At 33.2% G+C, this 138,523-nt stretch overlaps 13 protein-coding genes and 2 non-coding genes across 22 annotated transcripts; 6 read left to right on the top strand and 9 right to left on the bottom strand.

Moving 5' to 3' along the window:
• Positions 1 to 11,606: 11,606 nt before the first annotated feature.
• On the bottom strand, positions 11,607 to 11,713 carry LOC133035322 (small nucleolar RNA R71). Its single transcript, XR_009686592.1, has one exon. It is a non-coding gene; the product is annotated as a small nucleolar RNA R71 (small nucleolar RNA).
• A 28,427-nt stretch (positions 11,714 to 40,140) lies between these two features.
• Positions 40,141 to 60,671, top strand: LOC115720817 (MADS-box transcription factor ANR1-like). Its single transcript, XM_030649993.2, has 4 exons — positions 40,141 to 40,438; positions 59,183 to 59,261; positions 59,474 to 59,535; positions 60,504 to 60,671. Exons 1-4 carry the CDS (start codon positions 40,257 to 40,259, stop codon positions 60,616 to 60,618), a joined length of 438 nt encoding a protein of 145 aa, XP_030505853.1. The 5' UTR covers positions 40,141 to 40,256; the 3' UTR covers positions 60,619 to 60,671.
• LOC133034657 (uncharacterized) lies at positions 45,448 to 46,992 on the bottom strand. Its single transcript, XM_061109913.1, has one exon. The coding sequence runs from the start codon at positions 46,917 to 46,919 to the stop codon at positions 45,735 to 45,737; it is 1,185 nt and encodes a 394-aa protein (XP_060965896.1). The 5' UTR covers positions 46,920 to 46,992; the 3' UTR covers positions 45,448 to 45,734.
• Positions 47,438 to 47,544, top strand: LOC133035293 (small nucleolar RNA R71). Its single transcript, XR_009686568.1, has one exon. It is a non-coding gene; the product is annotated as a small nucleolar RNA R71 (small nucleolar RNA).
• Positions 60,672 to 68,345: 7,674 nt separating the features above from the next.
• LOC115718632 (uncharacterized) lies at positions 68,346 to 74,052 on the top strand. 2 transcript variants are annotated; one of them, XM_030647447.2, is made up of 9 exons: positions 68,346 to 68,658; positions 68,733 to 68,834; positions 68,948 to 69,107; positions 69,199 to 69,378; positions 69,805 to 69,939; positions 70,192 to 70,274; positions 70,399 to 70,492; positions 70,573 to 70,658; positions 72,476 to 74,052. In XM_030647447.2, exons 1-8 carry the CDS (start codon positions 68,399 to 68,401, stop codon positions 70,654 to 70,656), a joined length of 1,098 nt encoding a protein of 365 aa, XP_030503307.1. In that variant the 5' UTR covers positions 68,346 to 68,398; the 3' UTR covers positions 70,657 to 70,658; positions 72,476 to 74,052. The 2 variants fall into 2 exon arrangements, with proteins under 2 accessions (XP_030503307.1, XP_060965910.1); XM_061109927.1 differs by lacking the exon at positions 72,476 to 74,052 and having other exon boundaries at positions 68,357 to 68,658; positions 70,573 to 70,869.
• Positions 71,010 to 77,041, bottom strand: LOC115718631 (oligopeptide transporter 4). Of its 2 annotated transcripts, none has more exons than XM_030647446.2 (6): positions 76,503 to 77,041; positions 75,208 to 75,309; positions 73,110 to 73,673; positions 72,459 to 72,711; positions 72,023 to 72,205; positions 71,010 to 71,829 (listed from the first exon to the last, which is right to left on the bottom strand). In XM_030647446.2, the coding sequence occupies exons 1-6, from the start codon at positions 76,622 to 76,624 to the stop codon at positions 71,215 to 71,217; spliced, it is 1,839 nt and encodes a 612-aa protein (XP_030503306.1). In that variant the 5' UTR covers positions 76,625 to 77,041; the 3' UTR covers positions 71,010 to 71,214. The 2 variants fall into 2 exon arrangements, with proteins under 2 accessions (XP_030503306.1, XP_030503305.1); XM_030647445.2 differs by having other exon boundaries at positions 75,208 to 75,305.
• Positions 77,042 to 83,372: 6,331 nt separating this feature from the next.
• On the bottom strand, positions 83,373 to 84,522 carry LOC115718643 (glutamyl-tRNA(Gln) amidotransferase subunit C, chloroplastic/mitochondrial). Its single transcript, XM_030647463.2, has 5 exons — positions 84,319 to 84,522; positions 84,197 to 84,237; positions 84,048 to 84,103; positions 83,748 to 83,799; positions 83,373 to 83,612 (listed from the first exon to the last, which is right to left on the bottom strand). The coding sequence occupies exons 1-5, from the start codon at positions 84,520 to 84,522 to the stop codon at positions 83,537 to 83,539; spliced, it is 429 nt and encodes a 142-aa protein (XP_030503323.2). The 3' UTR covers positions 83,373 to 83,536.
• LOC115718640 (pentatricopeptide repeat-containing protein At2g36980, mitochondrial) lies at positions 84,416 to 88,442 on the bottom strand. Of its 3 annotated transcripts, none has more exons than XM_061109924.1 (3): positions 86,446 to 88,435; positions 85,379 to 85,451; positions 84,416 to 84,555 (listed from the first exon to the last, which is right to left on the bottom strand). In XM_061109924.1, exons 1-3 carry the CDS (start codon positions 88,198 to 88,200, stop codon positions 84,551 to 84,553), a joined length of 1,833 nt encoding a protein of 610 aa, XP_060965907.1. In that variant the 5' UTR covers positions 88,201 to 88,435; the 3' UTR covers positions 84,416 to 84,550. The 3 variants fall into 3 exon arrangements, with proteins under 3 accessions (XP_060965907.1, XP_060965906.1, XP_060965908.1); XM_061109923.1 differs by having other exon boundaries at positions 84,418 to 84,555; positions 85,383 to 85,451; positions 86,446 to 88,438; XM_061109925.1 differs by having other exon boundaries at positions 84,486 to 84,619; positions 86,446 to 88,442.
• Positions 88,443 to 89,558: 1,116 nt separating this feature from the next.
• Positions 89,559 to 91,506, bottom strand: LOC115718642 (KIN17-like protein). 2 transcript variants are annotated; one of them, XM_061109926.1, is made up of 2 exons: positions 91,326 to 91,506; positions 89,559 to 90,843 (listed from the first exon to the last, which is right to left on the bottom strand). In XM_061109926.1, exon 2 carries the CDS (start codon positions 90,825 to 90,827, stop codon positions 89,640 to 89,642), a length of 1,188 nt encoding a protein of 395 aa, XP_060965909.1. In that variant the 5' UTR covers positions 90,828 to 90,843; positions 91,326 to 91,506; the 3' UTR covers positions 89,559 to 89,639. The 2 variants fall into 2 exon arrangements, with proteins under 2 accessions (XP_060965909.1, XP_030503321.2); XM_030647461.2 differs by having other exon boundaries at positions 89,559 to 90,857; positions 91,326 to 91,499.
• Positions 91,507 to 94,553: 3,047 nt separating this feature from the next.
• LOC115721116 (uncharacterized) lies at positions 94,554 to 97,965 on the top strand. Of its 2 annotated transcripts, none has more exons than XR_009686062.1 (6): positions 94,554 to 94,914; positions 95,126 to 95,965; positions 96,568 to 96,647; positions 96,771 to 97,035; positions 97,127 to 97,657; positions 97,913 to 97,965. XR_009686062.1 is itself a non-coding variant. In XM_030650361.2 (6 exons), the coding sequence occupies exons 2-5, from the start codon at positions 95,203 to 95,205 to the stop codon at positions 97,396 to 97,398; spliced, it is 1,380 nt and encodes a 459-aa protein (XP_030506221.1). In that variant the 5' UTR covers positions 94,554 to 94,914; positions 95,126 to 95,202; the 3' UTR covers positions 97,399 to 97,429; positions 97,511 to 97,889. The 2 variants fall into 2 exon arrangements, 1 of the variants encoding a protein (XP_030506221.1); XM_030650361.2 differs by lacking the exon at positions 97,913 to 97,965 and having other exon boundaries at positions 97,127 to 97,429; positions 97,511 to 97,889.
• Positions 97,966 to 99,564: 1,599 nt separating this feature from the next.
• Positions 99,565 to 101,279, top strand: LOC115719793 (probable aspartic proteinase GIP2). Its single transcript, XM_061109080.1, has 2 exons — positions 99,565 to 100,341; positions 100,547 to 101,279. Exons 1-2 carry the CDS (start codon positions 99,836 to 99,838, stop codon positions 101,145 to 101,147), a joined length of 1,107 nt encoding a protein of 368 aa, XP_060965063.1. The 5' UTR covers positions 99,565 to 99,835; the 3' UTR covers positions 101,148 to 101,279.
• A 6,222-nt stretch (positions 101,280 to 107,501) lies between these two features.
• On the bottom strand, positions 107,502 to 110,961 carry LOC115720954 (UDP-N-acetylglucosamine transporter UGNT1). Its single transcript, XM_030650168.2, has 10 exons — positions 110,620 to 110,961; positions 110,385 to 110,461; positions 109,884 to 110,045; positions 109,622 to 109,755; positions 109,175 to 109,305; positions 109,028 to 109,072; positions 108,794 to 108,891; positions 108,531 to 108,638; positions 108,365 to 108,421; positions 107,502 to 108,261 (listed from the first exon to the last, which is right to left on the bottom strand). Exons 1-10 carry the CDS (start codon positions 110,786 to 110,788, stop codon positions 108,187 to 108,189), a joined length of 1,056 nt encoding a protein of 351 aa, XP_030506028.1. The 5' UTR covers positions 110,789 to 110,961; the 3' UTR covers positions 107,502 to 108,186.
• Positions 110,962 to 112,925: 1,964 nt separating this feature from the next.
• On the top strand, positions 112,926 to 118,475 carry LOC115718696 (uncharacterized). Its single transcript, XM_030647518.2, has 9 exons — positions 112,926 to 113,086; positions 113,187 to 113,840; positions 114,253 to 114,378; positions 114,477 to 114,674; positions 114,856 to 115,083; positions 115,187 to 116,311; positions 116,443 to 116,730; positions 116,840 to 117,293; positions 117,467 to 118,475. The coding sequence occupies exons 2-9, from the start codon at positions 113,220 to 113,222 to the stop codon at positions 118,270 to 118,272; spliced, it is 3,846 nt and encodes a 1,281-aa protein (XP_030503378.2). The 5' UTR covers positions 112,926 to 113,086; positions 113,187 to 113,219; the 3' UTR covers positions 118,273 to 118,475.
• Positions 118,476 to 119,166: 691 nt separating this feature from the next.
• On the bottom strand, positions 119,167 to 121,874 carry LOC115718697 (transcription factor GTE7). 2 transcript variants are annotated; one of them, XR_009686061.1, is made up of 4 exons: positions 120,252 to 121,874; positions 119,898 to 120,150; positions 119,489 to 119,782; positions 119,167 to 119,398 (listed from the first exon to the last, which is right to left on the bottom strand). XR_009686061.1 is itself a non-coding variant. In XM_061109922.1 (3 exons), the coding sequence occupies exons 1-3, from the start codon at positions 121,644 to 121,646 to the stop codon at positions 119,724 to 119,726; spliced, it is 1,707 nt and encodes a 568-aa protein (XP_060965905.1). In that variant the 5' UTR covers positions 121,647 to 121,874; the 3' UTR covers positions 119,167 to 119,723. The 2 variants fall into 2 exon arrangements, 1 of the variants encoding a protein (XP_060965905.1); XM_061109922.1 differs by having other exon boundaries at positions 119,167 to 119,782.
• A 5,869-nt stretch (positions 121,875 to 127,743) lies between these two features.
• LOC115721335 (cell division control protein 2 homolog D) lies at positions 127,744 to 129,955 on the bottom strand. The gene is made up of 8 exons (XM_030650608.2): positions 129,516 to 129,955; positions 129,292 to 129,433; positions 129,139 to 129,200; positions 128,961 to 129,072; positions 128,502 to 128,595; positions 128,352 to 128,421; positions 128,135 to 128,273; positions 127,744 to 128,020 (listed from the first exon to the last, which is right to left on the bottom strand). The coding sequence occupies exons 1-8, from the start codon at positions 129,746 to 129,748 to the stop codon at positions 127,928 to 127,930; spliced, it is 945 nt and encodes a 314-aa protein (XP_030506468.1). The 5' UTR covers positions 129,749 to 129,955; the 3' UTR covers positions 127,744 to 127,927.
• Between the last annotated feature and the right edge of the window lie 8,568 nt (positions 129,956 to 138,523).

Raw genomic sequence — 138,523 nt, 5'->3', positions numbered from 1 at the left:
AAACAAGGACATGCCCACCACCAAATGACAAAAGAGAAGGTTACTTGATGAGGTTAGATCTGTAGCCTTGAAAGAAGAAGTGAGCAAGCTTTTGGCTAGTAATTTCATTCGTGAAGCCTTCTATCCTATATGGGTAGCAAACCCTATTTTGGTTCCAAAACCAAACAGGAAGTGGCGAACATGTATCGACTTCACTGACTTAAATAAGACATGTCCCAATGATTGCTTTTCCGCTTCCTTGCATTAATTAACTAGTAGATGCTACCCCTGGCCATGAACTTATGTCTTTCATGGATGCGAATTCTAGATATAACCAGATACCCATGAATGTGGCAAACTAAGAGCACACAAGCTTCACTGTGATGCCTTTTGGGTTTAAAAAATAATGGTGCTACCTATCAGCGACTTATAAAATTATATTAAATATGGAAGTATATGTAGACGATATGCTCGTCAAGTCTAAACGTTCAAAGAACCACGTTGACGACTTGGAAGAGTGTTTTCGTATACTAAAAAGATATAACATGAAATTGAATCTACTTAAATGCTCGTTTGGGGTATCATCAGGCAAGTTCTTTGGGTTTATCGTTAACTCAAGGGGTATTGAAGCAAACCTAGAGAAGCTAAAGGCGTTGATTGACATGCCTTCCTCAAAAAGAAAGAAGGATGTCCAAAGTCTGACGGGACGCATAGTCACACTCAATCGGTTTTGTCCAAGTCCACCAATAGATGTCTACCATTCTTCAACTTATTGCAAGGAAGTAATAAGATTGAATGGACAGAAGAGTGTGAACAAGCATTTCAGTCATTGAAGAGACACCTAGTTGTACCCCCTATCTTGTGAAAACCAATTGTGGGGGAGGTGTTTTATCTGTACTTGACTGTAATTAAGCATGCGTTGAGCGTTGCATTGGTGCATGAAGAGAAGAAGATTCAAAAGCCAGTGAACTACATCAGCAAACAGTTCGTGGAAGCAGAGTAATGTTATCCCACCGTGGAGAAGCTAGCCTTTTGCCTAGTCCATTCGTCAAGGAAGTTGCGACCCTACTTCTAAGCACATCACATCCATGTCATGACAAATCAGCCCCTACAACAAGTATTGATGAAACTAGAGGCATCAGGTCGACTTCTTAAATAGGTCGTCCAGTTGGGTCAATTTGAGATCACATACCATCCCAGATGAACCATAAAGGCACAAGCACTTGCTGACTTCATTGTCGAATGTACTGGGTTACTAGAGGAAGACAATGTAAGAGAACTACCAGAGTGTGTATGGCAATTGTTTGTCGATGGGTCGTCTAACAAGCATGGCTTGGGGGCAGGAATCATTCTTGTCACCCCGGATGGGTATAAGATTCATTCTACTCAGAGGTTTGGGTTTTAAGCATCCAATAACGAGGCCGAGTAAGAAGCCTTACTAGCTGGACTAAGGTTGGAAAAGGGGCTTGGTGCGAAAGCCATTTGTTGTTTTAGTGACTCCCAGCTAGTAGTCAACCAGATGTTGGGTGACTAATAGGGAAGAGGATTAAAAATGGTGGCTAACCTCTCCCAAGTGCAAAAACAACTCTAACAATTTGAGCTAGTACTAGTCCATAGAACAAGTACCTCATGAACAAAACTTGAATGTTTATATCTTAGCATGTGTTTGGCCACCACCAAGGAAGTTGATAGACTCAATGTCGTCTCAGTAGAGTTCCTTCCTGAAGCATCAATGTTAAAGAGAATAAAGAAGCTAGCATGGAGTTGGTTGATGCTCAAATAACATGGATGACTTCACTTATTGAGTACTTGACCACTAGGAGTCTCTCTTCTGATAAAAATGAAGCAAGGAAGTAACTGTATAAAGTATCAAGGTTTACCTTGTTGGATGAGAAATTGTATAGAAGGGGACATTCATTGCCATTATTAAGGTGTGTGACAATTGAAGAAGCCCAAAGCATATATTGAAATAAGTCTATGAAGGATTTTATGGAGATTATGCTGGCATGGAGGGGATCGCTTAGTTAAGAAAATAATAAGGCAAGGGTACTACTAGCCTACTATAAGTCAAGACTCTCTCCAATACGTAAAAAAGTGTGATAGGTGTCAGCGCTTCTCAACTATACCAAGAGCCCCTTCAGTGGAACTCACTTCCATGACCTCCCCCTGGCCCTTTGCTTTGTGGGGGTAGATTTGATTTGATCTTACCACAAGGTAAAGGTGGAGTCAAATATGCAGTAGTCACAGTGAACTACTTCATGAAATGGGCTGAGACAGAACCTTTGGCTACTATAACTTCAAAGAAGGTACTCGACTTAGTCGTGAAGAATAATGTATATTGTTATGGAGTTCCTCACAAAATATTGTTGTCACCTCCCCAATGGTCACAAGCATAAATCTACAACAAGACAAGTAGGGGGGATGAGAAAACCAACATGACAAGATAAATTAAAAATAAATAATACATACAAAACTAAATTAAATTCTCTAATAAATTATTTATGCTAGTTAACTAAAAATGAATTGGATAAAGACTAACTTATTAAGTTAGATATAAACCAAATTTGATTAAGTTTAGAAAATCTAATTTTGTTATAGTTAAATTGGAATAAATCTAATTTATTTGACTAAGCTAAAATAATTTTATTTCCAGGAAAAATTTATTTTGAGTTAGTAATTTTCGGGCCCATCTCAGCACAAAGCCAAGATGATCATTTCTGCCTAATACCAATTAGAGGGTTAAGATCATTGTTTCGACCTGATGTTGGGATTCACATCTCAGTCCCAAGTGTAATTCTCAACAACAAGGAGGTGAGCTAAGACCATGCTCAAGGGAGCAAAGGATCACCTCGACCCTGGCCATGACCATCTCAGACCAAATGGCCACCACAACCTTTGGTCCCAATTTTGAATTTTTTTTTTTTTTTTGGATTGGGACATCTTGGACCAAACCCAATCAAGAAAAAAAGGGCTATATATGTACATCCTATTGTTTGTGGTCATCATCTTGTTCGTTTACGATTTTCTTAGATCCACTACAAGAAATGTCACTTCTGTCAGTATATTTTTGTGTTGATAAAAGTTTAGTATTGCGATAATAAAATGAAATTTACTTCTGATGTGTTGGTAAATTAACGTTGGAAATAGAATTTTTGCCAGAAGAAAATGAAAAGTGTTGGCAAAAATGACTTTTCTCAGCGTGTAAATACGTTGGTAAAAATTAGATTTTAGCCACTGTAAATGTGCGCTGATCAAATTTTGACATTTTTGCCAGGACAGTTTGTGAAATGCGCTAGTAAAAGTTACTGGTAAAAGTGATATTTCCTGTAGTGGTCCATTGACAAAATATCGCATCAACAATCTTCAATTAATGTTGTTTGATGGTTTGATGCTCATTAATTTTAACATTTTTAAGATGTAAATTTGCATTTTGTTAATATTAGAGCATCTCTAGTGGAGATCCAAATTGGTAATCTATTACTAAAATATAGCATATTTTTGCTCTAATTGTGTGCCAAAAGTTTATTCAAATTTGTTACACAACAAAAATTGATTAAAATTTGGATTACAATATGACTTGATATAAACTTTGCGTCATCATAAATGTACTATATTTATATTTATATTGTTTTTAATATTTTATTACTAAATTTAGTTATTGTATTATATTATAGGGATTTTTTTATTTTTATACTTTAAAATAATTTTTTTTTTGTATTTTTACGGAATTCTACATAGAAACTCTCATAGAAATAACGGAGCGACTTAAATCGCAACAAAAATCCATATAGCAACCCTCATAGAAATTAACCATTAGATAAACTAATTGAACAACCTAAACCGTAAATTTAAAAAATAATACAAGATAATTTCCCTAAATTATAAACATTTTAGTTTTACATTTATTAATGTTTATAAAATTATTATTTTTTATAAAGTTAATAAAAATATTAATAAAAACTCAAATTGTAGTGCATTTGAGCACAAATGAACAATATTAAAGTTGGCTCTAGAGTGTGGAATGAAGAATTGATAAGGGAAAGTTTTGATGAAGAAGTGGCAATGTCCATTCTGCGAATTAGGCCTTTGGAGACAAGTGAAGACATCATTTTTTGGAAAGGATCAAAGTCAGGGATATATACTGTCAAAAGCGGGTATTGGTTAAGTCAACTCAGTAGATTCAAGAATCCTAATCGCGTTTGGGAAAAGCTTTGGCGGTCTAAGATTCATCAAAGATTAAAGCTTTTTCTTTGGAAAACTTGGTCCAATGTTCTGCCTTCGAAACAACGTTTAGGATTGGCTGATAACACATGTTCCCTCTATCATGTGGCTTCAGAATCTGCTCTTCATCTCTTTGGTTCTTGCAGTGTGGTTCGTGCGGCTTGGTTTTAGAGCCGATGGGGCATTCGTTTGGAAGATTTTCAACGGGAAACAATTATGGACTTTGGAGATTGGTGGTCTCAAGTGAACGATGAGGACCTTCAATTGTTTGCAGCTTGCCTCTGTGAAACGGTATGGCATTGGAGGAATAAGGTAATTTTTAAAGGTTGCACCTTCTCTTTAATGGGATTGATTAAGGACATTCGAAAAAGAGTTAAGGAGATGGAGTTGAGAGATGCTCCTCTGGAAGTGGCTGATCGAGTTGATTTCCATGTCCCGGTTGTGGAGAACCTGGATGAAATGCAATGCTTTTACTGTGATGCTTCTATTCTTGATGAGGCTGCTGGTGTGGTGGCTGTGGAAGTGGCTGAACCGATTGTGGGTGATTCCTGGGTGGCTACTGAGTTTCATACGGTCTCGGGGATTCTTGAAGGGGAATTATTGGCAATTCTTCTGACGTTGGAAGTAGCTCGACAGCGGGGTGTAAGGAAGATCAAAATCCTATCGGATTCCAAGGTGGCAATTATGGCTTTGAACAATGGCTGTTTGCCTTATGCTTGGGGCACTTATCCTGTTTTTGAATCTTGTCGATGTGTTTGTAAGTGTTTTGATCTTGTTGTTTTTGCTCATTGCCCTCGGTCTTTGAACAGTGTGGCTGATGCAGTTGCGGGCTGGGCGAGATGTGCCAAGTCCTGCACTTCGGGTCTGCTCAAAGTTGTTGCCCCTTCGGTAGCTTTGAGTTTGTTGTAGTTCCTTTTTGTTTTCAATAAAGTTGGTTCCTTATCAAAAAAAAAAAAAAAAAAAATATTAAAGTTTAATATAAATATATCACAAAATTATTTTTATATAACTTAGGCTAATTAGACTAATTTATTAGATTAAATTCTAGTTAAGAAATGACATCGAGAATATATAGCGTATAGTGAAATACTACCACGTGGGCATTGTGAAGAGACATTAATTTGCTGGTCAGGTTTATAAGATTTATTAATTAATTATCATGAAGTCATGTTCTGTTGTTTTATTTATATAATTATTTAAGATTAATTTTATGATTTATATTTAATAGTCATTTATGTGAACGAAACCCTAAATATATATGATTCGTTGATGATCTGATCTTAATAATGAGCCAAACTGGCCACTATGTTTTTCTAATTAATCCTTATTTAATTATTAGTTGGAGCCAGAACTAGTACGTACTATTAAAATAGAGAAATGTTAGTGGTGTTCAGCACTTCTCCTATGTGTCAATATTATTATTGGTCCAACTAAGTATCGGATCGCATATAATTTAATATAATAGTTTTTAGGGAATATCGTTAGTCAATCGCAACGCAACATGTCGAGAAGGTGCTAGACGTACCACTGATATCTAATAGCAATGCTCATTAAAATAAGCTCCCTCTCACCAGCCAAAACTACATATATATTTTTAATTTTTAATCTTATCCCATTTCTTATTTGGGACTATATTTTATTTTATTTTTTGGTTGAGTTAAGGTAATATCGTATCTTTATATAGGATTATAGGGAATCATAATCACGTGGGTTCTAGCTAATCTCAGTCCATATTAATATAAGAAACTCTTAACCCTTTATATATCCTTGGAAAATTGCATACTCCTACAAATGGTGCACCCATTATGATATATTTGGTATTTTAAATTATATTTTATTTTAATTTTTTTAATAATTGTGTACGTTGTAATTATATTTAAAATATCTGGTAAAGTTTGGAGAAATTCAAAAAAATTTAACACGCAAAAAATAAAGTTGGTCAAACAGTATTTTACACAATCGACTCTTTTATTTTTTACGCGTATAAAGGTTACTCTTTTATTTAACATTAAACACTGCTTTCCATATTATGAATTATTTCAAATTTTTCAAAACTTTGTAGAATGTTTTCATGAATAACTATAATATACACAATTATTTAAAAAAGTAGAGTAAAACTTCTTTCGAATGATAACATACACCTGTTTTATGAAGTTGCATTGTAAAAGCACCCTGTGTCTTCTTGTTTTCTTTCCTTTTCTAAAAATATATATTTTAATTAGAGCATTCTTATGAGACACTAAGGTATCTACACTTTTATGACACGACGTCTTATAATTGATTAACAATTGATTCTTTATAATTTTTATTAAATTAAAATAAGTGGAGTCCAATATTAAATTATAACAATAGTTATATTATATCTCATAAGAGTGTTAAATACTATGGTTCTCTTTAATTTATAGATAGATCATGTACATTTTAAAATAAAATAAATAAATTAATTAAAATAGAGAGCCTAGAGGCACATAGATTGGTCCCCTTTTTAAAATTATTGCCTAACCTAGCTACATGATAATTAAGAAACCCTAGTTAGTTATTTAGTATAATTACAAACTTAATTATATAGTTTCATTAATATATATATATACCATGAGCATGCGTAGTAAGAAGCTTAGTGGTTGTATTGTACGGTTGTTTCTTATGCTCATTAGTCTTTTTTTTTTTCTTAGTTTAAAATTAAATTAAATAGCAAATGGATTTTTTACTTAATTAATAATAGTAAATTAATATATAATTACATATATCTGACATGACTGACTTATATTGTACTGGCCTTTGGAAGAGACCACCTTAGTGAAATCGAAATCAGTCAAAAGCTTCCTATAATAGAAGTTTTGCACACTACTATAATATATATATATATATATATAGAAAAATGGGATAGAAATGTCGACATATATATATATATATATATATATAAATATATATAACTTGACCTAATAACAATATTTATGAGAGAATATATAGTAAATTATTTTGGGTGGTTTACTTATAGAATAAGGAAATAAAAACGTGTGATCATGGATCTGTACTCTCACTTTTTTTTTTTTTTTTTTTTTATATAATTGAATTAAGCACCACAAATGGAAATTAATTACTAACTTTCTTCATTGATCATACTATATAATATGTAAAGTAGACCCTGCGAAAACCCTCCAATTTAGTGTGGTGTGCTTAATTTCATTTATGGTATGATTATATGAATAACTAATAAAATGAATCTTTTAACCATCTATATATCATCATTATTATTATTATTATTATTATTATTATTATATACATCATCATATATGTTTCTCTTCTTTTTTTCAAAGGATTAATTCATTCATATATATGTTTTCTCTCTCTCTCTCTCTCTCTCTCTCTCTCTCTCTCTCTCTCTCTCTCTCTCTCTCTCTCTCTCTCTCTCTCTCTCTCTCTCAAATTCTTTGGTCAAATTACATTACATTTATGTAGTTCTTTTTTTTTTGTTTGAAAGTGCATTTATGTAGCTTTTATTAATTAATATGCATATCATTTAAAATATATGTTACTTATTCTTATTATATGAAGGAAGTATATGCATAGGTACATATATATACTATTTTTTTTTAATAAGGAATCAACTTCATTAACTCAAGAGCAATCGCTCAAAAGTACAAATTCAAGTTCCGAAGGGATATTATTCCTCGTGAACATACGATCAGCAAACAACCGAGACTGACGTGCCATAACATGTGCAGCTCGATTAGCAGAACGTTTAACAAACCGTAACGAAACATTATTCATAGAGTCTAACAAAGACTTACAATCTTTCACAATTAAACCAAACCCCGAAAACATCTCAATCGGGCTATGGATAGCTTGTACAGTAACTAAGCTATCACTCTCCACACAAACATGTTGGTATGACTTATCCTTCAACCAACTCAAAGCCTCCCTAATGCCCAAAGCTTCGACATCAGCTGGATTAGTTCTTCCTGGCCGAGAAGACCCCATAGCCACCACAAGCTGACCGTTGCAGTCCCTCACCACGAAGCCAAAGCCAAACCGGTTGTTGCTGTCAAAAATTGCAGCGTCCACATTAAGTTTGATCCCATTAGAAACAGGTTTAGTCCATAGCTCATCTCCTTTGTTGAGAAACATCGGGTTCAACGAAGGATAGTTTTCACTCAACTGAGCTTTCTTCCATTGATCAATAGACCTTAAAGCGAACTGAACAACATCATTAACACCCCGGCTTTTCTGATCCCAAACTAATTCATTCCGAGCCTTCCATATCGCCCAACATAACGTACCGACCTGTGCAACTTTCTCTGCATCAGCAGTGTTCAATAAGTGTTGCAACCAGTCACGAAATGACTCCCAAACCCGACCCCCATCACACACGGCAAGCTTCTCCCAACAAGCAGTAGCAAAATCACAATTAAGGAGACAATGTGTGATAGTTTAACTAGAAACTAAACAAAATGGACAGCTATAGTCCAAAGGCACCTTCCTCTCAAAAAGTCTCTTCCTAGTAGGGAGACAATTAGCCGCTGCCCTCCAAAGAACATCTTTGACAGTAGGCGGAACTTTGACTTCCCATAACTCTTTCCAAAACTTTGAATCCCCAGCCCTTCCATCAACATTTGTATCACGGTTCATGAGAAGTTGGTAAGCTGATTTTACAGAATAACAACCCGAATTTTCCTTCAACCAATACCAAGAATCTATAGCATCATTTATAGCTAAAGGAATACCCAGGATTATTTCAGCTTCCCTTTCATTAAAGATGTCCCGAACCACTTCCTCATCCCACTCTCTAACCCCCACCTTGAACAAATTTTGGACTTTTAGATCATTATAAGCACTTAGATCAGAAGTTGGAATTGGAGACTCATCACTTGGGAGCCACGGGTCCATAGCAAACCGAATAGATAAACCATCCCCAACCCTCATTCTTAAACCAGCCTTGAGAACACCTTGAGCTTCCACTAAACTTCTCCAAATAAAGCTCGGGTTGGAGCCTAATTCAGCGGTAAAAAAATCACCTTGAGCATAATATCTCGCTTTATACACACGACTCACCAAGGAAGAAGGGTTAGTGACAAGACGCCACCCTTGCTTACCCAACATAGCGATATTAAACTCACGAAGACTTCTAAATCCCATTCCACCATCAAATTTATGCTTCACCAAACGAGACCAACTCATCCAACTAATGCCCTTATTTTGATTCTGATAACTCTAAGATTTAGAGTTAATTTCATATCTTTAAGCTTGAATTTAATGTGATTTGTGGAACAACTAATGTTTATATTGTGTAATTGTGTCTAATTTGTTTTGTCTTTGTAACAAATGGAAGTGTGTGTGTTAGTAAGTGTTAGATGGACTTATGTTGTTGTTTTTATGTGTTTTGAGCAGAAAAAAAATACAAGAATAGGCATTTGGAAATATTTGGGACGAGGAGAAAAAGGAGCAGAAAAATGATTATTGCTGACTGGCATTGCTATAGCAATCATCGCGTAGCAATTTGTCAGCCCAGTAATTTTATTTTGGCAGAAAAAACCAGCTGGCATTAATGAAGAGAAAAAACGAGCTGAGGTGGCGGAATGTGGCTTTTGACTCAACAAACATGTGGAAAATGAAGGACAAGTGGGTGATGATTGGGATTTCCAATTAGGGTAAACTTTGTTACCCTAATTGGGGAACAAAAAAAAGAAAAGAGAGGATGAATTAAAAAAAAAGGTGGCTGCACTTGAATACCAGTACGAAAAAAATACAGCAGAAAAGGTTTCTAAGTACAAAGAAGGAGGAGAGTACAAAGAAGAAGAAGATTGAGAAGAAGGAGAAGAAGGCAACATTCAAAGAAGGATTTGAGCTCAACACTCATCTCTCTTGCTCTCCACTTCGTTTTGTATCATTTTCTTCTCTTTAAGCTTTTCTTTAACTTCATGAACAATACATTTTCTGGTTTTGAGTTTCTAATTTCAGCTATGAACTAAACTTTTTGAGATTTGGGTGGTTATAAACCCTTGTATGGACTAGTGTTTTGGCTTTGCAATGATGAAGTAATCTTGTCTTTGTTCAATTAGATGTGATGAAATGTTGAATGAATGTTAATTTTTGGCCATTTTTAACATTTAGCAAGCTAGATCTTACTTGGAAAAGCAAGACCTAGTTGAACTCCTCTAATTGATGCATGATTTTTACCTTTTCTTTTAGGTATTAATTAGTAGTGAAATAGGAATATTTTGCTACCATGTATAACTAAGGATTTGATGCTTTATTGGGCTATTTGTGATCTAAACTGATGTAGGAATGCATTGTGAGATTATGAATGGTTATTCGCAAGTTTTGGAAAAAGCTTGCTGGTTTTGTTGAAATTTGTTAACTCTGTCAGGATTGCTGATTCATTGCTGGGTCATTGCTGTATCAACTGGAACATACAAGTGGAAATTAATCACCCAAGTCTAAATTCCAAATCTGAAATTACCACCATTTTAATCACTTTTAGTTTCTTATTCTTAGTTTATTTAGTTAAAAAAAATTAGTTCTCAAGTTTAGATTCAAGGCTATAAATTTTTCGTGTGAATTGATGTGTGACTTTGTTTTATTTTTATTTGAAATTCTTGGAATTACTTTTAGTTGATTTAACATTATTTAGTAAAAAGTCCCTGTGGAGACGAACTTTGATTACTTATCATTGTATTACTTGTTTGTGATTGTGTACACTTGCGCAATTATAAAGCAATAAAATTTTCACAACAAGTTTTTGGCGCCGTTGCCGGGGACTTTAAGTTCTAAATTTTGTTTTATCAACTAATTGACATTCTAAGAATTTTTGTGCTTTTAATCTTGCTGGTTTTTTTTTTTGAAATCTCAGGTATCTATAGTGTATGAACCAACAAGAGGACTTTGAACTTGCTCCTATTGATCCCGAGATTGAACGTACATTCCGAAGAAGAAGAAGGGTTCAAAAGGCTAAGGGTCGAGACATCATGGCTGAAAATTTTGATGATGATGGGGTTGCTCCACAAATTGCTAATCCCGTCATGTTGGCAGATGATCGAGCAAGGGCTATAAGGGAGTATGCAGCCCCCATGTTTAATGAGCTCAATCCAGGCATTGTGAGGCCTGAAATACAAGCACCGCACTTTGAGCTCAAGCCAGTGATGTTTCAAATGCTCCAAACCGTGGGGCAATTCAGCGGGATGCCAACTGAGGATCCTCACCTCCATCTCCGTTCATTTTTGGAGGTGAGTGATTCTTTCAAGATCCAAGGAGTAAGTGAAGAGGTGTTAAGGTTGAAGCTATTCCCATTCTCACTACGAGACCGAGCTAGATCATGGCTCAACACTTTGCCACCTGATTCTGTGACCAATTGGAATGACCTTGCTGAGAAGTTTCTGAGGAAATACTTTCCTCCTACTAGAAATGCAAAATTCAGAAGTGAGATCATGTCTTTTCAGCAACTTGAAGATGAGTCCACAAGTGATGCGTGGGAGAGGTTTAAGGAACTTTTGCGAAAGTGTCCACATCATGGCATTCCACATTGTATTCAGATGGAGACTTTTTATAATGGTTTGAATGCAGCTTCTCGAATGGTGTTAGATGCATCGGCCAATGGTGCTATTTTGTCGAAGTCTTACAATGAAGCATTTGAGATTTTGGAGACCATTGCAAGTAACAACTACCAATGGTCCAACACAAGAGCTCCAACAAGTAGAAAAGTGGCGGGAGTCCTTGAGGTAGATGCAATAACAGCTTTGACAGCTCAAATGGCTTCCATGACGAATGTTTTGAAGAATTTGAGTATTGGGAATGCTAAAAATATTCAACCAGCTGCTGCCATTCAAAGTGAAGATGTCTCATGTGTGTTTTGTGGAGAAGGGCATGTGTTTGAGAAGTGTCCATCTAATCCGGAGTCCGTTTGTTACATGGGAAATCAGAATTTTAACAGAAACAATGGGGCATTCTCAAACTCTTACAATCAATCTTGGAAGAATCATCCTAATTTTTCTTGGGGGGGTCAAGGAGCAAGCTCAAGTACCGCACCAGCCCAAGGAAGACAAGCATATCCACCGGGTTTTTCACAACAACCCCGACATTCACAACATGCTCAAAATGCCCAACCAAGCTCTTTGGAGAGTCTTATGCGGGATTATATGGCAAAAAATGATGCGGTGATACAAAGTCAAGCTGCCTCTCTTCGAAACTTAGAGTTGCAACTTGGACATTTGGCCAATGAATTGAAAGCTAGGCCGCAAGGTTCTTTGCCTAGTGACACGGAGAATCCAAGGAGGGATGGGAAGGAGCAATGCAAATCCATTCACTTGAGGAGTGGCAAGCATCTGAAAAATTCCGAGGAGGAAATAAAGGGTAGTGGGGAGCCCACTTCAATCCAAAATGACGAAAAGTTGAGTAAAAAGCGCCCAGAAAATTGCTGATACCAGACCAGTTGATACAGCATCGGGTCAACAATCTGACAGTCAGCAATCCGCACCAGTATGTACTAAACCACCCCTTCCATTTCCTCAAAGATTTCGGAAACAGCAGCAAGATGGGCAATTCAAGAAGTTTTTAGATGTGTTGAAGCAGCTCCATATCAATATTCCATTGGTGGAAGCATTGGAGCAAATGCCAAATTATGTCAAGTTCTTAAAAGACATTTTGACAAAGAAAAGGAGGTTGGGGGAGTTTGAAACTGTAGCTCTTACCGAAGGATGCAGCGCCATGTTGAAAAGTAAGATTCCACCGAAGTTGAAGGATCCGGGTAGTTTTACAATCCCTTGTTCTATTGGGGGGCGGGATGTTGGAAGAGCCTTATGTGATTTGGGTGCAAGCATCAACCTCATGCCTATGTCGATCTTTAAGAAGTTGGGTATTGGTGAAGCACGTCCTACAACTGTTACATTGCAACTTGCTGACAGGTCCATGGCCCATCCGGAAGGAAAAATAGAAGATGTTCTAGTACAGGTTGACAAGTTCATTTTTCCAGCTGATTTCATCATCCTAGACTATGAAGCTGATCGAGATGTACCTATTATCTTGGGTCGACCATTCCTTGCTACCGGGAGAACTCTGATTGATGTGCAAAATGGGGAGCTCACAATGAGGGTGAATGATCAAAAAGTCACCTTTAATGTGTTCAATGCTATGAGATTTCCGGATGAGATAGAAGAGTGTTCCCGCATAAGTGTAATTGACTCGCTAGTGGCTGAAAAATTTCACAAGGAAGCTTGGAGGGATGAGAAATTTATAAGTTCTTTTGATGAGCTTGAAGACTTGAGTGAAGATGAAGACAACCAAGTTGCTTGGGTGGAGCCATTGCAACCTATTCCTAACTTCAAGAAGCCCTTTGAATCTTTGGAGTTGAAGGAAAGTAATTTTAAGCCTCCAAAACCCTCCATCCAAGAACCACCGAAGTTGGAGTTGAAACCCTTGCCAAGCCATCTGAAGTATGTTTATTTGGGGGAGAATGACACGCTGCCAGTTATTATAGCATCCAACTTGGTAGTTGAAAATGAAGGTGCTTTGCTAGAGGTGTTGAAAAAGCATAAGAAAGCAATCGGGTGGACTATGGCGGACATAAGGGGTATTAGTCCAACGATTTGCACGCACAAGATACTTTTAGAAGCTGGTTGTAGCAATTCTGTTGAGCATCAGCGAAGATTGAATCCCGTCATGAAAGAAGTGGTGCGAAAAGAAGTGATCAAGTGGCTAGATTATGGTATTGTGTACCCAATTTCGGATAGCTCATGGGTTAGTCCTGTTCAATGTGTGCCCAAGAAAGGAGGAGTCACGGTGGTGGCCAATGCAAACAATGAGTTGATTCCTACTCGAACCGTGACCGGTTGGAGGGTGTGTATGGACTACCGGAAGTTAAACAATGCTACTCGGAAGGATCATTTCCCGCTGCCATTTATTGACCAAATGTTGGATCGTTTGGCGGGAAAAGAGTTTTATTGCTTTCTTGACGGATATTCGGGTTACAATCAGATTTCTATAGCACCGGAAGATCAAGAGAAAACCACCTTCACTTGTCCATATGGTACTTTTGCTTTTAGGAGGATGCCATTTGGATTGTGCAATGCTCCCGCGACTTTCCAAAGGTGTATGATGGCTATTTTCTCGGATATGGCTGAAAGTATTTTGGAGATATTCATGGATGACTTCTCTATCTACGGGGATTCATTTGGGGTGTGTTTGGAGAATTTGGAAAGAGTGTTAGCAAGATGTGAAGAAACCAACTTGGTGCTTAATTGGGAAAAATGCCACTTCATGGTTCAAGAGGGTATTGTGTTGGGTCACAAAGTGTCTAGCAAGGGGATAGAAGTTGACAAGGCAAAGCTAGAAGTGATTGAGAAGTTACCAGCCCCTACCACGGTGAAAGGCATAAGAAGCTTCCTTGGACACGCGGGTTTCTATAGGCGCTTCATTAAAGACTTTTCTAAGGTGTCCAAACCCTTGTGTAACTTGCTAGAACAAAATAGACCATTTGAGTTTACCGCTGAATGTAATGAAGCATTTTTGAAGTTGAAGACAGCTCTTGTTACGGCCCCCGTGATTGTAGCACCCGATTGGTCATTGCCCTTTGAACTCATGTGTGATGCAAGTGATTTTGCCGTTGGGGCTGTTCTAGGGCAGCGGAAGAATAAGATCTTTCATTCCATTTATTATGAAAGCAAAACTCTTGTTGATGCCCAAATTAACTACACCACTACTGAGAAAGAGTTGCTAGCGGTGGTTTTTGCCTTTGAGAAATTCAGATCGTATCTTGTGGGAACCAAGGTGGTTGTGTATACTGACCATTCGGCAATCAAGTATTTGATAACCAAGAAAGATTCTAAACCGAGGCTTATTCGTTGGGTTTTGTTGCTACAAGAGTTTGACTTGGAAATTCGAGACAGAAAAGGGACAGAAAACAAAGTGGCGGATCATCTCTCTAGGTTGGAAACTAACAATCACAGCAGCCACTTAGAGGGAGAATTCCAAATTCAAGACTCATTCCCAGATGAGCAACTGCTATTGGTAGAGCAAACACGGGTACCATGGTATGCAGACATTGTCAATTACTTAGTTGGAGGTGCCCATCCACCTGATTTCACCAAGCAGCAGCTCAAAAAGTTCCTTCATGATAGCAAGTTTTATTTTTGGGATGAGCCATACTTGTACAAGCAGTGCCCCGATCGTATTATGCGGAGATGTGTGCCAATGGGTGAAGTTAGGAGCATCTTGGAGCATTGTCATTCAGCTCCTTATGGTGGTCATTTTGGTGGACAACGCACGGCGGCCAAGGTTTTTCAATCCGGGTATTATTGGCCTTCTATTTTTAAAGATGCTCATGCTTTTGTTCAACAATGTGATCGCTGCCAGAGAGTTGGAAATATCTCCGCCAGGAATGAAATGCCTCTTAATTGTATCTTGGAGGTGGAGTTGTTTGACGTGTGGGGTATCGACTTCATGGGACCTTTCCCACAATCCTTTGGGAATCTCTACATTCTAGTGGCGGTGGATTATGTGTCAAAGTGGGTGGAGGCAATTGCTAGTCCCAAGAATGATGCTCGAGTGGTTATGAAGTTCCTTCATAAGCATGTTTTTACTAGGTTTGGGACTCATAGAGCTTTGATAAGTGATGAGGGAACACACTTTGTGAACAAAGTGTTGGCTGCCCTCTTGGCAAAATATAGTGTAAAACACAAAATTGCTACTGCATACCACCCACAGACCAACGGGCAAGCTGAAATATCTAATCGGGAAATTAAAGGCATATTGGAGAAGGTTGTAAATCCCAACAGAAAAGATTGGTCCCAACGCCTCGATGATGCACTTTGGGCGTATAGGACAGCATATAAAACTCCTCTAGGCATGTCTCCATATCGCCTAGTTTATGGGAAAGCATGCCATCTTCCCGTGGAGTTAGAACACAAGGCGTTTTGGGCACTAAAACATCTCAATATGGATATTTCAGCAGCTGGAGAAGCAAGAAAGTTACAGCTGAACGAGTTGGATGAATTGCGTTTGTTTTCCTATGAGAATGCTAAATTGTACAAGGAGAAGACAAAGAGATGGCATGATGAGAGAATCAAGGAAAGAGTTTTTGCAAAAGGACAAGAAGTGTTACTTTTTAATTCAAGACTCAAACTCTTTCCGGGAAAATTAAAGTCCCGTTGGTCTGGCCCGTTTACTGTGCAAGAAGTGACTCCTTTTGGTGCGATTACAGTGAAAGATCAACAATCCGGGAGGGAATTTAAAGTGAACGGGCAGCGGTTGAAACACTATTGGAGAGGCGAGGTCAACCGAGAGAAGACCTCAATTTCTTTGAAAGATGCTTGATCATTGTAAATTGGGGTGCCTAAAGAAAGAAAAGAAAAAAAAATTGAAAAAGAATGAAAAGAAAAAAAAAAATTCAATGAAAGGCCCCCCTTGAAAAAAAAAAAAAAGAAAAAAAAAGAAAAGCAAAAAAAAAAAAAAAATATTTTTTATATCTTTATATATTATAATTAGCTATAAATAATTGTCATGGTGAAATTGAAATTTTTCTTTTCTGTGTGCAGAGAATCAAGTGAAAAAGGCTATGGAATGAAGAAATTTTGCATTGGGCAAAAACACTAAGTTTGGGGTGTCAGGTTGTTGTTCAGTTGCTATAGCAACAGCTTAGCAAGAAGTGTTTTGGGTTTTAGGCAGATCAAACGAACTGGGGTTTGCAAAAATAAAGTGAATGGGCTGTCAGAAAAAAACATGGGATTGTCCTATTGTTCATGATTCAATCATTGGATAGGTCTATTATTGTTCAGACCAATTATTTGAAACTGTACTTTAGTGTTGAATTAAGTGAGCCCAAGTCATTTTTAGTTGATTCAACATTATTTAGTAAAAAGTCCCTGTGGAGACGAACTTTGATTTACTTATCATTGTATTACTTGTTTGTGATTGTGTACACTTGCGCAATTATAAAGCAATATAATTTTCACAACAAGTTTTTGGCGCCGTTGCCGGGGACTTTAAGTTCTAAATTTTGTTGATTCAAGGACCCCATTTCACATTATTTAATTCAGTTTGGGCCAAATTCTTTGGTCAACTGGGCCCCAGCTATGTTGACCAGCCCAACTCTTTGGTCAGCCCACCCTCAACCCTACCACATTCAACATCCCCTTCTTCAATTCTCTTTGCCAGCCGAACCTACCAAACACCAGCCGAATCCTCCATTCGTCCAGCGTCTCACCATTTCGAACCTTCACTCCACCTTCGAACCACGCAGTCACCCACCCAGCTCGAACCCGCCAGCACCCATAGCAGCCCAAGCCATCTCCTTCGAACCGCATTCAAAGCAAACAACCAAAACTCCATTTTTACCTGCAACCGAAGCCACTACGCACCAAGCCTGCCTCCAGTCGACACCCATCCACTCCCGTGAACCCAACCTTCGAACCACCACCTCGCACCAGCAGCTCACCATTCGACCTAACCCGCACCACCAAAATCAACAACCCTCCAAGCTTTTCGAACCGCACCAGCCACTGCGAACCAAACCTCCATTCGGCTATCATCCATTCGACCCATCACCAGTGAGCCTCATTCAAAGCACACGACTCGAGTCTCCTACACCCATCACCGGGGACTTTAAGAAGACTTCCACCAAAATCTAGCCATTAGACTCTCAATTTCCTTACACACTCCAACCGGGAGAAGGAAAACATTCATTGCATAAGTAGGTAACGATTGTACAACCGTTTTTATCAACACTTCCTTACCCGCGCGTGAAAGAAATTTAGTGTCCCAACTCTTAATCCTCTTTAACACCTTTTCCTTGAGAAACCCCAACACATCATTCTTATTCCTCCCCATAGTATTTGGAAGTCCCAAGTAAGAGCTATTTTCATCTGCTTCGATCATGCCCAATACCGAACATATGAGCTGACGGACATCCCCCCTTGTGTTTGAGCTAAAGAAAACAGATGACTTCGCTTTGTTAACCACTTGACCAGAAGCCAATTCAAACAATCGGAGTAGCTCCATAACACGGCTAGCTTCTTCAATCAAAGCTTGACAATACAAGTAACTATCATCCGCGAACAACATGTGAGAAACCCTCGGGGCCCCATTAGCAACACGGCAGCCATGTAACAACTGATTCCGTTCAAATCTCCTCACAAGAGCAGAAAAACCTTCGGCACAAACAATGAACAAATAAGGCGACATAGGATCGCCTTGACGAATGCCTCTAGACGGGACAATCGGCCCCAGCTTCCTACCTCCATGGATGATATGATACCGAACCGAAACCACACATTGAAGCACAAGATCCACCCACTTCTCGGCAAAGCCCATCCTTCTCAACATATCCTTCAAAAACCGCCACTCCACTCTGTCGTAAGCTTTGCTCATATCAAGTTTGAGCGCCATATATCCTTGCTTACCACTTGTTTTCCTTTTTAGATAATGCATGACTTCAAAGGAAACCATGATGTTGTCTGATATTAGTCTTCCCGGAATAAACGCACTCTAAAAATCAGAGACAACTTGATCAAGAACCTTCTTTAAACGGTTAGCCAAAACTTTCGAAAGAACCTTATAAACCACATTACATAACGAAATAGGCCTTAATTCTCCCATATTACAAGGGCTACTCTTTTTCGGAATTAATACCAAATTAGTATCATTTAGACCGATAGGAAGCACCCCCGTATCCATAAACTCCCGAACGAACCGAATCACATCGCTCCCTACAATATCCCAAAATTTCTGATAAAACCCCGGACTCATCCCATCCGGACCAGGCGATTTGTCAGGATGCATTTGAAACAGAGCCAAACGAACCTCATCCTCCTCAACAAAACCGAGAAGCATTTCATTTTGGTCTTCCGAAATAGAGGGTTGAACTTCTTGTAAAACATGACTAATATCAACATTTGAAGCTTCAAACAATCTATTAAAATAGTCTACCATCACCCCACCAAGACCGGCCTCCCAATCCACCCACACTCCATCTTCTCTTTGCAAACGTTGTATGTGATTTTGCCTTTTTCTCGAGCTAGCAAAGTTGTGGAAATATTTGCTATTAGTATCACCAGAGCGTAGCCAAAACTGCTTCGACCTTTGCTTCCAATAAATTTCTCTCTTCGTCAAAATCTCAAAAAGTTCCTCTTGCTTCTCTTTATGAAGTCTGACCGAAACCTCATCCCTTTTCTTCTTCAAATTTTGAATCACCATTTTACATTGGTTGATACGATCTTTAAAATTCCCCGTGAACTCCTTCCCCCAAGCTTCCAACGCCACCCCACATCCTTCAATTTTGTCAACTAAACCACGCCCACTCAATCCCTCCCAACTACTCCTCACAACCTCCTTACACATAGGCTCACGCAACCAAGCATTCTCAAAACAAAACGTTCGATTATGCGTCCCAAAAGAGTAAGCTTCAGGCATTAAAAGAATTGGACAATGATCCGAGGTTGAAATCTCCACATTATATAGCTTTGCCAAAGGAAATAATTGAAGCCAAGAATGAGACACTAGAGCTTTATCTAACCTGTAACACCCTAACTACCTTAGGCGTATTACGTGATTTTTAAACGTACTGTGCAGCTCGTTGCTAATCAACGAGGTTTATGGAAAAACGTGATTAATTAAAATTTTTTCTTTTTAATTAAACTTATAAACCATATTACAAAAGACTCGGGATCCCGATTATAAAATCATTTACAAAAAGATTTAACTGTTTAACTGTTGCATAAAATAAAAGTCGTCTAACGACCAGTTACAAAAATTCAGCCTTACTGCCCCGAGGATCGTACGCTCCAGGCCTAACCGCCCCGACATGTACAATCTCATAAGCTCGCTCACGGTCCATCAGCTATAGCCTTGCCTTTACCTACACATAAACGTAAACTGTGAGTCGACAGACTCAGTAAGAAAAGCATAATAATATCATACATAATTCTAACTGCCGTGTCCAACACGATACTGAGTCCCGCTACTGCCATGTCCAACATGGTACTGAGCCACTACTGCCATGTCCAACATGGTACTGAGTTTTGAACGTTCATAGGGACGGTACTATTGACAGGTATCCTCCTGATCGGTCGAACCGGTCATACTCATTCTTGGTCATACTCCGGCTGTACCGACGGGATAGGTCAATAGCCGAACCACCAACCAAATGTCAGCCTGATCGGTCGAACCGGTCATACTCCGGCTGCTGGTCATACTCCAGCCTGTACCGACGTGACAGGGTTGGATGGTTCGAAGCCTATATACATAACTAATGTAATCTAGCAGGCTTCCTACATGCACGCTAAACATGTAATCTACATATGCATATTGTTATACTAATCTTACCTGGATTCCGAATTCAGGTGTGCCGGTCAACCTGAGTGGAACTTAGCTGAGCGGCGGATTACAGGCTCCTAAACCGTAAAAATCACAACACCGATAACTGACACGCTAAATCACAACGGGGACAAAGGTTTTAAAACCAAACTTAACCTACTGTAACTTAATACTAAAATACCCCCAAACTAGCAGAGAACAAACTGTCTGAAAACCCGAAACTAGCACGAAACGGCAAGTTGAGAAAAACCGGTTTCTCACCCTACTGCAAAATCCGGGTAACCGGTTTTACATGCAGTGTAAAACTGGTTAGCCGGTTTTACCCAGAAAAACCCCAAAAAACATTTCACCAACCAAAACGTTTCCAAACTCAACCAAACTTTCCAGACCTGCTAATTAGACCCTAATAAACATTTTCCAAGTGATAAAACAAAGCTTCAAGCACAGAATCAAAATTTGCCATTAAAGCTCAAGCTTTGAGTTCTAAACTCAAGCTTGAGCAAAACCACCTAGCATGCATTCAAACCCACTCAAATCTACTAAAACATACATAAAATCACCTCTGAAAACTATTAAAAACAATAGCAACATCACAGTAACAGATTCACAACATTTCTTCAAAAACCACATATTTTACATAGAAAGTTCAAAGCTTTAAACAAGGTACTAAACATGCATTTCTAACAGCTTAAATAACCTCAAAATAACATACATACATTCCAGAAATAAACCATAAAACCCAGCAGTAATTACAACTAAGAATCCATGCATGCATCACCAACTTTTCATCAAAATTCAACAAAACACAAAGAGAAGTTACAAGAGCTAACCTAGCTTGAAGTGGACCTTAAAATGAGATGAATTAGCAAGCAACTTCAATGGAGAAATCAGCTCCTTGCTGCTCCAAGGCTTGGCCGAAAAGAGAGAGGCTTGAGAGAGAGAGAGAGAGAGCTTTTTTTGAAAATTCTATTTTCTATTTTCTAAACTTATGACTTTGAGTGAAATGAAAATAAAGGAAAAGAAGGCTTTGACTAATAATCTATTTCAGCCAAATAAACATTAAAAATAAACATTTAATTTTCAAATAAAAGTCACTAAAAGACAAAAAGTCATTGGGGCAAAAAGACCATTTTGCCCCTCCACACTAAAATCACATAAATCATACTAAAGGGGTATTTTTGGGAAATTCTAAATTCCCGGCCATTCCCGACATTCCCAATGTCTAAAACCCGTCCCCAAACTACTAACATACTAAGTTGTGATTTTTACTGAGCCAAACGCCGAGTTCCAAAATACCGGGCACCGGAAATGCAAAATATGCAAGATACTGAATAACATAAATTACAGTAATAAATTATTTAAATAGCTATAAATAATTTCATAATTAATCACAATCAACTGATAATTTCCAAATTAACTAAGCGGGCTTTACAACTATCCCCCCCTTAAAAGGATTTCGTCCCCGAAATCTAACCTGAATAACTCTGGATAATGAGCTCTCATATCTGACTCTAGCTCCCAGGTGGCTTCCTCCACCTTCCTGTTTCTCCAGAGTACCTTGACCAATGTTATGGTCTTATTCCGAAGGACTTTATCCTTTCTATCCAGGATCTGCACTGGTTGTTCCTCATATGTCATGTACGGCCGAGCCGAAGACTCTCATAACTGAGTATATGAGAGGGGTCTGAAACGTATTTTCTCAACATTGAGACATGAAATACGTTGTGAACTGCTGATAAGGCTGGAGGCAATGCTAACCGATATGCCACTTGACCTATCTTTTCGAGAATCTCGAAAGGTCCAGTAAATCTAGGGCATAACTTGCCTCTTTTCCCGAAACGTTTAATCCCCTTCATCGGAGATACCCGTAAAAACACATGTTCCCCTACTTGGAACTCAACATCTCTGCGCTTCGGATCTGCGTAACTCTTCTGTCTGCTCTGTGAGGCAAGCATTCTAGCTTTTATTTTCTCTATCGCCTCATTGGTCCGCTGTATAGACTCTGGACCTAGGTATTTCCTCTCCCCTGTCTCATCCCAGTGGATAGGGGATCTACATTTCCTACCGTACAACAGTTCATAGGGAGCCATCCCTATCGTACTCTGATAACTGTTGTTGTACGCAAATTCTATCAACGGTAGATATTTATTCCATGAGCCTTCAAAGTCCATAACACAGGCTCTCAACATGTCCTCCAATATCTGAATTGTCCTTTCGGACTGACCATCTGTCTGAGGATGGAATGCTGTACTGAATTTCAGCTTTGTACCCATTGCCCGTTGCAAACTCTGCCAAAATTTGGAGGTGAACTTCGGATCCCTGTCCGAAACTATAGACTTCGGTACCCCGTGAAGTCTCACTATCTCTCTGACATATAACTCTGCCAACTGATCCACTGTAAATGTTAAACTAACCGGCAGAAAATGAGCAGATTTCGTAAATCGATCCACCACTACCCAGATGGAATCAAATAAACCCGTGGTCCTAGGTAACCCGACCACAAAATCCATCGTAATATCCTCCCATTTCCATTCAGGTAGGGTTAGAGGCTGCAACAACCCTGCTGGTCTCTGATGTTCAGCCTTAATCTGCTGACAAGTGAGGCATCTCGATACGAATTCTACCAAATTCTTCTTCATACCGCTCCACCAGAAGTATGGTTTCAAATCTTGGTACATCTTGGTGGTGCCGGGATGTAGAGAATATGGTGTAGAATGAGCCTCCTCAAAGATCTCATTTCTAAGTTCCATACTACTCGGAACACAAACTCTGGCTTTATACAAAAGCATCCCACTGTCTGACACTGAAAAGTCCTTGGCTTGACCAGCCAACACCTCATCTCGGATCTTCACTAACTCCGGATCTGTCATCTGAGCGACTTTTATTCTGTCCAACAGATCAGATTGCAGCGTTAAGTTGTGAAGCTGACCTACCACAAACTCAATGCTGGATCTAACCATATCCTCTGCTAGCTGAGGTGAGATCTGAATCATACTAGCTACTTGCCCGGGACCCTTTCTGCTCAGGGCATCGACCACTACATTGGCTTTCCCGGGATGATAGAGGATCTCACAATCGTAATCCTTCACTAATTCCAACCAACGCCTTTGTCTCATGTTCAAATCTTTCTGAGTAAAGAAATACTTGAGACTTTTATGGTCGGTATAGATCTCACACTTCTCCCCGTAAAGGTAATGCCGCCAAATCTTCAGTGCAAAAACCACTGCGGCCAATTCTAAATCATGAGTCGGGTATCGCTGTTCATAATCCTTTAACTGACGGGAGGCATAAGCGATGACCCGATCGACTTGCATCAATACACACCCCAAACCCTGTTTGGATGCGTCCTGATAGAACTACGAACTTCTCCTTGTCCGAAGGCAAAGCTAGCACCGGAGCAGTAACCAACCTCTGCTTCAGCTCCTGAAAGCTAGCTTCGCACTTATCTGACCAAATAAACCGCTGATTCTTCTTTGTAAGCTCGGTTAGGGGCATTGAGATTTTGGAGAACCCCTCCACGAACCTACGGTAATACCCAGCTAATCCCAAGAAGCTTCTGATCTCTGTCACTGTCTTCGGTCTCGGCCAATCCCTGACGGATTCAATCTTCCCGGGATCCACCTTGATCCCATCTTTACTCACAATGTGCCCTAGGAAGGACACATGAGACAACCAGAACTCACATTTCTTGAACTTGGCGTAAAGCTTATGTTCTCGAAGTCGTTGCAGTACCATCTGAAGATGTAACTCATGCTCCTCTTCTGATTGAGAGTACACGAGGATGTCGTCGATAAACACAATCACACAGATATCGAGGAAATCCTTGAATACCCTATTCATCAGGTCCATGAATGCTGCAGGAGCATTGGTTAGTCCGAATGACATAACCAGAAACTCGTAATGTCCATACCTAGTGCGGAAAGCCGTCTTTGGAATGTCCTCCTCTCGGATTCTCAGGCGATGATAACCCGAACGGAGATCAATCTTAGAAAAGACCGTCTTCCCCTGAAGCTGATCGAACAAGTCATCGATCCTAGGTAATGGATATTTATTCTTCACCGTCAGCTTGTTCAACTCCCTGTAGTCGATGCACATCCTCATAGATCCATCCTTCTTCTTGACGAACAAAACCGGGGCTCCCCAGGGTGATACACTGGGCCGAATGAACCCTATGTCAAGCAACCCTTGGAGCTGAATCTTTAATTCCTTAAGTTCAGCTGGAGCCATCCTATACGGGGCTTTGGAAACCGGATCCACCCCTGGTGCCAAGTCAATCACAAAATCAATCTCCCGCTGAGGTGGTAACCCTGGAAGTTCTTCGGGAAAAACGTCCAAAAATTCCCGAACCACTCGATGTCCTACGGCCGAATGGTGTACGGCCGAGTGGTGTCCACCACCACGGCCAGAAACCCTAAGCACCCGCCGTGCAACAATTCTCTCGCTGACATAGCCGAGATCACCGGAATCCGAGATCCCTGAACTGAACCCACAAATACAAACGGTTCTTCACTTTCCGGTTGGAAGACCACCATCTTCCTTTTACAGTCAATGCTCGCCGAATATTTAGATAGGAAATCCATTCCTAAAATAATATCAAATTCGACTAAGCTCATCTCTATCAGATCAGCGCTTAACTCTCTACCATCTATCCTGATCGGCATAGACCTAATCCACCTATTGGAGATAACCAATTCTCCGCGGAGTAACGGGGTTCCAAACCCCGATTCATATCTATCATAGGGTCTACCCAATTTACTAAAGACTCGGCCGCCACATAAGAATGTGTAGCCCCATAATCAAACGACGACGAATATAACGAGTTGTTAATAAAAGGCGACTGTGACAGGCGATGGGTGGCATCCGCATCGGCTGCGTGATAGCGAACACCACAGGTTTGGAGTGGGTATCGCTGGAGCTCTCGGTGCCTCTGGTCGGAGCTGGGGACATTCCCTCTTGAAGTGTCCGGGCATGCCACAATGAAAGCATCCCTGACCTTTGCACTCGCCCCGATGGTGCCTCTTGCAGCTAGGGCACTCAGGATAGGAGAATCGGGTCTCAGTGCCACCAGGACGACTCCTCTCGTTGCGGTTCCCCGGAACCTCTTGTTCGACTCGAGCCGCCGGAAGCGTGGGTGCTCTCTTCCTCGATCAATGGCCGAACCACTACTCCCCCTGCTATAGCACGATGCGGGAGGGGTAGGAGCCCCGCCACCAACCGAGTATCTTGGGCCGATTCGACATACACCCCACCGCGCCCTCGGCTCGCGGTGCCTTCTCCACCATCCGAGCATAGGTGGTCTTGTCGTCGGTGGTGATCATCAGGTCATGCCTGATCTTGGGATTCAACCCGTCTAGATACTTCTCCTTCTTACTGAAATCGGTCGGCACGATTCCCGAGGCTAACCTCGCCAACCGATCAAACTGAGTAGTATACTCAGTGACGCTCATGTTCTCCCGCTGGGTCAGGTGAACGAACTCTTTCCTCTTGGCGCTTCTGACCGCCTCATTGTAATACTTTGCGTTGAAGAGTTCTGGAACCTTTCCCAGTCATGGTGGTGACGTCATGGATGCCGAGACACCATGTCCCACCATACCAACGCGTCCTCCCAGGAACCGAAACGTGGCGCACACCACTCGTCGTTACTGGGGTGACACCCATGAAATTCAAAATCTTGGTGATCACCGTCAGCCACTGCTCGGCTTTCATCACGTCCGGACCTCCCAGGAAAACCGGAGGTGCTTGCTTCCGGAACCGCTCATACAATGGTTCCAATCTATGGGCCGCCACCATAATCTCGGCACAGGCGGCGAGGGCGGGTGCCCGCGGAACTATGGGCACGAGGCTGCGGGAGCACCTCGCTGTCTCAACCTACGAATCTCGAGGTCTTGTTCTTCGATCCGGGCTTGCATTTCCGCAAACCGCAACTCCCGATTCGGGGCTCCACGATCGGGTGGGGAGCACAGGCGGCTGTGGCGGGTTCTCATCACCCGGCCACGAGCCCCGCCTCGGGGACCTCTACCTCGGCCCCCAGCGGGTGGGGAAGCCGAGCTCCACGACCTTGATTCGACCTGCGGAGTTGCCACGACTCTGGTAGTCCGCCCGGCGTCCATGCGATTAGAACCGCCTGCGAAACCAAGAGTTGGCATATCAGGTCGTATTCAAGGAGAGCTTACTAATGCCGCTTAATTTGGAAATTAAAAACGAAACATGCGCCTATTCTACTATCAGGCTACTAACATGCTTCCTAACAGGCTTTTCTTTTTCATAACTGAATAAAATAAACTACTAAAGCAATAAAGGCTTACTGAACCGTGAACCGAGCTAGCTGCCGATGATGATTGTACATGTCGTGACGATCTTCGGAAGACAACACAGCGGCTACGATACCAAATTGTAACACCCTAACTACCTTAGGCGTATTACGTGATTTTTAAACGTACTGTGCAGCTCGTTGCTAATCAACGAGGTTTATGGAAAAACGTGATTAATTAAAATTTTTTCTTTTTAATTAAACTTATAAACCATATTACAAAAGACTCGGGATCCCGATTATAAAATCATTTACAAAAAGATTTAACTGTTTAACTGTTGCATAAAATAAAAGTCGTCTAACGACCGATTACAAAAATTCAGCCTTGCGCCCGAGGATCGTACGCTCCAGCCTAACCGCCCCGACATGTACAATCTCATAAGCTCGCTCACGGTCCATCAGCTATAGCCTTGCCTTTACCTACACATAAACATAAACTGTGAGTCGACAGACTCAGTAAGAAAAGCATAATAATATCATACATAATTCTAACTGCCGTGTCCAACACGATGCCGAGTCCCGCTCTTGCCATGTCCAACATGGTGCGAGCCCTTCTTGCCATGTCCAACATGGTGCCGAGTTTTGAACGTTCATAGGGACGGTACTATTGACGGGTATCCTCCGATCGGTCGAGCCGGTCATACTCATTCTTGGTCATACTCAGGCTGTCACAGACGGGATAGGTCAATAGACCGAACCACCAACCAAATGTCGGCTGATCGGTCGAGCCGGTCATACTCATTGCTTGGTCATACTCCAGCCTGTACCGACGTGACAGGGTTGGATGGTTCGAAGCCTATATACATAACTAATGTAATCTAGCAGGCTTCCTACATGCACGCTAAACATGTAATCTACATATGCATATTGTTATACTAATCTTACCTGGATTCCGAATTCAGGTGTGCCGGTCAACTTGAGTGGAACTTAGCTGAGCGGCGGATTACAGGCTCCTAAACCGTAAAAATCACAACACCGATAACTGACACGCTAAATCACAACGGGGACAAAGGTTTTAAAACCAAACTTAACCTATCGTAACTTAATACTAAAATACCCCCAAACTAGCGAGAGAACAAAGCATGCGAAAACCCGAAACTAGCACGAAACGGCAAGTTGAGAAAAGCCGGTTTCTCACCCTGCGCAAAATCCGGGTAACCGGTTTTACATGCGATGTAAAGCGGATTAGCCGGTTTTACCCAGAAAAACCCCAAAAAACATTTCACCAACCAAAACGTTTCCAAACTCAACCAAACTTTCCAGACCTGCTAATTAGACCCTAATAAACATTTTCCAAGTGATAAAACAAAGCTTCAAGCACAGAATCAAAATTTGCCATTAAAGCTCAAGCTTTGAGTTCTAAACTCAAGCTTGAGCAAAACCACCTAGCATGCATTCAAACCCACTCAAATCTACTAAAACATACATAAAATCACCTCTGAAAACTATTAAAAACAATAGCAACATCACAGTAACAGATTCACAACATTTCTTCAAAAACCACATATTTTACATAGAAAGTTCAAAGCTTTAAACAAGGTACTAAACATGCATTTCTAACAGCTTAAATAACCTCAAAATAACATACATACATTCCAGAAATAAACCATAAAACCCAGCAGTAATTACAACTAAGAATCCATGCATGCATCACCAACTTTTCATCAAAATTCAACAAAACACAAAGAGAAGTTACAAGAGCTAACCTAGCTTGAAGTGGACCTTAAAATGAGATGAATTAGCAAGCAACTTCAATGGAGAAATCAGCTCCTTGCTGCTCCAAGGCTTGGCCGAAAAGAGAGAGGCTTGAGAGAGAGAGAGAGAGAGCTTTTTTTGAAAATTCTATTTTCTATTTTCTAAACTTATGACTTTGAGTGAAATGAAAATAAAGGAAAAGAAGGCTTTGACTAATAATCTATTTCAGCCAAATAAACATTAAAAATAAACATTTAATTTTCAAATAAAAGTCACTAAAAGACAAAAAGTCATTGGGGCAAAAAGACCATTTTGCCCCTCCACACTAAAATCACATAAATCATACTAAAGGGGTATTTTTGGGAAATTCTAAATTCCCGGCCATTCCCGACATTCCCAATGTCTAAAACCCGTCCCCAAACTACTAACATACTAAGTTGTGATTTTTACTGAGCCAAACGCCGAGTTCCAAAATACCGGGCACCGGAAATGCAAAATATGCAAGATACTGAATAACATAAATTACAGTAATAAATTATTTAAATAGCTATAAATAATTTCATAATTAATCACAATCAACTGATAATTTCCAAATTAACTAAGCGGGCTTTACATAACCTTTTCTCAACCCAATTACTAGAACCTTTGCCTTTCTCCCAAGTAAATGGATAACCTTCCAAGTGTAAATCAACCAACCCGCATTGATCAAGAGCATTACGAAACCCATCCACTAGCCAATTGGGATAGCTTTGGCCTCCCCTCTTCTCATCTTGACCCCCTAAGTTGTTCATATCTCCAATCAAGCACCAAGGAAGTTGTGATTCCAAATTCAGAGAACGAAAAAGATCCCAAGTATTCCTTCTTAAAGCACGGTTCGGTTCACCATATATGCCTGTCAACCTCCAAAGTCGCGACTCATCTTCATGTATAATGACATCAATATGGTTTCTAGAAAACCCTCTTAGTTCGGCCAATTTTTGTTCCCTCCAAAGTAAAGCTAGCCCACCACTATGACCTTGGGCTTCTACCACAAAGCAACCCTCAAAACCCAATGTAACTCTCACTCTTTCCACTACATCTTTTCTACATAATGTCTCACAAAGAAAAATTATGTCGGGCCTCTTTTGAACAACCAAGTCCTTAAGGAATTGAACGGCCCGTGGGTTCCCAAGCCCACGACAATTCCAACTTAAAGAAATCATGATGAATGGCGGGCCTGGAACCCAGAACCCGCCAACATATCGTTTTTTGGACCCACTTCCAACACATGTCCATCTTGTTCCATATCAACAATAGTCAACCCTCCTTTGGCCAAACCAATTCCATTCGGCCCAATAAAATCACTAGGCCCGCCCACCCCACTACCTATCTTACCCCCAACCCGTTTCCTCTTTGGATCATTATAAATAATAAAATCCTCTCTATTATTCCCATGTATATCCTTATCACCATCATTTAAATTTCCTTCCACCATTTTCTCCCTCATATCACGAATAATAACTCCCCCCTCCACTAATCCTGTTGCCAACCCACGATCCCCATATCCCCCAATCAACTCCCCATTCAACTCCCCAATCACCTCCGTCGGTCCTCCCCCTGCCATCACTGGAGTTACAGGTCTCGAGCTCCCCTCCCCTCTCTCGGAAATCCCTCCTACAGCCCCTGACCGGAGCCATCTTGCTCCAATCTTCTCAGATGTACGCCTACTGTTGGCCTTCAAGAACATCCCGTAAGGCTTTTGAATCAAGTGAGCAGGTGTATGAAATAATTTCGGACAAAAACGTTCCGAATGGCCCAATATACCACAAATAAAACAAAAAGTAGAGAGGTTCTCATACTTAAAATTCGCCCAAAACCAACTCCGATCCTCACGAAAGATTTTCATTCTTCTCCGCAACAGTTTATCGACATCAATTGTCACTCGAACTCTCATATATTCCCTCCATACGCCTGAAAAATTGTTGATATCCGATTCCACAAACTTGCCCATTAAATTTCCTATATCCGTGACCACCTTCAAAGACTGAAACCCATGTTCAAGATCATATATATGAACCCACAAGTCTAGAAAATGAAGATTCACACTCCTGGGGTTCTCCCCTTCCTTCAATCTATGGAGAATAAGTTGTTTCTTATTGAAAGTCCAAGGACTTCCTGTGATCACCCTATCAATGTCTATCTCATGATAAAATTGAAATAAAAATAGATTAGAGTTTAGTTCCTTTACGTACATTCCTTTGCCTGGTTGCCATAGAAATGCCATCATATTTTGAAAAGCATCAAAATCGCTAACTCTGCCAGAGAGGAGTTTCCCAATTAGACACCATCGAGTATCAATGACCAGTTCTTCTTGTTCGACAAGTGAGGCAACTAAGCCAACCTCATCCTCTTCCTCCGATTCCAATGATGCCCATTGATCTTCCAATCCTTGTAAATCCATGATTCAATCGACCAGAACACCAGTACAGCAACATTATTTCAAATCCACACAGAGCACTCAAAAGAGGGACTTATCAAACATACCAAAAGGTAGAAATATCAAAGATCATAATGGGAGAAATATCAAAGATCATAAGAGATTGAAGTCCTTTATGGAAGACTATTCTCTTGGTGACATTGAATATACAGGTTGCTTTTTCACTTAGAATAATAAGTAAGATGGAGAGTAAAAGTGTTCGTAAAACTAGATCGAATTTCAGGAAATAGTTTGTGGGCTGATAGCTAATCTTATTTTTTTAAACAAATAAGATTAGTAGAATTACTTGAATGATCCACACCTTAGGTACATATATATACTATTAGGTATTAGTAATATGTAATATGTTTACTTAAGATTGTATTAAAATTACTATCACCTAATTATTAATTTAAAATAGAAAAAACTAAACCTAATCTCAATTATATTATTTAAATGTATAAAATTTAATTTAGTTTAAATTTATTTATAACAAAATATATCTAATCGATTTTATTAAACAATAAAATAAGTAAATAAATTTATATATTTTAAACAAAATAACTAATAATTTGGTTATAATTTATAATTAGCTAATTATATTAAAGTCCAAATTTAAATTAAAATTATATAAAAATAATTATTTAATTTTGTTGGTACTTTTAAATTAAATTTAGATATTTAAAACTAGTTTTTTTTTCAGGAATAAAAAGATAATTAATTAGTTGATTTAACGGTGTTATAAGTTTTAGCCGTTAATTTTAACGAAAAAAAAGCTATTAAATTAACAATTTGTGTTAAATAACCGTATTTAATATAAGAGTGATATATTTATTTAATGAAAAGGAGAACACTGCAAAAGTTAAGACAAAGCAATATCTACTATCACATCTTTGACAAAAACCTATGTGATTAAAAAAAATTAGGTTCCTTTATATAACAACTAGGGAATACATCCGCGTTTCACGTGATTTTAATAATCTTTTAAAATTTTACATTAAAAAAAATTAGTTACGAATAAAATTTCAAGTCTAATACTATTTTATATTTTTTTTATGAGTAGTATAAAATTATATAAATATTTATGTAAAATTTCTTTTATTTGTGATTAGCACAAATATTAATTATAGTACAATAAAAATAAAAGCACATTTCAGATAAAGTTATTTATAATAAAATAGAACTATTAAAAATATAAATTTTTTTAAATGAATCAAATATTATAAAAATTTATAAATTTTTCTGTAATTAAAAAAATTATCATTTTTTAATTATTCATTTATAACAAAATTTAATTTTTTATTCATATATATTTAAATTAAATATTTTTATAGTTTTTTTTATTTATATAAAAATATTAATTTAAGTATTAATAATTTAAACATTGTAAATTTTTAACGTTTTTATTGAATGAGGGGTAAATATTTTAAAATATTATTTATTATTTTTTTGTTGCAAAAATTTATTAAATTAATGAATCATGATGTGTTATTTTTTTTTTATTACTATTATTATTTATAATATTAATTGTTTGTATTAATTTTTAAGTTAAACTAATATTATTATTTTAATTGATGAATATTTTTGTTTCTTCTCTTTTCTAGTGCCACATTACTTTTTAAACTCAATTAACATGTATATACATAAACTAATTAAGATGTATATTCAAAGCAATTAGGAAATGAAAAATTACAAATATTATAAGTAAATGGAAAAATATTAATTTTTGAATATTTACATAAAGTTGATCAATTGAATATATATTTATATATAATTATATAAAATTAATTGGGTAAGGTATTCAATTGCCCGAGAGAAACAATATTAATTATTTTTGGACAAATCAATGTGAATGAAGAAATATTTTACTTGTAGTATTTTTTTAATGAAATATAATATTGTGTTTACTTGTAGTTAATAAGTATAATACTCACATAGTTTATAAACAATTTGAGACTCTTACAAAATATATATATTACTTAGAAGACATATAATAAAATAGATAAATGGTAAGAAAATGTTCATATATATTGAGAAAAAAATTATGTTTAGTTTCATTTAAAATAATTTAGTTTGAATATTTTGTTAGGCTAATAAAAATATAGAATTCTATATATAAAATCTTAAAATAAAATTAACTCATAATAAATTATATATAATTATATATTACATCAAATATAAAAAACTTATAAAATAAATATTCATTAAATAATTATTTTTAAAATATAATAATGAAATGTATATTAGATGAAAGATAAAAAAAAAATTATAAGACATTAAAAGTAAATTAATAAAAACTCACAGGGTAAGAAATTAATCAATCACCCATATACAAAAATATTTTTGGATGAATATGGCATGAAAAGAATAATATTTATAACCTACATGGATGATGTCTACATAATTTATAAACAATGTGGGACATTTAGTTCCATGTATTTTGTAGTTCTTTTTTAAACAAAATAGAAAAAATTCACAAAATTTTAAAAATAGATCAAAAAAAATCTAAGATGTCACCTAAATTTATTTTGTGCTTTCCTTTATATTATATATAAATTTTTTCCTAAAAATTTTAGAAAAACAAAGTAAGAGAGGAAAACTAACAAAACAAAAAAAGAAATATATAAAAAATAAAAAATGATATAAAAATAAAGATGCTCAATAATTTAGTGTTTCTCGCTGAAATAAAATACAACTTCATTAAATGACGTGATGTGTTCTAATTCTGATGAAGTCTTTTTAGAGCCCCTATAAAAAAACTTCCTATATATATAGTACTACATCTCCATTAACATGACTACATAATCACAATAATAAAAATATAGGCAAGTTGCAATTAAGAAAATTATTTTTGATAATTAGCTCAAATATCAGTTCACTTAGCCGGCTCCATGATCATTGGCTCGATTAGTTAGTTGAGCTTACTTGAACCATCTTATGATCTGATTAATTTAACTTAATTAATTAATATCCTTATCCCTAATTACCTAAAGATAATGAAATATATAAATAAAATAATAATAAAACACCAACAAAAAAACTAATAAAATTATTCAAGAATAGAAAGTCAAACCAAACAAAATTTCATCTTAAAGATCATTTCCCATTTGGCACAAAAAAAATAGTTTGTGGGAGTAAATTTACATCAAATTTTAGTATTGTGCACCAATATATAATTACAAAATTTTAATGTAAAATCTAATATTTATTTAATATTTTTATTACAAAAAGTAAAAATTAATAACTTTCTTATTTTTTTTATTTTTATTTTTATATATAAGACAATAAAAAAATATAAATATTTAATAATTTAATGCTATAGTTAAACATACTAATAAATTAATACAAATGATATAAATACAAATAAAAAAAATAATACATTTATTGTTATGTAAATTTTATACTGTGTCAAATTTGGTACAAGTTTTACAATGTGTTAAATTTACATCACTTCTTGATACATTATTAGAGTATATTTTTTGTAAATGAGCTATATTAATAATTGAGTATGAATGATTTATAGGGTTTATTAGCTACTAATCTTAACTTCATAATTACATTTGAGTAATTTGGTAAGTAATATATTTAGTGTTATTAAATCTAAAGAAAAACATTTAGCTCAACAAATAAATATAAAAAAAATGATATGTGTACTTAAAAAAATACCCTAAAATAATATTACATACAGTCAAAATGTTTCAGTCTAAATAAACATTGGATACAAAACATATCATCATATTGTATGTGATTTTTGTTTAGATTTTGGGTTAAAATAATTATAAAAGGAAGAAGCTGCCCTTGTTCAAATGCCTCCACGTGTCGGCAATCTATACGAATCTAGTACTTTCTTTCTGAGTATCCTAGGTTATGATTCTTCTATTCCCCACGCGCATTACTTTCAGTTTTCCACGCTCCAGCTTTAGCATGACACGTGTACTTTACCGTACAGAAATACAAATCTGCGATTTTCCTTTCTCTCTACTCTCAACCAATAATCCTTTGTTAAAAAATAAAAAAAAGTGTCAACCAATGCTATGGTGGAGACTCTTCATTTGATTTTCTTGTAGTAAATTGAGTAATGATTGTCTTACTTTTAAATTACACACAAAAATGATATTGGAGATTTTTACAAAGGGTAAATATTATTTTGGACCCTCTGTTTAATAAAAGTTACCAATTGGACTCTGTGTTTTGTTAAATGACAAAATAGACCATGTATTTTCTAAAATAGTACAAATAGGACTCTGAATTGATTTTTTGTCAAAATAAAATTTAATTATAATCCAATCTAAAAGTGTTATGACAAAACTGTTTACATTTTTTTGTATCTGTTCGTATTAAGCATTGTCTTCAAGTTGGTTGTATTAAAAAAAAATTGTTAAAAATTAAGCTCAGGGTCCTATTTTTACTATTTTATAAAATACAGGGTCCATTTTGTCATTCAACAAAACACAGGGTCCATTCTGTAATTTTTGCAAAACACAGGGTCCAAAATAGTATTTACCCTTTTTATAAAGCACTCGAAAAGTAGGTGTTCTCAATATATCTTCGCAAAAATTGGTGGTTTAAGAATTCTTTAAGTGTTTCGATACCAAGAGAGCATTTTTTTTCTTTTTTGTTATGTTTGTGTTTATATAAGTTGTAATTATTTAGGTTTATATGTATATTTTTACAAAATTATAAATAGTTTATAGTATTAAAAAATTAAATTTAAATAATTATTACTTACTACATGTATATAAGAAAAAATAGTCACACGTCCAACATAATATTTAAATCTTATTTTTTAACTATTTGAATTATTTTTAAAAATTTATAAGTAACCCTAAATAATTATAACGTTTGTGCATGCTCGGGAAAAAAAGTCAGGCTAAAAACTAAAAAGTTTTCCTGAATGCCAAACATATAAAAAATTTACCGAAACACCCAAATTAACCCCGAAATTCTCCAAGTAAGAACTTCGACGTCGCCTTTTAAAAAGGAGACTTGAAAAGATTTGTAAACTCTAACTAGGACTCAATCATGGGTCCTCACAAAGCCCAACAACAACCAAATGTGCGAGGGCTAAGGCTCACACGACCCTCGGCCCAAGTGGCACCAATACGAGCAAGACTCGTGTCTTGCGGGTCACCTGCTATCAATGAGCCCCGAGCTAGGAAACTCTCCATACGATCCCAATGGGACCCCGGGCTATCTCAATTATAAATAAGATAAAATAATAATTAAACTTAAATATAATACTAAATATTATAATTCTATAATTAAAACTATTAAAACTTGAAAAGTTAAGATTTGTATATTAATTTATTTATAGGGTATGATATAAAAATTGAGTATTTATGAGTATATATTTAAATTCTCATGATGTTAATAATTATTTTATATAATTATCTATAAAATATTGTTCAAAAATTATATAAATATAACTACGCCTATAAAATATACATATAATTTAGTAATTGTAAAAAAAATATGAAAAAGTAAAACACGAATTTAAGCCCGAATATGAAAATGGGTTGGGCTATTTAAGAAATACGAGCCGGCACCAGCAAAGTACGACACGAATTCGAGTACGACACAAAAATACTAGGTTTACAATTTAAAAATGTTAGCACAACACGATACAACCCATATTTTTTTGTGGCACGACACAACACGACTCGTTTTTTAAAAAATACAAATAAATATAAGTTGAGCCAATACAGCACGCATGAACTTATAATACTAGTGACAAGTCCCCAATATAGGACCCCATGCAACATCTCCTTCATTCATGCCACAAGCACCTTTGTGTGAGATCCCCGTCTCATAAAGGCTAGAGTACTTGAAGCTTTAAAAGGCACTCCATAAGGCTTAAAATACCGAAAACTTGCTCATATGAAGGGACCCATTAGGAAGATAGATACTTAGTAGTATCCAAAGCATGCTATAATAGCACAAAATGAACCAACGCGTCAATGCAAAGACGATCATGACCCCTGCAAAGGCTGAGAGAGAGGTACGAGGGGTTACCCCTAAGAATTCAGGTAAAGTTTAGTTTTCATGTAATATTTTTTAAAAAAATTTAGGAATATTAAAAAGGAAAATTTACATCAAAAATATAAAAACTCAACAATATTACATCAATACCTTCACACGGCCCCTACTATTTTTTTTACTTTTTATAGTGTTTTATTTACACAAATACCACTTACACACTCCACTAGCATGCATGATGTTATTTGACAAGTTTTACACTCAATTTATTTTTTCTCCCTTTTTATCATCATTTTATTTTTATTTTTAGTTTCTTTTTTATTTTTTATTTTTTATTTTCATTTTTTGTTTGAAAATTTCTCCCACGATCAAAAATCTCTTTTCATCCAAAAAAGCTGATATCATTCATTGTCTTTAATTTTCTTCCTCTATCAACTGCCAACATTTTTTCTTCTTTTTTTCTTCTTCAATTTGTTTTATAAATGACCATTACTCGATCTTCATCTTTTCCCATCACCATTGCTGAAAAAACCTTCAAAAATAATTGTTAAATTTCTCACCAACAAATCTAAAGGCAAACGACCCATTGTTGAAGATGATGATTCACATTTTACTCTGCCTACAAATAAACATGATCATCGTCCTATTAAGAAGAAATCAAAGAGTAATGTTGCTGAAAATATTTCCCTCCCTGAAATTAAGAAAAGGAAGAATCAAGCTGATGAGAGTTTGAAGGGTTTTTTCTAGTTTCTTTATCATTTTGTCCTAACTTGCAATTTTACTTTTATTTTGGGTTGTGCATATTCTTTTAATTTTATTCTAGTATTTAGATTGTTTAGTTGTTTTAATGTTTGTGTAGTGTTATTTTTGTTTAGTGTTATTTTATCATTTGTGCAACTGTTGAATACTCAGCTTTCTCGCCAACTTGACACCAAAAGTATTATGAACTTGTAATGAAAGTTATAAATATATTAGATTTGACATACAACTTAAACAAAACCGTTATGCAACTCTTAAAAAACTAATATAGTAGGAATTTTAATAGCAATATATTTTGAACATGACATACAACTGTCTAGCAATTGTTATGTAACTTTAAAAAAACCATTGCAGTATAGAAAATTAATACCAATCTATCAAATTAGCTTTTTCATGTTGTGAGAGTTCTCATAGAAATTTAAAGAATTCAAATAAATGTCCTCTCTCTATTTGATCAGTTGCAGTTATATGTTTTCTTAGTTGCATTCCACTGCTTGTTTTAAGTTGTGTACCAGTTCATCATATTTGCAGTTCATTGAGATGAATTGGCCACTGACTTCGTAATTTACATAATTCATTGAGAAATAGAATTGCGTCCTGTACATGAGAATTTGAAAATTCATTTATTGGATGTCAACTATGAAAAAACTTAAATACAGCTATAATGCAACAATTATATACGTTATGCAAACTTACCACAATTGAGTTTTCCTTGTTTGAGTCGTGTATTTCAAATTTTGAGCACTGTTTATTTATATAATAGTATTTTATTAGCACACTATTAGACAACTGCTATACAAATAATTTTTTTACTGTTTTTTTTTCTATCTTTTTGCACTGATTAACAATCAGTTGTTCGTCAATATTATTTTTTTGTGGATAAATAACTGTTAGAATACTGTAAACCAACGTTAAATAAACCAATCAAAAATATTTAAAAAACTGACCATGTTATATATTGTATTTTAGGAGAGTGTTGGCTTTAATTATCGTGTGTGAATAAAATAGAAAGCCAACAATAATGCAACTTTAAAAAAAAAAAAAACAAAAATTTAAATCAATATTTCCAGATTTGTTGCGCTAGATGAATGTGAATTTTTTGTTATTGTCATTATTAGAATTGAATAATTACAGGATTAAAAATCTGGAAAACAACTTTAATGCAACAATTATAATATGATCAAATGTATTAATATGTGTATTTCAGATTATACTTTTTTTTTGGCTTGGTCGGGAACCCTAGTATATTGTTCGTTCATATCTGTATTTTTTTTGAATCTGTAATTCGAATATAGGAGAATTAGTTTGTGGAATCCGAATCGTAATTGATGGTGAATAGAATTTGTGTTTTCAAACTAGTTTATATGCAGTTTTTTTACCAATTGATAATGATTGATTTTCTGATTAATTCCTTCTTCTTCTCAGGTCACGTTACCGGAATTAATAGTGGATCATTGGCTGGTTGGGTTGATTTGCTATTGCCGCCGTTTGATCGCACGATGGCTTTGAGGATGAGAAGCGTGGTTCGTGTGTTTGTGCTGTCTAAAATTGTGTGTAAGAGGTATTCTTGTAATTTGTTTTATGTGGGCTGTATAATTGTTATAATGACCGACCCAATGTATTTTTATAATTTTTTTTTTATCTTTTTTGGTTATAATAGAGAAAAACCCTATTAAAAATTAAGTATTAAATTAAAAACTCAAATCCATTCAATCACTACAAAAAAAATCTTACTAAAAGTAAAAATTGTGACTAATTATATATTATCACGCTATGGCTAAAAAGTTCGTGACTAAATTATCAATACTTGTTGTAACTAAAAAGTTATCACTAAAGATAATTTTTTTTTTTGTAGTGAATTGGATTTTGAATCTTAATTAGATTAAATTAGATAATGAGTTTCAAATTGAATTAATTAGAATTAGATTAAAATAAAAGGTTAAATTGGATACTAAAAACAAATAATTTTGTTTTCTTTTTAAATATAGGTCAAGGGAGATAGTCTAACGTTATACTACTTATAACCAAAATGGTTCCAACCCTTCCCCACGCGCACCATTCCAATTTTTCCACGCCCCAAACTTTCACATCGACACGTGTCCCTTACAGTACAAATCTCTAATCTCCTCTCTCCCAAAGCGAGTGCCAACATATTATTGCATGCTGAGGCGCGTGGTTCCAAAAACCATGAAGTGGTTTTGTGAAGCCTAAAAAGGATCGCTCTTAGTTTTCGAAAATAAAGAGGTTTTAGTTAAACTGGCAGAGAAAGACACAACTACTAATCCTTCCTTAATATTTCCACAAAAACTATAATCTTTTTTTTTTCTTCCTCTCTCTTAACCCCCAAAAAAAAAAAAAAAATTCCCCTTCTCTTGGAGCTAGCCTACATTCCAACAAAAGTAAGATTTCTTTGCTCTAAGTGGTTTTGATTTCATATTACAAAAAAAGAAAGTTTTTTTATGAGTTAATTAAGCTTTTTCTCTTGTTTTGATTGTAGATCTTGCAGATAATAAGAGTGAGAGATTAATTATTAGATCAAGGGTTAATTAATAATAATTAATAATGGGGAGAGGTAAGATTGTGATAAGAAGGATTGACAATTCAACAAGTAGACAAGTAACTTTCTCAAAGAGAAGAAATGGTTTACTTAAGAAGGCTAAAGAGCTTTCTATTCTATGTGATGCTCAAGTTGGTCTTATTATTTTCTCAAGTACTGGCAAGCTTTATGACTATTCAAGTTCCAGGTTAGTTAATTCATTTCACTAATCTCTCTATAATCTTTTTTAATTAAAAATTAATTATGATATATAGTACTTGTGTTTTGATTCTATATATATATATATGTGTGTGTGTGTGAATTAAGTACTTTGTGTCAGAGTGTTGTATAGTTTGAATTGATCTGTGTGTGAATATTAATTTTAATTATTGGTTTAACATTATATTTTGTTTAGTTAATTTGTTCCTATATTATTGTTGGAACTTACATTATGTAATAGGGGTTGCTTTTATGTTTTTCCCTGTGTACGTATATAATTTAAATAAAATAGAGAGCCCACTACTTTCTTATATATATATATAAAAATATATTAGGTTAATTATATAAATAAAAGAAAAGTAAACTCTTTGAAGAAATTTATTTATAATAATATAATGATATGATTTTAAGTAGGGAAAATGATTAATTTAGAACTAAACTACACTGTCAATATTATATGTGTGTATATGTATATACTGATGAAAGTGTATTAATATTAGTATTAAGGGATTCCATATATAATGGAAAATAATTATATACGTTTTTTTATAGTTCATTCTCCTTTGGATGAATTTTGACAACCATGAATAGTACTCATCAATATATATTAGTATATATATTATGTATATTTGTGCAATATTGCAGTGCTAATATATATGTGTGTGTTCAACAAAATAAAAAATATCTGTTAATAAAGTTTACTTTATTAATTAATTAGTTATTATTATCAAATATTATAGAAAGAAATAAGAAAACAAATGTTTGATAGATAACATATATATATATGTTCTCCTCTATATTGGGATTATTCTTACATGAAATACAATTTATAAATAAGATAATGTGATGATCTGTGAATAAGTAGAAACAGCCCCTTCATGAGATTATTCATCTTATTGTTTAGGGTTTTGTAACAATTACACAATAATATAATTAAATATATTCTATATAATTATATATATTGACATATATAAATCCATTTATTAGCTAGCTAGGGATTGTTAGTTATAATCTCTTTTTCTCTGTCTAGATGTATAACTATGAGAGATCGGTATAACTAACTTTAAACACTCATGAATCATCATTACACATTATATAATATTAAACATTTAAACTTTTAGTTGTCATTTAATTATTTAGGTTGGTATCATGGAATTATGTATATGTATATGTATGTATTTATAGTAAATATTAAGGAACTTCGAACACAATCAAAAGATAGGACATTAATTTCTTGCTTAAACAAGATGTATACTCGAAACATATTGATATTAATAGAGTGATCTTCACCTTCAACAATTGTTTATGTATATGGATATACATGTAATACTAATTAAAACTGAAATTAAAGAAGAAAATTAGAGGATGTTTTTCTTTTAAGAATACTCCATTCAAAAAAATTTAGACTAGTTATAAATAAAAGTAACTTTTAAATTCTAATTAGTTATATATTTTTTAAGTTCTATTGAAAAAGTATATATATATTTATATAAGAATAATTAAGTCTTAATCAAAAATATATTTATATATCTATATAATATATGTTTTTTTTTATGTAGAATCAAGAATTTTATTCTACATTTAAATTACATGTAATATTTGTATAATATCAAGTTTATATTTTATTTTCTCAGTTGGAAAGAGTAAATAATGTGTCAAACAATCATATAGAAATATTTTTTTAAATAATGTGTATTAATTAAGAATTTTTCATTATTATTGTTGTTATATTTTATTCTTTTTAGTGTTTTAAACTTTTTTTTTTTTTTTGAATAATTTTAGAATGTGGAATTTCTTTCATCGAAAAGATATCTTCATCTAACTTTATAGCCTACTTTACTAAGCCGTGGGTAGCTCTATTGGCTTGCCTACGAGCAAGAGTAATAGTAACTCTAGGGAAAAAAGATAGAAGATAACGAACATTATCAATTAGATCTAAAAAATAAGATAAGTCTGTATGAGAAGAGATCAAAGTGGAAGCATCTGTTTTCACTTTTGCGATTGGGATTTGTTGTTGATTAGCCCAATTAAGACTATGAAAGAGTGTCTTTGCTTCTATTTCATCGCTTCTAAAACAACCTTGGACTGTTTTGGATAATGCAACAATAACTTCCCCTTTGTAGTTTCGAACCACTACTCCAGTACCCATTACCTAATCTTTAATGTGGACTACCGCATCTACATTCATTTTAATAATATTGACATCTAGTGGCTTCCATAGTATCCCATTTGCTTGCCTCACATTGTGATTTGAAGCATCGTGCTGAGCCAAGCCTTGCTGGTGTGACACAGTAATTTTAAAGTTTGCTTGCTGGTGTAGCACATACTGTGAAGAATGCTGTTGATGGTTGGCCGCACGGGCTGAGGACCTTTGCTGATGTAGCACATACTGTGAAGAATTCTGTTGATGGTTGGCCGCACGGGCTGAGGACCTCTGCTGGTGTAGCACATACTATGAAGAAAGTTGTTGTTGGTTGGCTGCATGGGCAGAGGAGCTTTGCTTGTGTAACACAAACTGTGAAGAATGCTTCTGTTGGTTGGCCGCACTAACAGATGAGCTTTGTTCGTGTAACATAGACTGTGAAAAAAGTTGATATTGTTTCTTTCTGCAACTTTGCCTGACTGATCGATAATTTTCCATGTAGCTTATAGCGTGTGTTCCTAGAAAAGAGGCATCACATTTTGTTCCACCATGAAACACTTTATTCATGTCATTCTAGATACTCCACATAATGTTGATTAAGAGTTTAACATCTTCCTTATCCATTGTTGTTGCCAAGTGGATTAGATAATCACTGTTGCTAAATTTATAATTACTACGCAAGTGCACGCAATCAAGTAGTATACTCACGCAAGTGAGGTCGAACCACAGGGAATTGGATTAATTACTATTAAACTATACTTATAATTCTATTTGGCAAATCAAAAGTATTTATGATTGAAAAAAGGAAGAAAGAAATTCAAGAAACTTAAAGAAACAAGTGAATATTAATCAAGATGAGAGAATAGGGAGACGAATCTTGTTGTTAAGTTACCAATGTTAATGTCTAATTGCTATCCTTCTCTTGAAGTGAATGATAGATTATAAATTAACCTAGCTCTTTTCAGATCTTCTAGGTTCTAAATCTCATGCTCTCTAATTAATCTCTTAATTAAATTAACATGAAATCAGCATTAAGCAATAATCTAAATGTCACAAAGGCTATGTAAATACTTTCGTTTCACATCAAAACCTAGACTATCCAATTTTAGCATTCTCAATTCTCACTTTTCAGATTTCGAATTGAGATCATAAAACATGTAAAAGGTGATCAATCTTGCACATGGAAATTAAACACAAATATGAATAGTGTTCACAATCAAGATGGAGGAATGGCAATTATTCATTAACTAGGAAAAACTTAAACAACATTCATCATTCTCCCTAAATAGGAGTTTAGTTCAAAACATCCATAATCAAATCCATAATTAACATTGAAATAGAAAAGAACATAGAAAAATTAAAGAGAAGAGAAAGAACTAGTTGAAGCAATTGATCCGGGTCGCCACAAGCCGCTCTTCTAGCCTCCTCCTTTGTTTCTAGGGTTCCAATTCTGAATGAACCCTAATTTTCACGAACTCCCTCTATTTAAACCAATTCTCATCTTTAAAATTCGTGAAATTACGAAACTGCCCAAAAATCCCGTCACTGGGGTCCCCGTCGCGACTGGCAATGCTCCCGTCGCGACGGGGTTAAGCATCGATTTCTTGAAAATCTTTACGCCGGTTCCGTCGCGGCGGGATATTGCCGTCGCGACGGGATTTGGCAGCAACATATTTTTTTGATTTTTCTTCTCAATTCTTTCACCACTTGTCCTCAATTCTTGTAAATACTTTCTTTAAACACCCGAGGACCTGAAACAAAAGAATCAAGCGTAAAATAGTCCTAAAACTAGAAACAAAGAGTGAAAACTAACCAAAAATACGACCCGAAACTTAGACTAATTTTAGCCTAACAAATTCCCCCAAACTAGATTCTTACTCGCCCTCGAGTAAGATAAATACTACTAACTACTAATCTACTAACTACGCTATCAGATAATCATAATACTACTGCCTCATGTGTTGTTCTCTTCTATTGCGCAAACTAGAATTTCAATTCTACCAACTCTAACAATTAATTTAGATGCTCAGTTTATAACACTATGTACAACTGCAAAAATTTATTCAAATGTGAAACATTGTTATAAAAGTTTTACTCTTTCTAACAGTTCCACAACCCGATAACTCATAAGCTTGCATGCTTACCTTTCTCCACTAATGTTGACAGTATTCTTTGGAATCATTAGGTCTTTTCAAGGCTTTAGGTAGTATGGCTCAGATATTCAGGGATAGGCAAAAGACAATTTTGGCTCAAGATATCATAAGCACACAAACAGAACCCACAAGCTTCTTACTTTTCTTTCTTTTAAGATCCCATAATATTCCCAGATTTACCAAGATTGATAGAAGACGTCTCTATTATTTTTCAACATCACTGAATTTTTTTTTTTTCACACATATTTTCACTTTTTATTGTGTTTTTTTTTTTTTTCATCATATTTCATTTTTTTTTCAGTGACATTGAATTACACAATTTTCCTCTTCTCAATCTTACAAGTTTTTTTTTCTCCCTCTCACTATTTCCTCACACCAAATGTTTCTCCTCCCCCAAACTAATTATGTAGCTTATGATTTCATGGATAACATGGTGAAGAAAAATTAATAGTGTGGTTGCAATTTTTCAAATCGATGGGTGAAAAACATAACAGGTTCAGGCTCAAAAGGTTAACTAGGGATACATCTTATTACGGTAGGCTTGAAAGGCTCAAACTATCCAACAAATGCCTAAATCATATTCCAATTGAACACTATCAAGGATTTCGTCTCAAAAGAATAAACATGCAAGTTCTAAACTATCCTGTCAATCTTACCACAAACCATAGTAAAACAATTATAACAATTTTCACAGATTGAATATTTTTGCAGATAAACACAGGTTTCTAAGCATCCAAACTAATCCAAAGAGTTAAGAGAATCAAGCACACAGTTATTTTACAATTTCAGATCACATCACACTAAACAGCAGTATACAACTATCGTCAAGCTTATTGTCATTCCTTAACTAAAATAATAAAAAAAAAAAACTAAAGCAGAAATTAAAGTGCAGAATTTAAAAAATTTAAGTCTCTCCCCCCAAACTAAATATGACATTGTCCCCAATGTGCTATTATACTCAAGGTGAGAAGGACTTACCTGAACCCCCATCAGAAGGGGTTGGGCGGACCCTTTTCATCCAAAAGAGCCCTCGTACTAAATGAAGAAAATTTACCACCAATCGTGTTGATTTCAGAGTTTCGCACAAGAGTAAACTCACCTTCAGAACTACCACACATCAATCTTTTCCAATGACGCCGAATCGTTCGAAATCGCTCTTTAGGCTTTGTTTTCTTCTTATCAGCTTTAACAAAAGAACCCTTCACCATCTCAATCTTGCAACAGGTAGGAATGTCGGTTGGGGCAAAAACATTAAAATTGACCTCTTCATCTTGCACTCTCAACTTTAACTCTCCCTTTTGAACATCTATTAATGCTCGGCCTGTGGCTAAGAATGGTCTTCCCAAAATAATGGGAATAGTTGAATCTTCCTCCATATCAAGAATTAGGAAATCAGCAGGGAAGATAAACTTACCAACCTTCACCAGTACATCTTCAATTATCCCACGAGGATGAGTCAAAGAACGATCCGCTAGTTGTAAAGTCACTGTTGTGGGCTTTGCTTTTCCCAATCCTAGCCTTTTGAAGACAGACAAGGGCATTAGATTAATGCTTGCTCCCAGATCACATAGAGCTTTAGTTTCCACCGAACCCCCTATAGAGCATGGAATATTGAAACTACCCGGATCTTTAAGCTTGGGCGGTAGTTTCTTTTGCAAAATGGCGCTACACTCCTCAGTTAATGCCACTGTTTCATAGTCCTCCAATTTTCTCTTCTTAGACAATATCTCCTTCATGAACTTCACATAACGGGGCATTTGTTCCAAGGCTTCAGCAAAAGGAATGTTGATGTGTAGTCTTTTAAAGACCTCTAGAAATTTTGTGAACTGCTTGTCTAGATTGGTCTTTCGGAGTCTCTGAGGATAGGGTATTTTCACATGATGATCAATACTGATTGGTGGAGACTGCTGTGGTGGTGTTGGACTATCAGTAATCTTCTTATCTGATGATGCTTGAGTTGGTGTTGTTTGAACTTTAATCTCTTCATCCACTGGTTGTATCATCTCAGGCCCATCATATTTCTTTCCACTCCTTAAGGAAATTGCTTTACATTGCTCTTTTCCTTTTGCATCATTAGTGCTAGGCGAATTTCCTTGAGCTTGTTTTTCCACTTGAGTAGCCAATTGTTCCATTTGAGTTTCTAGAGTTTTAATAGAGGCTCTAGTTTCCATCATGAATTGGAGCAATAAATCAGCTTGGATAGTGGAGCCTCCACTAGAACTTTGTTGTCGCAGCTGTTGTTGGTTTTGTTGGGAAATTTGGTTTCTCTCTTTGGTAGAACCCCTGTTGGTTGTGCCCATAATTATTGTTTTGGGAATAGTTTCCAATGGCTTTTGCTTGATCCATTGGCAAATCATCCACATCTGCCTGACACTCAGAAAAGTGATGGGGACCTCCACATATCTCACAAACCACTTGAGCTTGTTTGTCTTGCACTGCGATCAGCTTTGTTAGGGCCTCAACCTGAGTTGTCAGCTTTGTAATGGCATCCACCTCTAGCACACCAGCTACCTTCTTAGTTTGACTCCTTTCAGTTGGCCACTGCTGATTGTTTAGAGCCATCTCCTCCAATAGATCATAAGCCTCATTAGCACTCTTTCTCATAAAGGCTCCACCAGCTGCTGCATCTATCAGGGTTCTAGTGTTACCAACCAACCCATTATAGAAATTATGAACCAGCATCCATTTCTCAATACCATGATGAGGACACTTTCTGATTAAGTCATTGAACTTCTCCCAAGACTCATAGAGAGACTCATTCTCTTGTTGACAGAAATTGTTGATCTCTCCTCGCAGCTTAGCAGACTTTGCTGGGGGAAAGAACTTAGACAAAAATTTAGTTGCTAAGTCTGTCCATGTTGCTATGGAATTTGGTGGCAAGGAGATTAACCAACTCTTGGCTCTTTCTCTAAGTGAGAATGGAAACAGTCTCAAACGAATGGCATCATCACTAACTCCATTGACTTTAAAAGTCTCACAAAGTTCCATGAAGTTAGAGAGATGCAGATTAGGATCTTCAGAAGGGAGGCCACCAAGGCGGGCGAAGGCGCACCATTTGAAGTATGGCGAGTTTGATCTCAAAGTTATTCGCATCCATCGCCGTGGCTCGATACATGACTGCACTCCCGTCAGAGTAGGGAGAATGTAATCTCTCAAGCTACGGCCATTAGCTTGGTCTTCCACGGCACCACCATTATTGCCGTTATTTACAACATTCGCATTCACATTAGCAGCCATGATTTCTGTTGTTTCAGCAATTGCTGAAACTCTTTCTTGCCTCTTGTTCTTTCGGTTTCTCCTACAAGTTTTCTCGATTTCAGGATCAACTGGTAATATGACTGCTTGTCCTTGACGGCGCATACACTAGGATTCCTGAAATTATTAAAGAAAATATTGCAAGAAAAAGATTAGTAATTAGCAAGAAAAATAAACCAAAGTAGAAGTTAGTATAATTTTGGGTAATATTAATCTTTATACAATTCCCCGGCAACGACGCCAAAAACTTGTTGCTAAATTTATAATTACTACGCAAGTGCACGCAATCAAGTAGTATACTCACGCAAGTGAGGTCGAACCACAGGGAATTGGATTAATTACTATTAAACTATACTTATAATTCTATTTGGCAAATCAAAAGTATTTATGATTGAAAAAAGGAAGAAAGAAATTCAAGAAACTTAAAGAAACAAGTGAATATTAATCAAGATGAGAGAATAGGGAGACGAATCCTGTTGTTAAGTTACCAATGTTAATGTCTAATTGCTATCCTTCTCTTGAAGTGAATGATAGATTATAAATTAACCTAGCTCTTTTCAGATCTTCTAGGTTCTAAATCTCATGCTCTCTAATTAATCTCTTAATTAAATTAACATGAAATCAGCATTAAGCAATAATCTAAATGTCACAAAGGCTATGTAAATACTTTCGTTTCACATCAAAACCTAGACTATCCAATTTTAGCATTCTCAATTCTCACTTTTCAGATTTCGAATTGAGATCATAAAACATGTAAAAGGTGATCAATCTTGCACATGGAAATTAAACACAAATATGAATAGTGTTCACAATCAAGATGGAGGAATGGCAATTATTCATTAACTAGGAAAAACTTAAACAACATTCATCATTCTCCCTAAATAGGAGTTTAGTTCAAAACATCCATAATCAAATCCATAATTAACATTGAAATAGAAAAGAACATAGAAAAATTAAAGAGAAGAGAAAGAACTAGTTGAAGCAATTGATCTGGGTCGCCACAAGCCGCTCTTCTAGCCTCCTCCTTTGTTTCTAGGGTTCCAATTCTGAATGAACCCTAATTTTCACGAACTCCCTCTATTTAAACCAATTCTCATCTTTAAAATTCGTGAAATTACGAAACTGCCCAAAAATCCCGTCACTGGGGTCCCCGTCGCGACTGGCAATGCTCCCGTCGCGACGGGGTTAAGCAGCGATTTCTTGAAAATCTTTACGCCGATTCCGTCGCGGCGGGATATTGCCCGTCGCGACGTGATTTGGCAGCAACATATTTTTTTGATTTTTCTTCTCAATTCTTTCACCACTTGTCCTCAATTCTTGTAAATACTTTCTTTAAACACCCGAGGACCTGAAACAAAAGAATCAAGCGTAAAATAGTCCTAAAACTAAAAACAAAGAGTGAAAACTAACCAAAAATACGACCCGAAACTTAGACTAATTTTAGCCTAACAATCACCATTAAACATACCATGAGCATGATTGAAATTAATGGTAAAATGTGTTTCTTTTTTCCAAACAGAATTGGCATGCTTACACGTAAATAAAGCATGTCTAATTAATTCCCAAGTGCTTTTACACCTTGATGAACATGATGCCGAATCAATAACTTTTTTTGTGCAAGACAGTGGCAACGGGTAGAGCATATTGAATGAATTTCCAAGAAAATATTTTTACTTTGGTGTAATTGTAAGGGCCAAAAAAACTTCCACCAACTTTTGAAATTATTTGAAGTTTATTCTTCATCACTTTTTTCGGAGATTGAGTTGGCTAGGTGGAATCCAAATTTAACTGAGTAGACCCCAGTTGTATTATGGTGCCACATGAGTCGATCCTGAGATTGGTAAAAGCTTAAAAGAATGGTGACAATTCGATCAATATCGATTTGAGCAAAGTGTTCTTGTAGAAGAGACAAATTCCATTCCATAGTATCATTGATAAAGGTGGATACATGCAAGGTTGGTTGGTCGGTGTAGGTGATTGGTCTAAATTCATTATGTCGTAGAATCCAAGGATCCAAACCACTTCTAACCTGAAACCCATTACCTATCTTGTATCTAAGACCTTTCAATAGCAGTTCTCTTCCCCAATGTATTTCTTGCCATGTTAAGGAAGGCGAGTGTCCAAGGTGTGCTTCCATAAAGGAATTTCTTGAAAAGTATTTATGCTTCAAAAGGCAACTCAACAAGGAGTTTGGATTCTCAAACAATCTCCATGCCTGTTTTGCAAGTATAACTTAATTGAAATCAACAAAGGAATGAAAGCCCATACCTCCTTCAAATTTTGACTTGCATAACAATTTTCACCTTTTCTAATGAATCTTGGACCCATCTTTGTTGGAATCCCACCATAAATTAGTCATCATAGATTTAATTTAATTACAAAACCCAATTGACAATCGAAAATAACTCATAGCATATGTAGGAATAGATTGGACTGCAGCCTTTAATAGAACTTCTTTACCTCTAATGGAGAAAAGTTTCTCATTTTAAGCATGTAGAAGTTTCCAAATTCTTTCCTTGATGTTGCTGAACAATTCTTTCTTATTATGACTTGAATAGGCAGGGAGACCAAGGTAAGATTCATGGCACTCACAGATCGGCATTCCCAAAATGTGGCTAAAAAAATTCTTTGCTTCATCTAATGTGTTGGGAGAGAAATACATAATTGATTTTTGAGTATTAAGAAATTGTCTAGATGCTCGATGATAAACTTCTAGGACATGATTGATGGCCAAGGCTGAACTTGTATTTGCTTGACAGAATAAGAGACTATCATCTGCAAACAGTAAGTGTGAAACCAAAGGGGCACGCCTAGTGAGCTTCAGACCTTTTAGATATTCCCCATTTGTTCTTCATGATTAAGGAGTCTTGATACTAAGCAAATCAGAAAGAGATAAGGTGACAATAGATCTCCTTGTCTTAGACCCCTTGTTGGCCAAACATTACCCACAATCTCTCCATTTAAGAGAAATGAAAAGCTATTAGATGAAAGGCACCTCATAATCAAAGAGGTCCATTTTTGATCAAACCCCATTTTGTCCATGACAGTAGGTAAGTTATTACATTCTACTATATTGAACGCTTTGCTCATGTCTAGTTTAAGCGCAGAGAAGCCCTTGCTACTTTGTGTCTTGTGTTTGAGATGATGAACAAGTTCAAAAGCAACCAGAATATTGTCTGTGATGAGGCGGTTGGAAAGAAAAGTGCTTTGAGCTTCAAAGATTATTGAGGAAAGCACATCTTTAAAGCGTAAGACCAAGACTTTGGATATCAGCTTGTAAATGACATTACAAAGGCTGATTGGTTTGTAATCCCCCATCGTTCTTGGTTTCTTTATTTTAGGATTACAGTAATGATTAACTTGTTTAAGATACTCATGTCATGGCCTTCATTTAGAAATCCTAGTACCACACTAGTTACATCTAAACCAACATGTTCCCAATTGTGTTGGTAAAACATTACTGACATCCCATCGCTTCCTGAACTTTTATCTGGACTCATTGAGCAAAGTGCATCCAATACTTCATTTTCTGTAAATGGACGTCGAAGAGACTGATTCATTTCATCGGTTACTGTGGTTGGAACTGAATTAAGCACTTGGTTCAAAGCTTCAAAATCAGTACCCGTAGCAGTGAACAATTCACCAAAATAAGAGCATATGATTTCTATCATTTCTTCCTTTGAACTTGTTGCTGCACTAGATGAATTCTACAAGGACTTAATGGTGTTATTTGATTTCCTTGATGAGGCATAAGCATGAAGAAATTTTGTATTTTTATCACCACATTGTAACTAATCTACCCTTGACCTTTGTTGCCAATATGTCTCTACTTGTGCTAGTATTTCCTCTAATCTGTCTTCAACTTTTTTCAGCTGAAACATAGAAGCATCAGTTCGAATAGCCACATTGTTAAGCTCCTTCACTTATTTTTGAGCCTTTGAGATCTTTTTTTTCATGTTCCCATATTTTTGATTATGCCACCTTTGGAGAGAGCTTGTGCAAGATGCAATGTTAATGCAGAAATTCTCTATTGCCGAACTAGTCTGGTTTTTTTCCAATTCTGCAGTATTAAATCAGTGGCATCATAATCATTAAGCCACATTTTTTTTTTCAAATTTGAACCTTGAATGTCTTTGAATTGTTTGATTTTGGCTAGCCAAAGGGACAACAGTGACTGAGATAGCCCTGTGGTCTGACTTGAAATAGTCGAGATGGTGTGTTGTTATCGGTTGAAAAGTCCCTTGCCATTGATCATTAATGAAGCAACAATCAAGTCTTTCCTTTATTGCATTCACATTATGGCATCCTTTGATCCAAGTGTAAAAATCACCTTCAAAAGGTTTCTCATAAAGGTAACAATAGTCCAGGACATTTCAAAAGTTATCCATTTAGGTCTCATTTTGTAAAGCGCCACCAAGTTTATTTTGGTTTAATAGAATTTCATTAAAATCCCCAATCACTGACCACGACATCAAGGTTGCAACATCCTTACATCTTTCTAAGAGCTTATAGGTGTGTATTCGATTTTGAATTTCTGGTGCACCATAAAAAGCTTAGAAATGCCAAGTAGGTCTATTATTACACACTATGTAGCAATCAAACAAATTTGCATTAAAGTTTATAAGAGTTACATCCACATTGTCTTTCCATAATAAAAGTAAACTCCCACTTAAACCTATTCTAGGGACTTTAAGTCCATTATTGAAATGTAAAGATTGATGAAAATGAGTAACTACATTACAATCTAATTTAGTTTCCATAATAAATAATACATGAGGAGTTTTCTCTTCTTTTTTTTTTTTTGAATAATAAGTAATACTGAAATTCGGTGGTATCGAACTCAGGTCCCAAGAAAAACATAATACCTACCATTCTTTGACAAGTAAACGAAGGTGGCAGAATGCACTTGGATTCCCCAAACCACGCGCATTCTAGCTAACAATTTTCATGGCTAATTGTGGGGCTGAAAGACAGTCTCTGCAAAGCTGTCAGTGTAACTAGATGTATCTGCAATAATCTCGGAAGCATACTGGTTTGTCTCATCATCAGTAGAAAAATTTAAAACTGGGAGGGTAGGTTTGGGTCCCTTACATCGCTTAAGTGTCTTTCGCATTGACATTTTCTCAGGTTGCCTCTTACGCACACGGTTTGGAGAATTGTTTTCTTTGTCGATCCCAGCACCAGCAGTCATACAAATTATAGAATCGAACATTTTAAGATAAGCAAGTTGTAGAGAAACTAAAACAGAGTTAGGATTGAATGTGTTCATTGTTGCTACTATTGGTGGATAAGTTGCAATATAGCCAATTGGATGTCCAACACTTGGCATGTATAGATCAGACAACTCACTTTCCTTTGGTGATGAGGAGGGTGTCAAGACATTGTGTGATGATGAGGAGACAACAGTTTTGTTTATGACTTTGTTGGAAAAAGTCACTGTGATGTTTGGTGATTCCTGTTCCATTAGAACCCGATCATGTGTTTGATTGGATTTTACAGAAAAACCAGGTGCAATACCACAAATAGAGTCTCCCAATTGGTGTTTATGATGGCCAAAAGCATCAATAACATTTGTATCCATAGAGGCGGACTTGTTATTGGGCAACATGGTTGCTAAATTCAGAGCTGCTGGTGCAAAAAATAGAGATCCTCTTCTATCAATATGCTCATTTTCTATGTGATATGGAGAAATATTAACTACTTGGTTAGCAGACAAAGTTGTTGAATCATCCTGAAGTTGTTGTTACTGGTCTGAAGCCTCTCCATATAGTAGTTTCCTTGGTTGTGGCTGGTTTCGAAGTGGAAGGGAAAAAATGGTGCTTCTGAGAGTGTTTCTTGCCAATCGAGTTAGCAGGGGCCAAACATTATCTTTCAAAAAATCAGTTCAATACCTATCATACGCAGATGTTAGTAGAGCAACCCCTTTGATCTCTGGTCCATAAGCAAGTTCAGTTTCAATGCCATTGTCAACAAGTTCCAGAAAGGTTGAACATTTTTTATATGGGTGACCCAGACGGCCACATTCCATACATCATTCAGGAAGTCGTTCATAACAAATTCAAACCAGAATTTGTCTATAATTTGTTGTAAACGTATATTCTGACCTCTTCTCAAAGGCTTTGTAACATCAAGCTTTACTCTAATGCGTGAGAATGGTCCCCATCCTTTGTTTAGGGAATCTATATAAACTTCTAAGAATTCACCAATAATGTCCCCTAAGGCTTTTGTCAATCCCTTAGTTTTACTAAGGAAAGGTAGCTTATAAACTAGTACCCAAAATGGTGAAAATTTGAGATCAGTATATTATACATTCTGTAGAGCAGTTGGTTTTTAAAGTACGATGTGGTAGTTTTAAAAGTGTCATGGCTCTTGGGTTAGGACTCTTTCTTTGTCTCCTTCACAGCCAAAGGAATAATCATGAATAAAGCAAGTTCTTTTTCAGAGATTCGGGCAGGAAACTGACCATCCCAATGAACTTTCATTTGCTTTTGAAGTGTTGTCAAGTAGACCGGTTTCCTGGTAAGGACACAATCAAGAAGAGTGTTATCATTGGTGGAGTCTAATCTCTGAGATTCATCATAATCAAAAGCGAGAACGGATTCCTCTTCTTCTTCAAGATTGACTATACCTTTCATTTTGTTTGTTAACGGATCCATGAATCAAGCAAGAAGAAACAAATAAATTTTAGGTAGATGAAGATACCAAGCAATTTTCAAAATCTGCAGATAAGTTAAGGCCTAAGAACAACTAAAAAACTGAAAGTTAAAACCATAATGGACAATAAACTGCCCCAGAACAATAAACGGCAGACACTCATTTACGTCTAAAATGTTATTTACCCTTTACTAATATACTTATATTAACTTCTCAATATATTATATTGGTCCTAAGTGTATTTTTAAATAGAAGTTTTCCTATATATAAATATTACTTTTGTCAATCGTATATGAGGATATTTATATATCTCAAAGTGTGACTAGACGACATTACAACAATTAGTTTTTTAAACTCTAATAAAACTTCATAATATATCTCAAAATTATCTCCTAACCATAAGAAATCATGTCAACTTGTTAATTAGCCAGCTAGACCTCAATTTAGAGTATAACATGTATAATCATATATCACTATAAGAAATGTCATTTTTACCAGCACCGGTTCGTTACTGCACTGGTAAAAATAACTTTTACCACAGTGCATTTTGTAAACTGCACTGGCAAAAGGTTAAAGTTTTACCAGCGCACATTTGCAGTGGCTAAAATCTAACTTTTACCAGTGTATTTACGCGCTGGAAAAAGTCATTTTTGCCAGTGCTTTTTATTTTGTGCTGGCAAAACCAGCGCAATATCAAACTTTTGCCAACACCTAGCAAAAATAACATTTCTTGTATATAGTGAAAGAAAGTGTTCTTCGGTATATTTTAAGCAAATTATTAACAATTAAAGGGGGGTTGGGGGGGGGATTGGTTTTAGACACCTATATGAATGAGAAACAAAGAATGTCTCAAAATATTAAATAATTTATCTTGGATGATGAAACAAGTTTAATTAATAAGATTAGTGTGTTGCAAAAACACCATACAACTCAAGCTTAATAAAAAAAGATAATCGCCATCAATAACAAAAGGATATCAAAGTTTTATATAAATGACCTCCCAAAAGAAACAGAGATACCATTTGAGTCTTGCATGTTGAACTTGTATAATATTTTGTTTATGTAAATTGAATATTGCTTCATGTACATCTTCCCATCCTTCTTTTTTTAATAGCCTTCAATTCCAAGTATCTTCTTTATTGAATGGAGATCCTTCATCTAATTAAACTCCTTACAAAGTCAATAATGAACATATCATCAACATATACCGGTAAAATATAGTTGATAACCCTATTACAAGCATGCATGGGTCATATTTGATCTTAAGATTCCTATATCTCTTTGAAATGTAAGTTGAACCTCTTGGTATATTGCCTCAAAAACTATTTTAGTCCATAGAGTGATCTTTTTAGCTTGCAAACCAATTTCTTGTTGGCTTGTTCTATATGCATGGGAAATTCAAGTGGTTATTTCATGTAAATGAATTCATCGAAAAAATCATTTAAAAAAGTTATATTTGCTTCTAATTGAACCACCTCAAGGTCATATGGAATTATTATAGATAACATAAGTTTAATTATCTTATACTTCACAATTGGAGAGAACACATCTATATAGTCAATTCCTTCAACTTGTATGAAACCTATCGCAATTCATCGATGTTCTATTCTACCATCATTTATCTTGTTTACCCATTTACAAGATATCACCTTCTAATCTATTGGAACTTATTGAGTACTAACTCTTAAATCCATTTAAAGGCATCTATATGATGATTCTCAAGAATTAGAAACTGCTAATTTGAATCCTTGAGTAGTTCCACCTCAAACTCAATCATATCAACATCTTTCTTCTACAAATTAACCTATATCAACTAATCCACTACCTTCCATTTGATCAAGTGAGGAAATTCTTCTTCACTAAAAATAACATCTCTAAATATAATCACTTTATATTTGATGTTTTCAAAATTTCACAATCTTTAGCCTTTAGTTTTATTATAATATATAGGATATCCTAATTAAAAAACACATTTTACTAATTGGCTCTAATTTATGCAATGCAACCAAAAACTGTTAAATGCTTCAAATAATAATTTACCATCCATTTTATAGATGTTTATATTTACAATCAATAATCCTATATTGGGTGAGGCTAAAAGAATTACCTCATCCAAAAACCATTTTTTTTTTTTTTTGAATTATCATCCATCCAAAAACTTTCACTTAAACTAGAAATGATTTTGTGATGTGTCATACAATACTATAGCCTCTAAATTTATCAAACTCAAACTCTTTATAATTGAACTTAAGTTAATTTCACAATAAGACATTTTGCTCCAATGATTATATTACTTTGAGTTCCTTAGACCATCTTCAGTACATGCCCCATTCGTTTGTGTCAAAGCTCAAGATTGTTGATATGTTGTCTTACTAGCTAATGCATATTCCATTTGATCCTTGATTGCTGTCATAGCACCTTTAGAAATTTTCGAGCTAGATATTATTCAAGATGTTGACAGTCCCATTAATTAAATTGCTTAAGTGTAATCTTCCAAATATACCAATAGCTCGATCCACAAGAAACATAATTTTCCATTAATGCAACACCTCCACTAATTTTCTTATCATCAATAAAAGATTCTTGGCTAGGACACCCATGATATGTACTATTTGATTTTGTAAAATATACAGATAGTGATCATGTTTACTTTAATACGGCTCAAGTACATTTTTGTGCTGGCAAAAATTGGTATTGCGCTGGTAAAATAGAATTTACTTGTAATGTGTTGGCAAAAGGGAGTTGGCAAATCAATGTTGGTATTAGAACTTTTGCCAGCATAAAATAAAAAGCGCTGGCAAAAATGACTTTTCCCAGCGTGTAAATGTGCTGGTAAAAGTTAGATTTTAGCCACTGCAAATGTACACTGGTAAAACTTTGACTTCTTTGCCAGCGCAGTTTACGAAATGTGCTAGTAAAAGTTACTTTTACAAGTACAGTAGCGAACTGTGCTAGTAAAAGTGACATTTCTTGTAGTGAGATTGGTGAGCAAAAAATACTTTCCTACTGAAAATAAATAGTAAAATATTGAGTCAAAAACACAATGCAATTATACTAGTCCACATTGAATTGATGCTACATCTATTTTTGCCTCATCATCAAAGTTTATAGCAATAGCTTTTGACAATGATTAACTTTGATAACCCAAGATTCTCAAACCCAACAACTCTCTCTCTCTCACTCAACCCACAAACACTCTCTCAAATAATGACTTGAACAAACTATAAGCTCTCTAATTCATAGATGGTAATAACATTTTCTATAGATATATATCCCGAAAGTGAATTAGCTATTATAGAACATAGTTTAGAAAGAAAAAAGTTAGTTATAACTAAACCAACTAATTATAACTACCTAACTAAACTTAAGCACTTTAATATGACCATGCATGTGGTAAGGTTAATCAATCAGATTTGAAGAAACACTTCTATAGAACCTGAACAAAATACAAAAAAAAAAAATACAATCCTTAAACATGATTTGTAACACTCAGTTTAAGTACCTTACCTAGAAGGTTGTCATTAATTTCTAAATTTATTAATTTATTTAGGGGAGCTCTATTTGCACCCCTTAAACTTATAAATACACCCCATTATTAAAAAAAATTTAAACTTAAATAATTTTTAAAAATTACTCTTAATATTTTTTTAAAATTTTTTCTTCACATTATTTTATGTTAATTTCAATACTTATTTTGATTTCATTTTCATAATTTTTTCTAACTCATGTGTATTTTTTTTTATTTTTTTCTTAAAAAATTTCACATAATTTTTTATTTTAATTTTTTTATCATAATATTTAAAATACACTTTATTTTTGTTTGATAGGTATATTTTTTAAGAATATGAATTGAAAGAAAAAAGTTAAAAAAAAGTAGTACAATTAAAAATATAAATTTTATATAAAATAAAAATTATCAAAATGGGGTGCCTTTAGAACTTTTTGGGGTGTAAATAAAATTTCCCTTTATTTATTTATCTTTATGAGCTTTTTTATCTCTTCTCTTTCTCTTTGTCATTCATTTATTATTTTTGCATTTTTGGAACAAAAATCTGTGTTATGTTTTTTATACAATTAGAAGTAGAAACAGGTAAATGCACACTGATTAGCTATATCAATAAATCTCAATGTTTTTTTTTTTCTTTATATTATTTTTTTAGCTTTTGATGAATGAATCTCAATGTTGATACAAATAAGCATATATGCAAATCTAGCTAAAAATGTTTCTGCCAAGATTAATTAATTAATACAACGTATAGAAAGAAAGAAACAAAAAAGACTAGTGCATTTTTCTTATACTTACATTACATTTATGAGAATGAGATCTCTGTTATTATTTTAAATAACTAATTAGGTCATAATTAGAGACATGCATGTTGATCTATTAATCTATTAATTTTATCTTTTTGACTTCGCATAAATTACATCATCAAAGTTACATAATATAAGATCAAAGTCACCTATATATATGATCAAATCTAATAGTGAACTTGTAATTTTTTATTTTTTATTTTTTTGCTTTTTATAGCATGAAATGTGTTATTGAGCGTTACAACAAAATGAAAGAGGAACATAATCAATTATTGAATCCTGCTTCAGAAGTAAAGGTAATATTATTTATGATATATATATATAACCACCAATATATTGATACAAATTCTTTTGTGAAGTAGTACTAATATTATATTGTATAGAATTAATAATAAGCTAGGCTCATGGTATTTATATATTTCAATTATATCTTTAAATATATATATATATGTATTATTCATAGCTTGTGCAAATTATGTTCTTTAATTATAATTAACTTACTTGCTAGTTTTGGCAAAGGGAGGCATCAACACTTAGGAACCAACTACAATATTTGCAAGAATGTCACAGGTAACCCATTTTACTTTTTATATATATATAATACAACTTATTAATGCTTAATATTATGCTTTTCTTTAAGAGTTAATAATACTAACTTACCAACTATATAGTGACAAAACAATCAAAGATTATTATCTTATGATAATCTTCTATATACTACAAAAGAATAAAAAAAAATAGCTATCTGATCTCATACATTTTTTTATGTCTAAATATTTATCACTTTTAGTAAAAAAAAAACAATTTTTTGTGATTAAGTAATATTATACAAATTGTCACTGTTAATGTTGTTTTAGTCACAACAATATTAATTATTGTGATGAAACATGTTTAGTCATATGGAAAAATGTAATTTTTTTGGGCTAATACTTCTAGGATCTACTGATTTTTAGTAATATATAATATAAAAATAAAGATGAATTAATTTAATCATAATTTATTTTACTTTTAATTATAAATTTTGTTAGAACTAAATATATATATCTATATATATATATATCTTTTCTCTAATTTTTTTTTTTTTGAAAATTCAACAATGTATTACTTCAAAAACTATCCATGTACAAAATAACAGCACCTAATAAAGACCTAAATATTTGCTATACAAGTATTCTTCTAATCTTACAAATCATTAAACAATCTCTAATCATTATTAATCGAATATATATTGCAAATTTAAGGAAAATAATGACCCAAAAAAATATAATTTATTTTAAGGGGATTTTTTTCATTTTTAAATTAAAACAGTTTTTTTTTTTTTTGTAATTTTACGAAATTTTATATAAAAACATCTATTGCAACTAACGGAGCAACCTAAATCGCAATCGAAAATAGTATAGCACCTACATAGAAACTACTGAAGAAACCAATTTAAAAACTCAAACCGTAAATTTTTTTTAAAAAAAAAAACATTAAAAAAATAATATATATATATATATATGGATTAATTTCCCTTATTTTAATTTGATTTCATGCAGACATTTAATGGGGGAGGAACTTTCTAACTTGAGTGCCACTGATCTGCAAAATCTAGAAAACCAACTTGAAATGAGTTTGAAAAGTATTCGTGCCAAAAAGGTATGTACACTTTAGCCCTACGCTATGTTTGGAAGTTAGGTTTTAGTGAGAAAGAAAGAAAATGTAGAGGAAAACAAAATGCTGTAAATAAAACAACAACAACAAATTTTCATGTTTAGTATGCAAAGAATTAAAAAAAAAAAAATTGATTAAACAAAAATTTTCATATCAAACATGATTTTTTTTTTCCTTTTTTAAATTTTCAAAACCGGCCTCTTTTTTTTCTTCACCGAAATTCAACTTTTAAACATAACCTTAAAGTTCCTTCTCTTTGAATTAATATTAGTCACACATGCTTCTTATTGTTACCTTATAATTTTCTTCAATGTTAATACAGGACCAAATATTAACTGATGAAATAAAAGAACTAAACCGAAAGGTACAAATTGACTCATTTTCATCAGTTTCAGTTTTGGCCTAATTAATAATTTTATATTTATTATTAGCTTAATTATTATATATCATTATGATTATTACAGGGAAATCTCATTCATCAAGAGAATGTAGAACTATATAAGAAGGTAGACTTACTCCACAAAGAAAATCTAGAACTACAAAGAAAGGTACTTTTTTTTTTAGAGAAGTACTTTCATATTATTGGTTAATGAGAAATTAATTAACTTATTTGCTAGTCCTAATTATTTCAAAAGTAAAAAACATTAGTTACTTTTCTACTTCAAACCAAACACATAAGTTTGTTATAAGGTTGCATTTAGTTAAGGGTAGTATATATGATATGGAAATGAATCTATTTTCATTATTTTAGCATAATGATTACTTCATTTTAAAATTAAAAATTATTAAGTGAAGGAAAGAATATTTCAATACAAAAAAATTATTAATTTTTTTTAGGTAAATACTATTTTATTAAGTCCCGTGTTTTACAAAAAATTATTAACTAGACTCTCTATTTTGTTAAATGATAAAATAGATCTTATATATTTCAAAATAGTACAAATAGGACTCTGAACTGATTTTTTTGTCAAAATAAAACTTAATATATATAATCTGATCTAGAGATGTTATGACAAAAAATTAATTACATTTTCAATATTCATTCTGTTAAAAATTATTTTCAAGTTAGTTATATTAAAAAAAAATCAAAAATTGAACTTAGGGTTTTATTTTTATCATTTTAAAAAATATATAATTTATTTTATCATTTAACAAAATAAAAGATTTAATATTCTATTCATATTTGTTTATCTATTTTTATTTTTATTTTCATTCTTATTATTATTATTATTATTATTATTATTATTATTATTATTATTATTATTTTGTTTTCATTCTTTCTAACCCTAAAAATTTTCATAATTACAAAATTATGTACCAGGTATATGGAGCTAGTGATATGACAAACCAAATCAATAAAAGCTCTAGTATGGAATATACCATTGATACAAACAAATATGATATTCATGCACAACCAACCATTCATTTACAGTTAAGTCAGCCGCAACCCCAACCGCAATCACAGCTGCTGCCGCCGCAGCCACAGCCTCGGCCACAACCACAATCTCACTCTAAGTCTCAACCTCAAACCAATAAAACTCCACCAAAAGCAATAACATTAGGGTATAAAATCTACTAATTAAAACATATATATACTTACAACAGATTTATTATTATTTATGTATATATTTGTTGTATATTTTCAACAGATTACAACTGCACTAGCTAAATCACTCAAGATCCAAGAAAAAAATCTTCAGCAGAAAATCAGAGGACTTCTTCAAGATATTTTGTTCCTATAATATGAAATGATCAGTATGTGCATATATGTGCAAAATCAATAAATAAAGAAAAACATGCATGTACTGGTTTTTTCTTCTTATTTTGTGATTAATCGAAGTAAAGTCAGTACTCTTAATGTTGTACATATTTTTCTAAGATAATATAGTGTCTAAAATAAATTATTTTGCATAGTTAACCCCAACATCATTTTTCACTACATGAATAGTTCTTTCTTTATTTTATTTTTTATCATATTATTACTAAAGTTATATATTAAGTTTAGTAAAATTGTAATACATCCTGTTGATAAACTTTTAGGTCATGCATGTAGTCTTTAGTATTGGAATTTTAGTTAAAATTTTACAAAATATATGAAAAGTGAAATATGTAATAGTTCAATGAGTCCCAAATGGAATAAGAATATATTTTTTTTAGAAGTGTATATAAAGTGTAATTATGAGATTTGAGTTTAGGCCCTAAAGGTTGCCTAATTTTATGTACATGGGTGAGGACTCACACATAAGACCATCACACGTGTCACCACCGTCCGTCCAATCGTGCCAAGCTAGCGAGTAGTTTGGTTGTGATGTCACTTTGTTTTCTATCGAAAAATTATTTAATTAAATAAATATTATTTATTTATTACTTAATTAATCATATAACATTAATTAATTGAAGCAGTAAAAGTAATCAGTCAATGATCTACTTTTCACTGCCATGAACCAACGATTCCTCTCACGATCATATTTACTATTTTCTTACCGTTTTATTGTGATCGGAAATCTCTATATAAGTCGTATCAGAACAATAGGAGAACACATCTTTTAAAACACAAATAAATGTCTCTTCTTTCTTACAATTTTTCTCAAAGCAATTTGTGGGTGTAATCGAGAGATATCATTCAATGCAGAGCGATTTGTATATAGATGTTATTTTATCCTGGGGACGCCGTGGTTGATAGACTACCGTACACACTTCGGACAGAACTGTAAAATGTCTTAAAGAGAGCCACATAGTCTACGACTCAGCCAAAAAATATCATTTGGTAACTCTTTCCAATTTATTTAATTTTTAGAATAACAATATTAAGACATGTTGTTCGGTGATGGCTACTACTTATAATGATTTTTCTGGTTCCGCTTCTAACGATATTAACAAGCCTTTTCATTTTGAGGGATTGCACTTTGAGCGATAGAAACAGAAGATGTTATTCTGCTTGACGATGAATAAAGTTGCTTTCGTTCTCACTGCTCTAAAGTCTGTCGTCCCTGAACCTTTCACCGACAAGGAAAAAGAGGTTGAACGCGAGAAGCAACAGAAGGATTTTGATTCTCGGGTTGAAAATAACTTTCTGTGTAAGAATTTTATTCTTAACGGTATATCTGGCGATCTTTATGATTATTATAACTCAAATAAATAAGCAAGTGAAATCTAGGATGTGTTACAAAAGAAATATGACACTGAAGAGGCTGAAACTAAAAAATGTGTTGTTTGGAACGAAAAATATTTTACAACATACATTGCGATTTCCATACAGCATCAAATAAGCACATAAACCATCATGAAACCATCCAAATCAACACAAACATCGTTTTAAATCCATATTTCATGAAAGTAAATCATTACCATGGCTTTGAGGCCAGTTGTTGGATTATATTTTACCATGATCTAGATTTACTACCATGTATGTTGTTTAACATCCTAAATATGAATCTCTAAAACAATGTAATTTAAGCACATATAAAGTTTGAGAAATCTTACAGGGTTGCAGCGGAATTAAATGACTCCTTCCGCTCAGATCTCTAACCCTTGAATCTTTTCTGTAGCAGAGTATCACCAAGATCTGAGCCTGAAACTCCTTCCTTGTGTTTGGATTCTTCACAGTCTTACACACTATGATTGAGAACCACTTGATGTGTGTGAGCACTTACTCTATCACCATAGAGTTTGAAATTATGAAGAGATGAAGAGAGAAGAGAGGTTCGAATAACATAGGGAAGAAGGCTCAAATTTTTGACTGAAGGCAAGTGTGTTCATCATCCTTCAATTTGAGGCCATCACTATCTATTTATAGGGAACCACCTAGGTTTAGGTTTGAATTATTTGGCCATAGGATGTGGGCCCCCACATTGCAATTTTGCCATTTTTCTAACTATTTATCTTATTTTCTCAAAATGTTATTTTTCCAATTCAACCACTTAAATGCCAAAATTATTTATTTAATAATTAAAATTAATTATCAAATAAAATTTCCATTTAATATATTTATTAATTAGATTTAATAAAGTCTCTTAATTAACAAATAAATCCAAGAATCTCTTTTCTTCACAATTAAGTCCTAGCTTAGTGAAAATTCATAAACTAGATATAGTCTAATTTTAGAATTATAATTGATTAATTAAAATCAATTAATTGAGTCTTACAAGAAGTTTGTCTCAACTAGTATGGGGACCATAGGCCTATATTCGAGCTTCCAATAAGCAGGTCTAGAATTTACCAAGTAAATTCACTAACTTATTAATTCCTCATTGCATCCACCATAGAACTTGGAATTGCACTCTCAATTACATAAAACGCTCTATATGTTCCACGATATAAATACACTATTAATTAATTATCCATTGTTATAATCCCAATAATCAATGATCCTCTATAGATCGATGATCTACATTGCATAGGGACAAAATTACCGTTACACTCTTTCAATGTATTTTATCCTTAAAACACTTGGCCACCTATAAATGATATCTTAGTGAACTAATATAATCACTAAAATGAGCGCTCTATCATTTAATTCTATTTAGCCTAGCTCGAAGAAAATTATCGTTTCACTTCTATGTCCGGATAGAAGCTATAGACTCCATATCTATGATTAGCGCTTCCACTCAATTGTACTACCATGTTCCCAAAATGTACGTATCACCCTGACTAAAAAGTAGGCTTAACTAACAAATCAAAGAACACAAATAACACTCTTGAGATCGAACCTAACCATGTCAGGATTAAGATCATTTGATCTAGGATCAACTAGGTGATATTGAATTGAATAGATATTACAGTAAATTTATCATATCTAATCCAAGTTCAATATCGGTCCCTTCCAATGTATACTCCATACATCTGATACTGGTAAACTTTGCCAATGCCCTAGAAAGGACATAACACTTATCCAAGGTGTAAGTATACCTATTGCTGATTATCATGCCAATCTAAATCTAGTAAACTGACAAATCAGGGAATTAAACTTTTGAACATATAATCATGATTATATTCCACTGTGCTGACAACACTATAATCATGAACAAGTACATATGTTGTGGACTTAATATAATTTATACATTAAATATAAACATGAAATAAATCATGTGAACCATGCAACATAAAATGATTTTTGATCTTTATTAATTAGTAAATCTGATTATATTGAAATGGGTTTTATATAAAACCCAACAAACTCCCACTTGCACTAATATAAAACAAAAAGTGTATTTCAAATAATCTCAACACCTTGATGTCCAAATCAAGTGTAGTATGTAGTATTCTCTCCGTAATAGGATCTGACAGGTTGTATTCAATACAACCTTTCCTCCACCATTACATTTCCTCAATCACAAAATCCTTGATATTTTAAAAGTACTCTTAAGACTAAGGAATTTCCCTAAGAGAATTTGATCACCCGCCTTCCTATAGAGGAGGAAGCGAGAAAACAAGACTAGAAAGAGAAAGTTCTTGTTGTTTCTAACAGCAACACTAAGAAGTCCACACTAGCGGTTCTGAAACCTAATGGAAAAAATTTTAAGAATTAGAATTGCAACTCGAATTTCAATTCTAACCGCAACGACCCTCCTCGAAATAATAATCAGAGTTGGAACCATAATAGGAACCAACATGGAAGGCAGCCACCTCCACCTAAGCCAAATGACCCTACTCACTTTTTATGTTACAATTGTAAACAAGTCGGGTCATATGGCACGAAAGTGTAAGAACGAACCTAGCACTGCTCTGCAAACTAATTTGACTGAAGAAGCTTTTTGCAGCTATGATTTTTGAACAACCCGATTGGTGGATTAGAAGGGTAGTGGGTACACACAGGCGCCTCGTGCCATATCTGCGATGATCATGCTATGTTTCAAACATACACAACTACTGATGACAAGAAAGTGTTGTTGGGAGACTCCCACACCACTATTGTTGCTGGAATTGGAAACGTGGAACTAAAGTTTACCTTGGGAAAGACCTTCATTATTGCTAAAAGATGTAATGAATACTTCTGAGATGAGGAATAATCTGGTTTCTGGGTTTCTGCTTAACAAGGTTGGGTTTCCTCAAATAATTGAGGTTGATTTGTACCATCACTAAGAGTGGTACTTTTGTGGGGGAAGGGTTATGCTACTTATGAAATTTTTAAATCAAATATTGAATTTAATAAAGCATCTTCTTTTACTTACATATTGTGTAATTTTAATGTTTTGTATTCTAGACTTTGTTATGTTAATAAGTGTATCATTAAGAACATGAGTAATATTTGCTTAATTTCGAAAATATTAGAAAATGATTTTGAAAAATGTATTTTTTGTAGTTAAGCGAAAATAACTAAGACATAGAGAAACTGAACCTTTAGACTTGATTCATTCTAATATATGTGAACTTCATGGATGTTAACCATAAATGGTAAATGTTATTTAATTACATTTAAACGGGTAATTCTCACCTTGTTCTCGCTTTAATTTAAATGGGTATTGAGGTAGATATGGGTAAAAAATAATTACTTTTAGTGATAATTTTTTAGTCATAATATAAATTTTTTGTGACTAAATGTGATTTTTAGTCACAACAAAAAGTTACTTGTGACTAAAATATAATATTTAGCTACAAGTTACTACTAATTTAGTTTTAGTCACAACAAATATTGTGACTAAAAACACATTTAGTCACAACAAACTGTAATTTTTGTGACTAATACTTTTAGCTATGGACTTTTTAGTCACAATATAGGAATGGTCATTTATAATTAGTCACAAAATTTTTACTTTTAGTCATAAGTTTTGTTGACGGTAAGTTTGGGCTTTGCAGATGAACGAGTGAATTAACCCAAATAGATGTGCTATATTTCAAATTTTAATAATATATTAGTACGTGGACAAATTCAAGAATTATTATTTTTTTTTTTAATTTTTGGCAATAGATAATTTTATTGAGAATAGGCTAAATGTTATACAATCTAGAAAAAATGAATAATACATCCCTATGAAACCAAAGATAACATTCCCTTTGCTCTAAACAAGTTCTCTATCTACTCAAAAATTATGCATAATAATCCAAGACCAAAATAAATTAATATCTCCTACAAATCTAAGCATCAAACTTGTAATAATCACAAAAGTCATGAAAAGATTAATTATCTTAAAAAAATACAAACAAAAGGTTTCAATCACGAGCCAATATCCACAAAAGGTAAATAAATAAAAGGATATTCTCACAAAATACTTAAAATCCTTTATATATTTATATATTTTTACTCTCTTTTTCTAAATAATTTGCGGCTCAATTGTAAATTAATACTCAAGTTTAATTTTTAATGATAATAATACTTAAGTTATATTTTTAAAACTTTCGTGTGTATCTGTCCATTAAGTGTCACGTGTAATTTTCTTATTGTTATATTTAAATTAATTTTTAAATAAAAAATAAAAATTTAATGATCTAAACCAATCAAGAACTGTCGCGTGGTCATTAACTTGATACTTAACAGCCAAATACCTACAAAATATAACTTAAGTATTTATTTGCAACCGAGAATTAAACTTATATATTTATATCACAAATTAATTTTTTTTTACATATTTTTACAGAAAATAAAATTTTTCATGTTACAACAACATAGTATAATAATTTAGTAAAAATAATGATTTTTTTGCGTATTTTCGTAAAAAGAAGTTTAAATTTGTAAAAATGTTGTGTATTTTTGTAAACTTTTTGTATAAATTGGTATTGGGCACCATGGGAGTGTAGTGTCATCATAATTAAAAAGGGTCAGGTCCTCGGGTCGGACCCGACAATGGCGTTCTCACTACTCCGGAAATGGAAATGGAGGACCGTTAACTCAGCATTGCCGCCATGGCCGCGACCTCAGACCTTCCGATCAGATGCGGCATTGGAGGCCATAGCCAAAGCTTCCCAACACAACCTCTCTACTATATTTCTCTACAACTATCCCTCCTTTTCTGGAGCTTTCTCCGCTCTCTTCGCTCACCTCTTTCACTCCCGTATCAACCTCCCTTGTCTCATACTCCCTTTCTCTTCGGTCGAACCTCTCAGGTATTTTCCTCTTCTTTTTCTCTCTCACTCTTTCTCACTAACCAAACAGAGTTGTTTCATTTCATTTTTCGCAGGGTTGAGGATTTATGCACTGAAGGCCTTGAGAATTTGTATCTTCTCGACTTTTTTGGTCCCAAAGGATTTGCCGAAGCGCTTTCTAGGCGAGCTTCATTCAAGTAAAGTTATCTTCAAATATATATAAATATGAATTGTGAGCGATTCTTGATAATTTTATTTCAATTCATTTGAGACTGTTTAATGTGTATTGTATAATTTTTGATGTGATTAGAGTGATAGGATTTGATCATAGAAAATCAGTTCTTCCTATTATACCATCTGAGGAAGATTGTCCTGCAAATCTCAAATTTCATCTGAATGTTGAGAAGAGCAGCTCTATTGCTGTGTATGAATACTTCTCTGCTAAACTTTCTCAGACCAAACATTCTGATGTAAGTTGAATTTGAGTCACTTTTGGCCTTGTTGGTACAATGAAGAAGATGTATTTTTTAGTTTTTTACTATTGCATTTTGAAATTTTTAGGGAATGGTTGCAAGTTTATTAGAGTCAAAGGACCAAGGTCGTGTAGAAATGATTCTTAAGCACATTGAAGATACTGATTTACGTCGATGGAGCTTACCAGATACTAAAGCATTTAATATTGGACTTGACAAATGGAGGTCGAAATTGAATTGCTTAACCAATCCATATATGTATGAACAGGTTTGTTAGTATTAATTGTGTTTTGTCTTAATTTAATTTGTAAGTTTTTTATAATAATTGGGTTGATTTTCTGTTAAATGTTCTTTCAGTGTCTGTCTTGTGCACAACAACTTCACATAACCCAGAATTTCTATGGCCTCCTTGCTATGCATACATGAGTCAAAAGTACCATAAAGGATTTTTGCTTTAGTTTTAGTATTCAACATTAGTTTTTGCTAGAAAGAAGTAATAACTAAAGATTCATGGAACTCAACTTGTTTGTAACTTATATGAGTTATTCATTGTAATCTGTATATTAAAACAACGTATATTATTCTTTGTTTCTTGTCAAAGGAAAGCCATTGGGGTGGGATTTTTGTGCTCTGAGCCTGTTGTCTAGTGTCACAGTTTCTTTTCTTTGACTGAGTTTTGATAATATTGTTGCAGTTGATGGAGATTAATTCTGCTGATTTAATTGCTGTTGGAAATTCTTATATTTCTACTCGTGAAAAAGCCGCAGAGAAGTTGCTTAATAAAGCTTTCAAAGTTATGTTGGGCAGAGGATTTTATGGGGAATGCCTGGTATTGATTATCTACTCCCTTACAAGTCTTAAAATACAAAACTTAAAAAAAATTACCTTTGTTTCTTCACAGCGTGGACTTCTCTTGGTGACTTTTGTTCATTTGTTTTTTTTTTCTTTTTTGTGCATGTGTGTGGCATAAAATAATTTTATGATACAGCTGCAACTTCCCATTATCTCAACTTTATATATAACTGATCCTTGGAAATATCAGATTTATCTTAAGATCTAATTATGATATTGGATATTATAGGGAGTTCGAGCAGATACAAATTCTGATTTAGTTGATGAAATTGGCAAGAAACTTAGTGTAAAAAGTGCCGCTGCGGGTCTCAGGTAATTTAATTTTAGATATTTTTAGGCATATGTATTTATATAATTATTATATTCTTTTACTGTAGAAAATGATGTCATCTTTTATATATATATTTTAGAACTATTGTTATTGTTATTATGCCAGGCCTATAGGAGCTGTCATACACATGCAAGGAAGTAATCTCAAAGTATGCTTGAGGAGTACTGTTAATGGCATTGATACCTCTGAAGTTGCTAAAGTATGCATCATTGCAGATATACTTTCTTCTAGTATGTATGCTTTTATGATATGATAAATAATGCCATTTTAAACATGAAGGCATATGGTGGAGGGGGATCTTCAAGTTCAAGCTCCTTTATCATAAGGATGGATGAGTATAACCAGTGGCTTTCTGCGATATAAAGGTGTTAAAAACTATCTCTCTGCTGTTTATATATATCAGCCACATGACTAACTTTTAAGATGTGTTGACACCCAATCTAAATCATTACTGCCTACCAATTATCTCATTTTCAGAGACCAAAATGTTTTGTTGCGGCGTTTTGTTAAGTAAAGAGTCAGTTACATAAACAGCCTTAATTAATAAGGAGTGTATTCCTTGCACTCTTGTTTGCAGTATAGATAAGGAGTTAGATTGATTTTAGGCATAAAATCCGTAATGAATCAGGAGTTGTATATGATCGGTATCCCTGCGTTCTTGTTTGCAGTCAAGTTAATGAGATCAGTAGGATGGGTTTGTTATATAAAAGCTCTAGTTTGCTGCAAGTTAATTTCATTTCCACAAATAATTATTTTGAGGAGCATCAGTGACATGTGGAGAAGTAGGCTTGCAAGTGCAACTTGAACTTATGCACAAATGTGTTAGAGAATATATTACAGCTTGGCTTAATTAACATTTGACACAATTACTTATATTGTATTGCTGAAAGTATGCTCTGCAACAATGACAATAGACAAGCCTTACTTCACTGGACAGCCATCGACTACTATGCCTTTAGCAGTTGGACAACTTGCTAATGGGCAGTGTTCACCATCTGTTCCCCACCATTTCAAGCCTCTATTCTCCACACCCAGTGAAAAGTATAATAACACTGCCATGAAAGCCACCCCAGCATCCAGTGCTGCTGAAAGAATATAATTGTACCTCTGCCACCATTGTTTCCTGTATCGGAAGACAAAGAAGTTGAAAATGGTTCCAACTATAATCCAGGCATTGTAGTTCAGTGGTGTTGCTGGTGGCATCATTGCTGTTGCTCCTAGAAGGACTGGAAGGTTGATCAGGGGTATCCATGTTTGTTTGGGGAATGCCTTGTGGAACAGCCAAACAACTATTGGTCCAATCGCACCTCCAAGGAAAAACCAATTCATCTCTGGATAGTTTCCACGAGATCCAAATATACGCTTTGGTCCAACTAATCCCCATATGACAGATGCATCAAAGAAGACTCGGTCACCAGGACAAGTCCAGGGACTATCTGGTGGGAGAAGATTATCCTGGCATATATTCTCCACAGAACCCAACAACCACCATGCCACTGCAAGATTGATGGTTCCAGCAAGGATCGTTCCTATGAACTGGGACCACATATTCAGATGTTAAAGAAGAATAGAAAATTGAAAATATTTACATGTGCGGTATAGAAAAAATAAGGTAAAGTAAGTATGCAGATTATTCAGAATAACTTATCTGGGGACAAGTTTTGTGAAATTGCTTAATGCCTGATTGTGCAAAGAAGATTATTTTTCTTCCTAGTGTTAGAGAATGTACCTGAACTAGAAACATCGATCTTGGAGGAATCTTCATATAATGCCCCAGCTTAAAATCATTTAGAAAGGACACAGCCTGTGCCGTACTCATATAGCCATACGTTTTGAAGCAAACATTGGCAATTGGATGTCCTGGTAATATGATACCCATGACATACTCTGTTATTATGTTGAGCCCCGGTGTCTGTTATTATTTCATAGCATTAGTAGATTGTGAAAAATTCTGGGCTTTGTAGGGAAGAGTAGAAATGAAAGATAATAGCATGGTTGCTAGAAGATTTTGTATACAAAAAAGAGATGTAATGTGATAATAGTTACATCGAGTCTTAACAAAACCTACTTTTCGTAAACTACAATTAGTAAACAACCAGACTTGGATAGTAAAGCTAAAGCGAAAGCTAATCATGGGATTGAAAGATATTAAAGTTTTGACTTGCCTGGTTTGTTGTAGCAGTTATAATGCTGATTGGGAGAGTGAAAATGAAGGCCATAGCAGCAGCAAAGAGGAGTCCCCACCATGGCATCTGAACCTGGTCATTCATAAAAATGCAGAGTGCTAGGGATATTAATAGTGTCACGCCAAGCAAGAAGTAAAACCACCAGGAAGGTATGTCCTTGTATCTTCTCATTAGTTTTGTATGGATGTCCTCCTTGCCTTTATATGAAGCACTGTACCGCTGATAGATCTCCCTGTGCACAAGCTGTGAATTAATTTGGATTGGAGTTGTTTTTTGTCCATAGTCTAAAGAAAGAGTGTTTCTATTCCATCTAAAAATTTGGTGGCCGTACAATTATTTTGGTAGTTCTTTGCTTGTGTGTTTCATTAGGAACATTTTATAGATAGTAGTACAAAATTGAAATGACAAGTAAACAAACTCTCTTCTGAGGATGTCAAGTGTAACTGTAACTAAATGCAACACATTTGGATGAAGTTTATTGACATAGGAAGATTAAATACAATTAATGCCGATTTTGTATTTTCTCTCTGTTAGGATACAATTGCAGCTAACAAAAATTAGATAATTACCTTCCTTAGAAATATGAAATAAGGAAATGTAATTTAATTTTTTGGGATAACAAAGTATTACCTTCCATAGAAGAAAGCCACATGTGTGAGGGTGGCAGCTATGGTGGCAAAACCGAAACCATAAGTGAGGGCGAAAAACATGCTTAAGTGAATTCTTCCTTGCTCCTCATACTTTGCTGTATCCAACTCGAACTTGTTGTTCACTATAGCTGATATATTGTAAATTTGACCTTCTGCGGTAAACAAGTGTGAAGAGAAAATGGGAAATTTTCTTGCACTGTACAAGTCCAGTCCCCAGTATGCTATAGGTAGTGCAACATAAATTATCAGTGCATAGCCAGCAAAAATGTTGAGAATGCTAAAGAACGGGCAGATTAGAGGGCTGAATAAGAAAGATGCCACGGCTGACCAGTCAAGTGTGAACGATCCCAGTCCAAGGCCTTTCATGCCTGAACCGATCTGCTGTGCTGTAACTGACTTTGAGAATACCCAGCAAACCCATGATATGTTTGTGAGTGTTGGGAATAGGAATCCCGGAAAAACATACCATGAAAAACTGCAGATTAGAGCTATTAAAAAGAACTTTGCCCGTGACATCCGCTGCTCGTCTTTCTCATGCAATGCTCTGTTCATTGGTATGGGAAATTTTCATTAGAGCAGGCATAGATAATGTTCATAAGTTATTTACCATTAAAATTTTAGGCAATTGTGACTTGTGAGTGAAAAAAAAAGGAGGGTGATAGTGCATTCATGAAAATTGATGGCAATACCATCTACCCTAAGGCTGAAGCTAAATAGGATCAAGAGTTGTTAGGCCAAATAAAATTTACTTTCAAAACTTACTGTTATTTTGGCATCACTTTAAATACATGGTATCTAATTAGATTATTATCCACAGCTAGAAAATATTATTTGGATTGACTTTGATATTGTTTTTTATTAAATATTTTCATGAGTTTCTATCTAGAATTTTGTTTATTAAGGAAAAGTAAAATATTTAACAAGTGCAGAATGTGCATTGAACTTTTCATTTTATTAAATCAAACTAGAACAGTATGCAAATCTTACTTCTTGAATTAAAGCTCTGTTCTCATCTCACACACCTAATTATCCAAATCTTAATTGTAGTGAACAATTAATTATTACACTATATATATATGTAAAAAAAATAACAATTAATTATTTGTAAATAATTGGCTCGTGCTCTTTCTCAAAAGAGGTGTGCCACTACTTTTCTTTGAGGCTAATTGACAGCAATTCGTGAGTGGGACTGGTGACTAATTAAAAAACAAAAAGAATTAATAAAAAAAGGCTTTATCTTCGTTGACTTGGGTCACAAGTCGAACAAGTATTTTTTTTAATGAAATAAAATCCCTGTAAACTTTTAAAAAATTTTGAATAGTTTACTTGTGTTGAAAATACGTTTGAACGCACGTGGTAAATTGGAATATCAAAAGTTCTATTTTTAGCATTGTAAACTATTCAAAAAATTTCAAAAATTTATATGGATTATACTGTAACTATAATGAATACTGCTATAAAAAATATTTTAGTACGTGATTTCGAGCATGGAGATTGACTAAAAAAATTTAACTAGGATAGTATTATTTAATATAACTATTTTGGTGAAATATCGCTAATCATTCTTAAAGCACCACTTTCCAGTGGTATTTATTTTAGGAGTGTAAATGAATCGGGTCAAATTCGATCCAGCTATGATCTGACTTGATCCAAATCATATAAGGATCCGCTCCGCCCTGCTAGATAAGATAATTCGACCCGACTTAGTCGGAACAAATTTGATCTGATCTGATTTTTTTTTTTAATATCTAAGCTTATAATTTTATATTCATTTTAATTTTGTATTAGTATTATTTAATATAATACTATGTTTAGTATTGACTTGTATTAATAGATTGTGTAAAGTTATAATATATTTCCAATAAACTCTACTCCAATATAAACTACGAATCGGTCCGAGTCCAAGTCTCGAGTCTCAGTTCCAGGTTCGGATTTGGGTTCTGGGTCCGAGTCGGGTTAACATAACTATCTAAAAACTGAATAGGGTTAAAATGTGTGTGGTGTGTGTGTGTGGATGGTGTTTAAGTCAAAGTCATAGACTCATGGAGGATAGAGATAATGATAGAGCAAATTATTACCTGAAAAGAGAGACTTGAACGAGGGTGCTGGGCCACCACATATGAGCTGGTTCAACCACATACTTCCTTAACAGCCCAGCCCAACCATATCCCAGCACCTTACTTGTCCAATCCAACCAATATTATATACATTAATAATAACCATTTTCTCTTTACTTAACCAAAAATTTCACCCACTTTAATTGACTTTGTTTTTATAATTGTAAAAAGCATATTGGTATCAACAAGTTTTATTTAACAACAGTTAACAACAACTTTAATTTACTTATAGTAACAAAAAAGAAAAAGTAAGTTTTAGTAATAAAAGAAAGAAAAGCATTGATATTTTTAGTAACAATACAGCTATTGAATCATGATAATTAAGGTGTGAATTTAGAAAACTAAAAAATATTTATTCATCTATTATATGTATGTAAAAATCCATCTTGTTAATTTTACTTTTTACTAATTCTAATGAGCTTTCACCTTAAAAAAACAAAATTATAGAAGTATAATTATATTAGTTTGTTAGCTGTGTTAAATCAATAATAAATTTGAGAAATGTGAAATATATATTATATATAACTAATTTTTTTAACTAAGGACTTTTTTTTTTTAAGGAATTTTTAACTAAGGACTTTCATATTATAATGTTAGAAACTCAATGATTTTGTTGTTAAATTAATAAACTTTAGATACTATAACTATAAATTAATAAATATATAAATAGAGAAAAATTGATAGTTAGTGAGTGTACTCACCTTTTTCTTTTAATTCTTATTTGATCTCAATTCAATTTCAACCCTTTACACGTATACATATTTAGATACTGATAAACATAAAATTTCTGATCACCAATTATGAGAAGGCTTTGGCATGATTACATAATTTCAACTCTTCAATAATTCATGGTTGGCAAATATCTCTTTTCCCTTCATCACATCATTATTCTTCTTTTTTTATATATATTATATTTACTTTGAATAAGAATAAATTAATAATTTATTTTTAAATTAAAATAATAAAAAAAAATTGTTTAATTCAGATATTAAAAAAACCTTCAGATTTTCCTAACAAAAAATCTATTGAAGCATTAAACATGTATAACTATTAAAACTAATTATTATAACAATAATAATAATAAAAAGAAAGAATCTATTAAAGCATGAAACATGAAGAATCAAACACATATATTAATTGAATCTAATAACCCACTTAAGTGTTAATGAAATTAGACCCATCAATTAATTTTTGCCAAGAGAAATGAATAAATAAATAAAAAGAAAGAATGTTAATAATATTATTATCATTATTACCTGAGTGGTGATAATGAGAAGCCAACTAGCAAGAAAAGAGATATTCCTTCCATAAAAAGCCTTAATAATATTAACAATCCCAACTGCATAAGTAGAACCAGACCCAAAAGCACTCCCAGCATTAGCAAATATGGAAATGAGCACGTGCTCTTTCATGTTAAACGGGCCCGGGTTGAGGGAGAACCGTCTCTCCCCCAACCCCAACACTCGAAAACGAGTGTTGGGAAGTGCCTTGGCAAGAAATTTGCCAATGGGAAGAGCAGCCACTTGAACTGTTATTTGGGTTATGATAAGTGGCTCTGTACGGTAAGCAAAGAATTGGTTGAGAAATGATAAGAGAGAGCATGAGAGTAGACCCAAAAACCACATCCGAAAGGTCCATACGGGTAGGGTCGGGTCGTCCGTGTTTTTAACTGTTAGCCGGACCTCCTCAATCGGCGACTCCTCCTCGGGCGGGCCGAGTTCGGGTTTGGGTTGTGGAGAATCCATGCTCACAATGAGAGAGAGAGAGAGAGAGAGAGAGTTTGGTTTATGAGTAATGTATAGTAGTAGAGAGTAGAGTGTGTTATATATAGGAATAGGAGGGTTGAAGATTCCACATTTTTAATGAAGTGATGTGTTAGTGTTCACATTGCAAACATAGAAAAATAATTGGGACACTCTTTTGGAAATTTTTATCTTAATAGTTAAATCTTTGTATATTAAAAGTGTTTATCTAACGGCAATTTTTGGTTTAACGGCCATTTTTAGTTTAACGATTCTTTATATATTAAAAAAGAATATTCCGTCAATAAATAAATCTAATAATTAAACCGAAAAAATTAAACAATCTTTTTTTAAATTAAAAAAAATCATCTCACATATTTCTCTAAGAAACTTATATCCCTAATTATCAAATCCATTCACCTTGCAAAATCTTTATCCGAAAAGTTGTCGATTTAAGTGTTTATTTCAAATCAAATGCTCCTAAACTCTTTATTTCAAATGTCATTTCGCCGAGAACAACAAACAAGAAAGACGAAGAAACCGATTACGTACCTTCAGTTGAGATAGTCACTCATCACTGAAAACTATTACTTTAGTACTCATAATATTACTGCTCTTGGTGGTAAAAACAATCGAATATTTTGATATTTGAGTTTTGTCTTTTTGTTATTCCTATTACCACCACCACCACTCTTTCTCTAACTCTCTTTCTTTCTCTTTCTACACAGACTGAGCGGTCGAAAAATATCGAGCGTTACAAGTCCCTCCGATTATTGAAAAAAGCTTTGCTTTATATTTATATATATATATGATTATTTGAGATTCTGGGTGATTGGTTGAAAGTGAAATTGGTATATTTGGTGTGAGCTTACTCTTTTTCTTTTTTGGATACAGGAGCCTTTCAAACTGAAAGGTTGAATCTTTTTTAGTTATAATTTTTTTTTTCAATTCATTAAAATATTATTTACAAAGCATCATTTTGTTTGAGCCATCATTGTTGATTATGTTGATTATAAATGCAAGTTTATTATACTATTGAATAAAAATTTAAATTCAATGTTGTAGTGTATTTAACTTTCTAAAAATATATACACAGAACACAGTATGTATAATAATTTGTAAAGAGAATTTGTCATTTATATGTATTATCAATGTATCGAGGTTTTTTATAATAGTATTGGAAAACATTATAAGTAAGTTTTTGACCTTAAGTTATAATGAATTAGTACTTTAAAGAAATTACTATTATATTTTTTTTTATATTTCATAATAAATATTTTTTTAAAAAAAATATATATTATTTATAATTAAATTATTTATAATTTTCATGGAATCAAAAATCATAATTCATTACCTAAACGAAAAATTAAATATATAAAACTAAGAATTGTACGTAACTTTAATTTAGTATATAAAAGTGTGGCTTTAATTCTTCATTTTAAGTAGAGTTTTTTTTTTTATTGGGCAACAGTAGTACTCAATATTTTTTATAAGTGACACCTTATCATTGGTTAGCGATATTATCTAAAAATTATTTTTAAAACTTATATGAAATTCGATACTTAATTATACTAATAGTGGTATGACATCGAAGAAAATAATAGACACAAGTGGTATCTTTTAACAATTTTCTAAAAAGTAAGATTTTTCTTTTTTTGATAAAACAATGTATATGAAACTTTCTAAAATTATACGTAGGTAATTTTAAATCTAATTTTAGATGAAAATTATACAATATTTATTCTTAAGTATGTAATTAAAATAATTTAGCCAGTGTGTGAAAATTGAAAGTTTTTTTATTGAAAAAAATGAGAGAATTGAGAGTCTATCATTGATATTTTATTTTTTAATTTTAATTAGTTTATAAAATAAATAAATAAATGCTAGCTTCACTTAAAATTATATGGCAATGCATAGTTACAAAACAAAAGTATTATATTTTATGATAGTAAATACCATTTTGACTTTGTGTTTTGTAAAAGTTATCAATTAGACCTTTTATTTTGTTAAATGACAAAATGAAACTTATATTTTCCAAAATGTTAAAAATAAGACCTTGAGCTTAATTTTCAACAATTTATTTTTTAATATAAAAAATTTTAAGACAATTTCTAACACGAACAGATACAAAAAATGTAACAAGTTTTGTCATAACATCTCTATATCGGATTATTATTAAGTTTTATTTTGACAAAAAATCAGTTCATGGTCCTATTTGTACAATTTTAGAAAATATAGGGTCTATTTTGTCATTTAACAAAATAGAGGGTCCAATTAGTAACTTTTGCAAAACACAATATTGTTATTTAAGTACTAGTGGTGTCCAGTATTTTTTTTTATAAATAATATTTTATAATTAGTTAGCGATATTACTTAAAAATTATTTTTTTAAGTTAATATAAAATTCGATACTTAATTAAACTAATAGCAGGATAACACCAAAAAGTATTAGGGACCAATAATACTAGCAAAGGGGTGTGCATAAATAGATCCAATCCAATAACAACCGATCGCCAAACATTGAATATCCAATTGTGATCGGATCGGATTGGATGTTATTTTTGAATATCCAATTGGATCGGATCAGATGTTGGATGGAGTGTCTAAAAATCCAATACATCCAACATCCAATTAAACTAATTAGTATTTTCATTTACTTTGGATGAGTAATTAGATTTTAGGGTAAATAGTGGCATAAGTACCTAAAGTTTTATGTTTGTAAGCGGCATAAACCCAATGTTTATTTTTAGCGGCTTAAGTATCCAATGTTTGCAAAACTGTAATTTTTCTCTAATTTTGTCAGTACATACTTTGATATTGTCTTAAACAATGCACATATAAGGCCTAAATTTTTTATCATTGGGTCTAGATAGAAATATATAGTATCGGTTACTTCCAACTATTCTTTTAATAAATTCAAAATAGAGTCTGTACTGACAAAACTGGAAGAAAATTACAATTTTACAAACAATGGGTACTTATGCCACTAAAAATAAACATTGGGTTTATGCCGCTTACAAACATAAAATTTTGGGTACTTATGCCGCTATTTACCCTAAATTTTATAATGTTATACGTAAAATATATATGTATACATAAAATTAACATTAAAATTTTACTCTTTTTTTCTTGAATTGCATGGATCCAGTCTAATCCAGTACATATTAGACCTAAAATATTGGATGGATCCAATCCGATCCAAAAATACTAGTCTATTGAATAAATTCAAATCGAACTAATAAATATATATATTTATATGAAATATATCCAATGGATAGAACCGATCCAATCTAACATCCAATGGATGTTGGATCGATTGGATGGCTGAAATCAATTGGATCGGATCGGATGATAAAATCTAACATCTAATATATAATTGGATCAAATCTAAATGGACCTAAAAACATTTGATATGATCCAACGAAATATCCCTACTAGCAATTATCTAATGATAGCTACATTATATGTATATATATCCAGTCTAATCCAGTACATATTAGACCTAAAATATTGGATGGATCTAATCTGATTCAAAAATACTAGTCTATTGAATAAATTCAAATCGAACTAATAAATATATATATATATGAAATATATCCAATGGATAGAACCGATCCAATCCAACATCCAATGGATGTTGGATCGATTGGATGACTAAAATCAATTGGATCGGATCGGATAATAAAATCTAATATCCAATATATAATTGGATCAAATCTAAATGGACCTAAAAACATTTGATATGATCCACCGAAATATCCCTACTAGCAATTATCTAATGATAGCTACATTATATGTATATATATAGAAATGTCTATATGGATGTCTATGTCAAGAAATTTCCATATATATTAATGCATTACATATTGTATGAAGTGATGTAATGGTCAGTACATCACTTAACAATTTTCATAAAAAAATATAATTGACATAACAGTAATTGAAGAATATATTTTTTTTTTTGATAGTGAGAATAAAATAACTTTAATACCTTTATATATTTAATTTACTAAATTAATAAAGAGATATTTTTGTCTGCAGATTTTATTACATTTTCACAAAAATATATAAAATAATTTTGATTCTAATATTCTTTCTAATAATAAAATAACTATTATTAATCAATTTTTATTACCATTTTTTTTTATTTTATTGTATTGTATTATTATAATAGAAGAAAAGAAGACACATTGATTTGATTTGACGCTGCACAAACAAGTGGGATATTATTTATCAAATATAGTTTAGAATTTGGATACCATCACTATAAATGTGTGATTGTGAATTGAAAAGTACAAGTGTTTCATCAAAAAGTAATTTAATATGTTATGGAGAAAATAGAGATTCATTCAAACCATATTTTCTTTTAGGCTACTTAGTAATTTTTTTCCTTGAATTTTGATATGTACTAAATCGTATCCTCCGAACTTTTTTGGCCGTTTGAAATTCTCCGAGATTGTTAAATTTAAAAACTTTTATCTAATTTCATTTAATTTTACTGTTTCAGTGATTGTTTCTGTACTAAACCATGCTCCGCAGACTTTGATATCTACTAAATCATGTCCCTCAAACTCTGATATGTACTAAATCATGCCCCTTAAACTTTCATCCATGTTAGAATTTTTTAACTAAACTTAGACAAAAAAGTCCTTAAATCTAACAATCTCAATAGTTTAGGGGGAATTTTTAACGGCCAAAAAAGTTCAGGAGGCATGATTTGGTACATGTCAAAGTTCGGGGAAAAAATTACTAATTAGCCTTTCTTTTAACTATTTTGTGGAAAACAAATAAATAATATTTTTATTTTATAAACTTTTGATATTATTTGATCATGCCCCTAAAATATATAATTTGTTAAAATTCATTGAATGACATGATTTTTTATGATTTCTTGTTAAGCAATTTACTTCTGAATATCTTAAGATTCTAGTTCTAACGGCCTAAATCTTTGAATTTCAATTTTGTACTTAATTCTTTTTTTTTTTAAGTTTTTGTTAAATTGTCTACTTTCAAATTTTTTTGAGGTTCCAGTATTAATGACCTAAACATTTAGATTTTGCCAAATTTACTTTAACCTGTTAACTTTTCAATAGAAAATTTTATAAAGTTAATTTACTCGTGGTTTCCCGAAGTTTCGACTCCAAAATTTTGGACCTCTTAGACTTCTATTTTTTAATTTCCCTTTTGAAATTTTCATATCTTAATTTTCTCAAAACTTGAACTTCTTTTAATTTTTAACTTGAGCTACTTATAATTTATTAATCTGAGCATAATTTTTAATTGTGAGATTATAGATAATTTATTTTTAATTTTTATTAAATAAAAAGTAAGTTAGATAATTTATTAATTATTTTCAATTGATTTCTAAATTAATCAAAATGATTTAATAATTATTCAACAATAAAAAATAAATATAATCATCATAGTTACATTTAATGTAACAACCCTCTCCATATTTTAACAACATTAAATATATCAAAATAATAATAATATAATAATAAATAGGAGAACTTTAAAAAAAAAATTTATGTTTTATTTATAATTTTATAATTTAAAATTTTTAATTACGGAAATACACTGTTCAATAAAAAAATAAAAAAACAACTAAAAAACAATGAGAAATCAACCTCACAATAATTATAAATAAACTATATAATGAGAATAAACTCATGACAATTATAAATAAACTATAAAATAATAAAAAAACAATTTATTATTTTTATTAAAGATGTGATTTTGTAAATAAAAAAAAAACTTAGAGAAAATAATTTTTTTCAATGTTTATGTATTTTTGTAATTTTTTTTTAAATTTTTCGTCTATGTAGTTTTTTCGGCTCATAAACATACGAGATTAGTTGAAAAATACCTCTTTTTTGTATCTATTAATTAAAAATATCATCATATTATATTTTATTAAAATATACCTATTTTTTTTGAGTGAGTTGCTCAATATACTCTCACTCTCTACTTAAATCTAGCATATAATTTACATTAACATAAGAGGTCTAATGGAGATATCATCCATAAAAATATGTATATTTAAAAAAATATGAAAATGAAAGTAAAAATTAAAATGAGTAAAATAAAATAAATATACAATGTAATTTCCTCTAAATGAATGTTTTGGATTGAGCACTACTACTAGTTGCAAATAATACACACTTGGAGTTTACAAGAATATTCAAAACTGTTTTACATATTTTGAGTCAACAAGAATTTTCATAATCCATGTTATTCATAGATTGGTTATTTTTCTTGAATGAATTTATTATAAACTTATGTGTATAATGTATCAAACCGTTGTTGAGTGTTGTCTTAATGTCTTATTTGTAAATATTTCACAATTCAATTTTTTTAATACAATTTTGATAGTTTTTCAACAGGTTTTTATGACACATATTTCGAAATTTGTTATGGAATTATGGTTCTTACTACAATCAATTTCTTAAACAACATTAGATTACAATTTAACAAAAAAAAAGTATCATAAATAAAGAATAGAGTGATAAGCCAAAGAAGAAAGAAGCCAACAACCAATTAAAAGGAGCTTATTCCTTGTTCAACACTTTGGGAACTTTAATGTATGGATCTTCAAAATTTGGAACTGCACCAATTATGGCTTCCCTGTTAAGAACAAGCCATTTCACCCATAAATATATAATAAAAAGAAGAAAAAAAAAATTAAGGCCAAAGCCTTATAATTTTGTACTCTAACACAGCATAAATTCACAATAAAGACTAGAACACCTTCTTCATTACCTGTTCTCAAATGTTTCGGGAATATCATCGCGCAAATTGTCACCCTCAGTATCTGCAAATCATTCACAACATAACCAATTTTACTTCAAATGCTTGTAATGAAACCATACCATAAAAATTTAACACTTTGAAAGCTGCCCATTACTAGCTACATTCAAAACTTGACATCATTTTCAGTAGAACAAGGCTAAGGAATTACCACACAAATTAAGATGCCTAATTAATTTCCAGCCAAACAAGTTCAAAAATCCATACAAAGTAGGCTTTATATTAAGGAACAAGAGAGAGTTGAATAAGAACCTGCTCTAATTGCAGGCTCAACACTATGAAGATCAACAGCTTGAAGTTGTCCAAACCTGTCAGTCACCAAACCATTCATTCCATAATTCACACACAAATTATAAACCCCAGTAAGCTATATAACTTGATACTCCAAAGAAGATTCATACCAATCCACTACTTGACGAATTTTGGGACCAAAGTCTTCTACCTGATAAGGGAAATGCAGATTTTGAATTGGTTTGTGAACTAGAATAACAAATCTCTTCAGATGAATAAAAACCAAACATACCTCTTGAGGAGTGAGGGAAATTCTGGCTGTTTGAGCCAAACGCGAGACATCTGGAGGTTCAAGGGAGGACCCACTCGTCGGAGTTGAGCAGTTTCTTCTGACCAAATCCAAATTGTTCTTCTTAGGAAGAAGAAGAGCTTTTCCATTAAATGGGAGGCTCAGAACTTTGATTCCCTTGCCAAAAACTACAGCTCTGCTCCCCATATTTCCTCTGCCTCACTTTCCCGAGTCTTTACTCTGCGTTGGTACACAATATTTTATCTCTAAATAACTAACCAGTCTCTCTAGGAACATTTCTATACTGTCAAGAAAATGAAGTTCAGATTTACACTGTAAATTTGCAAAATCACTTTTCAGTCATAACTCAAATGTTCAAACTTTTAAGCAACTTGCTCATAATACTGAGACTGGTGCTATAATCTTGGAACCATTTTCTAGTAAGGAACATTTCTAAACTGTCAAGAAAATCAAGTTCAGATTTACACTGTAAATTTGCAAAATCACTTTTCAGTCATAACTCAAATGTTCAAACTTTTAAGCAACTTGCTCATAATACTGAGACTGGTGCTATAATCTTGGAACCATTTTCTATTAAGGAACATTTCTAAACTGTCAAGAAAATCAAGTTCAGATTTACACTGTAAATTTGCAAAATCACTTTTCAGTCGTAACTCAAATGTTCATACTGTTTAGCAAACTCCTTATAATACTAAGACTGGTGCTATAATCCTGGAACAATTTTCCCTTAAGGAACATTTCTATACTGTCAAGAATATGAAACTCAGATTTACACTGTAAATTTCCAAATTCATCTTTTCAATCATAATTCAAATGTTCAAATTATTTAGCAACCTGCTCATAATACTGAGACTGGTGCTATAATCTTGGAACCATTTTAAGGAATATTTCTATACTGTCAAGAAAATGAAATTAAGATTTACACTGTAAATTTCCAAATTCACTTTTCAGTCATAACTCAAAATAAAACTAGAGAATTTATGAAATTCAGATTCTTGGAAAAAAAAATCATGTATTTATGAGAAAAATTCTTGGAAAATACCTACTGCAAGCTTCTCCAGTGGACCGCGGTGGCGGAATATAGCACCGGCGGCTATGGCGGTGGCTGTTGAGACCTGAGAGAGAGAGAGAGAGAGAGAGAGAGAGAGGATGAGATTAGAGAATTGAAAATGTGAAATCATGTGATGATATTAGGTTGGGCTTGGGCTTGAACTTGGGCCTAGAATATAGAATAGGCAGCCCAAACATGTGAATTTTCAGGGCAATAATATACAAAACATTTTGAAATATATACCAATAATATACAAAACTTTTTGAAATATACGATGAGTGAAGCTTTTTCCTTTCTAGGCATTTTAAACACTGAGCAAATAGTCAATACCATACTTGTTACAAGTACAAATAAGTCATATGAAGCCTTAAACAAACTACCCAAAGTTGTTTATAAGTCTAATATTTTGTATTTATTTGTTCTAGTTCTTTTCCATAATCATCAATTTTTGTCTAATTTGTTAAGTTAAACCTTTTAGTTGGTCTCAATCAAACCAATTTTTACCAAACTTAGATGTTCCTCTAAATATTCTCTAACAACACAAAAAATTATAATTTTTTTTTTTAAAAGAAATGCAATAAAAAGTAGTTGAACTTATGAATTTCAAGTCTAAATATAACAAGTATAATGCTAACACAAGGTAAAAGATATGCCATTATAATTTGAATTCCTCAACTCTAGAACTATTATTAAATCAGCATATATACACAAAGCCACATTCTTCTCATACAAATTAAAGCAAACAAGTCCATGAATGAATGCATCACTAAAAAGATGATCAATATTTTGATGCTCAATGCAAGCTCCACTCAAGTTAGGGGATAGAGCTTTTAACCAAATTCAACTTATTCCTTCATTTTAATAATCCTTGACCTTCTGTGATCATTGGTAGCAGCATTGCATAAGCTATGCTAGAGGTATAAAGATACTTTCTTTTCGATTCAATTTTCGAAACCAACTAAACAAGGATTCTTCATTTCAAATTCAAGGGAGTTCAGAATCTTATGAACCTCTACCTTAAATGGAAAAAAATGGTCACCAGCAACAAAAGTTGTTACCTTATTTCTTAGTTCAATCCAACTACAACCAGGCATTTTCTTTACTCCTTTGTCTAGCATTGCCTGCCTAACTATCTCAGCTTCATTCCATTGCCCACTACCACAATACAAATTTGATAGCATCACATAGCTAATTTCTTTATGAGGATCTAAGTCCTTCAAAGCTTTTCCCAAGTATGTCCCTAATGTAATGTGTTGATGTGCAGAGCATGCTCCCAGAAGCGCCTCACACGAGCTTAACTCGGTTGAAACTGTGGTGGCGAATTCTTTTGCTTCTTCTATATAACCACCTCTACCAAGCATGTCTACAATGCATGCTACATGATCCATTTCAGGGGAAAGTTTATAAACTGATTTCATAGTTTCATAAAACTCCTGACTTTCCTCTATGAGACCCGAATGGCTGCAAGTCATCAATAAGCCAATGAAGGTCACTTTATCTGGTTTTAGTCCAGTTGCAACCATTTCTCTATATAGCTTTAGAGCGCGGCTAGGTTTTCCGTGTAAACCAAATGCAAACAACATGGCATTCCAAGAAACCAGATCTTTATCTCGAATCTCGCAAAATGCTAGATTAGCACCTTCTAAATCCCCACATTTAGCATACATGTTTACTAAGCCATTGCCAACATAGACATAGCCATGGAATCCATTACGAAATATGCATCCATGAATCACTCTACCATGCTCTAACACTGCAAAGCTGGAACAAGCATGAAGCACAGCTCCAATTGCATAATCATCTGGCTTGAAACCATTTCTCATCATCTCAACAAAAAAGCTAATAGCCTGTTCACCATCGCCGTTTCTTGCATACCCCGAGATCATAGATGTCCACGAAACAATATTCTTCTCAGGAGCTTGATGAAATGCGAGAAAAGCGTCTTTGGTTTCACCCAATTTCATATTTGCATCAATTATGGCATTCCATGACACTTGACTTAACTTTCCACTAGAATCAAAAACCTTCATAGCATCACTTCTACAACCTAACTCAGCATAGAAACTCAAAAGCGAGTTCCTTGTCTCCACTGCTGAACTCCAACCGCTTTTAATGATAAAGCTATGTACCATGAATCCATACAAACATAATGATATTGATTCTGTACAAGCACTCATAAGAGAGCTAAAAGTCCATTGATCCGGCCGCCAACATGAACTCTCCAACATATCTTTCAACAATGCCAAACAACGTTCAACCTCCCCATTTCGTGCATAACCCGCTATCATTATGTTCCAAGCTATCCCCACTCTCCTTGGCATAGCTAAGAACACTTTATACGCGATGTCAAACTGAAAAGACTTGGTATGCGCAAACAAGAGCGAACACCAAGATGTATCGTTCTTGATACTCATTTCATCAAATACACTGGCAGCACTTGAAGGACTCAGACACTTCCCATACATATCAATCATCGCATTATTGATAGGCACATAAGATTGGTAACCCAAAACAAGTACCAAAGCATGAAGTTTAGTCCCATATTGTAGTTTGCAAGCACCAGAACCAGCACAAGCACTGAAAGTGGAAGTGAAAGTGAAGTGATCAGGCTTGGTGTTCATAATTCTCATTCTCCAGAAAAGAGAAAGAGCTTCTTGATGAAGACCCATTAGAGAATAGCCAGCAAGCATGGCATTCCAAGCGATGGAGTCTCTGTGTGACATTTTATCAAACAGTTTTCGAGCATTATTGATTTGACCCGACTTCGAATAGGCCACTATCTTAGATGTAATTTGAATTATTTCTGACTGCATATCGTTCCATTTTCAGAATTCAAAGATGCCCATTTTCCTGGTTTAGCTAATATGTTTGGCGGCGAGGAAGCTGGAAGTAGAAACAGAGGTTTTGGAGGGACTAGGATGAGTCAGTTCACGAAGGCAAGGCTCCAACGAGCTATAAACGACTTCGAATTGGACCGATTATGAAAAACAGTTAGATTAGAACAGAGACATAGGCAGCTTCAAACCACTTTATTGTGATTGGTATTTAGGTGGCGTTTTTATTTTTTAAATTTTGTTAAAAAAAAAATTACTTAACATTTTTTAGGAATTACTTTATATATTAATTTTTAATTTTTAAAAAAATTTACGATTTAAGTTTTTTTTTTTGAAAATGAAATATCAACTTCATTGAAATTTAGCATTCATCATACATAAGAGCTAGAAGCTCATCAGGAAAATCAATCCTATAAATGCTACGATCAGAGAAAAATCGGGATCGCCTAGCAACAAAGTGGGCAACACGATTTGCTGATCGTCTTACAAAACGAATACTAACATTATTTAAAGCTGACAATAAACTCTTACAATCTCTAATAACCAAACCAAAAGTAGAGGACATAATTTGATTACTAAAGATTGCTTGCACCGTTACCATACTATCAGTTTCCATGTCAACTTTATTACATCCTTTGTCCTTCAACCAACTTAGAGCTTCTTTGATGCCAAGAGCTTCAACCACCTCAGCTGGGTAGTTTCCTCCCTGATATGTGGCTCGGAGATCAACAATGTGGCCCGTCGAATCTCGATTTACGATTTAAGTTACTCTGATGAGTTGCTATAAAAATTTTAATTGCGATTTAAGTTGCTCAATTAATTGCTATAATAATTTTTGTATAGAATTTCATAAAAATGTAAAAAAAAAAAAAATAAATAAATAAATAACTACTTTATTTTTTAATTTGAAAAATAAAAAAAATATATTTTGTAATTAATTTTATTTTTTAATTTTAAAAATAAAAACTATAAATTGTGATTTTTTTTACCATTTATTAAATAAAAATATTATGACAATAATTTATTTTTAGAAGAATCATTTCATACATTAATTTTAAATTACTCTATTAGTGCTATGTAGTATCATTCAGATTCAACTCACATCTATGTTTAATGACCCTAACTTACAATCAATTTCAATTAGTGTTATCATACCTAAATTGTTACCCTGTTAGTAATATATCTTGTGCTTGTGTTAATTACCAATCAAATTAGAATACTGATTTGAATTTTATTTTTAAAAGCAATCTACTAAACAATAATTTTATGTTTTCCAATCTTAAAGATGGATTCAAAATCAGCCCCTTAATTGATTAAAACTAATTTTAAATTGTAGCTGATATTGAATATCAAACTTTATAATTAAATCTTCTTCAAAATAAGACAATTTCAATTTTATAACAAATTTAATTTCAACCTTACTGAACAATTTTACATATATCTTCATACTCAACAGCTTTAAGTACTCTACCATCGTACACACCCTTCTCTATCTGCACCTTAGCACAAAACTTATCAGTATCCACAGCTAACAGCCTCGCATTCGATCCACGGTATGCGCCATTCACAACCCTAATAAGTCCTCCAATTTGTGGAATCACTGTCTCTAGCTCTTCCTGATCAATTCTCAACACATGTTTGCTATCAAGCATTTCAATTTCACCAACATATTTATCAATGATTTTTCTTACAACCCCTTTTTGCTTATAATACCCTTTCTCAGCTAAGGCTTTACTCATAACCTTAACAATGATTCCTTCACATAACCAATAATCCTTTCTGTTAATCTTTTCCTTCTTCTTCTCCTCCTCCCTCATCAGTTCTTCTAATGCTGATTTCGTCGAGCTGCTCCCATCAGCTTTTCTCTTCTCGCCCTTGTTACCCTTTTCGCTCTCCAACTCATCAAACACCATTTTCGAGCTCTCTGCCTTCTCCTTGCTTACAATCTTCGACGAGGATGATCCCAGCGCGAAACCAATCTTAACCCCGCTCTCCAATTTCAGTTCCTTTTTTGGCTGAAGCTCCTGAGACTGATCCAAGACATTTGCCATAGGCATTAATTGCTCAGCCCTTTCAATCTGTTTCTTTATCTCCCTCTCTTGTTTCTCTTCCTCCACCAAATCTGCTTTAATCCTTTTGTTCTTCAACTTCTCCTTGAAAAGGGTCTCTGAATCTCTATCAATATAAGTCATAAACCAACCCTTGGCCGTTTCCTCGACCTTGCACTTCCCAGTTCGGCCCAAGTACTTGACAAAATCCGTGAGCGTAGCCCACTCGGTGGAATTCATATGAACGTGGTGCCTGTCGTTGATGTACTCATTGTAAACTACTGTGGCGGCCACACGGCTAAACCGGTGGCTGCGCTTCATGTGCTCGAGAAAAGTACTCTCGAACTCTTCAGAGTACCCATCGATAATTCGAGTAGGGTTTTGGCCGAAGACCTGCATCTGGCGTTGGTGGCCCTCGCTCATACAATGGCACTTGAACCCATTCTCATCCCGACATTGCTTCTGACACATCTGGCAGTACCATCGCAGCTTCTGAAGGCCTTTGGCTTTGATTCGGTTGGCAATTGCTTTAGGCGTCAGAAAATCATTCTTCCCCATCAGAATTCACTTTGCTCTGAATAAGATATAATTTGATATGATCGGTTCAATTAGCTTAAAATATATTCAAATACAATCAGAGTATAATTGAATCTGAATCAGAAACCCTAATTAATTGGAATATCAAGCTTTATGAACAAACTTAGCCAACCCATCTATTAGGTGAAATTTCTTTAAGCAAGAATTTTCAAAGGGCAATATATTCATAAATAAGCAGTAGTTTGTTAATGATTTCTAGACTTAGCTAATCAACATCACTTCATTTGTTTTGGCTTAAACTTTTCAAGTTTCATTATGTTTCAATGGTTATTGATTTTGTTCTATATCAAAATTTAAAGGCCATATTTACTTCAAATCAAGATTTTTTCGGTAAGACTAAACAAACAATTTTGATAAATTTAATCACTGAACACATTCACGACTACATTATGGAATGTCTATGACCAAAAACAAAATCAATGGGGAAATTTAGGGCAGACCAAAATTCTTGGAACATACCTACTGTAAGCTTCTCCGGTGGACCGTGATGGCGGAAGATGGCGCCGGCGGGATGGTGTGGTCCGCTTTCTATAGGCGTTGGCTCGTGTGCGAGTATGGCTATGGTGGTGCGGTGGTGGCTTTTGAGAGATCTGAGACTCGGAGAGAGGTTGAGATTCGAGAATGTGATGATGTTAGGTTTGGGCTGGGCTTGGGCTTCAGACATAGGCACTAGACTTAGGCAGCCCAAATGAATGTTTCTAGAACTTTTACATGTATGCCAAAAATAAATAGAGGAAATTGTACTCTATACCCTCTTTATATTGTCCTCTTTTATTTTTACCTTCTTTTTTAAAATCTATCATTTTTACCTCTTTTTTTAAACATTGTACCAATTTTGCCCCTGTCACTTCAAGATACTCTCCATGTGATTCTCTTATGTAAGAATATTTTGGGTACAATACATATAAAAAGAGGTATATTTCAAATAAATATAAAATTAGAGGTAAATTTGATTAATTGATGAATAAAAGAGGCATTTTTCAACTTACCCCCCAAAAATATACAATAAGTGAAGCTCTCTCCTTTTTTTTTGGCTACTTAGTAATTTTGTCCCTGAATTTTTACATGTACTAAATCATGTTTTTCGAATTTTTTTGGCCGTTAAAAATTCCCCCTGAACTATTAAGATTGTTAAATTTAAGGACTTTTGTCTAATTTTAGTAAAAAAAATTCTAATATGGATGAAAGTTCAAGAGGCATGATTTACTAGTAGTACATATCAAAGTTTGAGGGGCATAATTTGGTAGATATCAAAGTCTGGGGAGCATATTTTAACATATAAACAATCACTAAAACAATAAAATTGAATGAAATTAGACAAAAGTCTTTAAATCTAACAATATCAATAATTTAGAGGAATTTTTAATGGCCAAAAAAATTCAGGAGTATAATTTGATATATATCAAAATTTGAAAGGAAAAATTGCTAATTAGTTTTTTTTTTTTTTTTATCTAGAGATTTAGGACTCGTTTGGAACGCCGTATTAGGTCGTATATAATATTGAATTGGATTATATATCATATTTTTATGTAAAACTATATGTGGTATTAACTATACATCATATTTTTATAGTATTATATAAAAATATTGTATAAAATACAATTCAATATAATACAATACAATACGACCTAATACGGCGTTCCAAACGAGCCCTTAAAGATTTCGAGCAAATAGTCATACCAAACTTGTTACATGTTAAAATATAACTGTCATATGAAGCCTAAACAACTACCCAAAGTTAATCTAATTCGTAACTTAATAACTATCCTCCTAAAACATTGGAATCTCTACTCAGTCGACAAGTGTTGTTAAAGATTACTTATTACTTAAGCATAAATTTGTCTAATTTATTAAGTTGAACCTTTTAGTTGGTCTCAATTAGATAATCCTCTAAATATTCTCTAAGACAAAAGACTATAATTAAAAAAAAAATGCAATAAAAATAAAAATATCTATTGGAGCAACTAAACAACTCTGTATATCAATTGTTCTTAGACCATAACTTAGAGGCGTGAAACGAAAGAAGTAAATAAAATACCCCTCTTTGACATTTCATCAAAAATATCTCAAACTCATTGGTCATACACCAATAATGAAAACATAGAATTATAATCCATTGAGGAAAAGAAAAAGGATTATCATGAATAATAGTCAAAGAAGCAATAATGAACTACAAAGCTTTACCAAACAAAAAAGATATTTTTGTAAATATTATTTTGGACTTTATGTTTTATAAAAGTTATAGATTGGACTTTCTGTTTTGTTAAATGATAAAATGAATCATGTATTTTTTAAAATAGTACAAATAGAATCCTGAACTGATTTTTTGTCAAGATAAAACTTAATAATAATTTGGCCTAGAAGTGTTGTGACAAAATTGGTTAAATTTTTTGCATCTATTCGTATTAGGAATTGTCTTCAAGTTGGTTATATTAAAAAAAAAATTAAAAATTGAGCTTACGGTCCTATTTGTATCAATTTAAAAAATACAGGATATATTTTATCATTTAACAAAACAGATGATCTAACTGTAACTTTTACAAAATACAAAGTCCAAAATAGTATTTACCAACCAAAAAAAAATAGATTCATAATTGTGGAAAGTCTTTGTTATGTGAGTTTGAGTTAAAGAGAGTAGACTTAGAGAGAATATAAAAATATTGGAGGAGACTAAGATTACTACTATTTTAATTTAAAAAATAAGACTTATTTAGAAAACACACCCATTGGTTATGAAAATTTAATTTATTAAACATGGGCTAAGTTTGACATTCACATTCCCAACAAGCCTAAATCTCATACTAAATGCTCTATAACAATCTGATCGTGATATAGATTCAAGAACATTTACAATGCAAATTAGCCTATGAGAAAATGTTGTTAGTAAGAAAGAAATTGAGAGAAAAGTAGCCCAAGCATTTGTCACAAGAAATAAAGATGATAAATACTAATTATTTGAGACAATAAAAAATTATTAGAGGGTGCTTGTGTGTAGGATCTTGAGATCGAATCCCAACATGTGTAATCCAAACCAATAATAATACTAAAAAAAAAATTACACCCATCAAACAAAATGATTAAAACCTAACGGGCTCTTTTACAAAAGAAAAATATTAAAAGATATTAGCAGTGTTTAGCACCTTCTTATGTGTCAATATCATTATTAGTCAAATTAAGTAACAAGTCCCATATCGTAAGACAACATGTCTAAAAGTGGTAGCCACCACTAATACTCAATAGCAATACTATTTACAAAATATGCTACATTTTCTGAAGAGAAATGCTAAAAGGCACCAGTGATGCCTAACACCTTCCTACGTGTCAATATCGCTATTGGTTTAACTAAGTTATGGGTCCTATAACTTTTAGGGAGTATCGCTAACCAATCGCAATGCAACATGTTGAGAAGTTACTAGATACCACTGGTGCCTAATAGCAATGCTGATTCTGAACCTTAAATCTCATCCACTAACATTAACCACATTTATTTTTGAACATTAAAATTAATCACATTCATTCACGGTTAATATTGTTTTTTTTTTAAAGGGCAAAAAGAAAAGAAAATGATTTGTTATCCCAAGTCTCAAAATAGATTTGCAAGTCTACTCATAAAATTGAAAAGGTTGAAAGGACTAATATGTAATTCCATTATTTATTTTTCTATGTTTAGCTGTGTCTTTGAAATTGAATGCATTTACTCTAAATCATTATTAATCATTAAAATCTAATGGTGTAATCTGAAATCTGATACATGTGAATTTAAATCTCATGACTAAATATTCCATAATTATCTTCCATTTTAAGATTCAATTTCAACGGAAGAAAACATACGAAATTTCCCAGAACATCACCTTTGCTTTTCCAACCTCTTTCCTTGATTTCTCCGACATTTTTAAATCACCCAAAATAAAATATAAAAATCCATTTTTTTTTATTTAATTTGATTTGTTGTTTGTGGTCTTAAAGAAGGAAGAGTCTCTTCTACTGTTTCTTTCTTCTTCTCTTTCATCTCTTTTGGGGTGATTTTTAAGGCTAACATCCATTCAATGTGAGTTTTTCTTTATTTTTTTTTTCTTGGGATTTGATTCAATCTTGGTGGGCTTTGGCTGCAATTAATGAATTTTCAAGTTAGAATCTTTGGTTTGTTTTTTTTTTTTCCTACAATGGAAAGAAATGGATTGTGATTTTGGGTTGTATTTGTTTATTGTTATTATATATATTTTGGATCTAAAAGTTGGTTCTTGTTGAATTTGATGCAGTTTGGTTCAAACCAGAGATATCTCTTTGTGAAGTTAAGACTATTTTAATTGAATTTGAATAAGAAAAGTAGGCATTAATGGAGTTAGCAAATGGGGGGTCAATCCATGGAAGAGAAACAGAAGAAGACATGGATAGAGAGACCTCAGCAGACACTCCATTGAGAGAGCCTTCTCCTCTATACCATTCTCATTATGCTGGTACTGTTAGACAGAGAGCTTATATATTTGATGGTTCAGGAAATTTTTACAATAAAGAATGGGATCTTGCTGAAGGGAGAGGTGAAGAGTTTTGTTGGTACCATGTTGAGCTTCCAAAAGGGAGTCAGAAACTCTCTCAATCTGCTCAGTATCTCATTGGTGTTCTTTGCCCACCATTGAAACTCCAAGACATTCTTTCACTCATTAGCAATGGACCCTTTTGTGGACATGTTGATGGAGCTCTTGTGTTTAGAGTTAACTCACCTGGTCCTGCTTCTAGTGATTTTACCTTTAGGATTGCTGCTAGGATTACTGAGAATTCGGTTATTACTGTTTCGTTGGGGCGTGTTCCTAGATTGGGATTTTCTAGGATGGGCCAGTCTTTGCTCTCTGAGATTCCTAGTGTGGAGAGTCCAACTTATTATAGAGGTCAGCAAAAGGAAGGGAGTGGAACAGTGATAAGAGAGCATGTTCTTGAGTTCTTGTTGACTATGAATCATTCTGAAGAGGCTGACAATCCTGTCCCCAAATCTGTCTCAAATCTTGTGGTTCATATCATTGACACTCATGTGGATCAACTTCAAGATATGGTGACTAAACTTGAGATTGATTTAGATGCTGTTGAGCTTGAGTTGGATAAAGGTACTTTAACACTGGTACACATAATTTTTTAAGCTCTTTAACTGCAAATATCTCACTATAATTAATATGTTAGGAAGGTGATAATCATTTAAGGAGGGCTACATTTGCAAATTTAATCTTCATAATGTGTACAATGGCAGTTGGTTAGAACTTTAGATCAAAATATCTTCTGGTATATCTTCATATAAGTCCTGATATAAATGACTTGGCTTTGTTAAAACTTGTTCATCCTTCCAACCATTATTATCAAAATAGAAACTACTTTAAATGAAACCAAAGGAAGAAATGTTGACAGAAAGTTGGAATTCTGATATAGTAGACCTTAAAGTCCTTATGGAAAGCTAGTCCTTCTACTTGACTCATTCTCATTCTTTCATTAAATTAACCAAATAAAATGAATAAGAATGAGTTATATGACAGTATGTGTTTGTGCTTGACATTGTTGACAATGCTGGAAAACTTGATTGAATATGAAAATGGGCTGTTATGTATTTTTGAAAAACTTGATTAGAAAGAAATGTTTTGCTATCATCATTGACTCGAACTGAATTCTGTTGGATTTCCTTGGAATCAAAGTAAGCAAAGTTTTCTTGTAATTTCAGGTGGTTTTGCTCTAAAGAAACAAATGCTAGATGATAGAAGATTCCCCAAAATGCATCTTAATCTGCAGCGCCTTCTGCAGGTAATTCTTAGGCCTTGTATCATTTCAATGGCTGGATATGTAAGAACAGTCATGAGTGATTCTGAATAGCATAATAATCGGTGTATTGGTAGCCAAATGATGCTTTTAATTCTACTTTCTCAGGTAATTGCACATGGAGAGCAAGTATTTCCCCGAGTCAAAGAAAAATCTACATCGAAACGTTGGTTTTGCAGTGAAGACATTGTTGCCCTTGAAGAGTTAATTGGACGGTTAAGGAGACTAAAGGAAAATGTAGGATTCATAGCCAATCGTGTTACTGCTCTTCAGGCCGGTCTAGATAGCTGGCAAGCCGAGCAAATCAACAGAAAGCTCTATTATCTTTCATTCCTCTCAATAATTTTCCTTCCATTGTCTGTCATTACAGGAGGTATTATTAGTGTTTTAGTTAGTAGAATTCTGTTCCATTTCAAGCTGAGGTTTTTGACACCAGCCCACTTTCTTCGGTTACTTTTTTGCAGTGTTTGGCATGAATGTTGGAGGTGTTCCATGGACTGGACAGAGAGATCCTAGAATTAAAGATGGTTTTCGTAATGTAATGATACTCTGTGTAGCTATGCTATTTCTTGTTCTTCTTTGCTTCATTTTCCCATATCTTTATTCCCGAATAGCTGCATGGAGTAGGAGTAGGGCCATGAAGAAAAGTTGGTCTCTAAATAGAAGATCATTCCTCAAAAGAACCATTGGTGGTAGCGGTGTATCTCAGGAAAGAGGCGGTTACCTTAGGCTTTGATTAACAGTTGAAAATTTCATATTTTATCATGGTATGTTCATTCTCTTCTGTTCCTCATATTGTCATATAGTCATAATACAAATGTTTATCATCTCTTTCTTTACTTTCCCAGGAACTTTTCCGAAATTTCAACAGATTAGTTTGATTAAACGAACGCCAGTGGATGGTAACTCGTTCAATGGAACCGTTGATTTTTTCCCTCTAAACTAGAACACCCTTTGTCTGAATTTGATAAAGCAATGGGGGGTTTTAATTTGAGGTGAGCCAATTCTTTCACCGAATTTGTCTCGAATAAGAATAGCTCAATTCCTTTTCATTTTTAGAAATCTTCTTGTAACTTTGTACAGTTCTTAAATTTTGAGTTGTATTCTGTTCTGTCCTCCAAGTGCTGTGAAATACTAGAGTCCAGTTGTTAAGGTGTACCATCAATTCATTTGTAGTACAAATTTGTATATTTTGAAAGATCAACACAAAGCATAATGTTTTCTTTCCTTTTCTTTTTCATTATTATTAGATGAAACTTCAACTTCAACTTCAACCCCTTAACTAATGTATCTTGTGGACTAACATTGAAGACTTCAGAGAAATGTGCACACACTATTCATTTCAAACGTTCCATTAAAAGGCATCTAAGTTAAAAGATTAGGATACAAAAGATAGGCAAATTTAAACAACTAAATCAGGGGCAAGCCCGACCACCACACCCGAGTCTCATCTAAATGTAACACTCGTTTTGCAGTATTCACCGTATACCCCATCTGCACGCAGCAAGAAAGCCCATAGAGTAGAGCTTTGGCTTCGGCAACTCGGTAGGAAAACCTCAAGAGGGAAAAGAGTGTCCAATAAAATAGATTAAAAAATATCATCCTAAAAGACATCATAGATACAATTAGGGTAGTCAGGCCAGCTTGGCCAAAGAGTGTGCAACACTATTAGCCATCTTAAGACAAAATTTAAAAGAGTTAATAGTAAAATTATTTTAATTTTTACTTTTATTTTTATATTCTTTAAGATATACTTATTTTTGTAGATAATTTTGCTATTATATTCGGGTTAATATAAATTATGTAGTAAGTGTATATTGCTCTTACATTTTAATGAAATATAATATTAGATAATATTTTATTAATAAAAATATATATATATATTAGAGCATCTCCAATGGTAAAAAATTAAGAGATGGTTGCTTAGGTGGACAGATGAAGTAGCAAAATATTGAGATGATATACCATTGGAGGGAAAATAATGCTATTTTAGGAATATGTGTGAATGATATACAGTAGCATTGATGTTATCATTATTTTTTGAGTAATTTGCGGCATAAATACCTAAGTTTAACTTTCAGTTGCAAATAAATACCTAAGTTTAATTTTAGGCGGTAATAATACCTAAATTATATTTCTAGAACTCTGTAGGTACCTAACCGTTAAATATTAATCCATTAAATCTATGTGTCATTTTCTTATTAGTATATTTGAACTAATTTTTTTAAAATAATAAAAATTCAATGTCTTGAACTAGTTAGGGATTGCCACGTGACAATTTTATTTAACTATGTACCTACAGAAGTTTCAAAATTTAATGACTTGGACCAAGCCATATGACAATTTACTTAACTATGTACTTAACCATCTGAGCATTACTATTAGGCACCAGTAGTGTTTAGCACCTTCTCGACATGTCGCGTTGCGATTAGCTAGCGATATTCCCTAAAAGTTATTATATTAAATTATATGGGACCGATACTTTGTTGGACCAATAGTGATATTGACACATAGGATGGTGCTAGACATCACTAGTGCCCTTTAGCATTTCTCTAACCATCTTAAATAACCTAAAATAAAATATTAAAGGATGCTGGAGATGGTGTCAGTCAACTTATCCCCTAGCTTACCCTTAAAACTGGTGCCCACGCTGTCTTATCTTTGGTGGTCGGTTTTTCAATTAATAGTCCATCAGAGTTGTGAAATGTTAGTTAGTTAGTTACCTATTGTACACGTGTCAAGATAGTAGGCTCTAGTTCGGTATGTTAGGTAAGTTAGTTAATAACTAACTCTTAGCTATTCCTTAAGACATGTATATAAATGTCTAACTAGTGCTAATTCATTGTTGTAACATTCATACACACTCAAATCAATACAATTCAGTATTACTGAAACTTATCTTGTGTTCAAATGGCCAATCGGCTAATGCTCTTGTGAGTTCATCTTGAGTGTTTGAGAGAGATCAATGCAAGGCTTTGCACCACAAGAGTTTCTGGGAAATGGGCAAAAAGGTGCATCCACAACAAAACAATAATGATCTCAGTCAGTATATCATTTACACTAAAACAAAGTAAGATATTGTTTTTTAAAAAAGTAAATCAACAGTTGCTATAAAATCCTACTACTACTACTTCTATCAACACACACACAAACAATTCGATTAACTAATAACAATGGCTTTCTCATTTTATTTCCTTCTGTTCACCAATCTTTTCTTCTCCAATATTATTACTCCCTCCATAGCCAAACCACCAGTCTTCAAACCCCAAGCTGTGCTTATCCCAGTAATCAAAGATGCTTCCACCAAACAATACATAGCAAAAATAAACCAAAGAACACCTCTAGTCCCACTCAAACTCACCATAGATCTCGGAGGTGATATCCTTATGATCAGCTGCCAAAAGGGCTATGTCTCTTCAACCTACAAGCCATCAAGATGCGGCTCTGCGACGTGCAATCGCGCTGGCCAAATCTCGACGAGCTGTAATGATTGTGTAAAGGGACCAAAACCAGGCTGCAACAACAACACCTGCAGTGTCTCCCCTTACAACCCTTTCACCCTTAGAAGCACTGGTGGTGAATTAGCACAAGACATCATAGCAATCCATTCCACAAATGGACACAATGTAGGGACTAAGGTATTCATCCAAAACATTGTTTTCTGCTGTGGCAACACCTAGTTAGTCCCACATTGTTAATAAGTTACTTCTCTCATTGCCAATTGATTTTGAGATGGAACCTCATTCATTTTTATCCCAAACTCTAACATGGTATCAGAGCCACTTAAAGCTGTTTGTAATCTGTTGTGAGCCAAAGTGTTACCGGTCCAAACAGATAAGTCTCCCCTTTAACACATTGCTAATGTGTGGATATAAATTGTGATATAATGTTGTTGACTTGTCTCCTGACTATTTCATTGGAGTAAAGTCGATCAAGATCAACAACAAGGCTCTTAAGTTAAACACAACGTTGTTTTCCATTAGTGCAAAAGATGGAACAGGTGGAACAAAGATTAGTACTTCTCAGCCTTATACAACATTGGAAACTTCCATATACAAAGCTGTTGTTGGTGAATTTAGCAAAGCATTGGCTGAAGTTCCAAGAGTGAAGGCTGTGGCGCCATTCAGCCTTTGTTTTAACTCGACAAGCATCGGTATCACCCGAACAGGGCCTGCAGTCCCTCAGATTGATTTGGTGTTGCAGAACAACAATGTGTGGACAATTTTTGGTGCCAACTCGATGGTTAAGGTTAGAAATGGTGTGTTGTGTCTTGGATTTGTTGATGGTGGTAAACTTTACTTCCAAGATTTTGATATTCCATACTCTCCCACTGCTATTATAATTGGAGGACATCAAATTGAGGACAATCTTCTTGAGTTTGATTTAGTTGCTTCAAGGCTTGGTTTCACCTCATCTCTTCTTTTTAGCCAAACATCTTGTTCATTTAAATTTAACTTTACTTCTAATAATGCTTATGTTGAGTAAGTACTTTTGAATCAAGCCTCATTGGTTATAGTTTTCATAATCTGAAATTTGGTCCATTAAATTTTCTTTTTCTCCACTACACTTGACTTTCTAGTCTCTAGTTTTATAAGATGGAACTACTATCTTGTTTTAGCTATGTAAATTTTCATTTGATTAATACCGCAAATGAAAATGTATGCATGACTTCTACCATATGTTGTATGTTGTGTGGAAGGTAAAAAATAAATAAATGATTGATGTTTGTTCACTTGCTGTTAACGCTAATTTTTGTTGACCAATAAAAGAGCTTAAATTTAATAAATATATTTCCAGAATTATGAGAAATATTAAACAAGAAGACTTTTACGTAATTTTGAAGTTAATTCTTCATAATTCATAAGTCTATTTTATTATTGGGATTTGATGAATTTAGAGAGTACAAATATAATGTTTTGTATATTCACTTAGGATTCAAAATTTGGTCGTCTCTTAATTTGGGAATTCTTCCCCTATTTATAAGTGTTTGGGGGTGACAATTATTTGCTACTAATCTTATCTTTATAACTGTTCATGAAACATAAATAATCTCTACGTTTCATATTTACAGCACATAGATAAAAGAAAAATAATTGCTATAAACTGCTTTTGTCTTTATCCAAAACAGTTCTGTTGACTAAATTTCATCGTGACGTGGTATTGCATCCTACTCTATGCTTCGCAGTATACACTGTAAAGAAAATGACTTTGACGAACTCTCTTTGACCTTCTTCTCACGTTAGTCGCTTATAACGAAGCCTTTATATAATCTTTATAGAGACTTATGATAAGCTTTTCAAATTGTATCTCTTGTGCTCCTTAGGCTAGAGAGCTTTTATATTAGCTCGTCTATCACATGAATCATCTTGTCTCGCTCTATGCCTCCCAAGATGAACTTGTATTGTTAGTTGTTTATCTCGCTGGTTTTACAAAATGATAGTTGATATTTATGACTCGTTGTAATGCCCTACTAGATTATGTGTGTTATCGTGATTTTATATTAATTGTGCAATCCGTTGTTAATCAACGGGTTTCTTAAAAATCGTGATTATTAAAATTTTATTTAATTACTAATAAATTGAAAAAGCCCATACAAAATTAAATAAATTAAATAAAGTAGACCTAAAAAAAATTTTAATAACAATTACACTCCCAATGAAAATTTTGGGTCCATCAATGCTATTATCTATTCTTTATGTAGTATAAAAGTTGATGTTTATAATAGGATTTTTTTTTTTTTTTTGGCTAGAAGATGTTTATAATAGGATTTACTATACAGAGCTTAAGGGGTAAAACAAAAGACCTTTAATGGTTTTTTAATTGTAATGGGAATAAATTTTTGGTGTTAAATCATTGGTTGATCAATATATTTCTTATTCATCCAAAAAAAAATTACTAATTTAAATTTAAATTAGTATCTTTATTTGAATTTAAATTTGTAATTTTGTATCATATTTAAATTTGAATGATGATATATTTTTCAAAATTTACATTTAAATTCTATCATATTTTTTAAATTTAATTTTTTTAAAAATAACTGTATAAGTTTTAACTGAAAAATAATAAAAAGTTGTTAAACCTATATCATGTGTACGTCCATTTCAAAAAAATATACATATCATCATAATTTCAAAGTCTCCAATGCCATATCAATCGATAATATTAAACTTCTTGTCTTAAATATATTATTATTATTATTATTATTATTAATGAAATTAAGAAAAAAAAAACTAAAGAAAACAATATATATAAAAATAAAAAACATAAAATTCTTGTATTAACATCATAATAATAATAATAATAAAATGGGGTTTTTTCATTAGTGTACAACAAAAACAATTATATTACAAAAAATGTGCAAAAAAACACAAATTTAAAAATGTACACATTTGAAAATATATTTACAAAAATTCATACATATTTTTAATAAAATTATAATAGATATATTAATGATTCAACTTTCTATATTTAGATTTGTATAACTATTTTTTATGACTAATTGATATGGTATTAATGAGTAAGCCTACTAATTAACAAAATTTATCTATTAATAATTAAAAAACATAATAAGATTCTAATTATAAACAATAATATTTAAAATATACAGATGTAATATTTTAAATATAAGATAAAAAAATAATTAACGATTAAAAATAATAAACAGTTTTAAATTAATAATAAAAAGTGAAAAAAATACATTAAAAAAATAAACAAAAACAACCCATCAAGTTTAACAAAAACATATATAAATTAAAAAAAAAATACTAAAAACAAATAAACAGTATTAAAAAAATATTACAACACGATACACAACAAAACATAATAAAAAAACCACAAAACAACAAAAGAAAAAAAAACAACTAACAAAGATAAAAATACCAAAGAAAAGACATTTATAGATGGAGCATGAATAATTCTTCCACCAAAAAAATACATTAAAAAAATAAACAAAAACAACCCATCAAGATTAACAAAAACATATATAAATTTTTTTAAAAAAAAACACTAAAAACAAATAAACAATATTAAAAAAATATTACAATGTGATACACAACAAAACATAATAAGAAACACCACAAAAAAAAAACAAAAGAAAAAAAACAACTAACAAAGATAAAAATACCAAAAAAAAAATGACCTTTATAGATGGAGCATGAATAATTCTTCCACCAAAAAAATACATTAAAAAAATAAACAAAAACAACCCATCAAGTTTAACAAAAACATATATAAATTTAAAAAAAAACACTAAAAACATATAAGCAATATTAAAAAAATATTACAATACCATACACAACAAAACATAATAAGAAAATAGTTATACAAATCTAAATATAGAAAGTTGAATCATTAATATATCTATTATAATTTAATTAAGAGTTTATATGAAATTTTGTAAATATGTTTTCAAATATGTGCATTTTTAAAATTGTATTTTTTTGCACATTTTTTGTAATTATTTAAAAAAATGTATACATTTATGTAAATTGCCCTAATAAAAATACCAGACAGGCCCTCTAGTTGAAATATCAGCTAAGTCACGTTATATATTTTATTTAAAATTTTGATTTTATTGAAATATCTACCTACATATCACAATACTATAATATTTAAATACAAACTGTATTATATATATATATAAAAAAAAAAATGTACATAACTAACGTACGCACGTGTATTGCTAAGAAATAATAAAGAACTTATTTTAGCTTTCCTTATTAATATGGGTTATGAATATCATCCATTTAGGAAAAGGATTAGATATGAACAACAATGCTCACCAATATCAATTATAATTGATGATGTATTGTTGGAAATATTGGTTCGACTTCCTGATTTTAAAAGCGTAGTAGAGTGTACTTACGTCTGCAAACAATGGCGCTCAATTATTTTGGCTTCAATAACTTATTTCAGTTGCAGATTCAATCACCATCATCGTCAAAAAAGATTAAGAAATAACTTATTATCACCACCTATACCTTTCAGTTTACTATTTTCAAGCTCTTTTTCTTGGACTCCTTCATCTTGCTTGTCATTTTTCTCAGAGAGATCAAAGATTTTTGACTACGAAAAGAGATTAGCATTAGAGTTCTTACCTTGTAAGGATGATGTTAACGAATATGCTTATATATTGTCATCGTTCGAGGATTTGTTGCTGATTAAAATACATCCTAAATTAGCTTTATATGTTTGTAATCCTTTTACTAGTTATTCTATTGCGCTTCCTACACCTCCAAATTTCAATAATGCACGTTGTAGATATGCATTAGTAGTATCAGGTTATGATGGTGCTAGTAACAAACTCAACAACCCTACAATCAAGGTGGTCATGATCACTACAGATTTAACTCCACCAACATTCATATTACAATTAGCCATTTTTTCTTTCGAGACTGGTAAATGGACTGAATCAACTTTCGAGTGTCCACACTATAGGCCCTTAAGCCATAACCAAGCTATTGCTTCCAATGATATTGTATATTGGCCATATGGTACCGGGAATAAAATTGAAGGCATGGTTGCATTGACTATTTTTTCGAGAAAATGTCGCTCGATTAATTTGTCTAGAGTGTTAGGTCGCCTACATTGTTCAATTGTTAGGCAAGTAAATATTGGAGTAGTTCGGGGAAAGTTGCGTTTGTCACAATTCTTTTGGAATAAGAAGAATCAATCTTTTGTTTTCAAGGCATGGGACTTAGACGATAATGGTGAGAGGTGTATTTGGAATTTAGTGCATTATCACGATGAAATGACGATGAATTCTAAATATTGTTTGAGAGTGAACGAACTTAGTTTTTTAACTTTTCATCCCGATGATGGAGATGTATTTTTCTTTTCATGTTATGGTTATAAAGTTAAAGATAAAGTTGAGATTTTTAAATGTAGAATAATTGGTAAAAACCACAATAAAATTGAAAGTCTTTGTCATCTTAGTGTTCATCCTAAGGTGCGTCCACGTTTACCGGTTGTTTCTCTTTTACTTCCTTGGTGGCCTACTCAATTGATTAGTTTTAGTTGATAATTTTCTTTTGGAGAATGTTTTATGAGTTTTGTTAAAGAGATACATTTATTTAAATATTTTATATTGTGATAAATTTACTTCGGATGTGTTCTATTTAAAGTAATATTTTATTCATATTAAATATTAGTTATTTATATTTTTAAGTAGGGATTATATTACTTTTTAGGGTAAATTGCGGTATAAATACTTAATGTTTTCGATTTTATATACTTAAATACTTAATGTTTATTTTTTGTGGCAAAAATACATAATGTTACAATTCTCTTATACCGTTAGTACCACTTCGGTTATTAACTCATAAACACGGACACGTGCAGTGACGAAGCCAGAAATTTAGTTGAGTGGGGGCTTGAATAAATATTAAGTCAAAACTAATAAAAATAATGATAAATGTATCTTTCAAATTTTCATCTTCAACAAAATAAAATAAAATATTGTCAATGGTATTATTTTATTTTTTAATAAAGTATTATTTTTTTTATTATTTGTATTGGACTACTTTTAAAAATGGGCTTGATTAGAATAAGAGTAGGCTCATGAATTATGATTAAGATATTGAGTGAGGGCTTTTGTGAATTGGACTTTAATAAATTGAGTAAAGTGAATTAATATATGTATATATCTACATATAAAAAATTTGATGTATATATTTGAGTGAGGGCTTTAGCCCACATATGGGCTAAAATCCCTCCGTCCCTAGACACGTGGAGGGCCCAAATGCATCATATTTATTTATTTTATTTTAAAATTTAATATTCTTAATATAAAAAATTAAATATTACTTGTTTTTTTTAAAAAAAATAATAATAATAAGAGAAATGCAATACTAAATTACCATAGCTGAGTGAACCAGTGTAGTATATGGAACATGATTATCGAATTGAAGTGTCAATATCATGTGAAAATTGTTAATGAGAACAAGTTTTTTTTTTTTTTTTGAAAAGTAGCATTTAGTTTTTGATATTAAGAATATTTAGTTTTAAAATAAAATAAAAATAAATGTAATGCATCTTAACCCTTCACGTGTCCGTATTTATGAGTTAACGAAAGTGGTAATAACGGTGTAAGAGAATTGTAACATTAGGTATTTTAGCCTCCAAAAATAAACATTAGGTATTTAAGTGTATAAAATTTGAAACATTAAGTATTTATACCGCAATTTACCCTAATTTTTATTGTATGGTTATGATTGAATAATTTAAGTGTGTTTTTAATATTACTCTATTTTAGAATATTTAAGTCTTTTACTTAAAGATGTTTTATTCAAATATTTTATCTATATTATTAAAATATACATTTACTGTAAAATTTTATGGGTTGATTATTATGTGAGTTTGAGCTTCTTAATATACTCTCGTCCTCCGTTAAGTCTAGCACATTATTTACATTAATCTAAAGTGTATAATGGAAACATCATTTATAAAAGTTAGTATATCTTAAAAAATATAAAAATAAAAGTAAAATTTAAAACAGGTAAAATAAAATAAATATACAATATAATTTTCTCTAAGTAGAATTGATTTCCTTATACACCTCTCTCCACTTATCATTAACAACAGCTTACTTACCATATGAGTATTACAAAATCATATTTTAATAACTAAATATTAATTAAAATTATTAAGAACCTAAACTAAACCAAATGTAGATTATATTAATTTTATTGAAAAGATCTTTCAACAAACGAAGATATTTATATTTTCAACCAAATGTAGGTACCTGCTAAGTGTTAAGTAAATTGTCACATGCAATCCCTATAACACATGGATAATAACCTGAAATTTAATGACTAAATACCTACAGAAATACCTACAGAGTTCTTGAAATATAAGTATTATTACCATCAATAGTTTAAATATTTATGCTGCAAATTACTCTAATATATATTGTGCTTCCGTCATTGGTCAAGTTCATCCTTTTTTTTAATTGGGTTTTACAAGATTCTTTCAAATTGAAACACAATTTGAACGATGACCAACTCCAAGCCTACTGCAATGGAGGAATCAAAAAGAATTTAGTGGTGCACAAACCCTAATAAGCCAACCGGTAGGTCGAGATAGACAACAAAATCATAAAAAAGAACCTAATACCAAACTCGTGAAACCCGAATGAGCATAAGTGGATACAACACAAACCCTTACACGACTATTGGAGAAACACCTTTCTCGATAGCTTATGGTTACAAGGCGGTCCTAAAAATCAAGATGGATATCTACTTCAAAATCGAGTGTATGCCTACGAAGAGGAAGCTAATCAAGTGACACCTCTTCTTACAACAAATTAGATCAAAAACCAGTTGCCATTCTTCTATAGTAAAGTGTACCTCGAGAAGCAAGATTGGGGACTTCTGATTCTCCATAACCATAAATAAGATCTGTTAAGCATTGTTATACAGCTTCCGAGGCCCCAATAGGTGCCTAGATATAAGGTGTGAGGATGATATAAACAATGGCCAAAACTGATCGTCTCTAACCGGAAGAGTCAAATGAGCTACTACGCAAGTTACTTCCCGATGAGCTTATAGTATGCATACAATCCGGATCCAAAAAAGCCAAGGAATTGACCAATAACGTTAAACTACAAAAGGATAAACATAACATAAGGTTCCATGACAAGAGTGAAGCAGAAGGCATAATAAATAACCCTCGAATCAAGGGAGAAACAAAGATTCTATACTCACAAGATCGAATGGAAGCCCGCCAAAAATCATCCAGCCAAGACCAATGGTAAACAGATCCTACGATATCATAATAACAGAAAGTTAAAGATTAGTTCATTTTGGTACCGATTATTTGAAATTATGTAGCAAAGGACACAAAAGATGCAAATTGCAGTTGTAAACACACCTTCAGATTACCACAAATTGTCTGCGTGAGTGCTGAATTGAGCGTTGTATTAAGAAATATACTGTAGTTCAAGAAAAAAGCAAGTATGCAGGAACAAAGCAACACAGCCTGTCCAAAAAAAGGCAAAACAATAATATAAAATATTAAAAAACAAATGACAGCATGAAAAATAAAGTTTTACATGATTAGAGCTTCAATCAACTTTTTAAGCGTGAACTCAACAATGTAAAACGATTGAAGTTATAAAGGTGAAAAGGACTTACCATAAAACCAGGTGAGAGCAGAAAAGGAAAATTTAGAGTCATCTTCAGATCACCCTGAATAAATGTCCACAGCAGCAAAATTGGTCCACATACAATTCCTATTTATTTGTGAAGAAGAAAAAAAAAATCAATTTCTGTTCATATATGTAAGATAATATTAAATATCATTTTATCACTGTCCAGAAAAAAAAATCATGAAATTTCTAGAGTGTAAGTTAAGATTGATAAGATTACCATTGCACCACATCAGGCCAAAGCTGTTAAGTCCACTGGATTTCCCTGAGAAACAGAACAAGTTTTAATTCACAATTTAAGCAGTTGTTAGCCTAGAAATGAGGAGATGAAAGATTCTGCATAAATAAAAAAATTCAAAAGTAGTACCAATACGGGCTATGGTTGCAAGATATATTGCAGTTGTGATGTTTGATAAGAAAACTATAGAATAGCCATAGGCATCAAATGATAAGTCCCGAGCTCCCGCAATAAATGCACCAAGAACGATCAATCCAACGCTGATAACTTAAAATGTTTAGTTCAATTAGGGAAACAAAAATATGACCAAGTAAGCAAATGTCTTTGAAATATTTCAGTAACAACTAAACATTCAGGATTCTTCATATACTAGAAACTAAACAATTAATCCTAGTTGAAGTAAGGGAGTGAAAAGTGACAACTACGACAAAAATATACATGAGACAAAGGAATGAACTTTGTGAGGAACGGGTTATAGCAAAATTTTGTATGTAGAAACACAAACCTAGCAGCATGAACCATACTGGTAAAGAACGATAGATATTCTCAGAACAATGGAGTACAAAGGCAATTTACCTTCCAACAATAGGAGATGTGTATCTTTGCCCTGCCAAAACGTACTCCATTATCATAGTAAATACCACTGTGGTGCGCCTGAGAGTGGTATACATGGGAACATTTACTCCACGTACGGACTCCATGGTGGCTAGCTTTCAAGGACAAATTAAATAGTTGATAGACATTTAAATAACGCAACAAAGAAATCCAATGTCTACAGACATATTATCAGCCACATTTAGAAAAATGCTTATAATATTTTGAAAATGACTATGCATACCATGTAAAGCAAATAGGCTCCTGAAAGAGGAAGGGTATGCCTCACGGTCTTTAATGGCACGAGAGTCATCCCATTATCCGGAGCTGTCAAGGATTCGCTGACCGTGAATGAAATTAATCTCCAGCGTCTTAAAGCATAAAGAAAACAACATGAACATATCATCTGCAGTTGCAATTAAAATCTCCGGTGTTCAAATTGCTGGCCACATGAATAATATGAAGACACTACTACAATGTATGGAAACTATAAGCATTGACAACTTCCCAAGTATAGCATTGCATGAACAATCTGTGAGTATATGCTAATTACTTCAAAATCAAAATGGTCTAGCTAAGAACTTTGAAGCTATAAAAAAGTCAACTTTGAAGTACATAATGAACAAAGATTTTTCATGTGATAATTATGATAAAAAAATATTAACTTTCACACAAAAGAATAAGAAAGACAACAAACAAAACCCTTGAACGAAAGAAAGAAAAAATCAGCTGGTTTGGGATTTACCTGAAAGAGAGTGATGACATTTGCACAAGGGAAGCTATACGATGAAAGAGCTGCTTTGTTGAAAATAACCAATAACACTGCATAAACAGATACATCAAATAAACATAATCAATCTGAAATGTCCCCATATCAATCTGATTCCGAAAACGAAACGAATTCGTCGAATTTGGGTAATAAGCATTCATCACGCGAAAGCAATCCAACAAAAAGGGGAATTATTAGGGTAATTGTATACCTGCACAAGACATGTAAGAAATAGCAGCATAAGCTCCACGCCTGGTCATGGATGATCCTCTGAAGAGTTTGTCATCGGCTCGGAGGAGTCTTTCTCTGTCTTCGTCCCTGGGAGGATCGGATATCGGCAGCATCAGATTCTTTTCGGAGATTGAACCCTTCAGAGACATAATCTCTCTCTTCTCTCTCTCTCTCTCTCTCTCTCTCTCTCTGAGTTCAATTCAAGGATAGGGAAGGAAGACTGAGATTTGCAAATGGCGATGAAGTCAAGTTTTCCCAACTGGTTTTTTCGTAAATATGTATTTTCTTTTTTTCTTTTCTATTTAATTAGGATTTTTACTTCGAAATTTTAGTATATACCAAATTATATTCTTAAAAGTCCCTTAAAAATTATAATTTTTACACTTCGTACTGAAATTTTTAATTTTTTTACTTTTTCACTGTAGAGCGGAATTTTTTTTAAAATACTGTGATTTTTTAAAAAACATTGTGTAAGTTTTCACTGTTGTTACACTGTTGTTTTTTAATTGTTCTACTGCTGTTTTAATTGTTCTGTTTTGTTATTTTACGGTTGTTTTATAAAAAATATAGCATTTTTGTAAAAAATTCCATGTGACAGTGAAATTGTAAAATTTTACCCAAAATCTAATATTTTTATAAAAACTCCCTTAAAAATATTGAAAAAAAAAAAGTAAAGGTAACTTTTTCATCTTTAAACTTTGTGTAACACCTTAATTAAAAGAATAATATGTTACGATTACAATGTATCAATCACGTTGATCGATGTCTAATACGTCAAGTGAATTTAAATAAAATAACTGATAAATTAAAACAAATTTATAATACCTTAAATTTTAAAACAAAATAATATTTACATAACTATGATCCTGTAAAATTTAATTCAAAATATTACAAGTTGTTTACACAAAAACCGACATAAGCGACAAAACCAGACTTTTTGAAACAGTCTTCCAACAACCTACACAACAAGTCACATTGCCCAGAATATGTACATCCTCTACGAAAGGCCTCCAATTCATGGCTAACTAGAGACAGTCTTGTCTTTGCATGTACCATAGAGAGCACCGATGAACTAAGACCTAGCAAGAAAAACAATAAAAACATCCAATATAATTGATATTACATAAGTAAATTTAAATGGTAAAAATAATATCATAGAATGATCACTTATCAAGCCCTTGCCAAAGGTCTAAGGCCTAGTACCTAGGGCCCTTGCTTAGTACGGGTACATCTTGTAGAATGTGTCCTATAATGCTATCATTCGTATTAATGTGTTACTCTCAACACATTCAAGATTGTCAAGTGTTGCTTTCCTAAGTAACGCATTGTGGGGTTAGAAGCTCTTGATTCACATCTAATCATAGTATTTTTAAGTGTAATACTTTGATTGAAGTCCAATCATTATTGTACTTAGGATGATGATTTATGATATGTTGAATTTCAGGTAGAGAGAGATGGGAGAAGATAACAATCCCTCTTGTTTGGCAAGATAGAATGGAGGAGGGAGAGATAGTTAAATAGAGAGCAAATCCTTACACTAATAGAAGGTTCCATACTATCCCTTTTCAATTGTTAGAAATTATAATTATACTCTCTTAATATATTATTAAAAATCTATAAGAATAATATACTAATTTCATAAACAAATACTATCTATCCTTCTACCATTCTATTCTTTCTACCAAACAACTTAAAAAGAATTATTACTTCACTCTCCCTCCCTCCTATTCTACCTCTTTCATCAACTCTTCGTCTTCTCGTTTCTCCATCCTTCCTACTAAACATAACCTAAGAGTAACTGGTTACCATGTTTTTACAATATTATTAAAATTTTCCTATAAAATATTTTTTACAATATTATTAAAATTTTACTAAACATAACCTAAGAGTAACTGGTTACCATGTTTTTACAATATTATTAAAATTTTCCTATAAAATATTTTTTACAATATTATTAAAATTTTACTAAACATCACCTAAGAGTAACTGGTTACCATGTTTTTACAATATTATTAAAATTTTCCTATAAAATATTTTTTACAATATTATTAAAATTTTACTAAACATAACCTAAGAGTAACTGGTTACCATGTTTTTACAATATTATTAAAATTTTCCTATAAATTTTTTTTTTTACAAAAATATTAGTACCAAAAAAAAAACCATAAATATAAAAATTTCCCTTGTGAAAATGCTAAAAACCTAAAATGGGAAGAGAAGTGATGATGCCCTAAAAGTTTTATACAATAAAAAAAGCCTTAAATACATAAAACAAAAAAACCCGACCCGACGACCCAAGAAATAGGCCCATATGAGAGAAACATACTCTCTCTCTCTCACCAAAACCAAACGCTGCCCTTCTCCACTCCAGTTTCGGCCGCCCCCAACATTCTTTCTAAAGCTTAAACCTTTGTATAACCCCACCACCGCTCTACCCTCCATTCAAGGTCAGGACTCACAAATATTATTATTCTCTGCAAATTTTCACTAGGGTTTTCCTCAAACTGGTTTCTAAGTTAATGGTTTTTGTTTGATTTGGTTTTGCAGCTTCTTTTTCTTGTTTTTTCACCTTAAGCTTTAATGGGTAGTGGTAAAAAGAGAAGTTCTGAATCATTGGAAGTCGAAACTGAATTGGGTCAATTAGATACACCCATTAATGAGGTTGTTTCGAGTGATAAATTGAAAAAGAAGACCAAGAAGAAGAAGAAGATTGAAAAGGGTGATGGTGATGGTGATGATAATGATGATGAGTCTCCTTATTCTTCTTCTTCTGCTGCTGCTGGTGTTGTTGTGAATACGGTTAAGCCTATGGAGAGGAGGAAAAAGAGAAAAGCTTTGGATAAAGTGAGGCACCATTCTGAGAATGAACAAGTTAAGCTCAAAAAAACGGAGGTTGTTCAAGTTAAGGCTTCTTCTAATGTGGAGGAGTCATCATCATCTGTTGGTGTTTTGCCTGAGTTTCACATTGGTGTTTTTAAGGATTTGTCTTGTTCTGATGCTTCTTTGAGAGAAGCAGCTGTTGAAGCATTGGTAACTGAGTTGGAGCATGTTCAGAAAGTATATGATAGACTTGAGACTAAGGATGCTATTGAAAGTGGGTTGAAGTTGGAAGCTGAGAAAGATGATGGCTTGAATCAATGTGCACCCTCTTTGAGATATGCCATTAGGAGGCTCATTCGTGGTGTTTCTTCATCCAGAGAGGTAATGTGTGTGTGTGTTGTTGTGAATTTCTTTTATCATTGCTCTGTTTGATGTGTTGTGTTATGTTTGGTTATGATTATTAAAGAACTGATTATCTTTCATTCATTTTGTGTGGTGTCATTGTTTGATTTACATATATTTCATTGGTATTTGCTTATAAGACTTTTGAAGGTTTATGGAAGGGTTGGTAGTATATTTTTAGTTTAATTAGCTAATCTTGTCATCATGCTTATTATAACTCATAAAGTTTGATACTTTTTTGTTATATCTCTTAAGGTGTTAGTTTGGTTAATAACATTTTTTCAGTGAAAAACTTTTAACAGGATTATCTGATGATTTGAATGTTTTATTATTATAGAAATTAGAAGGCATATTAATACTGACTAATTTCTCACATGTATTGTTCTTGCAGTGTGCAAGACAAGGTTTTGCATTAGGTTTGACAATGGTAATAGGCAGCATACCCAGCGTTAAAGTGGAGTCTCTGCTGAAACTCATAACTGATTTGTTAGAAGTTACTTCTTCAATGAAGGGTCAGGTATGCTTGATATGTTTGAATTAATTGTTTTGCATTCTTTATCTTATCTTTCTTTATGTTTCTATAGCTTTCTTTTCTTATGGTTTATGACATTGCAGGAAGCTAGAGAGTCTCTTTTGGGTCGTTTATTTGCTTATGGTTCTCTTGCCCGGTCTAGGAGACTTGTTGAGGAATGGAATTCTAATCGGGATACTCCTTACATAAAGGAATTTACCAGTCTCGTAATTGCCCTTGCAGTCAAGAAGCGATACTTGCAAGAGCCTGCTGTGTCGGTTATTTTAGATTTGGTTGAAATGGTATGAATGACTTGATGAGTAAAATTTGTATTAGTACTTGTAAATGCATTAGCGGCCTAGTCTTTCTACTTAATGTATGAACTTATTATTTTATATTAAAGATAAAGAAAAAGGGGGGAAATTGGTTCGAGTATGACAGTGCATTCCTTTTTTATTGATTCGATTTTTCGTCCTATTGCAGTTGCCCACGGAAGCTGTATTAAAACATGTGTTAGAGGCACCAGGACTTAGTGAGTGGTTTGCGGGAGCTACAGAAGTTGGAAATCCTGATGCCTTGCTTCTGGCTTTGAAACTCCATGAAAAAACTTCGGCTGATAGTGCAATGTTTGGTAAACTTCTGCCAAATCCATTCTGTGCTAACGAACTTTTTTCTGCCGACCATCTGTCGCTGCTTGCTACTTGTTTGAAGGTAAATTTGTATTCTACACATTTACGTTTTTTCACATGCTAGACGTGTGGCTTTCAATAAGTTCTCGAAGTAAAGAAGTGATTATTTTCTTTAAATATGTCAGGAATCAACCTTTTGCCAGCCTAGAGTTCACAGTGTGTGGCCTGTTCTGGTAAATCTTCTTTTACCCGAAAGTCTTTTGCAAGCTGGCGATGTAGTGTCTCTTTCAAGTTCTATGAAGAAGCACAAGAAAAGTCGAAAATCTAGCTCTTCTGAAGAAGAAATTGTAAAGAACTTGCAGTGCTTCATCGAAGTGATTATTGAAGGATCTCTTCTTCTGTCATCTCATGACCGTAAGCACTTGGCATTTGATGTTCTTCTTCTACTATTGCCAAGGTTGCCTGCGTCTTTTGTACCGCTTGTTTTGTCATACAAACTTGTCCAGTGCCTGATGGACGTACTGGCCACCAAGGACTCGTGGCTTTACAAAGTTGCTGAACATTTTCTTAAAGAAATATCGAATTGGGTTAAGCATGATGATGTCAAAAAGGTTGCTGTTATTGTTGCTCTACAAAAACACAGCAATGGAAAATTTGACTCCGTTACACGAACAAAAACGGTTAAGGAATTTATGGCTGACTTCGATACAGAATCTGGCTGCATACTGTTTATTAAGAACTTAAAGGGCATGTTTGTGGATGAAAGTCATCCTTCTGAGGAACCTTCGGATCAGAGTCAAACAACTGATGACAATTCAGAGATGGGTTCAGTTGAAGACAAAGAATCACTTGGGGCTTTGGGAAATTCAGATTTTTTGAAAACTTGGATTGTTGAATCATTACCTAGTGTATTGAAGAATTCGAAGCTTGATAATGAAGCCAAGTTCCGTGTTCAAAAAGAGATAATGAAGTTTCTAGCTGTTCAGGGTGTGTTTACTGCATCTCTTGGCACTCAAGTAACATCATTTGAGCTAGAAGAGAAGTTTGAATGGCCGAAAGTAGCCACTTCCAGTGCTCTTTGCAAGATGTGTATCGAACAACTTCAGTTGCTGTTGGCAAATGCTCAAAAGGGCGAAGGTTCACGTGCTAAGATAAACGGTGTTGAGCCAAATGACCTTGGTTCATATTTCATGCGTTTTCTAAGTACTTTACGGAATATTCCATCAATTTCTGTATTTCGACCATTGGAAGATGAAGAAGAAAGTGTAATTAAGAAATTGATAAAGACAGAAACTTCACTCTCAAGAGAGGTACTTTTATTTAGATCCGCAGCCAATGCAGGCCTCTGTTATTTTGTACTCCTTACTTATGATTCACTTGACTGTCACTGAATATTTCGATAATCATGTCCTAGTGCTAACAAATTTGTTTATGATGGCAGGAGAGGAATAGCGGGATTAGCAACGAGGCGAACAGATTGCATGCAATAAGGTACTTGCTCATCCAGTTGCTTTTGCAAATTCTCCTACGGCCAAGAGAGTTTTCAGACGCTGCCACTGAATTAATTATATGTTGTAAGAAGGCTTTTCCAACTCCTGATATTCTTGAATCTTCTGGGGAAGAGGACAACGATGATGATGCTGCACCTGCAGTAATGGATGTTCTTGTAGATACATTGCTTTCATTGTTGCCACAGTCATCGGCTCCTATGCGAACTGCTATTGAGCAGGTCAGATTTCGATGCACTAGGATTTTCAGCTTTGTCTCATGAATAGTTGATCTTAATTAGAAAAACAGATTACCCTTTACTGTAATCTGACATTCATATGCCTTTTCAGGTTTTCAAACATTTCTGTGATGATATCACGGATGATGGTCTTCTGCAAATGTTACGAGTAATTAAGAAAACACTAAAACCTGCTAGGCATCAAGTTGCTGAGAGCGATGATGATGTTGATGAGGATGAAGATGACGAAGATTTTCTGAATATTGAAGATGAGGATGAGGTGATCGATAATGCTGAGACAGCTGAAACCGGTGAAAGTGAGGAGCAGACAGATGACTCGGAGGCTGTAGGGGGGCTCGAGGAAGTTCACAATGATGTTTCTGCTGCTTCGGATGATTCTGATGGAGGAATGGATGATGATGCTATGTTCCGAATGGACACATACCTTGCTCAGATCTTTAAAGAGCGAAAGGCTCAGGCTGGGAGCGAAACTGCTCAGTATCAGCTCGTTCTTTTCAAACTTCGTGTACTTTCGCTGCTGGAAATTTACTTGCATGAAAACCCGGGTAAGCTCTGATTTCTAAACAGACAAACTATTACACAAAATAATGGAATATGCATATGTAGCTTGGATTTTAGATGATTATGTTCCGATATAAAAATGGATTGGCTGATCATTATGTCTGTAATTTACAGAATTTTCCTTCTCATTTGTTACTGTGGTTTTCTTAATAAACAGGTAGCCCACAAGTTCTCTTGGTGTATTCCAACTTAGCACGAGCACTTGTTAGTCCACCAACCGCAGAAAGTAGCGAACAGCTTCGGCAACGCATATGGGGAATTCTACAAAAGAAGATATTTAAAGCGAAGGAGCACCCGAAGGGTGAAGAAGTGCAACTACCTGCTCTCGAGTCTTTGTTGCAAAAGAATTTGAAGTTGGCGTCGAAGCCAATTAAGAAAAAGAAACTTGCTAATAAGAAGCAATCAGCGTCTTGGAACCGACAGAAGATGATTGCTTCGCTTGCACAGAACTCGACTTTCTGGATACTCAAGATCATTGATGGGAAAAATCTTCCAGAGGCTAAGTTGCAAGGGGTTATTGATATTTTCCAGCGCGTTCTGGTAGAATATTTCGATAGTAAAAAGTCACAAATCAAGTCAGAATTTTTGAAAGACATATTTCGCAGAAGGCCATGGATTGGACGTCAAGTGTTGGGTTTCCTCTTGGAGAAATGTGGCAATACGAAATCCGACTATCGAAGGATTGAAGCGCTTGATTTAGTAATGGAAATATCCAAGTCACTTGGTCCAGCCAATAACACAGATGCATTGCCCAAAATTTGGAGCAGCCATCTCCCTAGCCTGTGTCACTTGATAGAGGTCTTGGCAACAAATAAGCCCGAAAAGCAGTCGAGGAGGGCTGATATACGAAAATTTTGTGGTAAGATCTTTCAAACCATGAAGAGCACCGGCTTGGAAGAGCGTTTTCTTAGTTCTTTAAATGAAGAAGGCGGTGCACTGTGTCGACCCCAAGTGAGCAAATAGTTTTTCTTTCTTCAATTCCTTAAAATGAGATTCAAAATACTAAATACTTTATTGTACCAGTTTTGAGAGAGATTTTTGTTTTGTATTAGGAAAAAAGTTTATTGTTGCTGAAACCATTTAGAACAATATACTCAGCCTATTGATTTGTGCCATTGTTTTTCCTAATAGACAATATAAATGGGATTTTGTTATTTTATTTTTCATTTAGTTTCAATGTCAACTTTGATGGGTCAACAACTACAAACATTATTTCCAAGTTCCTTCTACATGAAATTTGGGGCCACTAATGTTTGGAGAAAAACACAAAAAGCCTAAATAGAGAGAAAAATATTGTCTTTAATAGAAGAAGAAGAAGATTCCACATAATCTTATTCAAATGTACATTGATTTCTCTCATCCAATAGAAACTCAATAACTCAAATTCCATCACCATCAAAATATACACATAACCATCTTCCCCCAATAGTCATTAGCTAGTTAACACCTTGATCATTATTTTTTCTTTTTCAATCCACAACAAACTCATCACCTTTTTCCTTTTCCATTAGTTCAATTAGTTGGACCATCCTCCCAACTTTTGTTTTTTATTTTTTTTATTTCTTACATTTTTGATCTTTTTCCCTTTTTCTTAGGGGTAGTAGTAGGGACACACAACAACACAATATTATTAATTGGGTAATACTGTCTTCGTTGTAAAGTTATATAATGAGGTTTCAATGAGTGATAAAGTTATTGCCACATTGCAAAAGCACATGGCTTGTCCTTAGGCCAAGACATAGAATCCAAGAATCGTGAACATGCTAATCTTGACTCATATAGCCTAATAATAATTCTTGTTTAGATACCTCTCTTCAATACCAAGTCATAATTTGCTTTGTTGTTTAAAGATTATTCTTAATAGGAACCAATTGTGGTGAAAATTTTATTGGATTCAAAGATTGAAGAGGAAGTGATGTGATGTTTACACAATGTCATATAATGAAAAATTTACACAAGGTTGTCTAATCAAATTTATCCTAAGAAAAAAAGGTCATCTCTTTACAAATTTCGTATTTAATAGTAATACTAAACTAACTAAACAACACCTGCCAATCCCATCCAACCATACTTGTTGTCCCTGTTGTCCCTGTAAGAGAAGATTTAAGCATATTCAATACACAAAGCTCATTTTGGTAAATTAATTATTATAAAACAAATAGGCATTGGACTCATTTACCTCATCAATATATCTCTGCCAAACTTCTCTTAGCTGGAAAGGATCCGCCATTGCCATTACCATTGCCAATGCCGATCAATGCCCAATGGCATAAACTTTCTGAAGAAAGTTCATTCATTCTTCTCTCACTCACAAACCCCACCCAAATCAGGTGTGTTTGTTTATGGATTCATTCTTGGCAGTTTGTCTTTCGTTCTTGACTAAAATTCCAATTCAAAGTCCCACTTTCGGAAAACTACGAGTGGGCATTATCATCATCGGAATCACTCCCTGAACTACTACCAGAATCTGAATCTGTACAAAGAGAGAACAACAACAAACAAACCACCACAAACCACAATAAGTAAAGAACTAATAATGAGTGTTTTTCTTCTGCACAAATCCCAAAACAATCATAATTGGGTTATACCACTGGATGATGAGGAATCACTACTTGAACTGCTTGAGCTGCTAGAGCTACTACTCGCACCACCGCCGCCACCGACATTAGGATGGTGTTCTCCAACATCTTTCTCAATCTCAACAGGAGGAAAGCTACTCATTGGCATATCATCACCAATATCAACATCTTCATCCCTAGCTTCTACTCCTCCTCCACCTCCTTTCTTTGCCTTTTTCGGCTCAGGTGGACTGGCTTCCACCTTTTCACTTGCCCTCGATTCCTATTATAGAAACAAATCAAATGTTTTACCGGTTAGACATTGCTAAATCAGAATTGAAATAAAGAATCAAATTTATGCCAATGAAAGATTCTTCTACTCACCACATTGCCTTTATGGGCATTCATGCTATGGTTGTTGTTGTTGTTGCTCCCAATTGTATTGTTCATGAGAGCTTGCCGTTTAATTTTGCTGACCATCTTCTTCCAATTAGTAACAAGACGATCCAATTCCCAGAGAGTCTCTGTGTCGACAGCTTCAATGTCGAGCTCAATCTCATCACCATCTTGTTTCAAATGCCCATTTCTCTTCTTAATGATCTGAACAACTTGCTCCATCTTCTCCTGTGGCAAACTCTGCAACCCAACTCCCAATCTGTGCTTCTCTTCCATGTTCATTTCCCTCTTGTTAGGATCCTTTGCCTTCGGCTTCGGCTGCTTCAAAGGCTTGACTGGAGGAGCCTTCATAGGGGAAGGTGTACGGACTGGTGATTGTACGGAAGGAGGCGGGAGAGGAGGAGGAGGAGCCGGGTTTGACGAGCTCGCCGGAGCAGGAACCCGTTCGGGTTCTTGTTTCTTCTCTGCTCTGTACGAAGGCTCTTCCCGTTTAGGCCTCTCGGGCTCCACATGATCCCAAGAACTCGCCTGTAATTCATCTTCGTAAGGCCGTTCTGGTCCAGGCCCTTCTTCCAATTGCTCTTTCAGAGGCTGATACAGCTCCTCAAACCTAGCCAGAAGTTGTTCAGCCATAGCGTTAACATCGTGCCCTTTGGGATTATAAGTCATGGCGTTGTGAAACGTTAGCCTCACATCAGATGCAAAATCCACAGGCGATGTGTAGAGATTCTTGGCGAGGTTCGATTTAACGGTACCCAGATCCATCGGGCGTTTGATTATGTCGTGGTAATCGTGGAGCCCCTCAGCTAGGGCATCAACGGGCTTGTTAAAGACCCATGCGTGCTTATGCTTCATCAGTTTAGATAATATCGGACTGCAATTCTTCATCAAAATTGGGTTATCCCAATGCGATCGCTTGAAATTGGAGCTCGATTCTTTAGCGAATTGATTCGAATTCGAGGGAAAAGGACGCTTTAAACCCGATTTCTTCCCTGGTCCAGATTTCTTAGGCAAAGTAACGAATTCTCCTGTATCAATTCGGTTCTGCAATTGTCGAGTTCGATCAAGCTCCATTATTAGCCGATTCTTCAGCTCTCCAAGCTCTTTCCTAGAAAACGATGCCATGTTAAACGATACATATTGAGGATTACCCAAATTGAGCTCGCCCGATCTCCGATGATTGATCGAAGACGCATCGTCCGACGCCGTCTGGGTCACGGCCGAAGACTCATCGATCTGACATCCCCCGTTAACGTCACCTGCAGTTGCATGAAATTGGAATTGCCTCTTAGATTTTTTCTGCTTAGGAACTTTCCCCATGAATTTCGCTCTGGGTTGTGGCCAATTGGTCTCGTTTCGGTTCGCTAAAACGGCCGAAGCCATGGAAGTACGGAATCAGATTTGGCCTTCTCTACGGGCCCGGCGGAGCTCCGACGAGGGTTTCCGAATCCAATTGAAGCATACACCACCATGAATAAGGTCGATTATGTACCTCACGCGTCACCAATCAACCCCACGCGCCACCGATCAACCAAATTATTACAGAAAATTGGCTTAGAAGAAGCCTAGGGTTTGAAGGAACTTACCCTAATCTGAGCGAGAACGATAAGGGGGCTAGGGTGGCTTCTTAAAGGCCTCGAGATCTACCCGACAAAATTTCGGGCAGATTAATAGACGAAGATTAGAGTTCGATTGTTGATCCTACGGTTAGGATCGTGTTCTCCAGCTGCCCGGGATTGTGCCCGCGTGATCTGGCACGGACGGTTGTTATGCGATCTTTGTTCTACGTGGCGCAATGTCGTTCATCGGATGTATAAGGAGATTCCTTAAATGTGTGAATTCTAATTTGGATTTGAATTTGAGGCGAATCTGTCGTGCATTTAGGGTTTTCAAATTTCTGAGGCTGTGTGGGGTCCACCAGTTTGATGACGTGGACCGAAAGCCGAATTTGAGCTCAGCTCAGGTCTAGCGGCGTGAGGAAAAAGCTACGCGCACGAGGGCGGTGACTGAGTGAGTTGGAGCGCGTGAGGATCACCATCATAAATGCGAGGCTATTTTCGTACATGTGTTCAAATTATTGGCTCCTAAGACCCGTTCTTTTGCTTCCTTAAGTTACTAAATTAGCCTAAAATATGATTAATTGACGATATTGCCCATTCATAATACAGAGATTTCCAGAGTTTTAAGCAATTTAATTTAAATGTACATAATGAAAAAAATATATATCAAGAAATTTATGTACAAACTTTTTTAAAAAAAAAAAGAAATTTATGTACAAATTGCAAATAGAGATTAATAATCAAAAAAATAATGGCTGGCTTTTTTATTATTATTATTATTTTTTTAGTACAAACAATAATGGCTGGCTTGTTAAAATTTTAAAATATCTGATAGTGAAAAAATAGATTTTTATTTTAATTTTTAATTATATAGAAAGTTATAAATTTCTTTCCAAATTTATGTTATGTTTATTTTTTTACAATTTTGGAAATTTGTTTCCTTATACGAATATATTGTTTTATATAATACCAATTTTATAAAAGAATTTTTTTATTTTCACTTTTTAAAACAACTTTTTTAATAATTTTATAGAATTCTACTTGGAAATTCCTATTGCAATTAACGGAGCAACTTGAATTGCAACTAAAATCTATATAGCAATCCACATAAAAACTACAAGAGAATCCACTTTAAAAACCCCAACCGTAAATTTTAAAAAAAAAAATTAAATAATATTATATAAAATATTTTCTCTTTTATAAATTGAATAAAAGAGTATCACCAAATTTTCTAAGGGCATGTTTGGATTGTAATTGTGTATAATTAGAGGTAATTATATAATTTAGTATGTTTGTCATATTATTGTCAGATTATGTAATTGTACTATAAGTGTGTAAATAGAGATAATTGAGAGGTTCCAATTATACTCTTTAACTCCTACAGTCTTCATAAAAAATTGAAATGATACTCTAACACTTTAATATGCAACCAACTAAAGGAATAGGATAAAAATTATTTATTTCCCTTTCTATTCTATTTCAATTTCATTATCTACGATCAAATGCCACCTTAATTACTATATTTCTTAAATGAATATTAGACAATATCTTTAAAAGGAATAATATGTAAGACAAATACTTAAATCCACCATAACAATATCATAATAATTTTTTTTTGTAAGGAACAATATCATAATCATATTTTGGTAGTTAAGTAAATACTTAAAGCATTTTTCTTTTTTTCACATTTCACAAGGGAAATTTCATTTTTAATGCTTAAAAAAATACCTTTTAACAAAATTTAGACTCATAATTAATTTATACAATTTAATGCTATTGTTTTCAATTTCTACCTAAAATGCCCCCCTTTCATTTTCCTTCTCTCTTTGTCTCTTTCTCTTCCTCACTCTCTTTCCCTCAAACTCAGGCAGACCACCAACCACCACCACTGAACCTCTTCTCCTCCACCACCGAACCTCCTCATCTACCCAAAACTTAGTCCAACAACCCCCAAATCTCACCTACCCAAATCTTTTTCTCTTCCTCCTCCTCGACTTCTCTCAACCACCATCGCCATTCACCACCGCCCACTTAACCCTCCCTCAATCAGAAGCTCATTGAATTCGTATTTGTTTGAGACATTAGATGGTGGTGGAGGGTATGATTTTCTGGCCAAAATAGAATTATCGATAGGTTATCGATACTTTGTCGATAGTTTATCGATGGTTTTGTCTACACACTGCTTTTTTTGTGTGCAAACAAAAATCATCAATAACCTATCGATAACCTATCGACAACTTATCGATAAATGTAACCTATCGATAAATGTCATCGATAAACTATCGATAACCTATCGATAAATGTAATAAAAAAATCCAATAAAAAAAATAAACACGAAGATGAAGACGGAGACAGAGGTTCGGGGCCTCTGAGTTTTTCGATGCTTGAGTGCTATGGAGATCCGACCGGTCTTGGGCCTCTGGGTTTCGTCTGGGTTTTTGGATAGATGAAAAGGTTCGGTAGTGGAGGAAAGGAGGTTCGGTAGTGGTGGTTGGGTGGTCTTGGTGCCTGGGTCTGGTTGGTCTCGGTGGTGCGAGGAAGAAGAAGAGAGAGTGAGGAAGAGAAAGAGACAGAGAGAGAAGGAAAATGAAAGGGAGGGTAGTTTGGGTAAAAATTGAAAATAATAGCATTTGATTGTATAAATTAATTAGGAGTCTAAATTTTGTTAGAGGGTGTTTTTTTTAAGAAGTTTAAACATTAGAAGATAAGGTTAAAGAAAAAAAAAGCTAATAGAGGCGATGACACAGTTATTTTTTTTTTTTTTTGAATTTTCAAAATTGAAATATGCAACCAATATATAGTCAATATGTTGCAATAATGTAATATAGCGACAGAATTTATTAAACATTTTATTTTTATTTTCACAAAACAGCAAAATTTTACACTCAAAACAACTTTTTTAAAAAGGGAAACTTACATTATACATTTTAAAAAAATTGTATTAAATACGCTACAACAGATAATCTAAATTTTTTCTTCATTTTAAATTTTTTTTAAAATTTACTATTCTTGTTATACATTTATAAAATATTCATTGCTCTAAATATATTTTATTAAGGATTTTTTTTTCAGTTTTAACCAAAAAAAAAAGTAACAATATTACAAAAAAAACTTTCAACTGGCCAAAAAAATAAATATACAACTCAAATAAAAAAAATTACACAAATACCACTTACAGACACCCTCAACCCAGGATTCATGCTTCCTGGGCAATTATCACGCAACCATCGCGCAACTACGCAGCAACCTATCGCAATTGAAACGAAAATTCAACCACAAAGAGAAATACCATTAATTCTGGCAACTTCACCTGAGAAGACGAGCAGAAACAATCAAAACAGGGGCTATTTCGAATTCATAAAAAAAAGTGTAGAAAACTACTATGAAACTAAAATTCAATCGGAAATCCAGTTTAATTTGCATAAAACTAATGTTTTGACTTCAATTTTTAGATCTATGAAAGGCAAATCCCAAAAAGTTGAACTGGAGTTCCCAAACAATCCAACTTAAGTATAATCCAAAAAAATTACATCAATACTATAGTAAAATGTTTATCCTAGTGTATTTTTTGTTATTTTTCAAATTTCTAATGGTGAATTTGTTCATATTAAATCATAAAGAGACATGTAGATGGAGTTACGTACGTGAAAATATTGTTCTGATTTTTAATGTTTCACAACAGTTGCATTACAGTTGTATAAATATTTTGCTAATTGTTATTTCTTCTGATTGAAACCTTAGTCCGATGCAATCTTCGACCAACCATCTAGAAACTTTCGTCTGATGCAACCTTCGGCCAACCACCTAGCAACTACCCTGCAACCATCGTCTGATTGAAACTTTCGTCTGTTGCAACCACCGCGCAACCACACAGCAACCACCCTGCAACCATCGTCTGATTGTGTAAGTGATAGTGTAAGTGGTATTTTGGTAATTAAAATCACATAAAAGGTATAAATGTTATCTTTACCTTATGGATGTATTTTTGTAAATAAAGTGTCAATTTATATTTTCTATGTAATAATTCCTTTTTAATTGTTTTAGATTTTAATAATTATTTTTGTATATGAATATGAGTATATATCAATATTTATATTAAAAATAAATAAAATATATTAATTTTTTTTTTTTAAAAAAAAGTGAGGTTTTGGTAATAAATTTTAAAAAAACTGATGTATGGTATAAGCAAAAAAGGAGGAGAATTGGTCCAAACCAGAAGCCAATAAAATCAAGGTGAACGTGGATGGTACAATTTTTCAAAGCAATGGTTCTTATGGTATTGGAGTGGTGGCTCGTAATAGTGACAGTCAGTTGATAGAAGCTCTTACTGCACTGAGATTTGGTAATGTTCAACCGGCCTCTGATGAAGCTTTTGGTATTAAGGAAGCTTTGAGTTGGATCAAGGCTAAAAATTGGTCTAATGTTGTTATTGAAACTGATTCACTTGTGACAGATTAAGCTATTTCTAGCTCGTTTTCTATGCCTTCAGTTTTTAGTTTGTTGATTTCTGAGTGTAGACGTTTGTTAAACTGTTTAATTGATGTGTCTGTTTCTTTTGTTTCGCGATCTGCTAACAAAACCACCATTGTCTTGCACGCGGTTCTTGTTATTAGGCTGATCACACTTTTAATGTCAGCAATGTTCATAGTGTTGTACATTATTCTATTATGGCTTATTTTGGCTATTATAAGTTAATAAAATTCACCTTCTATTAAAAAAAATTAATGATATATTTTAAATGATAAAATAGATAAATTATTAAGAGTTCTTTTAACAATTTTGTTAATTTGACAAAACATGACTAACTAATAATATTTTAAATTCTGTAATAATTTTATATAAAAAAAATGTCCAATTTATTCAAAAAAATAATTTTGATTCAATAATTTTAACAGTATAAAAAAATTAAGTGTTACAAAATTTGCTAATTAAATAATTTCGTCACTAAGATCCCTAACTAGTTCTAAATTATATAGAACTATATAAAAAAAAGAGGATTTTACACAAAATACCAATTTTTTTTTTGTTATTTTTATATATTTACTGTCACACTCTTCTTTTTATATTTTTATTGTACTAAGATTTCAAAAATACTGTGTTAAAGTTTCAAAATTATAAAAATACTGTGTTGCAGTAAAATAAAAAAACAACTTAACAAACAACAACATGAAAACAACTATAAAACAAAAAGATAATAAATTTGCATTCTAATCCTATTCTTATATTTTTATTTCTTCTAACCAAACGCTAAATTTAAAATGTATAGAATACAAAACTCAAAGGCGGTATTTAGTTTGAGGTAATAAATTTCGAGGGAATCACTTTTAGCAGAGACACGAGGTTGATTAGAAGAACCACTAGTACTTCCTTCCTCAGGGGAAGTTGCAGGTGAAAAAGTATTGCCAAAGACCGGAGACGATGATGAGTCTTCATCTGAATTGCATGCAGGTGGAGAATTTAGAAACTTCAGGGACAAAACAACCTTTGATTAAACTATTTAGAGAATTAAATCTCAAGGCATTGTTGGCCCCTTCAACTATTATTGGAGCAGTTAGTCAACAAAATTTTGTTCTGTATATTTTTAGCATTTACTTTAGTTATTGACTCTCTCAACTCTTAACACACATTTTCTGTTGTATTGTTGGGGTAGAAACTATGTTTTTCCACAAAGTTAAAAAAATATATTGGATATCTAATCTATATAGTATATAATGTTATTAACCATCTAAGCTTTTCTCTCAAACTCTGCTTAGAGGTTATAAGATACCACAGAAGCAAACTACATTTAAGATGTTAAGGTGGGCAGTTCATTTCGGTTTGGTGCAGCGGGAACCATTGTACCAGTTTGTTCTTCTTCTCCAATTTGTAGTACCACCTGCTATGAACAAAGGTACTACTATTTGGTGGGTGCACATATTTCATAAGGGAATTAAAATTTGCATAATACTACAAGTTTATCAAGTTGTTACATACCAGTACAGTACTACCAAGTTCTAATACTATTACGTAAACTAGAATAGAAACATAACAATGCTTGAGAAAAGCAAAATCAAATAGCAACAATCCCTGTCTCCAACTCAATCCCACTCTTGTGGTTTTGTTTAGTTATAGAACATCCTTGTCGAGACCATCAAAGTAAGGGTGGTCCATAGCTTTCTTTGCTGAGATACGCTTTGAGGGTTCATACTGCAACATTTGCTGCAGAAGTTGGATAATATTTTTAATCAAATTTGAGAAACTTGTCATTATGGTATTAATAATTAACAATATCTTTATAATGTGAATGTGATCTCATTTCATAACATAACTTACCCACAACAGATCCAATCCATGGTTGTCCAAGTTAGGAACAGCCTTGGTCAAACTTTGAGCACTCCACTGGGGATATTCATGCCAATTCATTAACTTGCTTACTCCTGGCCACATTTCCTCGTTGGGAGTTCCTAATAACCTGTATAAAAATCAAATCAAAAGATAAGCAAGTGTAAAGAAAAGCCAAGACTCAAAGAGAAGAGAGAGTACAACGAACCTGAATATGTGTAGGAGTTGCTGAAGCTCTGAATCTCCTGGGAAGAGTGCTTTTGTGGTGACTAGCTCAGCTACAATGTACATAAAGGAGAGATGAGTTTAAAGACACAAAATGTGGAGAGAAGGGAACAGAAGAGATTAGATTCCTAACCAAATATGCAACCAACAGACCACATATCTACTCCAGTTGAGTAATGAGTAGCCCCCAGAAGGACTTCAGGAGCTCTGTACCACAGAGTCAATATCTGCAGCAACAATTCAAAAGTCTTTTATTATCAACAACATAACTAATGAATAGAACTAGTGAGTAGTATTAGAATAATTTCTATTTTAAGAATAGATATGAATTATTTGAATTCGGATAAAATTAATTGGTTGATATTAGATTTTGGTTGAAGGTCTCACTTATATAAATATAGGGTCTTGATTCCCGAGACCAATATTCAAACACAGTAAATCCATTTAAAGAAAGTAAAGAGAGTTTGGAAGCCCAACGTGTTTCGATCCTTTATTCATAGTGCATATATGTTTGATTAATTCTGCATTTTATACATGATCATATCATGCATATAAATGTCTAACAATGATAGTGTAATAGTAAGTAATATACCTCATGAGTATACTTCTTAAGTGGAACAGTGAAGGCTCGAGCTAATCCAAGATCTGCAATTTTAAGCATCATTGTCTTCCGATCCATGAGGAGATTGTGAGGCTTAAGATCCCTGCAAAGGCAAATGTGAGTACACTCACGTTTTGAAAAGAGAATAACGAAAGAGATGGATTTTGACCTGTGTAAGATCCCGTGACCATGGCAAAAGGCTACACCTTTGCAAAGCTGGAACATCAGAGTCTGCAAAAGAACAAGTTCATTTCAATTTTTTTCTACTGAATAATGAATGAAACCACAAAATACATCAAGACCATAGGAAAATGATTATTACTTTGACGATATCGAGAGGGACTTTGTCTGTAGTTTGACGAAAAGAACGAATGAATTTCTTCAGATCAGTGTCCATATACTCAAAAACCAAATACAGAACTGTCTTCCCTTCCTTATTAAACCCTTGTTTCACATCCATTAACCTAATTCAAATCAAACAACTGAAAATCAAAAACCCTAAATCTTAAAAAAAGAAATTAAAGAAAGCAAAGAAAGAGACTTTACCTAACGATATGAGGATCCCTGGAGAGCATTCGCAAGATGGAGACCTCACGGAGAGTAGTGGGAGGAACGCCTTCCTCGTCCTCATGGAGACGGGTTTTCTTGAGAGCCACGATCTTTCCAGTAACCTTATCTCGAGCCTTATACACCTTTCCATAGGTTCCTTCTCCAACCTTCTCTAGCTTCTCGAAAGCATCCATGGCCGATACAGTGGCTGTGGCTTCCAGAGTTTCCATCTTCGGATTCTTGGGAGGGAATTTTTACCGTTATCACAACGCAAAGGTGTTTTTCAATTTTCAAATTCAAATATGGGATATATTACATATGGGATATATTACCTCCTCGGTTTGCTATTCAAATTCATTTCTTATTTTAATTTTAGTTAATTAAGAATTTTGCCCTTAAATTTTAATATTTACCAATTCATATCTTTTGAATTTTTTTTCTTATTAAAAATGTTGACATGGTTGAATTAAATATTTTTTTTTTTAATTTCATTCAATTTTACTAAATCAATAATTATTTATATACTAAATTATGTTTCTTAGATTTTGATATTTACTAAATTATATCTTTTGTTATAAAATAATATAAAATAATATAAAGTAGATGAGAAGAAAGAAGTAGAAGATGAAAAGAGAAAGAGAAAGTGAATGAGAATTTTTGAGTTGTTTATTCCAATGGGGTGAACCCCTATTTATACAAATACAAGAGTGAGATATTAAGAAACTAAGAAAAAGGGAAACTAAGAAAAGAGGAATGTTAATTACAATTAATGATAATAAATAAAAAATTTGGACATCCACATAATTATTAATATTTATAACACTCCCCCTTGGATGTCCATAATAACTGCCTTAATAAAAATCTTGCTGAAAACTTAATCAAAAGAAAAAGAGTATAGTGTAAACTAACTCCCCCTCATTTGGGCATTTGTGGAGATCTTCTAATCGACAAATTTCGATCTTGTTTGCCGTCTTCTCAAATGTTGATGTTGGTAATAACTTTGTAAATAAGTTTGCAAGATTGACACTTGATTGAATATGTTGAACACCAATATGCATTTTCTTGAAGCGTATAAAGAAGAATTTGGTGAAATGTGTTCTAACTCTATCTCCTTCAATGTACCCTCCTTTTAGTTGAGCGATGCAAGCAGTATTAGCTTCATAGAGAACTGTTTGGGTTGATACTTCTTTATTGAGTGCAATCCATATGTTTCCCAAATATGCTATGTCAATGATCTCACTCACACACATTCTCTACTTGCTTCATAAAATGCAAGTATGTTAACATGATTTATAGTTGCCTCGTTAAAAACCTTGCCAGAAAAACCCAGTGGGACAAAATCTGAGCTAGGGAAAAAGATTACAATATATATTTCATATTCATAACTATTTGTAAGTTGCCTCATTAAAAACCTTGCCAGGAAAACCCAGTGGGACAAAACCTGAACTAAGGGAAAAAGAGTGCAACATAAATATGTCTCCCCCTCATGCACATATGATCCATAACTCTTTTGGTGATAATAGATCTCATGAGATTATTGTTATCACTTTCAAAATATCATCATATACAATCTTTGATCATATATTTTCTATAACTCTTCCAGAGTATGTATGGACTTCTAAATTATAGATGAGGGGTCCGTGGAACATTAGTCTTTATCCAACTAATTGTATCATTCATGTGTGTACACAACTTTGTTCATACGAAAATTTAAAATTTCAAGTAGATATGAACATAACACATTAATGGTACTATAAATTTTCATTTGTGACAATGATGGTACTCCAAGACCATATATTTGTTCCATCTTGTTGTATGATCTTAATTTCCATATCAAAAGATCATATATCTATAATTCTTGATACATATGAAGTACTTCAGGACTTCAATACTAATGAACAAACTTTATACATTAATATTTCTCGAAATACAAAAGAAATAAAAGTTTGTTCTTCAATTAATCAAAAACTCTTCAAGAGTCTATCACAACGTATAATTTACGAATTTATATTGCATAGACAACCATAGGTATTTTTCAAATAATAATTTACTTACATGTCTTTATTTCATACAAAGATCTTTGTCATATAGTGCGCGCGACTTTGAATTTATATCACTTAAGACATGTATTAAATTCTTCTTGAATTTTTAGATAAGGCTTATTTCAAATTCTCACTATATTAGGAGCTCCAAATAAATAACCTTTTGTTGCAACATTTATGTGACGCTTATAAATCCTCATAAAATATATTCCAGGCTATAATCAAATCATGAATATATTTTTTCAATATTTAAGCCTTACTTCAATCAATCTCATGTCTATGCAAACTTTGTACAACAATTCATTATGTACAAATACATATATGCAAATTTCTCATCAGAAATATTTATTTGCACACCCTACAGGTCTTACTTCACTTTATGTGAGTAAATTTGCTCGGATCGCGTCATAATATTTTGGCCAAAAATCAAAATGTATGTCGATAATTCTCGACAAATCTAATACCATGATCCTTGCTATCTCATGTTAGTTTATTGCATATGCAAACATTCAACATCTATTGTCGACAAAAATTTCATTATATGATAATTTCCTCCCATATTGACATAACTTATAGATATCTCTTTAAATTACATATTTTTCAAATATGTTTATCATTTATAGGTACCTATATAGAATCACTTCAGGGATTCAATTATGATCAAATGTGTTATGTCTAACTTCTATTGGGAGTCTCTTCTAGAGTACCGTTTCATCACGGTTATCATTTTTAAATCATCAATACTTTATAACATTAAGGTATCTTCATGAGTAACTCTAGATTTAACAATTTCAGGACAAATCAAATGAACATTTACTAATAATTTCTATATTGTTCATTTACGCTTCAGGCGTTTTCAACTCATTCTATCTCAACTTTGAATAATATTGATTTGCAGTTGGTATATATCATTTTAAACTATATTGTTCTTATATACTTTGTGCAAGGATCATTTTCAAAAATTATTATCGATCCCAACTGCTTCTCTCCCCCTGATCGAGAGAATTTTTAAAAATGTGATATCTAATAATATTAATATACCTGTAGGGATTTCAGTATATCACAATGAATCAATATTTATTTAAACTCATATATACTATATGACATTGAACTTCAGGTTCAATAAACTTTAGTTTCAAGTTCAATCCTTATGAACTTAATTCATTTCTAAGAATGAGTCATACATGTATAATTAGAAATACATAAATTTACACATTTTGTAAATACATGATCATATAATCTTATCACATCGATAAGAAACTATGCAATACAAATCTAATAATAGCTCAAGACTGTTAAAGAAATATACTTTAAATATTTTCTGTGTGCAAATATATGCACATTCTTCTTTTGAGCCTTATAAATTAACAATGAGAAGAATCTTCTGGTTCTTCAACAAAATTTAGTCAAATTCTTTGACAATTTATTGCATATGATTGATCATGTCAAAAAAATTCAATTCATGAACTTCAGGTTCACTATAATTTGTATTTCAATGAAACTTTCAAAAGGTAATGTAAATTCATTACAACATAATCATTACAAGTTTCATTTTTATATACACGAATAATATAATTATATTATTCTCCAAAACATATACACTCTTCAGGAGTCACTATTATGTTTATCAAACTTTATATTTCTTCAGGAATCACTATCATCAATTCAATGATGTGTATAATTTGAAAAATACATGACAACTTCATCATGTTATTGTAATTGTCAAATAGATATAACCGTAATATATCATTCATTTTTCCTGGTATCTTTTTAACAAGTCGTCTAATTTATTAATAGACTATTCATCAGTCTAATTATCATGACTTGATATATTACATATTTAAATGTACAATAAGTACATATAATAAGTTATTTCTTATTACTTTCATAACTAGATAAAAGTTATACATCTAGGTACGTACAAAGATATTTTACTACTCAAAGTAGCAATTGTATGTAAGACTTCTTCAGGAAGCTTTTCAAATAATCTTTTTGTGATTCTTTACCACTTTGATTATATTGGATCACTAACAAATATTAGTAAGTTATATATTCACTTCTGGGAATATGCAAACTGAATTATATAGTAACTATATATATACATATCATGTACCAATAATAGTTTGAAACTATTGATTTCAAGAAATAATAAAATATGTATATATAAATTTACTTCTGGCATTGCCAATATATGTGAAATCTATATTCTTTGAAATAGAATTTCATGTTTATTCATTCTCTTCAGGGAATGATATTTAAATATTCTAAATGTACAATAAATTTGTACAATTCACATTCTATTCAATAATCAAATATACTTTTATCTTGATTATAAGTGTGTCCGTACTACAGGTACGCGACTACTATTATTCAATTCCACACATGATATATAGATCTTATACACTTTGATTGTGTGTGGTATCTCATCTTTTGGTTGTTTCCACTTTCTTCTGGAAATATTTGAGTAAATAATGCCATCGATTGTTTAAAATCATTACATTCACTTCGGGGAATGACGTTGAACAAGTAGAACATTATTATAAATTTCTTAAAAATTTATTACTTGTTCATATATAAAAAGAAATTACTCAGCAATTTCTTTAACAATATTTCAAAGAATATATGAATACAATTTTTGCATAATCTCCAAGATGTATGCAAAATTTGATCTTTAATATATGTCACATGCAATAATTTCCAACATTGCAAGTAATAACAATGTATAGTAACATGACTAATACAAACAATCTTTAAAAGTAGTTGAATTCAATTCGTATCATTCTCTGCAGGGAATGATGAACAATAAATACATGTCTCATGTATTTAAATAACATTAGTCATGCTCACTGTTATTCTTATACTTTGATGTTTTAATGCAATTTTCTTAACATTCTGTTTAGGTATTCAAAACCCACTATAAAATTGCATCAATAATAATCATTTTTAATGATTCTTTAGTTGTATTCACATAAATACAATCATTTTTTTTTTGACAAATATAAAACATTTACTTCAGGAAATGTTTGTCAAAATCTATATCGATATTAGATTACTTTTCATTGTCCTCAAAGAATACAAGAACATATATATAAATATGTATTCATCTCTTTCATTATATATCCATCAACTATATAATGAATATTACGTTTGCATAATCTTCAGGATATATGCAAGATTTTATTGAGGACGCATAATCATCAGGATATATGCAATATTTTATCGAGGATGCATAATCTTCAGGATATATGCAATATTTTATCGATGATGCATAATCTTTAAGATATATGCAATATTTTATCGAGGATACATAATCTTCAGGATATATGTATAATTTATATAGATTTTCTCTATAATATCATAAGCAAGCATATATTGTAAATATTATGAATGATAAGAATATAATATGTATATATATATGAAATCAATAGTAAATATATAAAAATATATACATACATATATAATATATAGATATATAGATAAAAAGAAAAGGGATTCTTGAAATTGTTTCAGTCAGATAAGTATATATATAAGTATATATTTAGTGTATCGTGACTTTGAAACAATTCAAGAACTTTAACAAAATACTTACATTGGGACTTGGGCAGAGACTCATACTTGAAGCTTGGGCAGAGACTCGTGCTGATAACGTGTTATAAAATAATATAAAATAATATAAAGTAGATGAGAAGAAAGAAGTAGAAGATGAAAAGAGAAAGAGAAAGTGAATGAGAATTTTTGAGTTGTTTATTCCAATGGGGTGAACCCCTATTTATACAAATACAAGAGTGAGATATTAAGAAACTAAGAAAAAGGGAAACTAAGAAAAGAGGAATGTTAATTACAATTAATGATAATAAATAAAAAATTTGGACATCCACATAATTATTAATATTTATAACATCTTTCAAATTTTGATATATACCAAATTATGGTCCTGAATTTTAATTCATGTTAAACTTCCTTACTAAAATTAAACAAAATTTCTTTAAAAAAAAATTGTGTCAATTAAAAAAAAAATCTTATCATTGTATTTCAATAAAATGTGTTAAAAAAAAAATACTCATATCTAAACTACAAATCAACATATATACAACCAAAAACAATTAGCAGGAAGAAATAAAAAAAAATATACACTATAAAAAATACAACTAAAAAATAATTGTTCGACAAAAAATATTTTGAAAACTGCTTAAAAACAACAAAATAATAACATAAAAATAATGAAATAAATGCTTACACCAAAAAAAATGTGTGTAATAAGCTAACTTTTATGTGTTGGATGGTACTTTTTTATAGTGTATATAAAAAATAGTGCATTTTAGCATCTCTGGTGAAAGAGTTAGGAGAAATGCTAAAAAGGCTATTAGTATCTAGTAATCTTCTAGGTGTTATATTGTTATTGATTTAATTAAGTATCACGTACCATATAATTTAATATAATAGCTTTTATGAAATATCGCTAACTAATAGTATTCGTATGGCGATACTTCTAGAAGGTATTGGCACCACGAGGGCCAGTCTGAAATTTAGTAGACCATAAGAAAAAAATAATTTTTGGACGTTTATTTAGAAAAAAAAATATGGCATTTTTCAAAATTAATAAAAAAATGTGTATTTTCAAATTTGGAAATTTTTTTTGGGGTTCTTGGAATAAGTGGGCCCTAAGCACGGTACTCAGGATCAGACTTAGGCACCATTAATGTCCAATAATAATGTTAAGCAGTCAATCATTGCAAAAACCTAGAACAACAACCTGGTTGACCTTAACATGGTAGAACTAGGATTATTCATTGTAGAGAATCAAAAATAAGGTAATTTTAGACAAAATCCTGCAAATTTGACAATAACAATAAAATCGAATTCAGTGACTCTGCTCGATGTAGCCTTTTATCATCTTAAATATATTTTAAGAAAATTATCTTCAACTAGTAATCCAATAATTGTGTCATAATAATTAAAGACTTGCTCTAACTATCATTACATGTTAATTAAATACCATTTACCAAAATCTTAATAGTTCATATGATATAATACTTTGGAGGCATGGCTGTCTCAGACTCGCTCTTAGAGATTTAATGGGCCGAAAATGAAAAATTATTGGGATAAGTCGAGGAATACTTTTTTTATATCATTAATTAAAAATACTTTTATATTATATTACATTAAAATGTATCTATTTTTATGAGTAGGTTGTTCAATGTACTATTATTTTTTACCACATAATTTATTTTAACTTGAAGCGTATAATGGGGATATCATCTATAAAAGTGAGTATATATTAAAAAATATAGAAATAAAGGTAAAAATTAAAACAAGTAAAATAAAATGAATATACAATATAATTTATTAGTCCCTTATTAAAGAAATGAAATATGTGATATTTTTAAAAATTATTATAAAAAATATATCTTTAAAATGGATTAAGCAATTAAACTAGGTGGCCTTAGCTAGCCCATCTTAATGGAGGACTGGGCTCTCTCACACAATTATGCGTACAAGGTTTTCTTTGGGAAATTTACAAAATACTAGAATTTGGGGTAACTTTTACAAAAATACTGTCACACGGAAAAGTTTACAAAAATACTGTGTTTTTATAAAACACTAGTAGAACACAAAACAGAACAACTCAAAATATCAATAGAACAACTAAAAAACACCAGTGAAAACTTAACACAGTATACTGCAGTATGAAACTTATAAAAAAACACAGTAAAAAAGTAAAAAATACCGCCTGACAGTATTTTTGTAAAAAAATGACAAAAGTTAGTATACCATGTAAATTTTCCTTTTCTTTTTAATAGAATACTTTATAAAACAGCCAAAAACTCAAGCGGTACTACTACCTCCCGTCCAAAATAAAAAGAGTTTTTACAAAAAATATTAGATTTTAGAAAAAAAAAATTATAATTTTACTGTTACACAATTTTTTTTTACAAAAATACTGTCTTTTTATAAAATAACCGTAAGTAAAACAACAAAATAAAACAATAAAATAAAACAATTAAAACAAGAGTAATTCGCGGCATAACCTTCATAAGTGCTTAGTTTATTACAACTAATCCCAATTCTAAAATTTTGGTGCCTAATAATTAGGATGATTTTAAGTGTCTATTATTTTTGTCATAGTGTGAACTTCATCCATCGTGAAAGCCTCTTGCAATATCTCCTGCTCCACCTCATCTAGATGGACATGAATATTGTTCAGCATGGTTTCCACATCTTGTTGGAGAGGGCAACTCGAGGTGAAAAAAGTCTTGAAATTCCTTAATCACAGTAGTGATTCTCTCCTATTGGATAACACTTTACCACTAGCATTCTCAAGCTCCTTAATTTGGTTAGCTATTTTCTTTGCGAAGCAAACTTATAAAAGAATTTTGTGTTTTTATCTCCATTTAAGAGCCATTTGATTCTGGCTCTTTGCTTCTAGTAAATCTTCTCTTGGTAAAGAAGTCTATCTAATTGAGTTTTTAAAGTTTTGATCATGACTACACATTTGTCATCCCAACGAGTGTTAGCCTTGACCATATCGATTTTTTTCTCAAGGGAGTTAATTTCCTTCTTAAATTGGAAGCTTGAATTGTGATTCTACTCAACGAGTTTATGGGCGCATTAAGACTAGATCATAACAAGCATGTCAATGGAGCATGGCTCATTAGAAGTGTTTCCCCAACAAGATTAAAAAACCTGCTGCCAGTTGGTGTTAGAGAGCCAGCCATTTTTAAATAAAAATCTTTTGGCCTTACCCAAATGACGAATCTGAGTCAACAGGATTTTAAAATTAAGGCCCTATGATCCGAACCAAAAAAATCAGCATGAGTGAATTGAGCACTGGAAAAAGTATTAGACCAAGTTCCCTTAACAATGCACTAATCAAGTCGTTCCTATATATTTCTATAATATAAACTATTATTGTTCAAGTGTAACATGAGCCTACAAATTCTAAAGGGGATGAAGTTAAGAGTC

This window comes from Cannabis sativa, chromosome 2 (assembly GCF_029168945.1).
Source record: "Cannabis sativa cultivar Pink pepper isolate KNU-18-1 chromosome 2, ASM2916894v1, whole genome shotgun sequence".
Taxonomy (NCBI): Eukaryota; Viridiplantae; Streptophyta; class Magnoliopsida; order Rosales; family Cannabaceae; genus Cannabis; species Cannabis sativa.
Note: the sequence above shows the minus strand (reverse complement) of the source record. Positions and strands in the feature narration are given on the sequence as shown.

Bases quoted from the DNA above. Each gene is read 5' to 3' on its own strand.
- LOC115718642 (XM_061109926.1), bottom strand. From the start codon at position 90,827: ATGGGGAAGAATGATTTTCTGACGCCTAAAGCAATTGCCAACCGAATC.
- LOC115721335 (XM_030650608.2), bottom strand. From the start codon at position 129,748: ATGGAAACTCTGGAAGCCACAGCCACTGTATCGGCCATGGATGCTTTC. The intron at 128,596-128,960 runs GTATATTACTTA...TTGTTGCTGCAG, and splicing joins TTAAGAAGTATACTCATGAG to ATATTGACTCTGTGGTACAG. The intron at 128,274-128,351 runs GTTCGTTGTACT...ATTTTTATACAG, and splicing joins CAACTCCTACACATATTCAG to GTTATTAGGAACTCCCAACG.
- LOC115719793 (XM_061109080.1), top strand. From the start codon at position 99,836: ATGGCTTTCTCATTTTATTTCCTTCTGTTCACCAATCTTTTCTTCTCC. The intron at 100,342-100,546 runs GTTAGTCCCACA...TAAATTGTGATA, and splicing joins TTCTGCTGTGGCAACACCTA to TAATGTTGTTGACTTGTCTC.
- LOC115721116 (XM_030650361.2), top strand. From the start codon at position 95,203: ATGGAGTTAGCAAATGGGGGGTCAATCCATGGAAGAGAAACAGAAGAA. The intron at 95,966-96,567 runs GTACTTTAACAC...TTGTAATTTCAG, and splicing joins TGAGCTTGAGTTGGATAAAG to GTGGTTTTGCTCTAAAGAAA. The intron at 96,648-96,770 runs GTAATTCTTAGG...CTACTTTCTCAG, and splicing joins ATCTGCAGCGCCTTCTGCAG to GTAATTGCACATGGAGAGCA.
- LOC115718632 (XM_030647447.2), top strand. From the start codon at position 68,399: ATGGCGTTCTCACTACTCCGGAAATGGAAATGGAGGACCGTTAACTCA. The intron at 69,379-69,804 runs GTTTGTTAGTAT...ATATTGTTGCAG, and splicing joins ATCCATATATGTATGAACAG to TTGATGGAGATTAATTCTGC. The intron at 69,940-70,191 runs GTATTGATTATC...TGGATATTATAG, and splicing joins GATTTTATGGGGAATGCCTG to GGAGTTCGAGCAGATACAAA.
- LOC115720817 (XM_030649993.2), top strand. From the start codon at position 40,257: ATGGGGAGAGGTAAGATTGTGATAAGAAGGATTGACAATTCAACAAGT. The intron at 40,439-59,182 runs GTTAGTTAATTC...TGCTTTTTATAG, and splicing joins TATGACTATTCAAGTTCCAG to CATGAAATGTGTTATTGAGC. The intron at 59,536-60,503 runs GTAACCCATTTT...GATTTCATGCAG, and splicing joins TATTTGCAAGAATGTCACAG to ACATTTAATGGGGGAGGAAC.
- LOC115718697 (XM_061109922.1), bottom strand. From the start codon at position 121,646: ATGGCTTCGGCCGTTTTAGCGAACCGAAACGAGACCAATTGGCCACAA. The intron at 120,151-120,251 runs GTGAGTAGAAGA...TTTCTATAATAG, and splicing joins ATGCCCATAAAGGCAATGTG to GAATCGAGGGCAAGTGAAAA. The intron at 119,783-119,897 runs GTATAACCCAAT...CTCTTTGTACAG, and splicing joins TGATTCCTCATCATCCAGTG to ATTCAGATTCTGGTAGTAGT.
- LOC115718643 (XM_030647463.2), bottom strand. From the start codon at position 84,522: ATGGGGAGCAGAGCTGTAGTTTTTGGCAAGGGAATCAAAGTTCTGAGC. The intron at 84,104-84,196 runs GTATGAATCTTC...GGTGACTGACAG, and splicing joins ATTCGTCAAGTAGTGGATTG to GTTTGGACAACTTCAAGCTG. The intron at 83,613-83,747 runs GTAATGAAGAAG...TGTTCTTAACAG, and splicing joins CCCGAAACATTTGAGAACAG to GGAAGCCATAATTGGTGCAG.
- LOC133034657 (XM_061109913.1), bottom strand. From the start codon at position 46,919: ATGATGGAAACTAGAGCCTCTATTAAAACTCTAGAAACTCAAATGGAA.
- LOC115718696 (XM_030647518.2), top strand. From the start codon at position 113,220: ATGGGTAGTGGTAAAAAGAGAAGTTCTGAATCATTGGAAGTCGAAACT. The intron at 114,379-114,476 runs GTATGCTTGATA...ATGACATTGCAG, and splicing joins CTTCTTCAATGAAGGGTCAG to GAAGCTAGAGAGTCTCTTTT. The intron at 115,084-115,186 runs GTAAATTTGTAT...TAAATATGTCAG, and splicing joins TGCTTGCTACTTGTTTGAAG to GAATCAACCTTTTGCCAGCC.
- LOC115718640 (XM_061109923.1), bottom strand. From the start codon at position 88,200: ATGCAGTCAGAAATAATTCAAATTACATCTAAGATAGTGGCCTATTCG. The intron at 85,452-86,445 runs GTAACAACTTTT...TCTCTCTCTCAG, and splicing joins GGATTGAACTAAGAAATAAG to GTCTCAACAGCCACCGCCAT. The intron at 84,556-85,382 runs GTAGGTATTTTC...GTACCAACGCAG, and splicing joins GTCCACTGGAGAAGCTTGCA to AGTAAAGACTCGGGAAAGTG.
- LOC115720954 (XM_030650168.2), bottom strand. From the start codon at position 110,788: ATGTCTCTGAAGGGTTCAATCTCCGAAAAGAATCTGATGCTGCCGATA. The intron at 110,046-110,384 runs GTAAATCCCAAA...TTGCAACTGCAG, and splicing joins ATGTCATCACTCTCTTTCAG to ATGATATGTTCATGTTGTTT. The intron at 109,756-109,883 runs GTATGCATAGTC...TGTCCTTGAAAG, and splicing joins GAGCCTATTTGCTTTACATG to CTAGCCACCATGGAGTCCGT.
- LOC115718631 (XM_030647445.2), bottom strand. From the start codon at position 76,991: ATGGATTCTCCACAACCCAAACCCGAACTCGGCCCGCCCGAGGAGGAG. The intron at 73,674-75,207 runs GTAATAATTTGC...ACCAATGAACAG, and splicing joins GTTCAAGTCTCTCTTTTCAG to AGCATTGCATGAGAAAGACG. The intron at 71,830-72,022 runs GTACATTCTCTA...ATGTGGTCCCAG, and splicing joins GATCGATGTTTCTAGTTCAG to TTCATAGGAACGATCCTTGC.